This window comes from Dipteris shenzhenensis, chromosome 15, assembly GCF_047967505.1.
Source record: "Dipteris shenzhenensis isolate YYH24624 ecotype China chromosome 15, Dip_SZ_1.0, whole genome shotgun sequence".
NCBI lineage: Eukaryota > Viridiplantae > Streptophyta > Polypodiopsida > Gleicheniales > Dipteridaceae > Dipteris > Dipteris shenzhenensis.
In genome coordinates this window covers 14,917,795-15,036,332 of record NC_141610.1, presented here as the reverse complement: position 1 = coordinate 15,036,332, position 118,538 = coordinate 14,917,795, and the positions used below count along the sequence as shown (strand labels likewise).

The 118,538-nt window shown below is 43.0% G+C and overlaps 2 protein-coding genes across 4 annotated transcripts; one reads left to right on the top strand and one right to left on the bottom strand.

Annotated features, from left to right (window-relative positions):
- Positions 1-30,435: 30,435 nt before the first annotated feature.
- LOC147893421 (Small GTP-binding protein) lies at positions 30,436-91,740 on the bottom strand. Of its 3 annotated transcripts, none has more exons than XM_087386506.1 (11): positions 88,077-88,192; positions 79,528-80,305; positions 59,456-59,612; positions 44,560-44,614; positions 34,146-34,213; positions 33,864-33,968; positions 33,642-33,713; positions 33,389-33,502; positions 31,290-31,430; positions 31,139-31,198; positions 30,436-31,030 (listed from the first exon to the last, which is right to left on the bottom strand). In XM_087386506.1, exons 2-11 carry the CDS (start codon positions 80,258-80,260, stop codon positions 30,865-30,867), a joined length of 1,671 nt encoding a protein of 556 aa, XP_087242632.1. In that variant the 5' UTR covers positions 80,261-80,305; positions 88,077-88,192; the 3' UTR covers positions 30,436-30,864. The 3 variants fall into 3 exon arrangements, with proteins under 3 accessions (XP_087242632.1, XP_087242631.1, XP_087242630.1); XM_087386505.1 differs by lacking the exon at positions 88,077-88,192 and adding an exon at positions 91,300-91,740 and having other exon boundaries at positions 30,437-31,030; positions 33,389-33,478; XM_087386504.1 differs by lacking the exon at positions 88,077-88,192 and adding an exon at positions 91,300-91,740 and having other exon boundaries at positions 30,439-31,030.
- A 13,184-nt stretch (positions 91,741-104,924) lies between these two features.
- LOC147893420 (uncharacterized) lies at positions 104,925-113,379 on the top strand. Its single transcript, XM_087385830.1, has 4 exons — positions 104,925-105,273; positions 105,362-105,669; positions 111,931-112,383; positions 112,493-113,379. Exons 1-4 carry the CDS (start codon positions 104,983-104,985, stop codon positions 112,944-112,946), a joined length of 1,506 nt encoding a protein of 501 aa, XP_087241956.1. The 5' UTR covers positions 104,925-104,982; the 3' UTR covers positions 112,947-113,379.
- The last annotated feature ends 5,159 nt before the right edge of the window (positions 113,380-118,538 follow it).

Sequence of the window (118,538 nt, the reverse complement as noted above, 5' to 3'; positions counted from 1 at the left end):
AATGACTTGCATGTTGCCCCCCCCTCAACGAGCTCCTCCTCATCAACCCTGATCCCCTAGTGGGGGTTGCTTGCCTCCAAGCCCCTAGCCGGGGCTGTGTGTGGTAGCGTGACCTTGCAAGAAAGGGGCACATCTGTTGCGCCCCCTCCTCAACCTGGCTCCTATTCACTCCCCCCCGGCCCTGCTCATCCTGCGCTCCTAGCTTGGGCTGCTGCAATGCCATTCTTGCTCCATGCAGCCTCCAAGGCCCTACCCACTGTATGGCGGGCAGGGAGTCATTTCGCTACAGCAAGGTGGGGGGCACCCATAGGGACCCCCTTCTCTTCTCTCATTTGGTGTCCCCCATGGTAGCTCATGTTCACAATTCCAACTGCAACTAATGGTGTCCAGGCGGCTGATCGAGTGTCAAGGCATTTTGCAAAGTGAGCCCTCTGTACCTTGGGATGGCATTGAATGGATACAACCTAAGCATCTCCTTAGCATACTTACATGCTTCCCTCAAGGTTTGGGAAGTACTTTGGGGTTGTCCTTTCATTCTGGTATATTCTCTCCCATTTGGATCACACTCAACCAACTCATCTTACTAGGATTCGGGAGGTACTTCCATTCAGCATTGGCAGGTGAGCTCTTGGCTGTTCTCCTTTATCTCAGGGAGCTTTTTTCTCGCTCCTACTAGGAACGAGTGCCAACAATTCCTTTCCATGGTCTAATTTATCCTCTTCCTCTTCTAGTTTCCTCTCTTCCTTAGTGGGTAGAGTAGATTTTTGCTTTCTTTGGTGATTGGGCTTTTGGTGGCGACCCCTGGTCTGTGGCCAGAGGGGTTCTATGGTAGCACTCTCGACTCCCTCGACCGTCAAAGTTTGTCACTGGCTAATAAGCAACACGTACAACAAGCAATGAATCTACTACATGACAGTGCAGTTTACTCCCTCGAGGAGACAAATCAGGGGATGGATCCAGGCCAACCTGGCATTAGATGGTGATCACATCCAGGAGGTCACCATCTATGGATGAGGCATATTTCTCCTCCAGCTTGGCTTCACAAATACTGCTCTGGCTCTCATGGAGAGGAGCCCTATTCTCCTGGGCCCTCATTTGGTGTATCTTATCCCTTGGTATCACAGATTTATGGTGGAGGACATGGACTCAACTCACCATGTTCCCCGCTTTCCAGTGACACTCCGCTTCCCGAGGTTGCCAAGGGAGTATAGGGCCATCCTTCCTTCCATCAGTGGGCATTCAGCACAGTTCTAGAGCACACTTCGGAGTTAGAGATGTCTATCGTGACAAATGATAGGGTCCCTTGTCTCCAGCTAGTTGTAGAGAGCCCCAATGCCCTCCCAGAGGTGATCCTCTTAGAGACTCTTGAGGGAGGTACTCTTTGGCATGTCTCCGGTTTACCAGGCCATTGTTTGAGGTGCAGGTAGAAGGGGGATTGCATGGAGGCTTGAGCAAGGTCCATCCCTCCCCATAGGAGACACAGGGACAACATAGTGACACGTGGGAGGATGGGGCTTGACGACCACCCAGATCGAGACAGCAACAGTCTCAACAACATCAACCAAAGTCCTAGACCCCGTAGGTTGAGCCTTCTAAGGGAAGGTGAACCAAGGTGGGGAAGAAAGAACAAGCGATAGTGTGCCAATGGTAAGAGGTGAGCACTAGAGGTTACACAGTTAGGGGGAGACTAGGTTGGAGGCCTCACGTGCCACCACCATAGTAACCTTCGACTTTGGTTGAGCAACAAATACCACTCATCCCTTCACCCTCGGGCCCCAAGGACCCGCCTATCCCCTCTTGGTAGTCCCCCTCCGTGTCTCCCCCCCTGCCTCCTCCACCGACTCATCTTGCACTGATTACCCTCACCACCCACCCCCCGCTCCATCTCCTCAGCCAGCAACAGCCTTACCTGGAGCCTCTTCCTCGTGCACCCCCAGGGATCTGCAGCAGCACACCCCACATACATGAGCAAGGGCAAGGCAAAAGGCACCGTGCCAACCTCTCCTCAGTAGCAGGTCAACTCTGTGGGCACGCAGTATTTAGCTTATGGGGGGGGGGCAAACGCTCAGTCCTCAGGCCTCCGCATGCATGCTGGGAGGCCTTTGTCGAGAGAGTTTTGGTGGTTGGGACCATGGAACTATTTGGAAATCCCAAATACGTATCCCATGCCCTTCGAACTGACCATTCTCAAAAAGGGGACATTAGAGCGATAGGAACCCGCACCCACCCGGTTTGGATCCTCCATTTTGCCACCACAGGGGTGGAGAAGTGGACTCCAGAGCTTTTCGACGTGATAATGGAGCATCAGGTAGACCAAACAATGGACGAGTGGATGGGGCCATATGGCATGGATCTATGGCTCACTCACGGTGCTTCTCTGTGTATTTTTAGCTTGGCTTCTCCCTAGCAAAGCCATGATTAGGCTTGGCAATTGCTATGATCCTCTTGCCACCAAAGGTTGTACTCACACAATCCCACTACTGGACACTCCAGCAGTGTGCCGACCTTTTTGGCATAGATCTTTCCTTCATGCAGTATTGGGCACGGAGGGTAGGGATTGAGCCAATGGTGACCCTGGTTCGTCAGCGCACGGATACAAATTATTCTCCCTCCAAAACCCCGGTGATGTCATTGAAGTTTGGTTCCTAGAGCAGGCTCCCACACATAGGCAAGCCTTGTTCACTGTCGCCCCATCCCCATCAGCTTGACAGTGATGAGTTGGAATGTGCATGGGCTTCACGACCATGCGCGTAGTCAGCCACAATGTCTGATTCTCCCTTAGGAATTGCAGCGGGTTGTGGTAGGTAGACCAATTGACTTCCTCTTGATTCAAGAGCACATGTTCTGAACAACAGACATCACACGTCGACACCATCTCCTCCTTGGGTGGGGGGGGCCTAAAGATTTTGTCCCCCACAATTGGCAGGAGCAGAGGGGTATGCATATCGGTATCCTAGGCAGTGGCCTTTGAGATATTTGCAGAGGGCGAGCTCATACCAGGTCGTGCAATGTGGATGGGTCTTCAGGGATGAGAATGTGTATGCTCTTGCTTGCACACAGAACCATCTGGTTTTTTGGTGGCACCTCACATATTGCCTTCCAGAGGCGGACTCGTGGATTGTTGGAGACGACTTCAAACCTAGAGTTCATGGAGGATAAGTAGGGAGGAGCCTCTTTTGCAGAGATGCCAGCTCGGGAGAGGAGTACCTAGGAGCAATTCATTTTTGTAATCAGCAACAAGGACCCATGGCACGATCTTGAGTTTACCAGGCTTTCGGGCATCTTGCAGTTCTCCTTCTAGGAGGTTCGAGATTGGGGAGCTGATTTTGGCTTCCAGTGGATCCTGAGAGGGGAGACGGCGAGGCACCTGAGCTGCTAGGTTGGCATGGACATCTCAACAGAGCAACAGTTCAGTCCAGTCCTGGAGAGTGTTCAACGTAAGCTATTGTACTGGAGCTCTGCCAAACTCTCGCTTGCAAGTCGACCGTTAATGGTTAACCATGTCCTTGCCATGACCTGTTATATTGCCTCTTGCTGGTGTTTCTACCAGGGCTGCATGGGGCAGCTACAATGCTTGGTGTAGAACTTCCTATGGTCAGGATCGGATGGAACACGCAACATTAGAGCCAGGGTGGTTTGGCAAACTGTGATCTTACCCCAAGCGCACGGTGGACTGGGCATTATTGATCCAGATATGCAGAGTACAGCCCTCTTAGGCAAGCTTGTAGTGAGAGGCCTCACCCCAAGAGCTAAACCCTAGAAGCTCCTCTTCCATCGAGGACTCTTGGGAACACTCCTTGCATAGGAGGTCAGCGGCAATAATCCTATAGGTGGATCTTTTTTTAGGCTCCTTTAATAGGGAAGGGTTCTCCATTGATGAGGAGTCTCTATACAGTGTGCCAGAGATTGACGGGATGACTCATTCAGGCTAGGCCATCATGTAGAGAGGACTTTGAGAGACAACCGCTCATATGGCACTCGGAGGTCAGAGATGTTGGGTCAGTAGACTCACAATAGATGGGCACAGTGGGACAATTGACCAACGAGATCCTTTGGGGCTTGGTGGCGACTTCCCAAAGAGACAAAGGCCATCAAAGGAATTCATGACCATAGAGTGTTCATCTCATCAACCAATACCATTAGCTCAATTCAAGTCCAAATCAAAGGAATTTCATGGCAAATAACCTCATTTTTTTCAAATTATTGTTAGTTTGACAATTCATTATATATTGATGATAAAGGGCCAAGGCAATTCTCGACAACTTACCACTTCCTTAAATGGCACATCCATTTAGGGATAGGTCAAAATCAAGACAACTCCACAACTTTACAAGTTTTCTTTTGATCAAGGGCAAAGAAAAAGGTAATTCTACATCTGAGACAAGACAAGTTGAAGAATTTATCAATCATTTGCTCTCTAAAATTTATGGATTGCTTAGTCGCCAGAATAATCATCAATTTGTGCATCGGCTGTTGTTTTTGTAGGATCAAGAGATGCATCAATAAGGAGTCTATGCAAAGGCATTGAAGCATTTTATTATTTTTCATCGAAAAGCTAACAACGATATTTAGTATCACTAAAATGATTTCATGAATGTTATTCAAAAGTACTAATAAAGAAGATACTTGCTCTTAATAAGCATGCTCATTTGACATGCAAATATTTTTGCATCAGGTAGTTACAAGCATCAAGAGGGGAGATATCAACATCAAGAAGACTTTTAGCATCACAAACAAGGAAATTACCTTGGTGGCGATCGTTCCTCGAAATGCTTGATAGTTAGCACAAGCTTATGTGAATTCAAAACAAGGTAGTCTTTGGCAACTATTTAGCAAATACCAAGGTAAGCCTCAATCAAAGAACACCTATATTGACATGGGTAAACAAACATTAAGAGAATAGAGTGGCTAAGCCTCTATCAAAGAACACTACAAGTGTCAGGTTGGATAAACCATCAAATAAGGAGCACCCCCAAGAATATAGGTAACCCTCTCGAATAGAGCACCTCTAGTGCTTTTAATAAAGGTGGTGTCATACAAGAAACAAAGAGAGCCTCCATCTCTAGAGAGAAATACCCAACAAAAGACAAAAGAGGACAAAAACTGAAAGCCTTAAACAACCACTAAACCAAAACTTAAATAGGTTAAATTGACCAAATGAACTGAAAGAAGTGGGATGGACTGGATAAGCACAAATTAAGCAAGTTTCATCCCTTAGACCCTTGCAGGGCCAAAAAGGAAGAGATTTGGTGCTTGTGATGTTTTCTGTGGATGACATCCTGATTACTGGTAGCAATAGTGCACATATTATAGCAATTAAGAATAAACTCTGCAAGTCATTTGACATGATAGATTTGGGACTGAGGCATGATTGCTTGCGTATTGAAATGTGGTAGCTTTCCAACAGATATGTTCTCTCACAAGTTAAATATATCAAAGAACTTTTAAAGAGGTTTAATATGCAGAATTGCAAACCTTTGAAATCTCCCCTGGATGGCAGTGACGCCACCTTACATAGGCAACTTGTGGCCAGCCTAATTCACCTAACTAATACTAGGCCTGATATCAATTATACAGTCCATTAAGTAAGTCAGAAACCTGGGGAGTTAAGTTGGGGAGCAGCAAGAAAAATATTAGATATCTGTAAGGTACAATGTACTTTGGGCTTGTATATGAAAAAGCTGAAGATCTGATTGTTCATAGCTTGACACATGTACACTGGGCTGGTTTAATAGATGAGAGCAGAGCAACAACAAGACACATGTTTTCTCTTGGCTTGGGTGCAGTCACTTAAAGCAGTAAAAAGCAACAAATAGTTGCATTGTCAGATTGTCTTCCACTGAAACTGATACAGGCAGTGAGTGAAGTCACTTGGTTAAGACTTCTACTGAGAGAGATTGGAACACCTCAAAATGACAGTACAGCTTGTAAAAACAGAACCCGAATATGTTTGGGCAAAATTCATGTTTTTCATGCAAGGAATAAGCACATTGAGCTTTGAAGTACCGTTTCACTACATCAGAGAGGAACATGCATCCCAGGAGATAGATCTCATAATTTGCACCACAAAGCAGCAAGTAACTGAAATTTCACAAAGCCATTGGTGGCAAAAAGTTCGAATGGTGCAAGGACACGCTTGGATTGCAAGACATCAACTTGAGCATTAAGGGAGAGTGTTCGAAAGTAATGCTCAATCAGCGTACTCATTGATGTCATTTCTGGACCAACCAGTCGTTGTTTTAAAATTTTGCAGCACGGGCAGCTTAACTTTACAATGGACAATTAATATTTGGCTTGCCATGTCATGGGTGGGGGGGGGTGTGTTTTCTTTTTTCAAGAAATTGGTGTCTTTTCATACGAGTACTTCTCACTCATGTTTTTGTATGATGTCCCTCTCTGGTTGTGAGAGTCCTATCAATACCAGCCGGCTGTTTTCTAGTTCCCAATGCTTCACGCTGTCTGACTAAAGGGAAATTTCAATCCCCATTGGCAAGTAGCAGAGTAATAATGTGGCCTTCACGCCTGTATTTATGTAAAGTAATGTTGAACTGTAACAATATTCTTGGTTATGAGCGTCCAATTGAAAGTCATCTTGAGCCCATACTGGTTTTTGGCACATTTTCCCCTTACATTCCCTCGTTACATATCATCCCAAGGTCGCAGAAAAGTGGCACAACACCTGCAATTGCAGGTTAAAAGGTGATTGTGACCTATATAAAGGTCTAAAAGGTAAAAATTACCAAAAACTGCAACAAGAAGTGCATCAATTGTGTCCTCAAGGCCCATGATGTTCTCCAAAAACTGGCCATTTTGTGGAAAATGGCCTCTTAGTTGAAAGCAGCAGCCTCAAAATTCCCATGAACAGGAACCATTCCATAAAACGTGGACAGGAGAAATCCCTGTGTCAGTTAAGACCTTACATAAAATGGCATTCATGCCAGCGTCAGTCATTTACCCAAAATTATCTTCCCAACGACGGAGGTAACGGGGTACACGACGTACAAGTGCTTCAGCACTGAGCTAATGCTAGAAACCATATATAGCATACGCTATTCCAATGTCCGTCCACTGATATCGCGTATACTATTCCTATGTCCATTGTCATATTACACTTCAAAAGGCAGTAGAAAGACGACTTGTTGCAAAACCTGGTCATGAACTGAACGAGACCTCGAAAACAGATCTTCCCGGAGTGCTGAGAATAGAATGCTTCTCCTGCTAATGTATCAAGCATTATTATTTTCTCTTCTATGATGTTAAAACCGGAAGATCGAATGATTGTTTTGATGGCTTCAGACTGACTCCATCCGGCTTCAAGATCGCAAAAATTCTTTCAACTTCTCCTGTGACAACTGCATGCGTCTTGGTAGATTGAATCAACGCATGTGAGGAGAAAAATGAACCAAAGACGTGGACGGGTTTCAGCTTCAGGGAAGCCCTTATCAAAGCTTCAGCCTCGTCACTTCATGGATACTCAGTTCCTTTGCTTATAAGAGCTGCTTGGAAGAAATGGGCTCCCTTTGACTCAGTAGGCATTTGGGCCCATCGTTTGTCACGCTTATGGATCTCCAGGCCTTCCAACCGCTTGAACTTTCTGCTCGGGTGTTGGTGGTCGCCAAGCTCTCTACCAAGGACCGAGTAGGCAAGTGGAAGCTCATTTCCCTGACTTGTTCTATGTGCAGGGTTGCGCTTGAGGATCATTTTGATCTGTGTGTAGCAGTGCGCTGGCTATCGCCTAGGATTCACGTCGGTGCGCAAGTGCCACGTTGACAGTTCCTTCCAAATGGAAACAAGCGCTCTTTGGTGATCAAGGCCAGATGAATGAGATTCAATTGCATGTATGCAGAAGATGAACTGCAAAACTTGAAACCGGGAAAGGTGAATTCAAAGATCATAAAACGTCGAATACATTCTAAATGCCTGCCTTTAAGCTGAGAGAGAAAGGAGAAATGAATTCCAATTCTAACAAGCTCGTAAAAGTGGAGTTCAAGTAAACCAATTGATGAGGTAACCTAGTTATCCCCAATTGTCATAGTTTTAGAAAAGAATGGTAAACTTCAAATCTATGTTGACATAGAAAGCTAAATCAGCCACAATCACAAATTGGTTCCACTTCTTTACTGTGACACAATGCTAGATGCAATTGCATGTCATGCGATGTATCGCTTGCTTGATGGATTCAAGAGGTATAATAAGATTCTGATTGCACCTGAAGACAGAAACAAGACTGCATTCATCACTGAATAGGATGTCTTTGCCAGCAACGTCATGATGTTAATGCACCACCAATGTTTCAAAAATGGATTCATCAAGTATTTGCCCCATTCCTAATAGAGTGTTCTTAGATTACTTCAACGCCGTGGTAAAAATCAACATATCTCAACCTTTTGAGACTCTATTTTGACAAATGCCACTTAGCAAAGGTCATTTTAAATCTGGATAAATGTGCATTTGGGTCAAGAGAAAGGAGTCTTATTGGGCACATAATTTTAGAAGGAGATGAATAAAGAACCTCACAAAGTAGAATCCATTTAGAATGCCCCATAACTTGGCAAGTTCATTGGCAAATAAAATGGCATAACACTCTTAAGGTATTTATCTCATGTATGTCAACATCTGACAGGTTTTACTCAAAAAAATATACCCTATGACTGGATAGATAAGTAGCTAAAAGCCTTTTCTCTATTAAGAAGAAATGCTGATTGTAGCATCGATTCTTCAATCCTTGAACTAGGAATTGACATTTCATGTCTCCGTGATGCATCCAACATAGTTGTTGGAGTGGTTCTGATGTAGAGCTATACAAAAAATTTGTTTAGACCACTGTATTATGCAAGTCGAATGATGAACAAAGCAGAACTATTCAGTGAAAGAATGGGAACCTTGGGAATGATATATTCCCTTCATATATAGTCTCCTTGGAAACAAAGTCATTTTTCACATTGATCATTAGGCAAACTCATTTATTTGGTGGAAAAACAACACCTATGAAGAAGGTTAGCTAGAATGGATCCTTCTGTTGCAAGAATTTGATTCTCAATGATCCACACTCTGGGCATACAACATGTACTTGTAGATTATCTTAGCATATTAGAATCAAAAGATGCACTTGAGGCAATCTATAATCAGCTACTTAGATGTAGCATTGTTTCAAATTTAGTCGCTCAACTCTGACAATTGGTATGGTGAGATGCTCTTTTTCTTGAGTGATGGCTTATTTGTTGAATCATTCTCTAAATATCAAAGAAAAAAGCTAGCACTTAGAAGCAAGTCATTTCTTGCCATTGCGGGAGTCCCATACAAAAGAGACATAGATAAGGTAATTAGGAGATATTTACCTAATTTTGAAAAACATGCACTGGCCAACAATTTTCAAAGATGCAAACAATTATGCCAAAATAATGTCTTCAATGTTAGAAAGATGATAGACCTTTACAATCTGACCTCATGCCACATCGACCAATTTTGCCAATAGAGCCCTTTCAGAAATGGGATCTTGATTTTATCGGACCTAGTAAGCCACCAGCAAAATACACTCAAAAGATATATATTTTGGTTATTATTGATTATTATATGGAATGGGTACAAGAAATTGCCCTTAGGGAAAACAAAGCCAACAACATTGCCAATTTTCTATATTATAATATCATGATAAGATTTGAATATCATATTGAGCTAGTCTTAGATCAAGAAGTTCATTTTTTAAACAAGGTAATTACTAAACTGACAACCTTGCATATAATTGTGCATAATAAGTCTACAATTCATTAGCGACCAGTAAATGGGCAAGCACTCTAGGTTTTAAAAAAGATAGTGTCAGAAAATCGATCAGACCAGGATCAAAAGTTGCACTCTGTACCCTGGGCATGCAAAAATTGCATTCAAAGTCACAATTAGAATGGCACTATTCAGACTAATGTATGGACTAGAAGTTGTGGTACCTATGGAATTTCTAGTACCAAGTCTCAGAGTGGCTATTCAATGTAAACTATTACCTAAACAATCAATCACATCTAGGATTCACAAATTGCTGCAATTGGAATAAGACCAAATTTACAGCTCTCTAATTTCGAATATCATTCAAAAACAGAGATAGGCATGGGTAAGTAGATCCAGCTCAAGCAAACTCTTGCTTACTTCTTAAAGAACTCATAAATAGGTTGTTCAAGGAAATAATACTTCAGTGATAATTGAGGAAACCCTGGAAGCACTTCACTAGGATTGTGAAAATATGGTAACAAATGACTCTTTGCCTTTGTCAAATCCCACTCTAGCCATAGCTAGTATTCCCACTCAAACAAATGATTGTGCAATAGCACTTTAGAATGAGATGATAGATCAAAATCAACAAAATGTTTCTGCTAAAACAATTATCTCAATTGCTCAAAAACTTATGATGCCATTAGTTTCTTTCTTTAATGCTTCGATTTTGCATATGCCTAGCCATTTTTTTCCTTGGCGGATTCAATTGCATCTTTGTCAAAGCTACCCACTAGCCTCTAGGTGTACCATGTGAGCCTAACATCCTTATTTTGTATTTTAAAGTTCAAAATATAGAATTTAGAATATAGAGTTTAGAGTCAGTAACAATTAGAGTCAGTAACAATTAGAGTTTGTTTAGTCCCGAGAACTCCAAATTGGCAATTTCAAGATGATGTTTCAAGCAAAGACTTTGTCATCTATATGTATGGGATTTTGTCCCATTTTGCAATAGACTTGATTATAGAATAGTTGTCTTTGCCTACTATCTTGTCTTTTATACACTTCTATTGTTAAGATGTCCGTATCTTGAATCTAAATTTTTTGTTATGCACCATGCCTCTGAATTGACGTGACTCTGAATACTTTTTTAGTAGCAGTTTAGTATTTTGCATTCAAGGAGGTTTCCTCCTTAACAAAGGGTAGGTTACGCTTCACATAATTGAGTTCTATAATAAATTTATCATAGATAGGTAGGGGACTTAAAGTGTGTCACGATTCTCCTAGAACTTGAGAGACCAAGAAGTGACCATAGGTTATCGATGCCTCAAGCTCTAGATATTGGAGTAAGATGTTTGAAAGGCAGGTGATCCCCTAATATCGATGAAGTCTACAAAGTGCTTGAGTAATGTTTAGCGAGTGTCATTACCTCAAGCTTCTAATAGTGGAGCAAGATGTTTGAAAGGTTGTTGATCCCCTTGTATATAATTGGAGTTTGCAAACTTATGGACAAATAGGTGACATAAAATGTATTACTATCCCCCCTAGTTTTGAAGGAGAACCCTAGACACAAAGAAGAAACCATAGGGTGCTCTGTTAGAGAAGGTGTAAATAAATATTTCAAATAAACAAAAGGTAAATGAGTGCCTTCAAACAAACAAAGATATAAAGCTTTTTAAATAAACAAAGGAAGACAAGTGCTTAAGAGTACCCATCGTGAAGCTTTTAAGAAAATAGCAAACTATGTTTCCATTTCATGAGCAACTAAACCATTGCAACAAAGCACACAAGATCAAGGAGGTGCCTATGGATATATCATTTGGCCTAAAGATAAAGAAAAAAGCATGAGAGCTTAGATGATAGAAACCCTTAAGGATCTCCTCCCTAGTTGCAACACGACAAGCAAAAAAAGAGTCAAGACAAAGTCAACAATGAAGAGGCTCATGACTAAAGCATAAGGAGATATGGCATGCTTATGCATACTACAACATAGATTTATGATTTACAAGCTAGCAAAAGAAAAGTGTAAACAAGAATGCATTGATAACTTGCACTAACCCCAACAAGAGTTGAGTGAAGGCTATTTCATGATTCTCCCCCCTTATATCATAGGGAGAATAGGTTCTTCAACTCAGTGACTTGAGTGTATCTATGTAAATGTCATGAGGGTGGCGATAACATAGCTAGAGCATGAGGTTGGAAATAAAGTAGCTAGATGCACTTAAATAAGTAGTAAGAAATACATAGGAAGCATCATATGTAAGACATGTCATCAAGTGAGTGTAGACGAGAAGAAAAGGGTCAGGAGAGGAAGAAGGAAGCATGGCAAAGTCCTTTAGATATTTCTAGAAGTGCCAATACATCAATTGTAGTAAGGCACCTTACTTATGCAAGCATAGTCCTCTATTGTATGGCATAGTGGGCTTCTATGAATAATAAACAATTTGTAAGCTAATGTAGACAAATTGGTTTAGCAATATTAAAGAATTTTAGTCAAAATAAGGGCCACGAATATCTTTGTTGCATGATAAGTCTAAGTTTACAATGCCTAAATATTAATATCATGGTCATAACCATAGAAAGTGGACTATGTTCAAAGTACCTTCAAAAGGTTATATCTTAATAGTTCATGAGCAATGTTGAATATAGCACATAAAAATTGGTCACTTGTGGCATATAAACTAAATATCCAAATAAATTTGTGCATGTTAAAGTCTTCCATTAGCTAGCCAAGTTGGCTATGTAGCAAAACAAATACAGATAAAAAAATTTAGATGTTGATTCAAAGTCTAACCCAACTCCCATTTTAATTTTAGATGATGAATTATCCTAAGGATTTTAAACATATTTACAATACCCATGTGCTTTTAAATGTAAGGAGTAAGTCTACCCATAAGTTCTAGTAGTTTATGACAATATGTTGAATTATGGTAAAGTGGACTAGTAGTATCCTAATTTAACCCAAAAGGTCCCCTACTAATACTAGTAGTGTAGAGACTCGAAGAGGTCCCCTAATGTAAAAATATCTCCTAATGGAAAGAAGCTCCCACTCTTTGGGCTAAGTGTTTAGTACACCTTGCTTGATCTCTTGCCGTCCATGCTACCTTACACTATCAATGTCTTCTAGCATGCTCCCACCCTCTCAACCTGTACTCTTGCACTCCTCCTTCTCTGACTTCTCGTCCTCGTTCCCGCTCCTCCTTCTCCTCCCTCCTCCTCCTCCTCCTCCTCCTCCTCCTCCCTCTCCTCCTCCTTCTTCCTCCTCCTCCCTCCTCCTCCTTCTTCCTCCTCCTCATCCTGGTTCACTGATTCTCAATGCTTAACATCATGAATTCATGAAGGAGACTAGCTCCACTTTTCAACCCTACAACCTTCTCCCAACCTTAAACCCTAGTTTTTGAAGTGTCATATACCGCCTTCAATAAATTTCTTAACAAATTCCTACAAGTCTTCCTCGATAACTTATGCATAGACTTGGGCAAAAAGGACACTTGAAATGCCTTAGAGATGTACTTAAGAAACATAGGGATTATGGAATCTCCTTAGACCCTCTCAAATGTCAATTCTTGGTCACACATGGAGTAGTCTTAGGACACATAGTCTCTCAACATGGGATTGCTACCGACATGGACAAAATCAAGATTATCATGGAGCTTCCCCCCCCACCAAGGGTGTCCAAGTATTCATGGGCCATGCCGGATACTATAGAAGGTTCGTACTTAGGTACACCATGATTGCAAGACCCTTTTATAAGCTATTGGTGAATTTCATCTGGATAGAAGAATGCAAACAAGCATTTAAAACCCTCAAGTGGAGGTTGATCACAGCTCCCGTACTTATGTCTCCAAATTAGGACATTGAATTCCATGTGCACACAGATGGTTCCAAGTATGCAGTAGGGAGTGTGCTATGTCAACCTGGCAAGTTCAACAGACTACCCAATCTAAACGGCAATTAAATCACATAGAGGTCAATTACACTACCACTGAAAGAGAAGCCCTAGCAATGGTCTATAGTGTGAAGAAATTCTGACATTATTTAATGGCCATTGACTTTGTATTTTATATGGATCATCAAGACCCATTGTATCTTATGAATTGACCATGTACCACCGGTCGAATCACCAGATGGCTTCTACTACTCCAAGAATTCAACTTCAAAATAGTGGTAAGGAAAGGAGATTAGCACTACATTGTAGATCATATATCATGATTGATGACAGAAGAAGAGCGAAAAGGAATAGAAGATGACCTGCTAGATGTTGCTTTGTTTCCAATTGATGTTGTATTGGAATGGTTTGAAAAGATCATTGGGTATTTAATGATAGGAATGCCAATCATAAGAGAAGTTCATGAAAGCATAGCAAGATAACACTTTGCAGGGGAAGCAACATCAAGAAAAATCCTCTTAGCAAGACATTGGTGGCCAAACCTTTGGGGAATTGATTATGACTGTGTTAAACGATGTGATGTATGCCAAAGAATAGTCAAACCCTAGCAGAAGCATGCTACATCATTGTCACCACAGACTACTTCACAAAGTGGGCTAAAACTGAAGCAGTGAGAAAGACATATGCTAGAAGCACAACAAAGTTCTTGTATGAAAGTGTGATTACATAATTTGGATGTCCCATTAACATTGTGTCAGATAGAGGCACACATTTCATCAACGAGGTAATCCAAGAACTTTTTTTTGGCTTTATGGTTATCCACACAAAAAAAGCACATCCTACTATCCCCAAGGCAATGGACAAGCCGAGTCCACTAACAAGGTACTATGCATTGTCCTCACGAAAATAGTGGATCCCAAGAGATCTGACTGGGCAGAAAAGCTTAATGCAACCTTATGGTCACATCAAACCACACTAAGGTCAATGCAAGATTTATGCCTTTTCAATTGGTGTAGGGCCTTGAAGTAGTGGTTCCATTGGAATTTGTAATACCAAGCCTATGCATAGTAGTACAAGAACGCATGGGAGACCATGAGTCCCTCAAGGAAAGACTCTATCAAGACAAGGTTAGTTGCCTACCATGCCATGATAGTAGAAAAATGAAGAAGGAAGGCATGGTTTGACAGAAACCTTAAAGATAAAGAGATTAAGGAAGTTGACCTAGTTCTACTATACAATGCCAAAGTCCACAAGGGAAAACTCAAATATCTAGGTCAAGGACCTTATAGAGCAAAAAAGATGAATCCCATTGGAGTTGTGCTACTGGAAGCACTTAACGGAGGCCAATAGCTAGTATTAGATTGTATCTTGAGCACTCACTGGCATATGCACATCTTTGTACATATAGGTAGCTTCAACCAATTTCAATCTAGGGCTCAGAGGTAATGATTGAGTCCTAGCTGCTTTATCAACTCCCTAACAAATTAAGCATATAGGAGGAACTCCCGCCTTACTAGTCATGCATAGGGCACCCACACATTTTGAGCATCACGAACAAATTGCACAAGTAAAACCCCTAAAAGATACTTGTTTTGGTCCATGCACACGGCACCCTCATAAAAAAAAGCATAAAATACATCATCCACTCATAAAAGAAACATGCACTTTTAGCACATGGAGCTCTTACCACAGGGCATTGTTGGCATTGTCAGACTGGGACCTAATTCATGTGTGAAATGCTAGGCTAAGGATAGCTCACTAAGATGGGAAAAAGGCTTAAAATGCCATCAACAAAGTGAAACTAAGCCATATGGCCCAAGCCTCAACCTCGACAATCCTCCCCAAATCAGCGACCTGAAGAAGGATAGGATCCAGGATCACTAACCCAAAGGTTAACACTAAAACAACCACAGATGGTGGTCCTAGATAGTGACCATGATGACGGCCAAAACAATGCAACATGCCAAGGAGATATGCCACAGATCCTGGGGACCCTTGAGTCAGGAGAACTAGAGGTAGAGCCATTGACTATGTAGGATACAGGTGTAGAATAGCTTTATGCCCAAGCCAACAAGGAGCTAACAACGGAGGGGGCAATACAATTTGTATGGCCACAAGTCTCAATGTTCAACATGTTAGCCGATGTATGGCTTCAAAGATTCCCAATATTTCCACATACCCTTCCACAATTTGGATCCTTTAGCTATATGCATGGTTCCTTCCCGAATAATGATTCACCTAAAGGAAGATGCTTCCAATGTTTGCATCTAAAGATTTTAACTTTGGAGATATTTTTCCAAATGCAGAAGGCCCATGGAGATATTTTTCCAAATGCAGAAGGCCCAAGTTGGATCCTAACGTTTGATATGCTTCAAGAATCCACTGAGCCATGAACCTTGTGGAAGATTTTTTAATATCCTATATGCCTAGGCCCACAACAATTTTAGGAAGAGTACATACCTACCACCACCGGACTTTAGCCATCTTTTTTTGACCCAAATTCCCCCCCCCTCCCCCCCGCGGCCCCCAAGGAAAGTCCTAAAGAGATAATTGATCTGATCAAAGTTTTCTTTAACAGGAACCAACAAGAAATAAAATATATTAAATAAGGATAGATGCTCAATAGATGTAATGGTTGAGAATAAACTTTCTTCTTGCAAGCGTTGATTGAAGTCCTTGCCATCTTTGCATTTTGGACCTAAACTTGTCAACTACCCACTCCCATCTGTCCTTGTTTGTGCATCTAAAGCCCATCTAGATTCCAAGCAGCCTGAAAATTTCTTCTTCTTTTATCATCTTGCATCCTTTGTCTGCTAAGAGCTAGGGTAGAGGGTTGCCTGTGCCAAAAAATTTGATCTTTTCATGGTTAATCTTTGAGCTAGAGACACAACAAAAAACTTATGGGCATCTTAGAATGTTTTCTACCGATTGGATGTTGTTGTTGGGTGTTAAGTTAGTGTCATTATAGCAAATTGTTGGCAAATAATATGAACACCCCCTTCAACTTGGATATCATTAATGGTGCCCCTATTGACCCCATCCTAGATTAGCCAAGCTAAAGTGTCATCCAACAATAACAAAGAGCAAGGGTGCAAGAGGACATCCCTATCTGATCGACCTCTTAAGAACAAAGGGAGAGGGGGTTTTGTTATTTATCTCTACCTTGCCTCTGGCCCACTGAAGTAGAGTATCTACAAAAGAAATAAAATTTGGACCAACCACCACATCTTGTAGAGAAGAAAGAATGAATTGCCAATCCATTCTATCATAAGCTTTGTCGAAATCAACTTTTAGGAAGCACATATCTTGTTGAGTTTCATCTGCATACTCTAGTCCCTCCAAGAGCATGAGGATTGTCTCCAAATTGTGTCTCCCCTTAAGAAGCCTCTCTGTTCTTCATCCATGGTTGCATCGTATCCTTAAGTCTGATATCTAGAGCCAAGTTTGCAAAGATCTTATAGCTAGTGTTCAACATTGTTAAGGGTCGCCAATTCTTCAGCCTGTCCTTGGGCCATTCTTTTAGGACTCCTTTTAGGAGTAGTTTAATCATACCAGTGTTTATTCTTGGGTCAAAAAAACCTCTACCCAAGGACTCCTTCCAAAGTTTTAAAAAGTATAGGGACCTACCGTATCCCAAAAAACCTGATAGAATTTAATTGGTAAGCCATCTTTCCTGGGGTTTTGCCTAATTGGAGACTAGTCATGAGTATTGTTGTACTTTTTACACATATTTGAAGGACCAACATATCTCGAGCACATATAAATTGAGTGGAAAGGATAATATTGTATTGGATGGCATTGGTAATACCTATAGCTAGAACTGGACTGTGTGGAGGGAGGACCCTTCCATCTGGTCTTGCATGTTTAATGGATATAATATTGATGGAGGGAGGACTCTTTCATCTGGCAGGAACATTTATAATTCATGAACAATAAGGATGATATTATTGAGTAATTACTAGATTTTAACGAGATGCAAGCACTTAGACAAGGTTATGGAAAATGCCCATCGGAGGCTTGTGAATTTAAAATAGAATTAGGATAGAATTGGATTTGAATACTAGTTTATATATGAATCTAAGAACACTACTTTTGAAGTATAGAAGGAGGACAACATTAATACCTCCATTACACTCATGAGAATTGGAGGGGGATACCATAGTAATGAAGTGTTCACAGAAAACCTGCAAACTATATACAATGAACCTCATTTGAAGTGTTCAAAGAAAACTTGCAAACTATATACAATGAACCTCATTACTATAGAGTGTTCCCCCATTTGTGTTCACAGAAAACCTACAAACTATATACAATGAACCTGCAAACTATAGAGTGTTCCCCCATTTGAAGTGTTCACAGAAAACCTGCAAACTATATACAATGAACCTCAGCATTTTCATTTTCATCCAATATTTTCTCAATTTTGTAAAATCTACAAAATTTTAGGCAATTTAGTTATATTTTAGCCATAAAATGGACAAAGTCTTGGGAAAAAACTCCAAATTTTAAAACCCCAAGTTTTGTGATTTGTTGAGAGGTGATGATGGCCCAATTGAAGAGAGTCCAAGACAGCCAAGCAAGAGCGCGCCATTCTACCACCCCTGCCTGGCGGCAATTGCAATTGTAGTTGGAACGTTAGGAGCAACAAAAGACATGACTCTGGAAATCAGGAGTAACATCTATGGCTACTTATCACTGCGCATGCTTCGATCTCCACGAGTAAGTGAAGCTCTTCACTAGATTCGGTAGAGGAAAAACCTTCGTAACATCGTGACCTTACCTTCGAGCTCACGTGAGGACTTTCATGAATCTTATTGCATTGGCTTGCTTTTTCAACTGTTGTTTTCGTGCTTCCGCTTCGGGTGACTTTTATCTCCCTGCCCTAGATCAGATGGCGTGATAACAGTAGTCACCTTGCCTCTTGTTCGTATTCATGTCAAGGTATGCAGCAAGAAAATAGCTCTGTCAAGCTCGCGGGTAGATGAGCGCGTACCATTTGGACTAGCCTTTTTCTTCGTCTGCGCATCGATTCTACTAAAGCTTGCACGCTAGCGGCCACGCCCATAGCTTGATACATTGCAGGCAAATGCGACAATAGACGGTGTTTTCTTCCTCATACTGGAAATTGGAAGCGTTCTACATTGATACAGTTTACTCTGTCTTCTTGGGTATATGCTTCTGGTGCTCTAGCGGTATTTTATCACGATGAGAATTTCACGCCAGTATTGCGTTGAAACAGAGTATTGCTTGATATGCTATCTTCGCTATAGCTGGCACGGAGATTTTTCGACCCTGGAAACGGTCGTGACCTAGAAGGACTACTGGTTTCCCGTGGGAACATTTTATTATGGAGAAGCTTCATGCCACCCAAAGCATACTTGACCTCCTGCTCCTACTTCGCATACTTGACCTCCTGCTCCTACTTCGCATATGTCGCCACGTTAGAAGGTCGAGACTTGGTGTCTTGAGAGTTTACCTGATGTATGTGCAAGCAATGGAGCGAGCCTTTGCAACTAGTAACGTTACGTCAGCTCATCCTTGTGGATTGGCCTTCACCTTTCACTCAGTTACACAATGATAATGCTAACCAGGCTACTGTCGAGATGCTGCACGCATGGAGTATCTAGGCCAAATACTATTTTGGTAGTCTAGAAAAAAGTGGAGTGCAAGCTCGACTGCTGCCATTCGAGTTCGTTTAAATAAGAGCTTTTCGTAGATTGCTGAAACAGCAGAGCACTTAAAGAAGACTCCGCATGGTAGCTCCATCAGAAGATGCCCTGGGTCAAGAACCCAAGTGCCTAGTGTGGAAGGACTCCAGCTTCTCGACTGCTTTGAGCTTTCTCAGCTGCAGGCTTTGCGCTCTACTATACTTCTCCTATGTAGTGGATCCTTTCAAGAGAGGCCACTTTTTTGCGGTCGTGGGTGAAGCGCGATTCTGCTAGTCATCTATCTGCATCCCACACTCTAACATCTTGTGATTTCTTTGGAGTATGAGGAAATTTCCTTTGTAATGAAATGTAGTTTTGGTCTCCTTTGACCTTTAACTGCTCATGCATCTTACCTATTTGCTTCATGCCATTCTCTAAGCCTTTGGGCATGATTACACTCAGAGGGTATAACGGTCTCGGTTATTTGGATTGCAGGGATTGGCATTGAAATTCATGACCTTGTTTGGAAAAGGGAAAATGTCCATGGACATTTAACACTTGGATGGTTGGATTAATGGCTTGACAGTATGGATTTCTTTGTTTTTTCATTCTATATTCACATTATGGAGTCCTTGGTTTTCTCACTCTATGGAAATTTATGGAGATCTCAAGTTTTATAATGCTCTAGTACAATATGATACCTTCGAATTCTTCTACAGAAGAGTTCCATGCTTATGAGAGATGCTTATTAGGGATGTTCCATGCTTATCACAGATGCTTATTAGGGATGTTTCATGCCTGGATTATATCAAGTTCCCTTTGGAGGTGATTACCAAGGAAGTTCCATGCTTATCAGGAATACATCTCAGGGATGTTTCATGTCTATTATATTAAGTTAACTTGAAATTTGTATCATAATGTTTTGTAAGAAGATTTTACATTACTGTCTTGGAAACAGTTGATGATGTGTGTGCTTATAAGAATCTTATTTATGGTTCCTTAGGGCATATAATACCCTAAGGTACCATTATACCCTTCTGGGGCTTGACATGGATAGTGATTGACATACATAGTTAGGGATTGTCTTGGATATGAATAAATTTTAGAGTCAAGACATATTTTACCCTTTGATCTATATACAAGTTCCTATGCATCATTTTTTTGGGTTCTTGTTTGCAGGCCTAACATGATGCAATATCATGACTGGTTGAGAATTCATCAAAGGACAATGGGACCTTTGATTAGTCTCTATATAATCCCGTGGCAATGCACATTTTTATAAGCATTTTATTAAATTGTCTAAATGCCAACCTTTGATTATTTTCAAATATTAAAATGCCAAGATTTGATCATGCTAGTCTAGATAGAGTGACATGGATAACAACTGTGTGCCGGCATTGAAGCATGGCTGCCACAGCTTGCATGAATTGTTCTAACTTTCATTTGGTTCTAATGGTGCCAAGTGAGTCCACATACCTCTCTATCGGTTTGCATTGATAAATCTAAGGCATGAACATACGGCGTTAGCAACTTCAAGGAGGACTATATAGGAGAGTATCTCCAACTACCAATAATTGGAGACTAGTCATGAGTATTGTTGTACTCTTACAATTATTCGATACAAATGTATGTAAATGGACTCCCACTTGAACAATTTGTTAGAAGGGATGGTATAGTAATGGATTATTCTTACTTTTTTAGGGTGAAGGGCAATGATATATGGTTGGTGTCGGTTTACTTGTACATTGTGAATTGACCCAATAATGTAGTTGATACCAGACACACACACACACATGCACGCACGTATGCACGCATTCGTGCATGTGTTTATGTGTGTGTGAAAAGACTAAAATATCATGGTTTTCTCTCTTTGTCTGCCATAAGATTAAGTCCAATAAAAGCTTTGGCAAAACTTGACATAACTACTCATTCTTGCGATTCCCCCCCTCCCTCCTCTCAAATTAATAGACTTGCCTCCACCCCTTTGAGTCTTGCATATTCAAAGAATTTCAAATGTGTTCATTGAAAATTAAATGGATTGTGAAATTTTCAAATGTATTCATTATAGGTCTTCTGATATTGAATATTGAAGGTATAAGATTGTTGCCCTTTGTTGAAATAAAATTGTGAGAGCAAGAGAGGCAAGTTTGTAAAAGTCATTAGAAGTCACTCATGTGCCGACTCTTTAATTGCCAAAATGGTAATGTTAAATGACTTATAATTTGTACATCACTAATGTTAAAGGCACAGACTACTATTGAAGGCTTATACGTATAGCTGAATGTATGTTTGTCAAATAATGTTAAAGGCACAAACTACTATTGAAGGCGTATATGTAATAATTGTTTTGAGAGTAGCTATTGAATGTATGGTTGCCAAATACATTGCTAGATGGCCTTAGTGAAGAAAACAAGTAAGTCACCTTTTATGTTTTCATGCTTTCCATCAAATAAAAACTCCCACATGTATGACTCATATGTGTATGAGGATGGAGCTAGTACGGGAACAAGTATTTAAAGCTTCATTTTTAGTATCGGATACTAATTAGCAAAAAGAGATGTTTGGAATGTCCATTTTAGACTATGAGTACAATGGTGTCCGTATCCTCACAAAAGTATCTAAAATCTTTGAGGAGGAATGGCATTATGGTTGTTCTATAGCTTAACTTCAAAGCGTTGATGAAATTTCCCATTTTGTTGAAGAACACTGTTTGAATCCTCAACAAACAAATTGCTTCTCTTGATAAAATTTACATATTGTCCAAGGTGTAGGATGAGATACATTGAGGTAGCTATCCTTTAATTCTTATTGTTAAACTCAGCACGCGAGGAGGCTTGGCCTCTATATTTCCCTTGTATTTTTTAGAAGGCTTGTGATAACCCTTAATATCTCTTCACATTTGTTTGGAATGATGCATTATATGGGCATTTGCTTTTGTACCATGGTATAGAGGGGCCATCATTTTGTAGGTATCATTCATTGAGTTAGAAAATTTATCATTAGACATTAATAAATGTCTAGTATGTCCCCAGCATATTGAAAAAATGGGAATTCCTATAAATTAGTTTGGGTGAAAAGGAAGAGGGCAAAGCCATGACTAAACTAAGGTTTAAAGGGGGGGGGCGGGGAGTTTCAATTAAAGAATAATGGAGGGTAAGGGGCATTAAAGAGGGAACCACATTAGAGGGGAGGGACTACTTATGAAGGGGGCTTTAAAGATGAAGGGACATGAGAAAGGGGGAGGGGGAGGAGCAACCATTTGTAATATTATGGTTATGTTTAGAGATGCTATACTACTCTATAGCTTAGTGGTAGAGTTCATCTGTGGGAAATTCAAGATTATGGGTTCGAATATTTTCTTAAACCTTAAGGGAAAGGCCCTCTTGAATTTCAAATATCATGTGCAGCCCTCTTAGACATAGGCTAAAAAGATTAACCTATGTATAACATACATGAACCCATGGACAAACATATGTTAATTAGCCTCCATGGATTTAAAAAAATGAGAGGAATAAAGTTGAGGAGTATGTCCCCTTGACATTAAGAGTATCTTACATCTAAAGTATTTTATCTCTTGTAATAGAACATGTATCATCTGAACTATCCAATAAACCAATGTTAAGTTATTCACATTCACCATCACATCGTTGTCCTATTACGAATAGAATAAACTACACCATTGAGATAGGCTACATGGGACAATTCCTAACTCTAACCTAAGGGAGATATGGTTCTTTTAAACATTAAAGTGTCTTGTGAGTTCATTTTGAGTGTTGCTCCTCTTGAGATATTTGTGAGATTTCTTTAGGTAGATTGAGGGTTTGGAAGAAGGATTCAAAGCTACAATTTTTTATAACAACAATGTGACATCTCTTTTATTCTACATTCTTCTTTAACCTTAGCCGCTAGCTTGCATATTAAATTCTAAGAAGAATGACAACAACATTGCAAATGCTGCTGTCATTCTTCTCTAAAACTTGTGTCCTATGGGTCTTTACACACTAAGGCTCCGCCACCAATGGTGGGCGCTAAGGGCACGCACCACACTCTTCTCCTTGTGTCCTACTTGGCTGCCATGTCTTGCCCAAAATCTCCCCATAAGTTGGCTACCCATGGATGGGCACCCATTTTGGCTTGCTTTCTCACTAAATTAATCCAATAAATGGGTTGCTTAAAATTTTAATGCCATTTTGGGTGGGCATTATATTTGTAAACTTAAAGGCCCTGTGCCCATGACAACACCTCTGAGTTTGAGAGTATTGAGTTATCTTGTTTAATTAAGCTCTAAGATGAACTCCATTGAATTTGTGAATAAAGAACTACACCCTACGACATTGATTGCGGAGCCCAGCCTCTATAATCTCTGTATGCCTTCCTTGACGCATAACAAATCATCTTTCAAAAGTAAGCAAGCGGTAAGTGCAACATGTTTAGAGTAGATAGGTCGCTTTGTGTGGCATTGAGAAAGAAGGCACTGCAATCCCAACATCACTCGTCGTTCACTGCTCTCTCATCGTCTACTCATCTTGTGCTGGACCCAAATCATTTAGCATGTGTGGCTGTAGAAATTGACAATTGCTGCAGTTCCGATGCCAACAAAGATCCCATACACATGGACTCTTAAGCGATGTTGCAATGTACTTGGTGGTATTGGACCATTTGATAATTACATTCACCACCTCCATCTTCAAATCGCCCCAAAAGACAAGCAACAACAACGAGAGTAGCGATGATCGTTTAGTTTTACTTTAACATCCGAACCAAGACTTGTTTTGTGTAGGGATCCTGAGGGTAAGATCAACTACAGAGACAACGTACAAGGAACCAGTCGAGGATGGAAGCTAGCCAATGCAACCTCTCTCCACATATAGATAGCCATCTAGCATATCGCATATGGCATTTGAGTGCCGCACCACCACATCATCCAATAGGCCACATCATTTGGATCTGCCATATCATCTAATAGGTCACCCCATCTAGATCTACCACATCATCCAACAATGCCACCTCCACAACCATCTCATCAACTACCACTTCAATAGGCACGTGGCACACGACCACCTCATCCCGTAACATCTAAGCATAAAGTGCTACACCAAGCACAATTTTACGACAGTACATGCATACACACACCACATCACCTATGCATGCCACATCAACACTCTTTTTTATCAAAGTTTGACAAATCTTCAAAGTGCCATAACTTTTGATGCATAAAGAGCTTGGAGGTGCTATGAAAAGGAAAAATGCATAGCATCTCATGCTCTACACATTACACACCTCACATATAAGTTTTGACCTATCAATGTCCAATTTTATTTAGCATCATCATTAGAACCACCTCTTGATTCATTGAATCCTATTCACCACTGAGCCAACATATAAAAGGAATACATAAAGGTAAAGACCAGAACATCTTTAGAGGAGATAAAATGCTACAAATCCAATTGAGCCCTTGCTTGAAAAACCTAATTAGTTTCTAGTAGAGTCAATCGCATAAGATCTATCATCAATTTTCACATTCGTTCATTTGACACAACCTCAATACCTACGATGGTGGGTAGTTCATCATGCCAATGATTCGCTTGGCAAAGTTGTCATCATTGGAACCACATATTAATTCATTGAATCCTCTTCACCGACCAAACCATCACATAAAAGAAACAAAGAAAAGAAAATCTTTTGCTGCATTTCTCATTCAACATGTAGTTTAGTTATAGACTAGCACATCTTTAGAGGAGATTGAACTCCACAAAGTTAGGTGAGCCCTTTCCCAAAAAAATTGACTCGTCCCTAATCAATCCCATCAAATCTATCATCGATTTTTGCATTCATACATTCGACACCACCTCAATACCTTTGACAATGGTTGGTTCACCACAGCGGTGATTCAACAAAGATCTCTTTGGATATAGGATAGTGGCACGACACATTACATGCCAACCTTGTAAAGTCACTTTGTTGGCTATTTTTCTTATTGATTCTTATCAACCGTACATGGCATATTGCTACCATTATCTTATTACTAATTTTAATCTACTACATCCAATTATCCCATTGCTACTTGGATCAAACTATTTTCAAAACCACTTTATATCCACAAAGGTTGGAATATGTTTGACCAAATAGTTTCTTTTGAGAGGAAGGATTATAAACTAAGGAAGTTGAGCTTAAGCCAACCATTTCCTTTAGCAACTTCTAACAGGGAAGCATCTCATTCTCATGGATAGATCTTCTCAACACAAATTGGACAAGCATCTACCACAAAAATGTGAGTAAATTACAAAAGTGATTGGGAAGTACTCTTATTTACTACTTGTCTTAATGCTATGGATTGCAAAGCATCACAAGTATTTTGAACATGCCTAGTCGTCCCAAGGCCTTTTCCTCTTACATATTCCACTTTTGTGGGTTCTTTACTTTGATGGTTTTTAAGATACAATTTGGTTTTTTTGGTTGAGATTCAGTTTGAGAGTTTTAACTTTTGACGATATTGAGGACTTTATTTGGCCTCTACCATATTAAAGCTTCCCTTTCACTACTCCTCGCTTCACTATAGATTTTATTTGTGTTAATTTGGCAACACTTCTAGATCTTGACTCTCCCTTTTTACTTTGGAACCACAATAAGCAATAAGGATTTCTCCAATCCTTCCCTTGATATAGCTTTAAGGTGAGGTATCATCTTTATTCAAAGTTTCCTTGTCTCCATACAATCAAGCATTATAAATTCCTCTTTTTAAAATAATTAAGTCAAGTCTAGTGTTCGTTGGATTCTTTGTGATTCCCCTCTATATTGAGCAAGCCCTTCCTATCCTTGTCGAATTTAAGGGAGTGCCTCTTGTCCTATGAAGATGAGCCCTCTTTAAGGCGTTTTCCAAGGGAGAGGCACCTACTTTATTACATTTGTAATTTCTTTTTGTTGAAATGTAATGAATGTTCTCATTTAAAAAAAGGATGCAACAAAAAATTAAAGTGTTGTACTAGAAGCCATTGTATAATTCACAATTCCACATTAAGGAGGGAGGTGCACCATTGGTAAAATAGCAATACAAGGCGATGTCTGTGCACCCACCCCTTATCTAAACTAATACGAGATTTCAAAGATAACACATATTCAATCTACTGTTGCAAAGGAAACTTGGGGGATGCATCTACATAACATAATCATTAAAGAGGTAAAACTAAATTATTGACAAATTGCACTCTGTGAAAGAAATTGCAAAGGATCACTATTTAAGGCCCCTTGGCATGGGAGACCAGCAAATTAATTTTGCCTAAAATCTTACATTTTACATAAATGAGGCTTTCATCAATCTCAAGAACTTGCTAACACAACCTACAAAATCTTAGAAAAGGCGTTTAGGTTGAAGCTTTGACATTTGGACATCATAAATAGCACTTGATTTGAGACAATGCATCCTTTGTCAAAGAACTAGGCAGTGCAAAGTCCTACTAGTATCTCTTGAGTAGTCCCACCCCCGAAACCCAAACCCTTGCACAAGAGGATAATCTTAAAGATGATATTGCAAAACCACTCCATTAGCAAAAGAGAAAGCCAATCTTCATCTTCGACTACATGGAAGTCGTTTCTCATGCTAATTGGGGATTTCTAAGGCATAATAAGAAAATATCACACACTAAATCTGCTCAAGTTGTTCCTCATGTCAATTTGTAGATTTCTAAAGCATGATAAGAGAGAAACCTAAAAATCACACTAAATCCGCTCAAGAGGTAATCTTTTGCTCTACCAAAGAGCAAATGAAGTGGTGTCATAAGCAGCTAGGTAAGGATGAAGGACACATGAAGAGAAGTCAAAGAGATCGTCTACGTGCAGCTCTTCCATTGAATCATAATCCAATTTACTTCATAGATGACGAGATTAAGTATCAGAGATCGTCCACGTGCAACTCTTCCATAATCATAATCCAATTTACTTCATAGATGATGAGATTAAGTATCAGAGGCTCAACTCTCACAAAATAGTTGACTTACAAAATACCCATATGGGAAATTACTAGGCTAAAGGCTAACAAATTCACATAATATCAATGACAATCTTGGTGTCTCAATTTCCAAGTAGGAATCAAGCTCACGTTAACGAAATAGTTTCCCTATCGTAGAAGCATAGGTTTGAAGCCTTTATGGTATTATTAGACTTGGAGTAATCCTAGAACAAAGGACAAATAATCTAACCAAACAGACAATGCAAATGATTTTGGCACACACTAGTATCAATGGGAAGTGCTGACAATTGGGAGAGAGAGAGAGAGAGAGAGAGAGAGAGAGAGAGAGTTGTATTAACATCTTCAAGAGGCCTCGTGGGCCTATGAGACCAAGTACAATCAGCATAATAGCTTGTACGAGCCAATATGGGTTGAAGCAAAGGACTCGCTAAGGCCCTTGCTGAGTGCGAAGCTGAGCTAATAATCTCTAAGTCTCAAAAACTCTCAAAAGACTCTAGCAAGTAGTACAAATGCTCCAAAGACATATCTAGGGGTCGGTGTAGCTCTCCGATGAGATGCCAAAATGTCACGTATTTGCAATTGTCGAGCTATCTCTCGCTGTGGCGGAGGCGTGGTCTCCATGATCTCTGTATCTGATGAGCCATATCAAGGGTGACAACTCAGGTCGATCGATCTCCTCTGAGTAGAGCAGCGCTGGACTGGACCTCTATCGTGCATGCTCTGGTCATCCTTTATGTCGCAGGCTCCACCGCCTTGCATCGTCTCTTCCCGCTGATCCATGCTGTCCTCATGTCGACTATCTCCTCCTCTACCCCAATGTGCCTTGGGACTGACATGAAGGCATAGAAGCTCGTGACGTGTCTCTATGCTCGTGGTCGGAATCCTGTGATACTGTCACCTCCTGCTCTTTGATTTGATGTAGCAGAGTCTCTCAGTGTCACCGCATCTCTACCAGAAAAAGGCCAATGCACACCTGGTCATAGAAATGGATCAAACGGAAGAGTGGCCCGAACCTGTGCCCCTCTTCAAAGAAGCAGCAATGATATCATCCTTGGATCTCGTAGTAGGCAAGGCAAATGATCAAGAAGCGCTTCTCTATCTCCACCACTGCTAGTGTGCATAGTCTGCAAAGCTGTTGCTCTCTAGATGTCCCTCCCTGCCTCAATCCTCAGCTAATGAGACGAGTCCAGCATCAATCCTATGGCAATCCTCAATGCATGGACCAGTCTGTCCTCCAGATATTGGGGCCTAGTGATCAATCCATCCTTTGATACTCTCAGAGAGTGGTCGTGGTAGAACTAGATCTTGGTCTGGGAACTCCTGGTCCCCCCCCCTAAGTCCGTGATGTAAATAGCTGGAGTAGGTCGAACCATATGATACCGTCAATCTCATCTCGTGGGATCTAGAGGGATTGGGCGCTATATATCAGACTGTATTGAAAGGGGGGAAGATGATCCATCTCAATACCTTGAGTGCAAAACCATTTGGAGATGCGTACATAACAGGCTGTGCTGACCCCACTCTCAGTTAATGGCCTAGATGACTCTCCAGCTAGGCAAGGCCCATACCCTATGTAGATATGTCACTGTATGGAAGATGGCATCAATTTGCAGTGGTGTCATAGTTAACTCTCCTTGTATGATCTGGTGAGGGAACCAATGGCTTACTTCTAATCATTCTGGACCCAATAGTCACCTATAGCCTCTCGAGTCTCCGCCACTCAGATTTGGATTTAGGCTTGCAGTCTCTGATAAGTGCTTTGCCATCTCTATAGACAGCCGATTTTCCCCAACTTCCCTTAAGTTCATTCCATGGATTTCTGCTTGAGCTGGTTTGGAGTCAGAAGTCAATGGATTTCTGCTTGAGCTGGTTGGGAGTGAGTTCTTCTTCTATCCAGTTCTTTGTACTTCTCAATTTGTTAGTCTATCTCAGGATCTTTGATTTTACTTCTTTGCCCCTGCAACAAAGCTGCACATGTGCTACCTCTGGCTTGATAAAGAATGTCTTCATGATCCCAATCAATGTTGGGTATTCTTCCTGTGAAATTGCTCTCTTGTCTCAAAGTCTGCTTCAAAGAGAGAGAGGTAGTCGAATTTCCCCCGCCACCCCCCATGCTTCCCAAGTAATAGAAGCGCCTCAAGTCTCTTATGCAATGAGACCAAGACCTATTGAAAAGGAAAAAGATTTGCACTGCTTGGTGTCAACATGTCCTTTCTCCCACGTGTTGCCCGGATTTAGACTATTGTTGATGAAACTCAGTAAAAGCACCTCTTGGGACGTGCACATGTCCAATCTACAAGGGCCTTAGTTGCTAATTAGTCCTCTTTGTATGCCTTTTTGTTTGGGGGATGGTTGGTCTATGCTTCAGCACATACCTTCAAGAAAGCACCCTGCTGCCCATTTTAACATTCCAAAATTACCCCTCAAGACTGACATTGCAACCACTCTAGTGTACCTTGCAGTGTCAACGCTTACCATCGGAATAGTCATTGCATTCAAAAGTCTCCATCTTCCGTAATCCCTGAAATGTACCTCAGACATTCTGACATTCAGAAAATACTGATACCAGCTCTTCCAATATGCTGAGTTGTCCATGAGCGTAATCCAGAGAGTTGTTGCTAGGTACTGATCTATCCCAGAATGGCTGTTTACTGAATCAGCTATTCTAATGCAGCATTTTCAGCCTGACTGTTGCTGTCATAGACTGATTCCTGTTATCCTATACTATCAGTATTTGTTGAGTGGCTCTGCTGCTGTTCTGTAATGAATGGTTCTTTGCTCCCAAACAAAATTCAGAACTCGTGTTTCTATGAAATGCATCAACAAGCATCACCTTTTGTTCTCTATGCAACAGGCAAAGCTGGATATATTATCTCTTTTCATTATCAAACCTTTTCTTAATACAACAAATAGAAAGGAGGGCCACACAGAAGTATAACTGACTAAATGAATAGCCTTATGGGATCTAATCAAGGACAGCTACATTGAGAAGATACCACATTGGACCAAATCCACAACGTAAGCTAAATCAGAAATAACACGCTCCCATGGTTAGATTCTGAAACTGTCATATAACAGCCATCAAATGTGAAGTTAGCTGACAAGATTAAATTCACATTTCCCATGTGCAGCTTTCATTTGATTTCATGCACAATGAGAAGAACCAATCATCCCCAGGACAACTCCTGAAAAGAAGATGCCATGTAAATAAAATCACAGATCTGTTCTCCTCGACTATGCTCATCCCCAAGCACAAACTCCTGAAAAGAACATGCCATGTAAATAAATTGCAGATCTGTTCTCTACTATGCTCATCCCCAAGCACATCTCTCATTTCATCTCAGGTGCAGTAAAGGAAGCTATTATTCCCAGCACAGCTATATTAAGCAGTTTGGAAATCTGTTTTCTTCAAGATATTCGAATAGGATAACCACCTCGCTTGCTTTGGAAATGAGTAGACAAGTTGTAAAAGAATCGTTGTATGCTCTCATTAGGACAGTTTAGTTACAAAATGCTAAAATCTTTATACATCTCCAGCCCTTAACCAGTCTGTGCATTGGATATGTGAGATAAATAAATGTGAAGATATAATCTCCCTAGCATATATGGAGTGTACATTCTAATTCTCCTACAAGCCACATGCTTCAGTCATCCACTCCATCTTATTTAGTTTGCAATAATTGATGAAAGGCTTCTTGTGGTAAGTCAACTGATCCCACCCTCTTCATCCTTTTCTTTCCCTCCTTTTGCTTCTCTAGGAGCTTTCTTTTTCGACTTACATCTCCTCCATAGCACTTTGCAAGCACATTCTTTCTCATGGCAGGAAGCCTGCTCTTTTGTTCAACAATGGTAAATGACACTTAGTATTTACTATAAATATTTATTTATAAATTTTGTAAGGAGCATAAGATGTCATGATTGGATGTCAGAACTTACGTTTCTCTAGCAATGACACGGGAACCAACAGATGCCTGTATAGCAACGTCAAACATATGCCTGTATCATAACAAGGAACAGGTCATCTTAGGTTTCAAAACATGTTTCCTACTTCACAAGCATGTGAAATAGAGTAAGCAATGGACCCAACCTCTCTATATGTTTTTTCAATTTGTCGACAATTTTACGACCCACATACTGTGCCTTTGAGCTATGCACGATTGATGCAAGGGCATCAACAGATTGGCCATTCAACATTATGTCAAGCTTAACAAGGTCTGCTTTCTGGTACCTGCACATAGACAAAGGTCATTGTTTGGAAAGAGAGATACCAAGGGCTGTCCCTGCATTTCCACACAATGTGACTCCTATCCAAATTAAGCTCCAAATTATTGCAGAAAATGGCAAATCAAGTAGATAGGGATGAATTGAGTCAGCCAGCAATGCTGGAAAACAAAAGTAATTCTCCTCCTTTTTTACAGCCAGTATCTAAACAGCGCACCATGATGCCTAGGTCAAGGGGTTGAACCCAGTCCCTAAACAACACACCATGATGCCTAAGTTAAGGAGTAGTGCATCAAGGATCAACTACAGATTTCATAACACGCTTTGATGGTGTGGATATGGTTCAGGTGCATTCTAGGCAATGTTTATCAGGAAAAACTTACAAGGAGGCTAATGTACGTCAAAAATGTTGAATATCCCTTTATCCTGTAAGGAGCCATTCAAGGTGACCCTCAATTCCTTCGTCCCTTCTGAGCAGACAGGAGATAAACATAGCTAATCCCTTTGTCCCATGTATGCTGCTCCAGGCAAAGTTTATCAGAGACACCTTTAGGTTCTTGTTCCTAAGCTGGATTTGTTCAAGAAATTTTCAACATTTCTTGGGATTCACTCAGCTAAAATTACAAAATCTCACCTTATTTTTGCTGGCCTTCATGCACGGACGATTAGACCACCCCAGCTCATATTATCATCATGAAGATAGAGGAATCGGATATTGCCTAACCTGCACTAACTACAAGATCTAAGATAATACAATGGAAGGAAAGTCTAATCTACGTATCCAAACTTCATGACAAATTTCGCTATATTGCTAGGAGTTCTTTGGTGCACTCAGATACAAGCATGAAGATTACATGAAGAAAATGTTTCTAGACCCAATCATGCATACTCAAATAAGATAAAACCATTCTATTGCACGAAGAGAGCCAACTATCATGTTGCCACTTCTTTATGCCAGCTATGAAGGATAATGACCTAGTGCATCTAGGATAGTCAAGCTTTCATATGTCACATGTGCCTTTTTTCACAAATTTTAGTTGTAATCATATAGTTTTCAATTGATGACTGGATAGCCCTTTAGGAGGGCCTTCATTTGACTTGTTTCATCAGTTCCATCATATGGACACATATTGAGGCCAAGATGATTAGAGCATACGCTCTAACAGCATATAATGTTGAAGACCATTTTGAGCTTAAAATCAAGATTTTAACAGGCATGTATCACAACATGACTGCATATGAAAGGGCACTAAGAGCACACTTATTGCACCAGACAAGCTCATAATTCAATGTGGCTGGAGGGCATGTTTCTCAAGAAGACCAATATACCAACTCCACGCTTCCTTATGCACTGCATGATGATTGGGACCTTTGTGCATGCAAGTTGAGATTCCATAACCTATACGCACTCAAGAAAAAAGATTCAAAACCGTGTAATTTTCTTGCTCAATTTGATGTTACCTCTTTACGTGGTTCTTATATATCGAAACTCGTAGCCTAAATTTCTCCATAGCTTACAGCTTGTACTATCAGGAGACCAACTTAATTTCATCTCAAAGAAGCCTTAAAAAAAGTATTAGTTGGCCATTGCCAATTAGAGAGTAGGGCATCGGCATCACTATCAATACAGATCCTAGAAAGCAAAGTTATCACACACTAAATAGAGTGGGGAAGTAGGCTACATCATTGATTTTCCATCTAACATGAGATCTACATGCTCCGGAGAAAATTTTATGTCTCCATGAATGCTTCCTCATATCACATCCTGATCTGACATGAACTAGCCTCATTCGTTCCATGATGAGAATTTTAATCCTACTCAATCGTGCTAGGCAGTGATATTCAAGCTTCTTATAATAAAATGATCTTAATCCGCGATGAAAAACTAATTAGGACCTGAGAAAATGATCTTGATGCCCAATAAGAAACCAATCATTGCCAATAAGAACAGTAAGAAAGCCTTACCCTGCATCTTCATAGTCAAAAGAGGCATATCCTGAGGTAATGCTTTTCAACTCATTATAGAAATCCACCACTATCTCACGAAGAGGAAGTCTGTATTTCAGCAAAGCGCGTTGACTGTAAAACATTATACCACATTAGTCCACCTTCAGATAAAAAGGTAATAAACAACAATTACATAAAAAATACATACCATGTCCAAAATACATACACAAAATTTGTGACTCAGAAGACTTATTGTGTAAAGAATCTTCACCTGTCGATAAAATTGTACTCCAGCTGCTCACCCCTCCTCTCTGAGCAAAGAGTGATTAATCCACCAACATATCTGCAATGAAATTAACCGAATATCAATCCGTTGCTCTATCTGCTATTGAAAAGTAGAAACCTCGGGAAGATGAAAGATAATGAAAAGTTGAAAGATGGCACATATATTAATGTTCCAAAAGCTCTGGGAAGACAGATGTGGAGGGCTTACTCACTGGGAGTGACAATAGTAGCTGTGACTGTCGGTTCCCAAGAAGAGACTATCTTTTGCCCAGGAGATGAAGGTAATGCTGCCGGATTCTGCACATTGATTTTACTGAAGGAAACAGTAAGTAAATCAGAGAGATGAATCAAAACTGTTTTGCTGCATGATTTGAATTATACTTCTGGATTCTAACATCAATGGACAATTCATGCACCAAGACCTAGAGCTTAAAAGGAGATTTCAGAGTAAGAAGCCTCCGTAACTTATAAAACTGAGTTCAGAATGTACCTTCCATCAGCATACTCAAATATATATGGGACTGTCGGTGTGGTAGTGATCACCTGAGCACCATGCTCCTAATTGAACAAAAGTTTAGCATTGACATCAAAATTTTAATCCCGCCTTACACATCATGAGATGGAGCTTTTAAATTATTCATTTCTTAAAGAAACTCTGATTAGTCCGGCATATATTAGTTCAGGTTGAGTGAAAGACTGAAAAATGCTATAGCTAAGCAATTTTAAAAAATCAACTCAGCCAACCCACAAGATACTCTGTATTTCAAGAAAATAACTCATGCTTGAGATGCTCGACTTTATCTTCTCTTATTCTTTTCAAGGAACCCACTGCCTAAGACGAGAGACAATGTCTCTTTCTTGAAACAGATTTGTTGTTCATTGTTCCACAACTCTCCAAATGTCTATGTTGTCCTTGGGGCCATTGCCACCAAATATTTACACCAACAACTAGAACAGGAGCAATCCAACAATTAGCTGAAGGATGGACTATGAGAATGAGCAGGGGTAAGGATGCCTAGAATACCCATGCCAGTTACATTAAGAGCTGCTGCCTATGGCTCCATAGCCTAGAAAATGCCACCAACAAGGATGCCAAGAGGCTTAATATGGGCTCATAATTCAAGAAGTGAATGGAACAATGCCTTTAATCCTAGTAAGGATCCAATATAATTTGGAACAAAGCCTCTAAGCCTAGTAGTAGGGATCCAATATTAAATGAAATGGGACGGGAAACAGCCCACGTTCAATAATGTATAAAGTTATAAATTGCACCTTCTATGACTACATCGCCCCTTTTGTGGGAGAAATCACCATGCACACATGCATTGAATGTTGCTTCCGCTTGATACCAATCCTTAGGCAATCCCCCTACCCTGAATTTCAATGCGTTAGCTTCTCTTTCTTCGTCCTCTTTGATGGCGAAATCGATTTGTTTCTCTAGCTTGGTTCCAACCTCATGAGGGATCAGACTGTGGCACTTAGAGATGACAATCAGGAGGGGAGCATGGGGGGAGGGGGCTGAAGCATTGATATACCGCTTCTCTGATTGAATCAGAGATGAGTTGCTTGTTGATTTGATTCTCCAAGGTATAAAGGCGCTTCTGAAGCCATATGTGTTTTGAGCTGCTGGTTTTCCGATGGACCCCTCGGATGGGACGGAAAACAGCCCACGTTCAATAACGTATAAAGTTATAAATTGCACCTTCTATGGCTACATCACCCCTTTTGTGGGAGAATTCACCATGCACACATGCATCGAATGTTGCTTCCGCTTGATACCAATCCTTAGGCAATCCCCCTACCCTGAATTTCAATGCATTAGCTTCTCTTTCTTCGTCCTCTTCGATTGCAAATTCGACTTGTTCAACCTCATGAGGGATCAGAGTGTGGCACTTAGAGATGACAATCAGGAGGGGAGCATGGGGGGAGGGGGCTGACGCATTGATGTACCGCTTCTCTGATTGAATCAGAGATGAGTTACTTGTTGATTTGATTCTCCAAGGTAGAAAGGCGCTTCTGAAGCTTTGCCATATGTGTTTTCAGCTGCTGGTTTTCGGATGGACCCCTCGGCATTGTTGTCCCACAAGTCAAGAAATATCTCTGTATGAGTCAAGCACAAACCTATCGAATGCATAGAATGCATACCAACCCAGCAACTATTAGGGAGAATGTTTGCAGTATCCTTGGGGGTGGACCTGTGAACATAAAAGAGTCAAAGAGGTGCAACACAAGACGATGGACTAAATAAGCCAAATAGGTTATGTGAGAAGGTCAATCAAACTCAATTAGTCCTAGATTATTCCTTTGAGAAGGCCAACCGAGCTCAATTAGTCCTAGATTATCCCTTCGAATAAAGCTGACTGCCAAAAGCCTAAGGATGAAAACATCGGACTACTGTTGACCACCCAACTGAATTTAATAGTTAGGCAACTACGAGTGGTTGAGACAACCTTAGTCCATGATTATAGCAATGACACATGGCATGCTGACGTGGCAGCCGTGACACATGGAAACTTGACACGGCTTGCTGAGGTGGCATAGAACACGTGACAGCCCCTGAGATGGCATAGGACATGTGGTAGGGCCACCCATGACCCATGGCACCAATTGTCACAGCATGGACTCAGTCTCAATGCAGGCCACCACAAACTAGGGCAAGCCGCCATCACCTTCTAAAGGGGAGGAAAGGGTCTCATTCTATCTGAGCCTTTCCATCCCATCCATGCCTGTTTGGGGAAAACTCCCGCACCGCACAGCCTGCATCTATAGAAGAAGACCCAGCACTCTCCCTCCCTCTTGCTGGTGCAGTCCTCCTCCACACAGAAGCTTTCAATAGCAGCCTCCTCCTGCAGCAACTCTTCATGCAGTAGCCCCTCCTGCAGCAGCTCTTCATGCAGTAGCCCCTCCTGCAGTAGCCTCTCTTCTTGCAGCAGCCTCTCCTGCAGCAGCCCCTCCTGCTGATGCAGCTCCTCCTGCAGCTTTTTCTTCCTGCAGAAGCCCCTCCTGTGATGCAGCTCCTCCTGCAGCAGCCCCTCTTTCGATGCACCTCCTCCTGCTGATGCAGCTTCTTCTACACGCAGTCCTGCTTATACAGCTTCCCCTTCATACAGTTCTGCTTATACAGCTCCTTATATGTGCAGTCCTTTTGCTCCTCTTGCAACCTTCTTCTCCACAAAGTCCTACAGCAGCACTCCTCCCTACACAATCCTGCCTCCTCTTGTTGGTGCAGCTCCTCCTTATGCACTGCTACTCCCTCCCAACAGCTATACTCAATTTCGAGGAATCTGTAGCAGATTTTACATTGTTTTTCTGCACATCTTTTGAAGTTGTATCAGGGAGCTAGAAGCGCTAATTGTGCAAGCCTCTTCCCTCAGGATTGGCGTGCCCTTGGAGTCTTGAGTACCTCTAGCTAGGCTATCTTTTATTTATGTATATAGAATTACTGCTCAATCATGAGCTTACGTAGTTCATGCTAAATGCGACCTTCCTGTGGGTTGGGGATGGGTTCTGCTGCAAAGAGTCAAGCTGCAAAACGCGACCTTCCTGTGGGTTGGGGATGGGTTCTGCTGCAGTGGCTGAGGTGCAACAAAGTGTGAATTTTTGAACTTCAAGCCATGGCAGCAGAATGGCAGTGACTGCAATAGCTTCTGAGCTTCAAGCTATGGCTGGCTAAACTTCTTAGCTTCAAGCTATGGCAGTGGCTAGGGCAGGGCAGTGTATTTGAAATGAAAAAAGAGCCGAGCTTCTAAGCTTCGAGCTATGGCGGCGGCTAGGGCAGTGAAGATGAAATGGAAAACGAGCTGAGCTTCTGAGATTCGAGCTATGGTGGCTGGGGCAGTGCAGACAAGCTGCAAAACAAATGACGGCTCCTCCAAGATTAGTGCTAACCTCCTGGCTGCTGAGCCATGGAGCTCAACGCAGCCAGGAGTAGAAGGAGAGAAGAAGGGAGGGACGACAGGGACAAAGCGACCGAAAGAGAGGATGAAGATGAACAAGGAAAATCTGAATAGATGCTGGCCAACCTGCCATGTAAGCTCCTGATTGCCTTGCACATCATCCACAGGCTGCCATGTCATACACCAGCCCATATGCTGCTGCCACATCATCAGCCAGTAGTGTACAGCCACGTGGACTGCATCTGAAAGAAAAAAAAAACCGAGAGGCCTGCTAGACTGCAGTGCCCTCCACACACATGTAGGATCAGATACACACACACATGAACTGCTGCAAACTCAAAATGCCAACCCTAGCCAAAATGAAAAGCATACAATGGAAAATGCAGCAACTAAACTGCAAATGCTCAATGAGGCCCAAATAAAGCAAACCAACCAAGGAGGTGAGGAAGGAAAAGCTTCCTATAGCTTCTCACAAAAGCCAAAGCTTTAGCCCCATCCAATGTGGGGCACTGACATAGTGTCTCCAATCAGAATGCACCAAACACAAACATTAGATGCAATACTTGGACCTGATTGGCTGCCCTAGAATGAAATAGTGAGTGAATGTTTGCGACACACGTGGCGAGGCCACACAAGACATGCCAATAGAATGGTACCATGTGTCAACCATCCCCTTCATCCATGATGGATGTATGTGGGGGCTTTCAACATCACGTTGCCCTTAAGAATCTCTAACCCTTGTCCATGACGTAACATCATGAATATCCCATCGTAGGACCTGAGGTCTACCTACCACTCTTTTTAACCTTTTATTAATCCTAATCCAAATTTACCCAAGGGAGATTTAGTGAGCTAAGTCCATAGTGACCTTTTCCAACACTTCCCATTGATGAACAATGAATTAAACTTCACAACAAGTTGGAAAACTTCTCTTGCTTAATTCAAGGAAGAGTTTGGTTAGGATATCAGCCACCTCATCTTCATTGCTCAATATCTTTTCATGTATAAAGCGATGTTGCCACCTCAATGTGCTTTGTCCGAGCATGAAATACAGGATCCTTGGCAAATGTAACAAGGCTTTGATTGTAGGCCAATAACAGAGTCGGATCTTTTTAAACAAATCCAATATCATTTAAGATCCTCCTCAACCGGATAGCCTCACATGCAGCATAAGTGGATGCCCTATATTTGGCTTCTGTGGAGGTAAAGTAATAGTACTTGCTTCCTACTGCTCCATAATGTCAAGCTATATCCAATGTTGAAGCTGTTGGAATGGTCACCTCCCCATTTGTAAGCCCCCATATGAGGAGAGCATGGGGGAGGGACACCTAGGGCAAGAGTTGCCACATGGGCATCTGTTTGGATGCCATGGGGGCAGCATGCCCAGAGGAAATAACATGGAGAGGGGGCTGCCACATGGGCAGTACCTCACAGGAAAAGAGAGAAAGGGACTGCCACATGGACAGCATCATGGCTGTCATGTGGGCAGCACATCTAGAGAAGTACCTGGAGCCATCTGGGAGTATGGATCAGCACCATGGATAAGGCAACTGGCAGAAGCAGGTCCAGGAGCAGATCAGTGGCGATTTGGAGCTCCAGACAGAGGCAAGGAGTGGCCATATGAAGGCGGCACAGGGCAGGGTACTCACCATCAAAGGTGCACACGTGCGAGGCAGGTTTGGGGCCTGCACAAGGGCCTGTTGATGGCAGGACAGCAGCAGCAAAGGGGAGCCTAGCAGCAGCCCAAAAGGGCCTGGCTAGGGCCCTTATATAGGGCTGGTTGGAGCAGCCAACCAAGTTGGCCAGCAAGCAGACTGGTCAGCCAGTCTGGTCGGCCAGGATGAGGCTGGCTGGACGGTTTTATGAAGGCCCCTTGGGGGCCTATAAAAGGAGAGGCCTCAGGCCTCATTTCATTATCCAGCCAAGCAGCTTTGGGAGGAGCAGAAAGGAGCAGCATATCCACCGGCCTTGGGCCTCTACGCAGGAAGTGAAGGAGAGAGGTGTTGCTGCAGACTTAGCTCCAGGAAGAGGCTGAACCTAGACTGTCTTGTAGGGCAGAAGGTTGCTGAGATCATCATCTTTTGGAGCAGCCATTCACAAGCAGTTTGGAGCAGTGGAGCAGCTATCTTGGGGCCTACATTCGGGAGGACCAAGGGGACCTGTGTGCTGCAGACAAAGCTTGGCAGGGGTTGCCCACCTAGGCTGATTCACAGGCAGTAAGGTGGAGAAGAACACACTAGACAAAGAGTCTACATATGCTCGAGGTGGAGCACGCGGGCTCAGAGATCTAGAAATGCTTGACATCTAGTAGGATAACCTTTTGGTATTGTATCCTGTCCTACTTTGTGGACGGACGGAAATATAAAGCGTTGCTTCTATATTTGTCTTTGAGCATTGTCTATTTACTGGCTTGCACATCTATGCACATAAGTTAAGAAGTTTGTGATTCCACACCCCACACCACACTGTGTGAGCTCCTCAGCATTACTATCAGTCTTCTGCTGTGCGTACCCTCTATTGGGTCATTTCTAACACAAGCAATATCTAGACGTAGACCTTCTGTCATTTTAAGCATCCTGCCCAATCACTATTAGTAAACCCTGAGAGTTTTAGATCATTGCTTCTTTTGTACTAAATCATGTTTTTCAATGGCTCTCTTTCGGATCAGCCCTATATTGGATATTGCACTGCTATGTTCATCTGGTGGTGGTCAAATATATCATGCTACCAACAAGTTGCCTATATAAGGTGCCATCTACTCAAGGACCATGTTGATCTTTTGACAATTTCTCACCTAGATTCATTCATGTATTGGTCATCTTACAATCCTCCATTCTAAACTATTTGAGCATGCCATTGGCATATTTGGTTTGGGATATGAACATTTTATCTTGGTCTCTCAATTCCCAAACATTAATGCATATAGCCAAGTTCTTTCATAACAAAGGCATTGTTTAGGTCCCGTTCGGCCTCTTTCATAAGTCATTATAACCACTTATGACAATGCTTCAACATATAAGACTGAGAACTATATTGCCTTTGTCATCATGCTTTGTATGCTATAGGTTGCAAACCTTTGTCTCCTTGCCTTTTAGTCAAATCCACATGGCTGTCTATATAGACTTCCTCTTTTAAATCGCCACTCAAAAAAGCATTTCCAAGGTCCACCTCATAAAGAGGCCAACCATAATGAGTGGCAAGGGTTGCTATCAATCTAATAGGCACAAAGGTCTCATCATAGTCAATGCCTTCTTTTTGGGCATAACCCTTTGCAACCAGCCTAGCTTTATACTTTTTCACACTTCCATCACTCTTCATTTTAATCCAGTAGACCCATTTGTTACCGATGGAAGTCTTTCCTAGTGGTAAACCTACTAACTCACAAGTTTTATTTTGTATAATACTATCATACTCTTCCTGCGACTTGGGATTATCCTTGGCATTCACATATCTCTTAGGCTCGGCTATAGTTTTTCATAGTGGTCATTACTGCATGACTCAAATTGAGCCTATCAAGTGCCCTTCGGATCCTTCAATCTTGGTATGACCCTTGACTCAAATTGGACCTCACCTTTGATTTAGATTGGACCTCAGGTTTGATGAAGATTCTTCAGCACGAGATGGTTTTAAAATCCTAAATGACAAATTAGCTATACGAAGACTTGAGTGCATATGGTATGTTGCGAGTATGTGATAACATGTTCTTCCCACGTAAAAGTTCAAATCTTGATTTATTTGACCTAGTGTCAATAAAATAAATGTCCTAGACCAATGTTGTAGAATACATCTACGATTAGTAATTGAACTATCACAACAGTAAATAATAAAAATAAATCCACCATTGTATTTTCTACGTGTGTGTGTGCGCGCACACGCACGCACATACACACACATTGAAACCCAAATTGCTTTCACAGAATGATTTGTTGCAACTTTCTGATAAACACACGTATGAAGCCATTCTCTCATGCCATAATGATGAAAATGGTCTTATGTCCTGAAAAACAACAATGGAGTTAAGCTTTCTGGTGCAAATTTCTCTAATATAATACTTCACTATGGTTGAGGCTGGCCCACATATATTCTTCAATGTTGTGTGAGCACTATGCGGATGGACTACCTATTGCTTGGTATCATTATGATGACAATCAGCTGGCTAAAACTTATACTCAAGTCACTGGGGTGGCTGGCTCAATTAGTTGGAGCACTTGGAGTAATGATTTGCCCGAGACTCAACTAATTCGAGAGATTATGTGGGAGTATTTTGACATGTTTCCCAAGGAACTTCCCTATGATCTCCCTCTTAAGAGAAACATTGACCATAGGATCGAACTTGTAAGTCACTTGGGGGTGCACCAGTGCTTTTGCTTAAAAAGAAAGACACATCTATGTGCTTGTGTGTAGACTATAAGAGTCTGAAGGATTTGTGAATTCCTTCCAAACCTTTATTTAGAATCATGCTAAGATAGCATTACCCCTCCCGGACTTGTCTACAGGGGTGGAAAAAGGAAATATAACCAGTTTCAGCCCAATATGTAAGTAACCTATTTTGAGAATGCTTACCAAGGTTAAATTCTTGTTGGATTTGTGAATCTCTTCCAAACCTTAATTTAGAATCATGCTAAGATAGCATTACCCCTACCGGGGGGGTGGAAAAAAAAAGTACAATCAATATCAGCCCATTGTGAGGACTGAGGAGTTTAATGCAAGTTCCAAGCAACTGAAACATGAGATGACCTCACCTCTTGTAGCTTTTGAGAAATAAAAACTAACCAACCCAATATAAGTGGAAAAGAGTTGTATGATATTATTTACGCATTGAAAAAGTGTAGACATCATTTGTATAGATCTACTTTTCACATGAATCATGCCTACTCCCACTACCAGTTAGGGAGCACTAGTTAAGGTTATTAATGGAGTGTTCATATAAGTGTGCAATCCCATTGGCATTTAGATTGCATGGCTCTTTATGTGTCCATATACTTTTGTCTGCTGATGTGCATGATTTTTGTGAAGTTCATGCTATGTGTTGTTGGTCTAGTTAACTTAAGCTTTTAATGACTAGTAAAAAATGTTTAAATTTGACCCTCCCAAAAGAGGTACTCTAAGGACTTTTGTGCAAAGAAAGAAGTTGGAATGTAAAAATTTACGTGGGTAGTTGTAATGCCACTTTACGAAAAATTATTGTTAAGCAATTTTCATGGTCAAGATCAACTCAAAACTATACAACATGGATACTTGTTTGAAAGTTCTTAAAAAGAAAATCCATTGAGACCTTGACTTTAAGGAATTGACTTTGGATTTATGAAATAAACCACTTTGTATGAAAGAAAACCCCAAAAGTTTTAGTGAAGACCAATGTAATTCCCTTGTTAAGGTTATCTTAGACTTAATGGAATTGGTTATGTTTAGCTCACTCATATAACATAACAATAGTGGGAAAAGGCCCTAATTCTCTAAAGTATTTTGTAAAGAGACAACAAAGCCCGCTAGTTGGAGCTTATGCAAGAATTTGACTTTGAGATCCATTATCAAAAAGGATATACAACAAGGTCGTTGGATGCTTTAGCAGAATTGGTAGTGGAATCAACTTGCTTCACGTAGATGCCACTTTGATCTATATGACTCTATTACATCCTTTATCCCAAAGATGATTTCTTCAAATGTGTGTGGGATGAAGTATGCTCTTCTTAGAATCGATTTTCCCATTCGAAATGTATGCTTTTTCAAAAGGGTAAGGTATGTGTATTGTAGGTGAGAGATTCAAGGAGTTATCTTGTATAAATGTCATGATAGTCACTCAAGGGTACAAAGAACTTTGGATCTAGTCAAAAGAATCTTCTATTGGCCTAAGACAGAGGTTGATGTCGTGTGTAAGTTAATAAAGCTGAGCGCTTGAGTTGCATCCTTTGGAGATATCTGAAAATCAATGGCAGAGTACTTCAATGATTTTGTGGTAAGATTACCATGAGCCTCACGTGGGCATGATGCACTTTGGGCGATCATGGATCGACTCACCATGTTGATACGGTTCATATTTTAACCACTCAGCTTGCCAACTTATATGTGAAAAGGCTGTTTAGCCTATATAGCTTAACGACTAAAATTGTTAGTGACAGAGATACTTAGTTACCCAGCTACGATGGAATCTGTCCAGGACTATGATTCTCTAACATCATCCGTTCGTAGATGGGGCTGCAAGGTATTGGACATCACGTGATGGCATCTTCTTCTTGGAGTCATAATAGCAAATTGGTTGACTAATTATGCAAATTTGAAGTTCAAGGTTGTGAACTTTTCCAATGGCAGAAATTGTGGAACATTGTCACCGAGTTATAGAAAAAACCTGAACTTTCCACAACAAGCTCTACAACATCCTTGACAGAACTGATGAGGCCAAAGAGCTTAGTGCTTGTTGGATAAGTGAGCTCAATTAGCATCCAACTGCAGATGAAAATTTCAGAAATGCACTTGCAGATAAAAGTAAAACTGTCTCAAATGAGTTTGCACGTTAAATCAAACTTGCAAAACTATCTCAATCATCTTGAGGTTTGCTTGGATTCCACTTGAAGCAAACCCTGAATGGTCTGGTTCATACCTGCCTTCACTATAGGTCTAGATCATCCTCGCGTGAGAGAGGCTCTGATGCCAAATGACATGCAACCCAAGGGCCTAACTTAGCATTGTCTTTCACACAATATGCATTCCATATCGATGGACAAGAATATCTCATATAACGTCTCTAAACGTGTATGATCACTACACATCTTTATCGATTAGCCAACTCATGAATATCAACCCCTTGATGTGACTCAAAAGATGTGGACTCAAAATGAAACCTTTAGCTCATGTTGCAACTTTATTCTAGATGCATCATATACGTTCCTATGATGAATAAATCACTTTGTGTGGAGAATGACTTTACTTAAAATAGCAGCTAAGAAGATCTAGGAACGAGATTCGAGAATCACCCAATGTCTATACGAATCCAATTAGGTAAAATCTCACCTGTTCAAGTCGTTGATGAAAGACATCCATATGCAATAAACCCAAAAAACCACACCTACAAAAACAAAATACCATCAACATCTAAACAAACATGAACTTGAGCTAAGGCAACACCAAGAAGTTAGATCTAAATGGTGAAGACATGCACCTTTCTCATTGTTACTCATGTGAAAACAAAAGCTCTTTCAAAGTCTACATTATTATTCATTATGTGCAAACAATGTTTTACCCTTGGCTCTTATAAAAAAATGTAAAAAGAGCCTAGATACATAGGAAGAGTTTTAGAAATGTTTGAAATACACATGTGAATGAGACAAAAACTCAAAATATGTGTTTGTCCACACCAAGAGATATACAAGTATGGGATACACACATACACAGACACTTTTTTTTTTTGTTGTGGAATCTTTCAGTCATTATATTACAAAGAAGCTATCCGAGAAAGGGAGAGCTATCATACATCAAGAGAAAATCTCACTGTAGGACAAATATACATCATGATCATATTGGTTCGATACTGGGCACACACACACACAAACACATCTATGTGCATACACCTCTCTCTCACTACTAGGGGATCTCCTCATACAGATATTGTTATATGCTGATGATATAGTCCTCATATCCTCTTCAGCAGAGGGGCTACAGAGAGATCTGGAGGCATTAGAGGTGTTTTGCAGAGAGAGAGATCTGATGGTCAACCTTGGGAAAACTAAGGTTATGATCTTCAACACCTCACGAGCAGTGACTCACGATCATATTGGTTCGATACTGGGCACACACACACACACACACACACACATCTATGTGCATACACCTCTCTCACTACTAGGGGATCTCCTTATACAGATATTGTTATATGCTGATGATATAGTCCTCATATCCTCTTCAGTAGAGAGGCTGCAGAGAGATCTAGAGGCATTAGAGGTGTTTTACAGAGAGATCTCGAGGCATTAGAGGTGTTTTGCAGAGAGAGAGATCTGATGGTCAACCTTGGGAAAACTAAGGTTATGATCTTCAACCTCACGAGCAGTGACTCACAGACTTAGTTTCACCTATCGCGGTGAGCCAATGAAGATAGTCCAGTCATACACATATTTGGGAGCAGTCTTCACAGGACCCATCTTCACAATGAAACATGCAGCCTAGGCACGGCTCACACGAGGGCGTAGTGCTTTGGCTAGACTAGGGCGGCAGTGTTTCCAGACGCACTTCCAAGATCCACCGACGAAGGGTTGGCTTTTCGACACACTAGTGCGGCCAGCTGTCATGTATGCATCACCTTTCTGGAGTTGAGGACAGACTGGAGGAGCTTTGAGTGGCTATAGGTGACAATCGGATCCAGATCCGATGTAAGCCCTCAGTTCCACGTGAGATAGTACAGGCAGAGTTCGCCATGACACCTCTCCAGGTTGATGCCATCTTTCAGACAGTGACTTTCATCCACAAAGTCTGGGACTTACCCCATTGGAGACTTCCAAGGTTGGCCCTAGAGTCATCCAGATGACTCGCAGAGAGGGGGGCAGACATATGGTATGCAAGCATATCTACATGGCTTGCCAAGCACGGTATCCAGATGGACAAGCTTCCCCCCTTTCAGTATAGCATGGATGCACCTTCTAAGTCGATCCCCGAGATGAGATCAACCTCTAGCTTCACACATCGTAGACTTGGGAGGAGGGACCGGGAGCTCCCCATTAAGACCCAGTTTTATCGTGACCACTTCTTGAGAATATTAGAGGAGGGATTCATTATCAGACCCAAGTATCTCGAGGATAGCGGAGTCTCTCATGCACTGAGGTTTGCCATTGGTCAGATGCGGATTTCGTCCCATCAGCTGAGGATCGAGGCAGGGAGAGCAACGGGTATACGTAGAGGGCAGCAGGTCTGCACGCTATGTACACTGGGGGCGGTTGAGATAGAGGAGCATTTTCTTTGTGTTTGCCCAGCCTACTACCAGATTTGGGGACACTACCACTGTCTCTTCCTAGAGGGGAGTGGCTTCGGTCCTTTGTCATGAATGATCCATTTCCATGACCAGGTTTGTATCGGGCTTTATGTGATGGAGATGCGATGGCACAGGGAGACTCTTCTACGACAGATCAGAGAGCAGCAAGGAATGGTCAGACCACTACAAGACATAGAGGGTGATCAAGCACAATGGCACGTCACAGACGTCTATACGTTTGGGGCACAGTGGAGTGGAGGAAGAAGAGCTAGCCGATATGAGAGCAGTTTGGATGAGCAACCGGCACAATACCACCGAGAGAGGGGCACAGAGGCCACATGTGCGACAGAGAGCCCCTAGAGTACACTCTATTGAGGTCCGACCTATCACAGCTTTCCTCATGGGTGACCGACACAGACGAGGGGCCACTCTAGACATAGCCCAGAGAGTCTAGAGAGCGAGGAGACCACGTCCCCCACCGTGATACGAGACATCTTCACAGCCCACCAGAGAGCCATCACTATACCAGGCCTGGATAGATTTATTGATATGGCCCACTCTGCAACCGTAGTTGACTTTTTTTGTCTATGATTATGATTATGACTATAATTATAATTCTGTTAGCATAGACTAGTACTCAGCAAGGGTCCTAGCGCACCCTTTGCTTCAACCCACTGAGGCTTGTATGAGTTCGCTTTTCTGTGCACTTTGTTCGATAGGCCCATGAGGTCTCCCGTGGACGTTAATATCTCTCTCTCTCTCTCTCTCTCTCTCTCTCTCTCTCTCTCTCGCCTCCACCCTTGCTCTTTCCCTGCGCTACCCCTACGCTACCCCCTGCTCTCTCCCTGCGCTACCCTTACGCTACCCCCTGCTCTGTCCCTACGCTACCCCCTCCGCTAACCCCTCTGTACCCCCTCGCTACCTCTGCTACCCCCCCCCCGCTACCTCTGTTAACCCCATCCGCTACCCCCTCGCTAACCCCATCCACTACCCCCCGCTACCCCCTCCGCTACCTACCCCCCCGCTACCCCCTCCGCTAACCCCCACGCTACCTCACTACCCTCTGCTACCCTTCTCGCTAACCCCCTCCGCTACCCCCCGCTACCCCCTTCGCTACCTACCCCCCCGCTACCCCCTCTGCTAACCCCCACGCTACCTCACTACCCCCTGCTACCCTTCTCGCTAACCCCCCCGCTACCTTGCTACCCGCCCCCCTACCCCTCTCGCTACCCCCTCCACTACCCCTCTCTACCCCCCGCTACTCCCTCCGCTAACCCCCCGCTACGCCTCTCTACCCCCTGCTACCCCCTCTGCTAACCCCCCCGCTACCCCCTCCGTACCCCCTCACTACCCCCCCTTCCCCCCCCCCCCCCTCCACGTTTTTTTTTTTTTTTTGGGTTAAGGGGGAAAAAAATAAGTAGCTTCGACCTCCTGCAGTCCCTTCTTCGCCCCCATAAAGAAGGGAACAGGGGGATGAGGACAGGAGACTAGGCGGGAGACCCCTCGACCCAAATCTGCATACGCGTGGAGATGGGAAAGGGGAACGGTGACAAGGCGAAAACACAAAAGCAACTCAATCTGGAGGACTTCAATAAACGCAGCAACCGGAGCGGTTTGACAGTGGACAACACCGCAGCCCAGAAGAAAGGGGCCCACCCAAAGCCCATGCCGCTCACCACATCCTCGACCTCTATGGTTACCTCTCAGTCAGCCACCCTTCATCACCTCGTCCGACCTCGCTACTCCTACATATCACTCCCCCGCCCAGATCATACTGTCCCCACCCTCAATACAACCTCAACAGCCCACCTTCATTCCAACCCCTCTCGAGATCCAGTTCCCACCTAGACCAGGACATCTTAGGCCCCCGCCAGATGCTTGGGACTCCCTATTGGCTGAGAAACACAGCATCCGGACCCGTCAAGCAGAGCTAACACATTACACCCAGGAGCAAGGCCGATACACCCAGGAGCAGGCCCACATTATACGCGAGTAGGGCACCCTTATCCAGGGACTCAGACACGACATCACATAGCTTCGAGAGGAGCTCGTGACCCTTAGAGCAGCGCCTGGAGGGACCCCAGTCATAGAGATGAAGGCACAGATAGCCACGATACAGTCGGCTATAGCAGAGACGACTAGATGGGTGGATGTGGCAAAACGGGAGCCCGCAAAAGCAACCGTTTCAGCCGCCATACAGGAGCAGCAGCAGAGGGCTTCGAAGGCCCTAACCATCCGGATACGAGGGATCACGCGAGACAACACCAGCACCACTACGACGCCCATGGAGGAGGCGATTACCTTTGTGACCACCACCATGGGGGTCCCCGACCATGGCATAGAGGGAGCATGGCGTGTTTGGAGAGATCCCAACCAAGAGCGCAGCCCCTAGTCATTCACTTCACAGATTCACATGCTCGACTAGCGACACTTCGATGCCGAGCCTCTCTACGAGAGCATCCCACCCTGTCCATGGACGAGGACTTGACACCACTACAGATTGAGAAGCGACGAGTTCTTCTGCAGCAGCGGGATGTTGCCCGCAAGGAGTAGAAATGGGCCGTGGTCCGAGATGGTAGGTTGTTGACCGGCACTCGTCGGGCTCCCACCTGTACCCCCTAGGGGGACGGGGCCTATGAGACTTAGGTTTCCGAGACCCTAGATTGCACCATTTGGAACTGTAATGGCACCTTATGGTCAGACCCAGGGAACTTCTCGGAGTCTTATATAGGACGAGACATAGTCTTTTACATGGAGACACACCAAAGCCCAGAGCTACACATGGGAGTCAGCCTTCAGGGATGAGACGAGGGATACAGGAGGAGTTCGAGGATCAGGCGGGGTCGCAATATTGTACAGATCTTCCCTCGCTGGAGCCATCTCCATTGAGAGGAAGGACGCACACTCCCGATTCATGTGGATCTGGATCCGACGCACAGACACCCGTGACCTTTTCATAGCAATATGCTACTTCCCGCCAGACACATCCCACTTCGCCAAAGTGGCACGAGAAGAGGGTGAGACATCGCCATATGCACCCTTACATCAGGATATCCCAGACCTTTCAGCCCGCGGGGAAGTTCTCCTTGTTGGGGACTTCAACGCCAGGACGAGTACGCGACAGGCACCACTCCTGGACTTCCGAGACGACTCTATCATGCTGCCAGACATGGACCTAGACGGAGAAGGTATGACCAGGACCTCATCGAACCGACACAGGCCTGTTACACCATATGGACACGCGCTCCTTGATTTGGGCAGGGGCAGGATGCATGATCTCATCATCTACAATGGGCTCGACCTATGGCCCTCCTCAGGTGGTTTTACTTGCTTCCCACACGGGGGGGGCACTAGTGTAGTAGATTACATCATGGGATCCCCTACCTTCACTTCATGTATCACCGACTTCACCGTAGCACCACTCCCTCCAAGAGCTGATCACACATACCTATTCTTCACTATCGCCACCCCACACTTAGCCACACCACACACACCACATAGGAAGCACGACACCTACCACGACATACACTTTGATCACAGCCTCTCACCGGCCTACTCTGGACGCCTAAACAGACTCCTAACCTACATCGATCACATACCACTCATAGAGGACCGTGCTGCCCTGATTAGTCGCACACTCCACAAGGCTGCCCTCCAAATCTTTCCCCACACCACACGGTCCACTAGACCACCACCTCTTGGTTCTGTACCCTGCAACAATTGGTACGATGCGGAGTGCAAGGCTTATCGCCGACAGCTCTGACTTGAAACCAGATGTCACCTCCCGAACACACCAGACACGGTATGCAAGTACCGATGTCTCGTACGTCGGAAGAAGCAGGCTTTTCTTCGTCAAAATGAGGAGGAGCTGTTGCACTTGTATTCTAATTTAGGTAGCATGGCTTTCGGAGTTATGGACTCTCTCTCTCACACACGCGCGCGCGCGCACACACACACACACACACACAAATATTGCCTTGTTTATTCTCTTTATTTAGATAAATATTGAATTACAATAATCTATGGTTATAACTGGTTGAAATTTTCTATAGAAATATATCTAGTATGTTAAATTACACGGCGCAACGGAACAAAAACTAAACAAAGAATAGAGAATACACAACAAACTGGAGAGAAAGAAACTTTTCCTTCAATACTGATGTAGTACAGATGATGGCTCCGTCCACCTATGCGCTCCCATAGTGGAGCTTAGATGGCGATCTAGACAGATACTAGGTGAAGAGCTACTAGCTGGAAGATTTGATCTGATTTGAACTGATCTAATACAATGGACTGGGGAGGTTGCCTCTTTATAGCTATGAGGGCGGTAGTCGGATCAACGTAGTCAGTGGAACTGACCAGTCAACCTAGTCGATGAAGCCGACCAGTCAACCTAGTCGATGGAACCGACTAGTCATCCATGGAATATTCAAGGAATATTCCCTATCCATGGAATATTCCCTATACCATCGCATGAGAGTCTGGCACACGTATGCACACCATCTATATGATGTCGAGCGATGCTGGTATGCACAAACTCACAGATGGTTTGTGAGACTAGGGTTCCACATCGATAGGATTGATCCTTTTCAGTATTAAGTAAAGCATGCTTTGTCCTTCGCTATATTTTGATGGTCATTGTTTAGGCAACAACGAAGTTAACGAAGTTGTTCAACTCCTCCTAATAAACTAGCATTGCTAGAATCAACGTGCTGTACATTTTGTGCAAGTCAAAGCTATTAACAAGCGAAAGCTCAAAAATCTCTTTCAGCTTTGTAATCTAAAGGATGCAAGAACGTTCTCAAAGAAATTGGAAGATGAAATGGTTCGCCGCATATACCTAGATGAATCCAGGAACATTCCCAAACTCATCCTCTAAAAACACAACATAGTGCAATTTCAATCTAATGATAGTCACTCATAAGGTTGAAAACCTTAAACTCCACCCCAGGGACTAGCTACTATGACATCCTCACTGATGTCATTAATGGTTCGCCGCATCATCATTCTTCCATTAATGGGCCCCCCATCGACCAATGCCAGCCATAGCTCCACTGAGTTCTAACCAACCTTGGAATTCCTCTTCAATCCCTCGACCACCTGCCGCTATGTTGCACCTAAAATAACTTCTGCAATCTACAAACCTCAACTTAGATTGGCTTCACTGACCATCAATTAGCATGTACTGTGCCAAGCTCCACGTGACCAAGCGACTACCTAAATCCATCATTTCACCTACACAATAATTGACCACTTTTACAATCAAATCCCTCGTTTCTCAGAACGAGTTCCCTCAACAATGTTCACTGCTCGTGTACTCAGCACTTCAATGAGCCAACAACAATCGTTTACACTTATCTCCCACTTCAAGACCCTAATCCAAAGCTATGAAACAAGCAAAACCTTAGAAAACCCTTTAGCTTCATAATCTGAAGGATGCAAGCACGTTCTCCTAAAAGACTTTGAAAGACGACATGGTTCGCCGCAACATCATTCTTCCATTAAGGGACCCCCATCAACCAAGGCCTAGCCATAGCTCCACTAAATTCTAACCAGCCTTGGAATCCCTCTTCAATCCTTCGACCATCTGCCGCTATGCTACACCTAAAACAATTTCTGCAGTCTACAAACCTTAGCTTAGATTTGGCTTCATCAACCATGCGCCAAGCTCCACGTGACCATTGACAGGGTTCAATGACTACCTTTAAAGCCATCATTCGCCTGCACAATCATTGATCACTTTGATAATCAAATCTCTAGCTGCTCAGAACATGTTTCCTCAGCAATGTTCACTATTTGCATACTCAGCACGAGCACGTCAATGACCCAGCAACAATCTTCCACACTTATTTCCCACTTTAAAACCCCTTCATTATTTGGGTGTCGCCTATCCTATCCAAATTTCCTTTAGCTATTGACGTTCCAAGCATCTCTCCACTATTCTTCCTATGTTCTAATACCAAATGTTATACCAAATTCTCAGCTCTCCTCAAGAAAACTCGCAGGCATCATAGCATAAATCACACCATTAGCCAAACCACCTGGTAGGTCACACTCCAAAAAAGACTCCACTTCAATCACATTCTTGAATTCTCACGTAATTCTCGATTTCAATTGTCCAATACATGGATTCTATGTGACCCATATCCCTAGAAGGCTCATTGCTATATTTAGCTCCTTGCTAAGCCTTAAAACCTTTCCCATACATTCCATCATTAAGGTTTCTTAAGTCTTCAATTGATTCACTAACCATGATTATGGCATAGGCTGTGTCATTGCCTCTCCGGAGTTCCTTGTGCCTTTCTTCTTCTTGAAGGGCAGTAATAAGACCTTCAAGAGTAAGATTAGGAGAATTTTTCAATGTGGTGACAACATGATCCTAACCTTCAGGCATACTTTTGAGCAATACTGCCATTGCATCATCCGTAGTGATTGGAGAGTTGATAGAAGCAAGTTGAGTCATGAGACTCCGCATGTGATTGACATGGGCAGCCAAGGGAGTGCCATTAGCCATCTTCAATTCAAAGAAAGCAAACTAAAGTGACAATTTTGAGATGTGAGAGCTAGCACCAAAAAGAATATCAAGCTTGTGCCAAGCTTCAGAAGGAGACTCCATATCAAAAATGTGATGAATATAGTAATCTCCTAAGCCAAGAGCAATGATGCCATAGGCTTTCTCCTCTTTAGCAATATCTCGTGCCGGGCGTGTAGGAGCTGAGGATTCTCCAGCATTAGAGGCTGTTGAAGAAGAAGTTGAAGCGGTTTGACAAGCCCCCAGAGGTTTTCCCTCATCAATGCAAACTTAATTTTCATTTGCCATGTGTGAAAGCCTTTACCATTGAACTTATCAATATGCAAGAAGGTAGCCATGAGAGGGTCTAACCCAAAATGGGCAGTGTCTACTCTCTTACAAGGCTAGAAAAAACTGAAAAGCTTCAAAGTATTAGCATTTGGTGTAGAAAAGACTTGTAATCAAATTCCATAATAAAAATCAATAGAAATGATACTTCAACTTGCATGCTTCATAGAGGTGGCTAAATGAAAGTATTCTAAGCAACTCCAGGTATAGAAACCTAAAAGAAAGTTGTAGCCACAATTAAACTGATGCTATTCAACACTTTAAAATATCAAATATGCCAAAGTAGCATCTAATGTAGCACCAAATTCATAATACTGTCAAAACTGTCCAAAACAGAGGCCTGATCTTGGAGGGCTTGGATCTCCCTCTTCAAAGCAAAAAAAATAGGGCTTTGTAGCTCAAATGAAAGCTCACATATGGGTGAATCTCTAGTGCAGAGGTCGGGCGTAATGTCACGCGGTGTTGCTGGCTGGAACGTCGTCAATGTCGACTCGTTTTTTGCTCTGTTCTCTTCGAATATACAACCATTGCTGCTCAAAATTGGATACAAGATAGTCCAAAGTATGGGAAAGCTTTCCCTAAAAGGAATTAGAAAGAGGTGGAGTAGAGAAGGAGAATATGCGAAAGAGAGCTTCGACAAAATTCGGGGAATGGCGACCAGCAAAACGACGATCATTCTCTAGTTCCTTGCATGTGGAAGGTCGTCTATACGAAGGGTCTCCCCAGCCTGAAGGACTCTAGAAGAGGTCGCCTGTAGGAGGAGAATTCAGCCCTCCAAGTGGTTGGGCAGAAAGAGGCAAAATGGAGACGAAGGTGGAGGTGGGGAAGAAGATGATGACATGGCATAAATGGGCTCAAGGAGGATCATAGTGCTCTGACACCATGTTGGAGAAGTGAAAGGAAAGCATGGAGCTGAACACAAAACAAGAGAATGCTTATCGAATGAAGAAGGGTGAGGTCCATATGTAGGCACCTCTACATGAAGCTCCACAATCATCTCTTCAATCAGCTCCTAGAATCTCTCAATCAGCCTATGTGGCATCTACCACCACCTAACAATGCTTATGGGCACCTAACTGTGCCTCTAGCACACACACATAGAACCCAAGGTGTGCCTGGGACATACACCTTGAGACATCCCAACAATGTCTTGGTACCTCCCAGCTTGTTGGTTTGTTTGAGAACTTTGCTCCTTACTAGTAGTCCTTGAAGATTACCCTCAGTCCCACTCAATCTGGGGGATTGTCTTCTTGAGATTGTCAAGCTGTGTTTCTGTGTTACCCTCTCCCACACTCCAACCCTCTAGTAGCCCTCCTATGCATGCAATCTGATCAGTAGCACCCCTGGTTTCTTGCTCTTTTACCTCCTTGTAAACATCACATTTATGAATCTTGGAGTTCACAGTGCCTCTGAGTTCCTGCTTCATAGACTTGAGTTGGGTGGTTACTGTTTCCTGTTCCTTAGTCACAAGTTGTGCTGCAGGTGCTGCTGTAGTGCATTTCTGCAAAACCTCTTTGATTACTTCTTGCTTTCCTTTGCTGTTCATGTCCAAGACTTGCTTCTCCAAAGAAGCAATTTGGAGCTTTGCATCTTTAAGCTCTCGCTGCAAGAAATAAATCTGCTCATGCGGGTCGAGCTTGCTCTGATATCTATGGAAAGTCAGGGCATTGCGGGTAGGGGGGGGGGGGAGGGGCGGACTTAAGCAATGGCAAAGTGGGAGGGTTTCTTTGCTGCAGGAGTTGAGGGAGTCGAGGTGATAGACTGATGCTCCATAGTGGCCTTGGCTGTAGCATGGTTTCCCCCTTGCTGTTTCTTAGCCCCTGAAGCTGGGCTGGCGGAATCAGCCTAGCTCAGGGTCGGATGTGGCACGAACTGTACCCCGAACCTGTTGTCTACTGCCTGAGCTGTGACTTCCCCTCATTGAAACTACTAGGAAACTGAAAAGGAGCTGCGAAAGGCAACCTAAGGAGCGAGCAAGCTAAGGCAAGAGAGAGAACTCATTAGTTTAACAAGCGTCTCTAGCTAAGCTTAATTGATGTCAAAATTTGAACGACCATTTGGTCCAAAACCTAAAAGAGCATTACTAGCACTTGCATCACAACAAAATAGATCTACTTAACAGAGCATTACAAGTACATAAAAGTAAGTATCGACTTCTAACACTAGCACCCTGCATCACAAAAAAATAGATCTACATAGCAAGAAACAACACGATACGACCATTACAGATCACCACCTTACTTTTCCCACATGGAGTAAGGACTTTTCTCAAACAGCCACATTGACACAGCGAGTGACGCTTAAGGCATTGACGAGATTTTGCCTTGCCATTTGGACAGTGATCACTGCTCAAGAGTGGATCATTTCCTCCCTACCACTATCTCCCACCTTGTCACTTCTCTTCACAAAGCATATTCAATTGCTTGGTATTCATCTAATGCATGTCTTTATTTTCTGTGATTTCAAGCTCTTTAAATTAGGGTGTTAAACGCCTATGTTTTCCTACTGTTCAGTTAGGTACAGTTAGGTACTAGTTGCCTAGGGTCTAGCATTTGAGGATGGAACCTCCATGAAGAGGTTATAGGCTTAGTCTCCCACAAGTTAGGAGCACACCCAACATAAGTACCCAAACATGGGACCAATCAAATGCAGAGAATGTATACCAACCTAGCAACAGTTAAAGAGAATGCTTGCAGTAGCCATGGGCATGGGCCTGTGAACGTGAAAGAGTCAAAGGGATACAAGACAAGAAGACAAACTAAACAGGCCTAAGAGGATATGTGAGAAGGCCAATCAAACTCAGTTACTCCTAGATTAACCTTTGAATAAAAGCTAATAAAACTTAAGAATAAAATCAGCCTAGTATTGACCACTCAGACTGAAAATAAAGGCCAAGCAAATGGAGTGGTTAAAACCACCTTAGTCCACAATTATACCATGTGACACATGGCATGCCGATGCCAACTCTAATGGAATCTTCATGCCTGGTGGAAAACAAACAATACATGTTAGATTCATACGAAACACGACCTTAACGCCCAACTAGGTCGTATTTTAGGAGGGCGCCAATCATACCGCACACATTAGATTTTCCCAATGAGCAATGCACGTTTCGCACTAGCTAAGCCATATATCCATACCCCCCTTTGTCAATCGTCCCATCGCACCTTATGGCCTTGCTTGGTTGAGTTTACTTTTACTACACTCACATATAGCATAAATTTAAATAGTCTCATCTATGTATATGGAGAACCCTTCCTACTATGCTTGAGGAACAATATTATTGTTGCACAAAATATGTGACTTCCATTGAGGAGTATGTGCTACAACATCTTGCAAAGGTGCATTTCATTATCTCCCTTGAAAGATATTATAGTAAAGATTATGACATGTGGTAGCCATGACATGGAGCAGCTTTGACACGTGGCATGACAGACACATGGCAGCCTGTGAGGTGGCATAGGGCACCTGGCAGCCTGTGGGGTGGCATAGGATTATGTGGCAGGGCCCCCCATGACCCATGGCACCACTTGTCACACCATGGACGCAGTCTCCATGCCGCCCACCACATTTCAAGGAAGCCACCACCACATTCTAGAGGAAAGAAAGGGTCATATTCTATCTGAGGCCCTTCCATAGCCTTCATTCCTATTTGGGCTCCAAATCCCACGACCTACAGTACAGCCTAAATACGAAGGGCCACCCCCCCTTCAATTGTTCATTCTCTCCCTCTTGCTGGTGCAACCCCTCCTCCACGCAGACTTGCTGGTGCGGCCTCTCCTCTTGCAGCAGCCCCTCCTGCAGCATCTCCTTCTCTTGTTGCAGCAGCTCCTCTTGTGGGCCACTCCTGCAGCAGATCCCTCTCTTGCAGAAGCTCTGGCTCCCCCTGCAGCTCCTTCTCCACAGCAGCCCTTCCCCTATGCAGTCCTGCTCCCCCTTGTTGGTGCAGCTCCCCCCAATGCAGTGCTGTTCCCTCCTAGCAGCTGTACTCCACTTTCAAGGCTACTTGTAGCAGATTTTACATTGTTAATCATCTTATCGTGAAGTTGCATCAGGGAACTAGAAGCACATAGGTTTGCTGAATCAAAAACTCCTTTTTAAAGCATTGGTTGATTGTTACTGATGTGTGGAAGCAATGGTAATTGTGCAGGCACCTTCCCTCAAGATTGGAGTGCCCTTGGAGTCTTGAATACCCATAGCTCGGCTATCTTTCGAGACACTGTGTATGTACATAGACTAGCTTCTTATCCATACGCTTCATTTCATGTCTTGTACATAGTTTTATGCTTACAATCTGAGTCCTTCTCAGTTTGGTTTCATGTTTGGAAGGTGTTGATAAGATTTTACTTAATACCTTGGTCTTGTACCTCCTTTGTAATAAAGAGCCCGGAAAAGGTAGGGGTGGGTGGGGAGCTTTAATCCCATGTTCATCTTTTCTCAAGCAAGATTGTACATTTTAGTTTCTGTTCATTTCAATCTCTGAAGTAAAGCAATATTTTCCGCAATATTAAGCAATTCAATCTTTCTCCTCCACGGTCCCACAGCGTAAAGGGCTTCTATGCAAAGTTCAAAGAGATGCTTAGAGAGTTATAATTATTTACAGAAAGAAAAGAAAGAAATTTTATTAGAGTCTTCGGAAGACCGATGGGTCTATGAGACTGAAAGAAAACCTGATACAAATCACAGTAAGGGTGGAGCTACTGAAACGAGCATCATCACCCGTGCTGAATCCTAAGTCTGATCATACATAATCGAATACATCTAGATGTAACAATGAAAAGAAAAGGACTGGAGCGGAGCGGAATCCTCCGTATGTCATGTCGCCCTGGCTGGTGCATAGCCGATGATGGGACGCTGGCGCCCGACAAGGGGTGCCGTGCGTCTCGATCTCCTGGACGAGACTCGACGCAAGACCAGAGCCACCGTGACTCCCGTGGGACTTATCCCGAGTCTAAACAATGACGGGAGGTCCCCTAGAGTGATCTGTGTGTCCCCTCGATGTCTCGTGTGTCGTGTTGTGATCGTCAGGTTGGGATCTCTGTCACGTCTGCAGCTAGAGACTAGACGATCAATGTCACTCGATGGAAAAAACTCTGTGATCTTGCTCTGAGAGGTGTCTGATGATGTGGTCAAGCCCCGTCGCCTGAGTAAGTACTCTCTGTGTCGGACCCCCTCGTGAATGAAGGCCGCGAGGCATCTCTGATCTAAGTAGGCGAGGAATCTGGAAAGGAATCCGGAGCTATCTCTGAAGAGGCAGTGGTAGCGACCTCGGATCTCGTAGTACACTAGGCACCTGAAAATAAAATGCTCCTCTGACTCAACCTCCTGACAGTCGCACAATATGCATAAGCGATGCTCCCTAGGAATCCCCTCTGCTCTACCGCTCTCTATGCGGAGGCCGAAACTGTCCGATGAAGATCCGTAGCGAGTGAGGCATATGAAGCTCAGTGTACCCCGGTGGTGTGATGAATCCCTCCTCCGAAATACGAAGATAGTAATCTCTGTAGAAACTCAGCTTCACTGGAAGCTCCCTCGGCACCAACCAGGTCCTAAAGGTGTGTAGCTGCAAGAGATCCCCTCGAATGACCTGGTTGGTGTGTGGCCCGATCGGGATGGTGGGTGTTGGGAGGGTAGTGAATGGATAAAATATAAATAAAATAAAGACACCAAATATTCTTGACAAAGATATTGCCATGCAAAGCCGTAACAAAGAAATTCCTAACCGAGGTATGGCATGAACCAAAGGGAAGATGGCCTTCTACAAAAGACAAATTAATCCAACTCTCAATTATAGGAGGTAGGAGTACCTCAATGAGAACATCTCTCTTCAAAAAATACCTAAGCAAACTCATGACTAGCCCTCATGGAGTTCAGGTGTGGGAATGAAAGATGGGAGAACGAAGAGAGGAGACACTTTTCAAATTATGTACATTGGGTGACATTGAGGATGAGCACCATACACTTCTCGTATGTGAAGCTTTTGATCTCCAATGGGCGTAAAAAATATCATATCATCTCTCTCTCTCTCTCTCTCTCTCTCTCTCTCTCTCTCTCTCTCCAACCGCCAGTATAATCATCAGAACACAAACCTGAATCCTATCCCAAGAGCTCCACTAGTCTCCTTGGATATAGAAACACTTGCATCATTGCAGGTCAGCCGTTCAATTGCATGGTTGAGAGCTTCAAAATCTGATCCGTTAGCTGGATATACTCCAGCAAATACCATATGCTTTGCTGGTTTGAATCCTGCACATGATCCAAACTGATAGCTTCAAAGCTTCCATCCAACAATATTGACAATACCAAGAACCAAAAAAGGTGGAAACGACGTCTGACAGGGGATTTATTTCTTCTAATTGTGTTCCTGTCACCATATCTTACAAAAAGAGAACTCGTCCAAGCTTGCAATAGAACATTTCTTCGATACATATGATGTGAGCAAAACAAACTGTACAATCTATTACAAAATCCATGAGACCCAAAAAAAAGAAAATAAAATTTGCCGTCCCCCCTGCTGCCTACAGTTTACTATTGCCTTAAGATAAGGACACCCTTTAAGGGGTGGGTTAGAATACCTAGTGTGAGGGTTCCCTTAAGATAAGGACGCCCTTAAGATAAGATAATTATTGGACCTCTTTAAAGAAGTGAGTTAGAACACCTAGTGTAAGGATGTTCTAAAGATAAGGACACCCCTGGGTAAGTCTATAAATATGAGCCGTTGGCTCATTTACAAGGATCCATTGGCATGGACTCCTTCGGATACCAGGTCCTTTAACAAGCCTATGCCTAGTCACGCCGGAACACCTGGATTGGTGGACGTGATGTAGGCACTATGGTCATGGACATGGCACGGTGCTTGCCTAACCTCAAGCTCGGAGGGCGATCCTTTATACTAGATCTACGGCAAGGAGGTGAGCTCACCAACTCCCTCTTTATGTTCTTCCTACTCTATGGTTGTTGTGCAGGTCTCGGCATCAAAGTAGACCTTGGAATACACCAAAAATTTGGCCTAGCTAACCCTCGCCTTGGGTGCCCGCTTCAATTGAGGCTTCCAAAAAAGTTAATATATCTTTTTTCTATTCTGGAGCAAGAGGACAGTGCCCACAAGGAGGATAAGTAGGCAATGGTTCAAGATGGGCATCCCTTGATAGGCCCTCGATAGGAATCCAACAATCTCCCTGCATAGGAGGGCCGGGGTCTACTAGACTCAAAGCATCAAGACCCTACCATGCACAGTTTGGACCTATAATGGTATCTTACGTACAAGGAATTTCTAGTAGTCATACATAGGATGAGATATAGCTTTCTACATCGAGACCCATTGGAGCCTAGACCGCCCTTAGCCAAGCTATAATGGTATCTTACGTACAAGGAATTTCTAGTAGTCATACATATGATGAGATATAGGATGAGATATAGCTTTCTACATAGAGACCCATTAGAGATATACATAGGATGAGATATAGCTTTCTACACAAAGACCCATACATACATAGGATGAGATATAGCTTTCTACATAGAGACCCATTAGAGCCTAGACTGCCCTTAGCCAATAGTTTCTAGTCATACATAGGATGAGAATTTCTAGTCATACATAGGATGAGATATAGCTTTCTACACAGAGACCCATTAGAGCCTAGACCACCCTTAGCCAATAGTTTGCGGATACGAATGGGAGTCAACATATCGTGATAAGAATCGAGAGACACGTGGAGTTTGTGGATTGAAAGGAGTGGCGATACTATACTAGTCATCTCTCACTAGGATGATCTCTGTCGAGAGGTGTGACAGACATGCCATATTTCTACGGATTTGAATCCGAGGTACTTCTTGGCAGGACTTCTATTTCCCCATCGAGACCTCACATTTTGCTAGAGACCTTCGTGACTAGGCTGAGACATCACGATATGCAACACTACATCTCGACATTATGGATTTCTCAAGCTGCAAGAAAGTCCTCCTTGTTAGGAACTTCAATGTGTTTTGTAGGGAAAGAGACTTGACAGTCAACCTTGGTAAGACCAAGGTCATGATTTTCAATACCTCATAGGCAGTACTATATCGACAAAATTTCACTTACTGAGGGAAGCAAGTGGATATCGTGCAGTCCTACACTTAACATACTTCTGTATGAATGCTTAATGGGCAGTCCTCTAGCGGGACTCTTCCCCCTACTACAACAAGCACAATCAATCTCCCTGGGATATCCTCCCACAATTCCCACATTAGTGCTAACAATGCCTTCAACAAAATTTGATAAAGATCTCCCTGAGGAATATGTGGTCTACCTTCAATCCATCCTTCCCTATCTCACCACCCTCTATTCTAATCTTCTCACCTCGCTCCCTAACTCTAGTAACATCCTCTATACATTTCCTGAAATCCATGCGAACCACTATTCCTTGCCATGCCTCTTCGCCCATGCCTCACAACACTTCTTTCTAATCCAAGAATCCCAATCTTACCATCCAGCCACACCAAACTTTTTCCCACCACTTGAAAATCCTTCTCTTGAGGATTATCAAATTGCTAAATCCATTTATCCTACCCTTCCTCCACCTCCTTACCAGCATCCCTCGTCCCTCTTTCTCTCATTCACTACTTGCTTCCACCTCCTGTATGTCCCCTATAACCTCTTCCTCTCTGCCACGACCACATATCCCTCAGATCTCTAATTAGATCAACTCTCATGCGGTTGGATCTACTCCATCTCTATACACCAAGAGGGAACCAAGAGCCCCACCGAGATCCAATTCTATCACGATCACTCCCAGAGAGTATCAGAGGATGAAGTGATTATCAGACCCTAGTACCTAGAGGGCAGATGAGTCTCACGTGCACTGAGGATTGCCATTGGGTAGCAATGAGTCTTGTCCCACTAGTTGAGGATCGAGCAGATTGCCATTGGGCACCTAGGGGTCTTGTCCCAACAGTTGAGGATCGAGACAAGGAGAGCAACATGCATTCCTCGAGAGCAGTAGATCTGCAGGCTCGGCACACTTGAAGGGGTGGAGTCAGGGGAATACTTCTTATATCCATATCCAGTCTGCTATGAGATTCGTGGACGATACCAGTGCCTTTTCCAGAAGGGGCGCGATTTTGGGCCACTTTCTCAGCTGATCCACTTTATTGGTCTTCATCTCATCGAGATGCGGTGACAAAGAGAGACCCTGCTAAGACCAATCAAATAGTAAGCGATAACAATGACACAATAGACACAAAGTCAAATCAAACACAGCAACATGTCGCAGAGTTCTACGCATTTGAGTCATCCCTTACACAGTGGAGTCGAGGAGAAGCTAGCTAGCTAATATAAGGGTAGAGTGGATTAGCGAGAAGAGACGACGTGAAGTTGTGGAGCCAGAGACATAGAGACTACACATAGAGCAGAGGTTGACCAAAGCACACACGATGGAGATCTAGCCTATCCTGGTTCTAATCAGAGGGGACTGTCAGAGCCGAGGTGTCACTCTTAATATGGCCCACCAGATACATAGATCACGGAGGCCATGTCCCCAAGCCAATAAGAAAGGACCCGACAAAGACAAATATGAGATATCTTCATATCCCACCGGAGGATTGCCTTGGCACTAGGATCACAGTTGATAGTTGATCACATCTACTCTCTCTCAAGATCTCCAAGTTTTGAGTTCTAAGTCCTAGTGCTTGAGTTTCTCTAGTTTAGTATGGCACTCAGGAAGGGCCTTAGCGAGCCCTTGGCTCGATCCATAGTGGCTTGTATGAGTTACTTTTCTTATTGTACCTTGTCTCATAGGCAAGTGAGGCCTCCCAAACACGTTAATCTCTCTCTCTCGTGCAGCAACACCCTCTCACAGCCTCTCACGCCTCCCTCACCACCTCTTAGCGGCCTCACAACCCCCTCACTGTCCTCACGGTCCCCCCCCCGCCCTCCGCGGCCTACCTACCCCTCACCCCTTCGCGGTGGCTACCTACCCCTCCGTGGCTACTTGTGCATGTTCCCCCCACACCATTTCTGCACCCTCGCTGCCTGTTAGAATTATAGATATAATTCAACAGTGACCAATGTAATATAATAAGCTAGTTAGGGGCACTTTTCCCTCTCTAAGAGGTTTTTTCTCCTAACCGCAGTTAGTTCACTAACTATGGTTAGTGACTACTATGACTACTAAGGTTTTGTCACTAGGACAAAACCTTATCTTTTCACTCATTGAGTTGTACTCTCACACTCTTCTATTGCAACTCAGCTTTCAACTTCCAAGCTTCCAGCTCTCACTCTCTCTTGCTCTCTCTCACTCACCATCTCCTCACATTTGGTATCAGAGCGGGTTCAAGAGCTCCGTGCTCCCTGCTCCCTTCAGCTCCTACTCTTTGCCTCCAGCTCCAACCTTCCCGTTCAGCTCCAGCTACAGCCTGCGACATCTCGTCCGTACAGTCCGTACGACTGTACGGAATCCTACTGTACTGCACCGCTGCTTACCTGCTCGCCGTACTGCTCATCGTTCTGCGCCAAACAGCACCAACGTACCGTATTGCTCGTCCGTATACCCGCACGCCGTACAGATTAGCGACGCACAACGCCGTACAGCTTTGCTCCGTACCTCGCCGTTAGAGTGTCGTACAGATCTGCGCCACGTTTGTAGGCAACGTCGTCGTCCGTACTCCGTACTCCATTGTCCGTACGCAGTCCGTACTCTGCACTCCGTCCGTACTCTGCACTCCGTCGTCCGTACGCAGTCCGTACTCCGTACAACGAACGAATTCCGTACCAGACAGTTCCGTACAGTCAACATACTGTCCGTACATTGCTGCTGCAGGCATTCTGTGCAGAGTTTCATCTCTGCAAGTACTCGAGCAGTTAGTTTTTTTTTGGCAAGCTTTGTTTGCAGATAGCCATTGTTTGGCTGTATTTTTGGAAATACACTTGGAGCTTTGACAGACACATTTTAGATTTGGGGCTTTTGCAGACAGATCTGCAGATCTAGTCTAAAATTTGGGGCTTTTGTTCAGAAATTGCAGATTTGGGGCTTTTTGTAATTTTGCCCCTTTCTGGTTGCAATTTCAAGCCACAAATTGGGGCTTTTGTATTGGGAGAGCAATTTTTGGAGTATTCTTTCGACCAGCCAGCCTCTTTCTCTCATCCCCCTCTGTTTCGTCAGATTTTCTCTCTGTTCCAGTCTCCTAGTTTCGAGCCCACCTGTCCCTTCTCTTCTCTCAGCCTATTTTCTTCATCAGATTCGATTCAGTTATGGCTGATTCTGTAGACCCTGAGCTTGCGATGGGAGACCAGGATATCAACTACCATGCGGAGGATGACCGGGGTCTCTACGATGATCTGATTACAAAAAAAGCCTTTAGTGATTTCACCACTGCTCTTGATGGAAAGTTTGAGCAAGTTAACACGAATCAAACGGGGTTGACACAGCAACTCCAAGGGATTCAAACTACACTCACACTTTTGACTAGCACTGTTCAGGCGCTTACGCATGTGGATGCCATGGCTTCAGTGTTAGGTCCGAACATCACTCCATATCCTTTTCCCGGAGACCAAAAGTCTCGTACCAAGGAGGTTGTTGACACTTGGTTGCACAAGTGGCAAGTACACTTCCAGTTTCACCCTTATCGAGATGACAAGAAAATACAGCTTGCAGCTGGGTTTATGTCAGGAAAGGCTTTATTGTGGTGGAAGGAACTCCAACCCAAGCCTGCAACATGGATAGAATTCGAAGGGGTCTTCAGGAAAGAGTTTCTGAAGAAGGAGGAAGATTACGATATCGTAGGCAATCTCAAAGCGCTCGACATGTCCAAGCTGAATTTGACTTTTGAGGTTTATCTTCAGAGGTTTCGGGATTTGCAGACCAGAGCTACAAAGATGGATCCAATGACCTTGTTAGGTTTCTTTGTGGATGGTTTGCCTGACTCCTACAAGTTACAGATCAAGAACAACAAGTGTACCACGTTGCAAGAGGCCATGAATTACACGCGTATTTATGATACCATGGCCAGTGCAAAGGGAATCACAGTTGCCGACACGAGTGGAAAGAACAAGAGGAAGTTCTTCCAGTCTACCACTGGTACCAGGGAGACGAAGTCTATAGACAATGCCTCCAAGAAACATTTGACTCAGGCGAAGAATGGTCGTGCTCGTTTCCTTCATACCTTGAAGCTAAAAGAGGGACGTTGCTTCATCTACGGAGCGGGGCCACACTAAAAATGATTGTCCTAAGCGCAAGAACCACAAGCAAGTGCCGGGATCGAAGCTCCACGCGGGTTTGGGTACCAAAGCTAAGGGAGCTAATCAAGCTTCGATGACAGGTATTTATGTTAATGTCATTACCTGCCCACTTTCTTGTAATTGCACTTTTAATACTTCGTTCCATGATCTTTTCCGAGTTTATGGAGAAGTTAGGGACCAAAGAGTTCACATTCTCTTTGACCCGAGCAGCTCTCACAACTTTGTTAATTACAAACTTGTGCAGAAGATGGGGCTGTCCACGATACCTAGCGATCACACCTATGAGGTGCAGCTTCCAGCTGGGAAGCAGTTTTGGAATCGCAAGATTGAAGCGCTTTCTATCCGGATTCAAGAATACACAGTGGCTCTTACATGCTATGTCATGCACTTGGAGCATGTGGACTTGTTAATCGGAATAGAGTGGTTTAAAACCCATGATATTCGGATTGGATGGAAGGAACATACTCTTTCTTTTTTAGATAAATTTTGTATTCAGTGTGATAATATTCCCTCTTCTCAGGGACCTATTGTATCTGCGATGCAGCTTCGGAATATATTAAACACTTCTCATTATGATGTCTATCAGTGTGTTTTGATTCCGCTTTCTTCATTTGTTGTCTCTGTTAATAACAAGAATGATTTAAGTGCGTTTGAACACCGTGAATTGAGAACGTTGTTAGATGATTTCATGGATGTATTCCCTGCTCAACTGCCGGAAGGTTTACCTCCAGAACGGGCAGTAGATCATCGCATAGACTTAGTACCTGGGATTCAACCTATTAGAGTTCCACCTTATAGGATGAACCAGCTTGAGGAGGATGAGTTAGCTTCACAGCTACAGGATTATTTGAATATGGGCTATATTCGCCCAAGTAAATCACCTTGGGGAGCACATGTCCTCTTAAGAAAGAAGAAAGATTCTACATGGAGAATATGTATAGATTATAAACAATTGAATAAAGTGACAATTAAGAATCGATACCCTCTACCTCGTTCCGATGATCTAATAGACCGTTTGGCCAGAGCGAAGTATTTCACTAAGATTGATTTGCGAACGCAAATCCGTATCTATGCTAAACACATAGATAGAACCGCATTCCAAACTAGGTATGGCCACTACGAGTTTCTTGTATTACCTTTTGGTTTGACCAATGCTCTTGCCACCTTCCAATAAATGATGAACGATTTGTCCCGAGATTTTTTGGGCACATTCGTTGTAGTGTTCTTAGATGACATCTTGGTATATAGCCGAACGCTAGAGGATCACATAGGACACCTCCGGATTGTCTTAGTTATTCTAAGACAGCATAAGCTCTATGCCAAGATGAGTAAAAATGTGACTTCTTTATGAAGGAGATCATTTATTTAGGACACAAGATTTCTTCTGAAGGTACTAGCATTGATCTGGATCGTATCCAGAAGGTTTTAGAATGGCCTATCCCTCAGACCGTGAAACAACTTCGTTCTTTCCTAGGATTTACGGTATTTCTACGAAAGTCTGTGCGTGATTATTCACACATCACGGCACCCCTGACAAACATATTAAAAGGTCGTGAACACAGGTCTACCCAGCCGATCTCTTGGAATGATGCATTGAACAAGGCTTTTGAAACTATCAAGGAAGCACCCGTTCTTCCATTACCTGATCCTACCCGGCCTTATGTTTTAGAGGCCGATGCGAGTGATTTTGCGATCGGGGCAGCTTTATTCCAAGAGGGCAGACCTGTAGCTTTTGAGAGTAAGAAGCTAGACGACACCCAATATCACTCGCCCACACTAGAAAAAGAACTCTATGCAGTCATGTATGCACTGAAGATTTGGAGACATTACTTGTATGGTTCGAAGTTTCTTGTATTGATCGATCATCAGTCAATCAAGTATGTGTGTGATGCGTCTGAATTGAGGGGACCGAAAGCTAGATGGGCGGAATTAATGCAAGATTTTGATTTTGAAATACGTTATCGCAAGGGTTCGTTGAATAGTGTGGCGGATGCCTTAAGTCGAGTCAAGTTTATAAATGCTATGTAATTTACGCAAATATCCTCAGACCTATTTCAATCCTTAAGAGGGCTTTGTGCAACTGAGTCATTTCAGTTCTTATTGGCAGAAAGTCCAACATGGGAGCTCCATGGTTGACCAAGACTCAGGGATTGTGCCCCCTACGATACAGGTGGCGGGAGGTCAATGGATGATTAGGAATGGCTTGCTCTTCCGGAATGGAAAGATTTGTGTGCCAGATGTTCTGAAACTTCGATCCAAGATTCTCTGGGAGCGTCATGATGCTCCTAGTGCTAGACATCCGCGTATACATCGGACTCTGTCTCTTGTGAAGCATACCTTTTATTGGCCTAAAATACGTGCATTTATTGAAAACTGTGGTAGGTTGCCGGGTTTGTCAGGTTACTAAGGTAGAACGCCTTAGAAGCGCGGGTTTATTACAATCATTGCAAATTCCAGGTACTAAATGGGAAAGTATTTCCATGGATTTTACTACTGGTTTACCTAGAACGCCCAAGGGTCATGACTCCATTTGGGTCATAGTCGACTGTCTAACAAAAATGGCTCGATTCTTACCTACTAGAACAACTATTTCAGCTGTTCAGCTGGCTCACGAGTTTGTGGACCACTTGTTTAAGCTATATGGTTTGCCCTCTGACATAGTCAATGACAGGGACTCAAAGTTTACAAGTAACTTTTGGACACTTCTTTTTGAGAAGTTAGAATCTACTCTAAGTATGAGTTGCTCAGATCATGCACAATCCGATGGCAGTATAGAGAAGGTCAACCAATTGGTTGAAGATATGCTTCGGGCATATGTTTCTAAGAGACAGTCTTCATGGGAAGATTATCTACCTATGATAGAATTTGCTTATAACAATGCAAAGCATTCGAGTACTAGTTACAGTCCTTTTATGCTTATGTACGGGTTTCAACCTAAGTCACCAATTATGGTTGGGTTAAAAGGAATCCAAACTGATGCTGCAAAGACCTTCTTGCTAGACATGCAGGAAATGTTGCAGTTTGCCAAGGAGTCGATTAGAAGTGCCTAAGATCGGGGATTTTATGCTAATAGACATCGTTCACCTAGAGAGTTCTCTGAAGGAACAATGGTATATTTGCGAATTCCCAAGGAATCCAAGAGCCTAAGTACTGATTTCGTTCCAAAGTTATCCCCTAGATACTGTGGTCCATTCAAGGTCATTAAAAGAATTGGACCACTTGCATATCGACTAGAATTGCCTCCTGATGTTAAAGTACATCCAGTATTTCATGTCAATAGACTGAAAGAAGTATTGGGTGCGGATGATCAACTTGTTTCTTCTCAAGAAATAATAGAAGTTACAGATTTGACTTTTATTCCACACAAACCTCAGTGTATTCTTGAATTTCGTGAAAGATAGATTCGTAATAGAACTATCACGGAATACAAGATCAAGTGGAAGGATCGTGTTGAGGAGGATGCAACATGGGAGACATTACAGAACCTCCAAAGGACATTCTCGGGTTTTTTAGCGAACTCAGGAGTGAGTTCTTAGAGGAGGTGAAGTATGTCATGTGCACGGATTGGTATCCGACGTGTACTGGGTACACAAGACTAGTTCAGGTAGCCTGGGGAGGCTTAGAGCTAGGCAGGCTTGATTCTCGGGTTGAGTGGCAAGGGTACGAACCAGTTAGAGGTCTTTGCTGTTTTTGGCGCTTGGGGCCCGAGTCTATATAAGGGGCCCAAAGGTTCAGTTCTCAGGGAGCCGATGGGAGCAAAGTTCGTTCCCAAGTGCTAGGTCTGATCCTGGATTGAGTCGCGGACACGCGCCTGCATCATAGCGTAGCCCAAGGCCCAACAGCAGATCCCAGGCTTCACAGCGCCACCTGGTGGTATGGGACACCAGGCTAGTTAGGATCTGGTTGGGAGTTCGTGCCAGTAGCTCAGCTCGTGGCTCGAAGGGGACATCTCTTGATTCGGGATCACATCCCGTAGATGTCATGGTTGGGTGGTGAGCAGCCTGCTCAGTTTCCTCACGTTGGTGTGTTCTTGTGTTTGCTTGCAGATCAGAGGTTTCAGGAGTGCTGGGACGTGTCAATATGCCCAAGTGTCAAAGCTTATGCCTACAAGAGACTCTACTATCCCAGGGTGTACCTGTTGCAAGAAAAATCCCCAAAGGCAACACGAGGCCATCCAAGGCAACACGAGGCCTTTCCAAAATGCAAATGAAGCAAAATTTGGAAAAAGCCAATGTCCCATCATGTATGACCACATGGGATAATTGGTGCCATCAAGCTTGTCATCAACCCCAATCATCCCAAACAAATCATCTTTGCCACCAGACATGGTGCTGAAATACAAGACAAATGCACCAACGGGCAAAGCAAATGAGAGAAAGGCAACCTCTCATAATCAAGTAACAAAAATATGCCCAAGCTTCAAAGCTTATGCCTGCAAGAGACTCTGTTGTCCCACGATGTACCTGTTGCAAAAAAAATCCCCAAAGGCAACACGAGGCCGTCCAAGGCAACACGAGGCCTTTCCAAAATGCAAATGAAGCAGAAATTGGAAAGAGCCAATGCAACAACGGCTTACCCAATGATGTAGCCCGAAAGGACAGCAATGAAAGGCTCTGAATACGAGCAAATGAGGGTTGGAAATGAGAATTACAGCAAAAGAAAGTGCTCCCACGAGGAGAAGAGCACTTAGAAATGGAGAGAAAGAGATCCAATGGAGGACAACTTGCAGCCCAAGGCAAAGGGATGCCAAATCGGGAAGAATGGGCTCACGGAGTGAACTCCAGATCACTTCAACACACTCCAAATGGCTTCAACAGCCGGCACGCAGCTCGAGGCAGCTCCGAAATGCTGGCACGCACTCCGAAACAGCTTCAAAATGCTGAGAAGTATTCAAACTAGCTGGCATGCACTTCGAGGTAGGTTCAAACAACCTTTCGAAGCATTAAATGCAGATGCAGCAAGTCCGTACAGCCTGTACAGACTGTACGGATGGCCATACAGTCGCCAAACAGCAAACTGCAGTCACACGTGTGAATTAAATGAACCGTACAATTATACAGATTCCGTACAGCAGGTAGCCGCCACACGTGTGAAGTGATTTCTGAGAAAAAACAGCTCCCTTCGCCTCAAAATGCAGCTCCCTTCGCGGTGGATGCTCCAAAATGCGATCTTCTCACTTCAAGATCAGGGTTTTCGCAACAGAAGTGCTTGGAGAGGCTTCAAACACTCACGGGTGTGTAGAAACCAGTAAAACCAGCAGGAATGAGGTCTCAGGAGGCTGCCAAACAGCTTGGGAAAGCTGTCAAGGGCTGAGGGAATGGATTCCCGACCTCCTCTGATACCACTGTTGGGTGTTGGAAGCAATGGAAGCAACAAGGAGAAAAACGAGATGCTGTAATAGATTGCTGCAAAAACTGAAGTGTGGAGGCTCAAGGAAGAGCCAACATAACAAAACCCCAGGGCTAAATGCCCTAACTAGACTAAGTGTCCTAACTGACCTAGATGGTACATAAACTAACAGTACCAATAGTCCTAACTAACTATAACTAAGCCTACAAGGCACATTACCAAGGTATAAGTGGCATCTATAGATAGCCTATGAGATGGCCTACACCTTACACCCCAATGAGACAATGAGCATCCATCTCTGGTCATACACCAGCATGTGGCTTGGAATTGGTTCTCTGACAACCCACACGGGAATTAACAACTTCCCCCACCCTAGCGTCCACTGGCTTACTGGATTATCCAAGCATTGGGTGAAAACATAAATAAACTACCCATAGCATCTGAGATCAATCTTGAACTGCAAGCATTCACTTGGAATCCTCCTGCCAACCGGGCTTCTCCAAAACAGTCCATGCAAATGGCAAACACAACAAAGCATGAGTGATTTCTTCTTCAGCCTGAACACAAAGTATTGAGCTAATACATGAGCTAAAGCATTCAAAACAGCAGTTAGCTGCTGCCACGTTGCCTTGCAGGCAGTCTCCCTTTAAACAGCCTGTGAAAAGCTCAAACAGCTCCTCACGACAGAGACCGTACAGTGTCCATTCCAGCTTGTCAGCAGCTGACCATACAGCCACGTGCATCAGCCCGTAATTAGCAGTCCGTACAGCCTTTGCTCTCTATCCTGTATTCTGCTAGCAGTCCGTACACACAAACGTAGGTGACCGTACCTGCAACGCCTGTACTTTCAAGCATAGATGGTCATGCCACAGTCCGTACACAGCCGTACACCTTTAGCAGCAACGAATGCTGTGTACGTCGGCCTGTACCAACAGTCGTACCTCTCCATACCAGCAGCAATCAATGACCCGTACAGCCGTACGACAGTAGAAAAAGGTGTTCCATACAGCCTCACGACCACAGCCATCCATCATGTGTAGCTATCCACCACCCGCGAGATCCCATCGTCTCTCTACAAGTGCCTCCCGTGAACTTACGTGCGCCATTTTCCCCTCTCAAACCTTCCAAGGTCTTCCCTTCTAGGAAGGCATGCATGCCACGTGGCAGCCCATGCCTTGGGTTGCCCCCAAGGGCCTCATTTGCCCCTAGGCCCCCTCTGGTGGGGCCTTTTTAAAAGCCCACCAATGGCCAACCTTAACTCTAAGGTTCATTGGGCCCCTCTTGGCCCTAGACCTTTCATTTGACCCCAAAGCAATAATGCTAGGGGTTCTAGCACATAGAGTAACCCGCACCCCTTCTTTTCCCAAAGTCCTGGCCAAGACAACATGCATGCGCCAAAAAATCACGCCCTCGTGACACAGGGAGACAATTCTGTGACAGATCAGAAGCAGCAGGGGATGGCCATACCACCACAAGATATAGAGGATGACCGGGCACAGCAATGCGTCACAGACTTCTATACATTTGAGTCAGCCCCAGGACACAGTGGAGTGGAGGAGGAGGAGCTAGCCGACATGAGAGCAGTCTAGATGAGCAGCTGCCACAAAACCATCAAGAGAGGGGAGACCACATGCATGACAGAGAGTCCCCAAAGTACACTCTATTGAGGTCCGCCGACCTATCACAGCTTTCCTCGGGGGGGACCAACACAGATGAGGGGTCACTCTGGACATAGCTCAAAGAGTCCAGAGAGCAAGGAGACCGTGTCCCCCACCGCACCGCGAGACAGCTCAACAGACACAGATACGAGACATCTTCGTAGCCCACCAAAGAGCCATCACTGTACCAGGCTTCAGTTTCTGATTCTGTTCTAAGTCCAAGTGCCGAGACTGACTTGTTTTTCAATTTGTTCCTGATACTGGATAGATTGATCTAGCCCACTATGCAGTTGCAGTTGACTATTTCCATTCATGATTATGACTTTGTTAGCATAGATTAGTACTCAGCAAGGGTCCTAGCGTGCCCTTTGCTTCAACCCATTGAGGCTTGTATGAGTTCGTGTTTCTATGTACTTTGTCCCATAGGCCCGCGAGGCCTCCCGTGGACGTTAAAATCTCTCTCTCTCTCTCTCTCTCTCTCTCTCCCCCCCCCAGGTTGATGCCATCTAAAAGGCAGTGATGTTCCTCGACAAAGTCTGGGCCTTTCCCAAGTGGAGATTACCGAGGCTAGCATTAAGTCCTCCAGGCAACTAGCAGAGAGCGGTGTTGAAACGGCACAGATATCCACGTGGTTTGGTAGCCACGGCATTCAGATGGATAGACTTCCCCCTTTTCAGTACAGTCTGGATGCACCACTCGAGATGATCTCACGAGATGAGATCAATCATATCATACGGTTGGACCTCCTCCACCTCCATGACATGATATGATACGACCTGTTTTCTTCTATTTTGCTTGAGCTACTGAGCTCCTTTTTATTTCAGCATAGTATAGTACTAAGCAAGGGCCTTAGCGCGCCCTTTGCTCCAGCCCTTTGTGACTTGTATGAGTTTTTTTCCCTTTTCGTGTTTTCCGCACTTTGTCCCATAGGCTTGCGAGGCCTCCCGCGAAACACCGCCACACATGTCCTCTGTGCCCAAGCCCACTACCTGTCATCTATTCACTACGCAAACTGTGTAGGCTTCACTTCGCCGGCTCCACAACCAAAAAGCACAGGATCATGAGGGCCTTCACACAAAACACTTCGCACATGGGCAGGAAGTTCTAGCACCAATTCTTGCACATATGTTTAACCTTGCAATTTGTCACGGCTTCCCACCACTTTGTCACGGCTTCCCACCAGCATGGAGCACCAACACTATTGTATCAATACACAAAGCAGGAGACCTCAAGGACACCAGGAACTATCACACCCTCATGATTGGCCACATTGGCCAAGATCTATGGATCGGTACTAGAGAGGGAGATCAGCAGCCATACAAAGGCACGGGGGCAGCGAACACTAAGGTAGGCAAGATTCAAGAGGCAGCACTCTACTCTAGACCACATTTTCACTCTGAGGGCTGTCATTGAGGAGGCGAGGTTTAGACATCAGAAAGTCTAGAATGTTTTGTAGACTTTCGTAAGGCTTTCGAACGTGTCCCACTATCCCGCATGATCAGGAGATGCAGATTCCACAGACGTTGATCTGGGGTGTGATGAGCCTATGAGTCAGTCAGAGGTAGGATCCGTGCTCCTGGCGGTCTATCAAATTGGGTCGAGAGCACCATTGGGGTAAAGCAGGGCTGCCCTCTCTCACCGACTCTCTTTGGACTCTACATCGATGAGATCACATCTTTCATAGATTGCCTAAGGGGCGAGGGATCATTACTAGGTGATCTCCTCATACAGATATTGCTATATGCTGATGATATAGTCCTTATATCCTCTTCGGCAGAGGGGCTGCAGAGAGAATTAGAGGTGTTTTGCAGAGAGAGAGACCTGACGGTCAACCTTGGGAAACTAAGGTTATGATCTTCAACACCTCACGAGCAGTGATTCGTTGACTTAGTTTCACCTATCGTGGCGAGCCAGTGGAGATAGTGCAATCATACACATATTTGGGAGCAATCTTCACAGGACCCATCTTCACGATGACCCATGCAGCCCAGACACAGCTCACACAAGGGCAAAGTGCTTTGGCTAGACTAGAGCGACAATGCTTCCAGGCACACTTCTAGGATCCACTGACGAAGGGTTGGCTTTTTGACACACTGGTGCGACGGACTGCCATGTATGCAACACCATTCTGGGGATGCGACCTTCCGAGGGTGGAGGGGCTTCAAGCGGCTACAAGGGACGATGGGATCCAAGATGATCCGATGTAAGCCCTCAATCCCACATGAGATAGTACAGGCAGAGTTCGCCATGACACCTCTCCAGGTTGATGCCATCTTTTAGACAGTGACTTTCATTCACAGGGGCTAGGACTTACCCCACTGGAGACTTCCAAGGTTGGCCCTAGAGTCATCCAAACGACTAGCAGAGAGCGAGGCAGACACATGGTATGCACGAGATGAGATCAACTGTATCATACGGTTAGACCTCCTCCACCAAGATGAGATCAACCGTATCATACGGTTAGACCTCCTCCAGCTTCATACATCCCCGATTTGGGGGGAGGACCAGGAGCTCCCTACCAAGACCCAATTTTATCGTGACCACCTCCTAAGAGTATCAGAGAAGGGATTCATCATCAAACCCCAGTATCTCGAGGACAGAGAAGTCCCCCATGCACTGAGGATTGCCATTGGTCAGATGCGGGTTTCATCCCATCAACTGAGGATTGAGGCAGGGAGAGCAGCAGGTATATCCAAAGAGCCGCAGGTATGCACGCTATGTACGTTGGGGTCAGTTGAGACAGAGAAGCATTTTCTTTGTGTTTGCCCTACCTACTACAAGATCCAGGGACGCTACCACTGTCTCTACTAGGAGGCGCCGGCATCCAAATATACACTAGTACTTATCCACAGGGTTATGCACAAATTCACCACAAGCCCAAGACAATAAACCATTGACTCCATCATGTATGATATGGACTAGCTCCTATGATATTTGCCTTTAACATCAATAGCACCCACAATGGATGTAGAACTTCATATCAACAATCACATGTTTGTATCTTGGACATGACCAGCATAGACCTATCAAATTGACCAGTATTGACAAGAATCGGGTCTCCAAGTGTGAAGATGATCAAGGATTGAAAGTTTACGGCTTTTAAGAGCAATTACTCAGACTATGTTTCAAGTTTACAGAGCCGCAAGCTTTCTGTACGCCTTGCAAGCCTGATCAAATTCTTGCCCATTTGCTATCCCTTTTCTCGGCCCTTTGTCACGACTGATCCATTTCCATGACCAGATTTGTATCGAGCTTTATCTGATGGAGATTCGTCGGCACAGGGAGACACTTCTGCAACACATCAGAGAGCAGCAAGGGATGGCCAGACCACCACAGGATATAGAGGATGACCCGGCACAGCAACGCGTCACAAACTTCTATACATTTGAGTCAGCCCCAGGACACAGTGGAGTGGAGGAGGAGCTAGCCGACATGAGAGTAGTCTAGATGAGCAGCCGCCACAGTACCATCGAGAGAGGAGCGCAGAGACCACATGCGCGACAAAGAGTCCCCAGAGTACACTCTATTGAGGTCCGACCTATCACAGCTTTCCTGAGGGGGGACCGACAGAGACGAGGGGTCACTCTGGACATAGCTCAGAGAGTCCAGAGAGCGAGGAGACCGCGTCCCCCACCGCAGCACGAGACAGCTTGACAGATAGATACAAGACATCTTCGCAGCCCACGAGAGAGCCATCACTGTACCAGGCTTCAGTTTCTGATTCTGTTCTGAGTCTTAGTGCCGAGATTGACTTGTTTTTCAGTTTGTTCCTGGATAGATTGATCTGGCCCACTATGTAGTTGCAGTTGACTATATCTATTCATGATTATGACTTTGTTAGCATAGATTAGTACTCAGCAAGAGTCCTAGCGTGCCCTTTGCTTCAGCTCACTGAGGCTTGTATGAGTTCATTTTTCTGTGTACTTTGTCCCATAGGCCCATGAGGCCTACCGTGGACATTAATCTCTCTCTCTCTCTCCCCCCCCCCCCCCCCCCAGCCACATCCACACAGCCCCCCTTGCCCCTCCCACCTCCAACTCACTTCTCGCTCTCTCTTTTCCCCCTTCTCCCCACAAACCCCCCCCCTCCCCACCCCAAACCCCCCCTTTTCTCCAGGCCCCCCCACCAGAGTGGCTTCTACAAATAGGATATAAGCCCATATTCTTTGACCGTACAACCCACCACGTGTGTCCGTACAACCCATACAGCATATAATTCATTCTCAAAGCAAACATCCGTACGCCATACGCCACTAACCCCTGTACATTGTTCCTAGTGTTCTTGCCTTGCCGTTGCCAACACTGTCCAGACCAGGGCAACAAGTAAAACCATATTGATGCTTCAACACAATTCAAAAGTGCTTTACTTAAGTTGGAAAATTTGACCGTTTGGAAGCCACTAATGGGGCAGAAAGCCCACATTGACAAGGTTCTATCTGAGGTTTAAAAACAAGAGAAAGTGCAAGAGGAATGGAGAAAGGAATGGAAAGTGCAAGACGAATAAAAGAAAGAGGCACCAGAACGAAGGAGAAGCTGCAAACCATGGAAGGATAAGCTGAAATTTTTTAAGGGAATGGAAGAGTCACCCCGGGCTGCATCAAACACGTGCAAGGCAATGGAAGACTTCAAATTAGACTAATTGAATTGTGCTCAAGAGTATAGAAATAGTAAATATATATGTGTACCAAGACCTTGTACAAAAGGTGTGCACAGTGTGCCACCATCTAGCAGCAAGGTATTGCCTAGATATGGACCCCTGTGACTACAAGACTGCTATCCTACCTCCTTGTGGCACCTTCAAAACATTGTCAACTTGCATGCTCTCCTAGAGCTCCAGTTGGCTGCGAAATGATGCCTTGCAAACGCACCTTCTTGCTGCTCCAGCGGACAGCTGCTTCTGATCTGCAGCCAATGGTGAGGCACAAGTCTCCTTTTAATCATGTCCTTCTTGCTGCTGTGTAGGCAGCCTGGCATGAGGAAATACCGTTGGTGTTCTGGACCTTCCTGCTGCTGTGTAGACAGCCCAAACTAAGGCACCTGAACAGTGAATGAGCACTGCCCACCTTGGGCTTTTATATAGGGCTTGGAAGCCCTTGGAAAATGCCAGACCAGTCTGCAGACTGGTCTGACCAAGCTCTGCAGACATAAGTCTGCTCAATCATTGCGCCCTGCTGCCATGTGGCAACTCTGTACCCTGCACCTGTCTGCTGCAGGTTTGCCCCAACCGGCCATCTGCTCCAGACTGCACCTGTTTGCTGCACAGGTGCTGCAGATGTGTTCACAACTATCACCATTTGGTACTTCTCTCAATAAAGAAAGTATAATCTATATCAGAAATTGACTTCGGTCAAAGAATGTTGACTTTGGTTAACTAAGAATAAGTTTTATTGTTTTAAATTTGCTTTGCATTGGTAAAAGAGAACTATGGGGATGCCCACAAGGGACTAGGATTAGTCTCGCTAACCTCTATGGGTTAAAGTGTTGGAATTTGTTTGTGCAATGTGTAGGACCCAAGAGAGTGCAAAAAGGACCCAAGATTGGGGAGAAAAGCACAAAAAGCAGATCCCACAAGGCTCTAAAGCAAGGACAAGGGGGCGCCTCTTTAAAAAGAGGGCCCACAACACTAAAAAGGCACCTAAAGCCTCCAATTTAGGAAGAAAAGCCTAAAAGCTTGGCTTTTATGTAAAAGTATCTTTTTTAAAGCATGCCCTAGGTTTTTGCTAGGCCAAGTCTATAAAAGAAAGGCCTCAGGCCTCCAAGATGTATTCAGAATTGTACTCAGTTCATGCTCTTTTTAGAGCCAATTGTACAAAGTATTTTCTATTGCAATAAAGACCTTCGGGGGGGTCCAGCCCTTATTTTTGGGCCCTAGTGCTGTATTCTGTTCTCCCTCTCCCCCTCCTAGAGTTGTTTCTACTGCTGCGAATTGTGCCTTCTCCTTCCAGACCAAATTGCAATTTGTTCCAGCTTCATAATCTTGCAACAATCGCACGTGTGAGTGTTCGTACGAGAGAGATTCTGCTGCAATTTCTGTTCCAGCCGCCTGAACCTGCTGCGATTAGGGTTTCCAGCCCTTCCGGGAGCTCCAGAGTTCCAACGATTTGCTCCAGCAGGCTGATCTTGGTACTGGTAAAGGTTTCAACAGCCATCTGACTTGGCCTAGACAACCACAGTTTGGCTGTCCCTGCAAGGTCTCCTCTGCTCCAGGCTGCTGCCGCCACTGTTGCAGTCTTCTAACAACCCACATGGCATTTCTTCTAGGCTTATGGTCTACCACCTTCCCCAAGTCCTCCTCCTTGGGGGGTCACAGGTGGGGAGGTGACCCCAAAAATACCAACACATCGTGATTTTGTCAAAAGCATGTAAGTATCACTCAAAGAGATTCAGGCCCCTAGCTCCCTCATGCACAAAATGCGAAGTTAAGGTTTGAGACAAGCACATTGTGTTTATTTTACTTATTCATAAGTGGAAAGAATATTAAGCACAAAGCAGGTTTGTTCAAAGCTGCCTATACTTCAGCATGCAAGATCACATGTGCGTCATCCTCAATGCTTTCTGTCAACTATTACAATAAACAGCATCAGGAGATAACACAGTTATAGCAAGTTACAATTTCACATAGGTAACAGCATTATGGCTGTTTATCAAGCATTTGATTTGCCAAATGCAAAGCACAAGAGCATCAAGAAGAAGCACAACCTATGTGAAACTTTCTGTGAAGATGTGTCCTCTTGGTAATATCTAGACCCTTTAAACTCTCTTATTTAAAAGTGACAGAGACACCACCTATGATCCTCTACTGGCAAGATACGACTGTCCTGGGTTTCCAGAAAAGAAGCAAGCAGACATCAGTCACAAACACATTGCAAACTTTGACAGACTGACCAGTAATAATCAGAATCTAGGGCCTTCACCGACTATCAACCATACTATTGTCTTACCAGTTAAAGGTTCAACCTTGACGTGTGCTTGATGCAAAGTGTCACCAACTCTTGCTTCTCGTGTAGATCGCATTCCCGTAACGATATATCCTACTTGACCAGTCAATAGCAGCCCTGTTGGTGTCAATTCAGGATGCATTATCCCAGCATCCATAATCTCATATATTTGCCCTGTTGAAGCTGAAGCTATTTTGTCACCCTTCCGTAACATGCCATCAACTACAGCAACATGGCAAATAACACCTTTGTATTCATCATAATATGAGTCTAATAACAACGTTCGCAAAGGAGAACAAATTAGGCCTCTAGGGGGGGGTATCCGTTCTACTACTGCTGGCAAGACCTGTAAAAGCCCTTCCCCTGTCTTTGCCGATGTAAGAAGAGCATCATTGGGATCAAGATCAAACAAAGACTTAAGTTGGTTCTTGACCCTTCCAGGGTCAGCATTGGCTTGGTCAATCTTATTTATCACAGGGATAATCGTTAATTCAGACTCAAAAGCAAGGTAAAAGTTCGCGACTGTCTGTGCCTGAACACCTTGTGCTGCATCAACTACTAGTAGAACTCCCTGGCATGCAGCAAGAGACCTTGAAACCTCATAGCTAAAATCCACATGCCCTGGTGTATCTATGAGGTTCAATAAATATGATCTCTCATCACAGACCAACGATGAACCAACAGCATTGTTAATCTCATCCTGAACAGCAGTTGAACTCTTGTATCTGTAGAACATAGTTGCTGTTTGTGCTTTCACAGTGATGCCTCTTTCCCTTTCCACCTGTGCATCCACATCAGAAGAACAGTTAATTGTGACAATAAGGCAGAACACTATCATTAAAGTAATGTCATTTAAAAGCATCACAGACACATGCCACAGAAACTAAAAATGCAGAAGATAAGTATGAAATAACTGTCTTGCCCCCTAAAGATTTATCCTGGAAATCTATCCAATTGTCCGTTATGATTGATCGTGATGGAAAAACGTAAAGATGAAATAAGCAGATTATGTTTAGTACAAAAGGCTAAGAGAATGTTCAAGGAGAACGAGCTTAGAGAATGGCAGTACGTCCAAGCCCCATATTGATGCAAATGGCCCAAAAGGTTCCTTTCTTCACGACTTGGATTAAGGACTTCTAGTTAGACAGGACAATTATGGTTTTCCTTGCAATCTGGCATTCAAGTTTCATTCTAAGAAAATCACTTCTTAGGAAAAAGAGGCAAGGAAGCCTGTGATCCTATGATTCGTCCTATGAAGCGCAATGAAGTATGAACCAAAAATGCTACGAGTAATCTCTGAGAAATAATGTAGTAATTTTAACAATGACATTCAAAATGCTGTTAAAATTGAGTCAAACTACCCTGTATTAGATGAAAATCAAATTTCTACATTTGTAAGGCTGTTTCTTCAACTACCGAAAGCTTTGTCTTGTAAGAAAATCACTTCTAGGTTTATGAAAGCTTTTCGAAGCCATGTATTAACACCTAATTTTGAGTTAACCAACTTATGCAAAATCCCTATTGTGCGCTCCATATTTAAAATGGTTATGTGCAAGAGCCACGATTCCTACGACAGCAGCCAGCCAATCCATTGGATAGTGCGCAAGTTAGGCACGGAGGGAGGATCATGGAATGGGTCAACCTCCTTGACGCGCACAAACAATTGGCATCCAAAATGCACAAGCATGGATCGTGTCCACGAACTAGCATCCACAACGGAACGAACTAGCATCCACAACTTCACAGAGCTAAAGATGAAATACATGGTGAGCATACAGCTGCATGCACAAGGGCTCCCTTAGTCAAGTTCAAAGATTAACAATGAAGCGTGTCAATTGCAAGCATCAATTGCATGCTTCTCAGCTTTTGCATCCAGAGATCGTCAATTGCCAATGTCCGTCAATTGCAAGCATCACCCTATTTGCAGATGTCTAGTCCCATTCGATGCCATTAAAGCAGCGTGTAGACTATACTTACTAGGGAATGGGAACGTTCCAGGAACATTAAATGCCGGCACAGGAACGTTCTGAGAGTTTCAAATGCCGAAATGGGAACAAAAAGGCCATAGCACATGACACACCATCACATGATAGAAATATAGCAGAACATTTAAAACATATTTACAGCTTTCCATTAGACATTTAAACTAGCACCAACGAGTCGTGACTCATGACAAAGGTCAATACAGAATCTAGAATCAATATTTCAACTTCATTTGATAGAAAATCTACATCCTCTATAAAGTATAACAAGACAAGATGCCATAGATGTTGGATGATAGTCTATAGATTATAGAGCATATAAATATGCAAGACACAAAAGAGGGAGGCCGTGCCCCCCCGCAATGACGGCCCACGTAATATATAGCCACAATCAAGCAGCTCGAGCCCTCATCCCTCAGTACAAACTAGGTAATACTTACGATTCAAGTACATGATATATGGAGGAAAAAAGAGTACAAACTTGATAAAATCAGAGGCACATGCCATCATCCCTGTAGCCTCAAATGTCAACCCTAAAGGCCTGATGATAGCATACTCCTCCTCCCTAAGCCTGAAGATCATTATCATGCTCATGATCATCGTGCCTATAAACACCAAGCATGTTCCTCTTTCTGAATGCAATGTTCCTAAAAGAACTACATAAGCCTTCGCATGGCAAGTAGGTGGCTCCCTGGATGAGATAGCAATGACCCACTTTTGCAAGAATGGAGCGTTTGCCCATGGTCCTCCAACCAACATACAGAGAAAATCTTAAACATGTCTTTCTGTGCATCCTCTAAACCAAACATCCCTTTGTTTTCTCATGTAATATGAGAGCCCTTGCCTTTGATCATCTGTGTTTGAGATCAGTCAGATTAATATTCTCCCATCCCTGCACCACCTTTAAATAAGCTTCTTGCCCTTTCCCTCGCAATTCTGGATCCAAGACAAATGATACAGCCTCCAAAGGTGCATGCCAATCTGTCCACCAGGCTTGCAAGTGCCCTCAACTCCTCCTTCCTCCAACGATACAAACCATCTAAGCTATCTAAGCTCTCAATGAATACTTACCATCCTTTCATATGCCTTTCCTACGTGAGGGTCATCCCCATCTAGAAGCCTCAAAATCATGATAATATTCTTTGTCACCTGAGCCAATATGGCAACATCATCCCATAAAGAGTCACGAAAAAACTTTGGGTTTACCTCATTTAGCCCTTGCAAAATTACGTTCATGCCATGCATCCCACTTAGAATAAACAACACAATCAAAATATAAGCAATGCGACTGTCTAAATGCTTCAAGAGATCTTTTAGCATTGACTTGCAAAAGACAGCCAGAATATAGTGGTAGCAAGCCATGTGAGACACAACATGACTACCCTTCGCAATGGAAGGCTATACTACATCCAGCTTACCAATATATTTGTAACAACCCAGCTTCTCAAGAATGCAAATGCGTGCAATGAATGCAGAAATTTGACACTGATTCGTCTCTCCATGGGGAAGCGCGCTCCCATGACAATACTCATTTCATGTTTGACGTATATGCAACATGAGAGAGAGAGAGAGGGAAAGGAAGAACGAAAGATGTATTAACGTCCCCGGGAGGCCTCGCAGGCCTATGGGACAAGGTACAAAGTACAGCAAAAAGGAAAATCTCATACAAGCCTCAATGGGCTGGAGCAATGGGCACGCTAGGGCCCTTGCTAAGTGCTAAACTGATCTACGGAGCTCAAGAGCTCGAGCAAAATCAGATGTAAATATAAATCAGAGCCTAGCTGAGGTAGCGATCTCTAAACCCGCTAGGCTATGTGTAAGAAATCGACCAATAGAGGGTACGCACAGCATAAGACTGATAGAATAGCCCAAGAGCTCACAGAGAGTGTGTGGGGGGTGCGGAATCACAAACATGTGCATCAGATAGATGTGCAGACTCATCAATAGACAATGAACCAGACAAATACAGAAACCACCAAAATAATATATTTCCGTCCAAAGCTATGGACACAATACAACAGAGAGATCCAGAGTCCCACCAATGGTGTGGTCCTCTGATCTTACCAAAAGGTACTTCTCCTATCTACTGGCTAGACTCGAGCCCGCGTGCTCCACTTTCGAGCGTCTGTAGACTTTCTCTCCAGAATGATCCTCTCCACCATACTGCCTGTGTATCAGCCTAGGTGGGCAGCACCTTGAGCTAGGTCTGCAGCTTCCTCAGCCTTCTTGGTCCTCCAGAATAGGCTCCAAGTGCTGGTCCTTGCTGCTCCTGCTTGCTGCTCCAGAGAATATGGAATGAGGGCCTGGAGGCCCTCCTTTTATAGCCCCCAAGGGCTGCTGACCAAAACCGACCAGCATGCACATTCTGGCCAACCAGACTGGCTGACCAGCCTTAGGCTGGTTCAGCCCTTTAAGGGCTCTCCAACTGGGCCCCTTTGGCCCACTCTTCTAGGGCCTTGGCCCTCCAATCAAGGCAAGGGCCCAGCCCTATATAAAGAAATGTCCCTGCCTACTAGCAGCTTCCTTTGCTGCTCCACCAGGCCTCCATGTGGCCGACCTGATCTGCTGATCTGCCCTGCCCTTCTGCTTCATCTGCCCTGCCAGACAGCCCACCACGCAGGTGCCTCCAGCCTGCCCATGCCACCACGTGTGCGCCTCTCTTGCAGGACCATGGATCCTGACAGCTGCGCCTTTTGGCCTGCCATGCTGTCCCTCTATCAGCCTTCTGTGTGCTGCCCACATGGCAGCCTGTTTGCTGCCCATGTGGCAGCCCCTTTGGCTGTCCTGACCTTGTGAGGTGCTGCCCATGTGGCAGCCCCCTCTCTCCTTTTCTCTTGGGCACATGCCCTAGGTCTCCCTCCCCCACGCTCTCCTCATATCGGGGCTTATAGATGTGGAGGTGACCTTTCCAACACTATGTTCAGAGATGTCTTCTCTATCTCACCAACACAAGCCGAAACATATCTTTTGCGGTCAGCGTGTTGAGCAGGTTTTCACGATCACCACACCAGTCACATTGGTCTGCAGGTTTGAGAGTTAACCGGTATCCGGACGGAACTCACGATTATGGTATCTTCTACTCCCAAGGGGCTCAGCTGGAAGGATACGCCAACTCAGATTGGGGAGGACACGTTGATACTCGACTACAGTATATAGCTGCTTGCTTGGCTCAGGACTCATTTCCTGGTCAAGTAAGAAACAGCAAACGGTGGCACTCTTTTCAAAAGAATCAGAGTACTGAGCTGCGAGGTTGGCATCGTGCGAAGCTGTCTGACTCAGACAGTTGTTATTGATGGGGGACACGCACAGGATGACCCTGCAGTAATCCAGTGTGACAGTGAAAGCTGCATTGCAATTGCACACAATCCAGCGTTCCATAATTGCACAAAAACACATAGAGGTGGACTGTCATTTCATCTGCGAGCTGATTGGAGCAGGTAATGGATCTTGTTCAGTATTCAACAAAGGAGAATGTCGCTGATCTCCTGACGAAGGCATTGTCTCAGGAGCAGCTTCAATATCTTCTTCAGCTTGTGGGTATTGGCCCACAGCCAGACACTGAAAGGGGGTTGAAATAGGGCAGCGCCTCCCTGTGAGCTCACATTAGGGTTGCCAGGGTTTTTGTATTAGGTTTTATTATGCTCTAGTTTTTGGCAGGCACATGGGAGGGAAGCCTTTTTAGGGTTAGATTTAGCAAGGGCTGAAGACCCTGCTGTTTGCAGCAAGCTGCTGCAGACTGTGGCAGCCTTAGTAGCTGCCCCAGGCTGCCTCGAGCAGTCCAAGACTGGACAACAAAGGCCCAGCAGTAGGGCCTTTTATAGGCCAGCAACCAGGTGTCACAGACCTGGTCTGTACCCGTCGACTAGCCAACCAGACTGGTCGACTGAACCGACTGGCTGAGTCAGCCAGTTCTGGCCGGCTATATAACCCCTCCATTTGTGCACTCCTACATTCAGCAGCCACTCCTCACAGCCTCTGCTGCGAATTGTTTCCTGCCTACCCTGTCTACCTAAGCCTCTCCTGCAGGCTCGTGAAGCAGAATTTCTGGTGCAGCCTTCGGTTCCTTCTGTCTGCTGGAACTCTAAAGTGCCTTTTTGATGCAACAATATATTTTACACTATGTTTTTCTGACTTATCTGCAAGTCGAATCTGTTCTTTATGTGCATAGTAGTGCGAATTATTTCCTCGGCAAATTGGACTGTTCTGACCAAATAGGCATGTGTCTTCTTATACCAAGCTCAGGGAGCTTGTTGAGACCATCAAGTTTTCTCAGCTTATACATCTTGGTTTCCTGACCAGACACAACAAAAACCAATGGCCTGATTCACAAAAACTTCTTCCTAGAAATTACCATTTAAAAAGGCTGTCTAAATGTCCAATAGATACACATTCCATCCATGATAGGCAGCAAATACAACTATATCTCTGATAGTGGACAGCCTGAAATTCGGAGTAAAATCCTCTTCAAAATCAATGCCCTTCTGCCGTCCATAGCCTTTAGCCACAGGACTAGCCTTGTACCTGTCAATGTTGCCGTCAGACTTTCTATTGACTTTGTATACCTACTTAATGCCTATGGGCAAATCCACTAGATCCCATGTGCCATTTTTATAAATTACATTCATCCCCTGTTGCATGGCTTCCTGCCAATATTTATCTTCTTGAGCTTCTTCAAATGAAGCTAGCTCATACATCTAGATGAATCCAGGAACATGCCCAAACTCATCCTCTAAAAATACAACACAGAGTGCACTTTCAATCTCATGATAGTCACTCATAAGGTTGAAAACCATTTACTCCATCACGCATAGCAGGGCCTAGCTACTATGACACCCCCACTAACATGATCAGCTCAACAGTGTGTGTAGACCATAGTATGAGCATATGCTCTCACACAAACAAATCCACACACCCACACATACTTGAGCTTCCATTTATACAAAGGTCTTCGTACTGAGTTTCTGCCGGCACTCTAGAGGTGAAGGGCAGACTCAGCCGTGACAAAGGCTAGCACTAAAGGAGAAGGCTAATCAAAAACTAGTCCATTTTCTCTTCATTCAAGCTAAAACCGCTTGTGAAGACTATATGATTTGATTTTAGTCTCTCCCAAATGAGCTTTCCTCAAATGAAGCTAGCTCATCTAAGAGTGCTCATACAAGCCACATACGCATGCTCTCTAGCATTTCTTGCACAAGCCCGTATCCTACAGGGTAGAGGAAAACTGAGAGCTTACTCTCCAGCAAAGTATGGAATAGCCAACATGGAATTGTTCTAGCTTGTTCCATGGCTGCTCTCTCTTCCTGTACTGTTTCCTCCCCTCATGGTCTGCCATGGGCTGATTTTGACACTGGTTTTCCGCCTCAACATGCTGTTCATTAGGCATTACAAGCGGCTGGTCTTCATTGACTTCTCAGACAAATGGAAGTAGATACCTGTGAGTTGCTTGTTATCTATCTACTGATTTCAGCAAATGGCTGAGGTGAATCCTCTGCAAAAAAACAACTCGATTCTCTACTTGCATGGATCATAGAGACCATATCCCTTGCTGCCATTGTTGTAACCCACAAATATGCATTTGACAGCCTTGTCATCTAAATCACCTCTCATCTATGAAGGCACCTCAACTTGAACAAGGCTACCAAAAGTGTGACATAGTTAACCTTAGGCTTTCTATCATACCAGGCCTCAAATGGAGTGATAGCCTTCAAAACCTTTGTAGGGCACCTTTCCAGAATGCATACTGCACACATGATGGCCCCAAGCCATCATGTTCTCTTTTTCAGCAACACCATTCCTCTATATGGCATAGTACACTAATGCTTTATCCCCTTTCTGCCAAGTGTGATTTGAATCCATCTAACAAGTACTTCCCCTCTCTATTCCGACGGAGGGTCTGCACCTTGGAACCTGATTCAATGTCAGCCATTGCAACAAAATGCTGAAGATACTTAAATACTTCAACTTTGCTTTCAAAGGGTAAACCCAAACAAGTCAAGAGAAATCATCAATAAAGGTTACGCCATATATATGCTTTCCAAAAGATGGTTTCTGCATGGGACCACACACATCACTTTGAATGTATATACATATACCTTTGTAAGACTAGAATATATCCAATCATACAAATTCACATCACTGTGAATGAACTGCAATTTCTTGACAGCTCTTATTGACACATCCATTGAAACAGCAATCCTGTGCATTTTACCAGATGCACCCTTCACACACATGCTTTTGGTGGCAGCTCTAGCGAGACATATTCTGTACTATACCACGTTTTTGCAGCAGCATTAACCATACATGCATCCTATTCCCTCTTCTCAAAAGAGCTCAAATGACACAAGCTCTGGTAAAATGTTCCAAAAAAGACCATCATGTAGTCCTCTCTATCACTGTTATCCTCAAAATTTACAGCATAAACTTTGCAAAAGAGGAAATTGATAGCAGGATTTTCTTTATGCCTGGCACAAAAAACACATCTGAAATGCACAAATCTGTACCATCAGCAGCAATAAGAGTTATTTCACCCACACCTTTAATTTGATAGGCTGAATTATTATCTCAGCTGACCTTTTTACAAACTGGACAGCACTCAAAAACCTGAATAAATCCCTCCTGGAGGCAATGTGCTTTGAAGCTCCACTGTCAAAGTACCATCTGACCAGTTTTTTATTCCCATTCAAGGATGTGCGTATGTGATCCGACATAACTGCAAACCAAATAAGCGCACTCATTTTGCACAAAGTTAGCTGAATCATCACGATTATTTGTAGCAGCAGTAGAGGAACCAACAGCCGAACCCAATTCCTTCTTCTTTTCTTTGGCCAGTCTCTTCCAGTATCACTTATATAGTGACCAGGCTTTTTACAGTAGTGGCATTTCCTTTTCTTCATGGGCTGCCTTGCATCAACCTTTGCTTTATTTTGACTGCTTTCTTGTAGCAGCCTTTGACTAAAAAGCACTTGGATTATGCCTTTGCCCTTGTCATGTGCAGCAAATGCCCAATCATTGCCACACATTGAGAAAGAAAGTCCTAGAGATCAGTTCCTCCTCAAGTATGACCATCAATATTTAGGAGCTGTTCCGAAGGATCCTCAATCTTTGTAAGATGATCAGCCATGCTGACACCTTCATGCATCTCCCAATTCTCAAGCTCCGTCTTCAGGAAAGTAACTCTTGCCTCATTCTTGGCCTAATACATGGTCCCAAGAATCTCCCATGCACACTAGGAAGTCTTGCATGAACGGATCTTGGGAACGATGGATCTCTTGACTGTCATAAAGATCACAGCTAGGACTGGAACATCATGTGAACCCACCTTGTCTGATCTTGTGTGGGAACTGAAGGTCTTGCTTTTCACTGTCCAAGAGCTTGTTGTCCACCTCTCACCAGTGTGGCAGGAGCAATATCTCCAACATAGAGTTCATCACCACTAAGATATTCCCCTAAATTCTTTGCAATCGACAAGTTTCGACCATAAAGCTCCACAAGGAGTAGATGGTTCCATCCAACTTGTCCTCGTGTGCCAAACCGCCAAATGCATCTCCTCCTTACTGACCCTATATTCTGCAAACAAAATTTCAGAAAATGCTTGCAGTTTGCTCCACTCACATTGAATGCAAATATCTTAAAAACTTGCCCGAGTCTGCACTAGACTCAAAAAGCTACATTAGTAGCTTAGTGTCAGCAAGAGAACCTGCAAAACTTGGTATCAAATTCCTACTTGTTTGTCTACAAAAAGCAGATTTGAGACAAAAGCCACAAATTTTATAAACGAGTATACCTGAAAGCGGCCAAAGCCTCAAAAAACTTTTCTCTTCAACAGAAAAAACGAACTTGTATTAATGCTTGATACAAAAAACCACCTTACAAATCAGCAAAACCAAAGGTGCTGATCAAGGGAAAAAGAAGAAACAGAAGCCGCCTAAAGGGGCCATCCCGTTTCCTGAGCTCCCAGCATACTGCCTAGAGTCTCTGGAACAGGGACTAACAACAACAATGGCAGACTCTCAATTTCCAAACTCAATCTGCAAATCTGTTTGAAACCTACAGACGCAATGCCGCAATGTATTGACTGAATCTGCTTGCAAATACGAAAGCAGACAGCACGTACAACAAATGGGCTAGGGGCTGGAGTGTATGGCAGATTTGCATGACAATGGCACGTGTACGAGATCGAGCTATTATGCAAAAGCGTACGGCTGCATGAATGGGCTATGCGGCAGCTATACAGCGATATTGCACTGAAGCAGGTCATACACAATACTGAGGCAGCAGCTTTAGGAAGTAGGCACACATAGATGACTAGAATGAATGGAGCGACGATAGTAGAACGAAAAACAATATACTAAGGCCACAGCTCGCAGTGAGGGAGTTGTGCAGAGCACAATGAAACAACCCATGTTGGCAAACAAAGCTTGCGGCACAACGGTGCACAACTCCCAGAAGACGGACACAATTCACGAGGCTATCTAGATCGCAAACTGAGATGGAATGGCGGCTAACCGACAAAGTATGTTCTTTCAAACCTTTACACAACTAAGGCAGATGGTGGGTAATGTGATGTCCCCGCCAAAGACCTAAACGTGAATGCAGGACAACATATACATACTGACATATTTTACTACACTTGGCATCCATTAATGTGATGTCCCCGCCAAAGACCTAACGGTGGATGCAGGACAACATATACATACTGAACTTGGCATCCATTTATATGCAAGTCTTTAAGAGGTGAAATTAAGACTCAACTTGACAAAGGCTAGTGTTCAAGGGGAAGGCTAACTCAAAAGTAGCCCATTCTCTTCATCCAAGCTACTGAAGACTAGAGCATCTCATATTAGTTCCTCCCAAAAGAGCATTTCCAAGCAAAAGGAGCTTAGAAAAGACAGCTAATAGGGCAACGCACCCTAGACATAGAAAACATTGTTGCAATACGTGTCTTCTAGATAAACCTAAAAACAGTCCCATTAGCACAACAATGGCCATAATCGATCTTGAGCCATAATTTCCATTATCAGTACCTCCTTTCTTAGATAAATCCAAAAACATGCCCATTAGCACAACCATGGCCGTAATAGATCATGTCAAGTTTGAATAGTAATTTCCATCATCGGTTACCTTCTTCATGCACACAAAATAATGAATTGCTGCAAAGAGGAAGAATGCCGATCCCTAGCTACAATGAATGAGAATGCAGCAGCTAAATGGCAAACAAACATTGAACCCAATACATAGCACAGTGCGAAGGAGAAGCCACCTGGTGACGGCCTGCATACTAAAGGGGCAGTCAGCTTACAGCATTGTTTGCTCTCAGTGGTTTGGTTACTCAGAAATACTAAAGAGGGGAGCCAGTTGCACCCTCACATACAAAAATTATGCCAATCCTAAGAAAAATTGGATTGAAAGGAAGACGATCACATCTTGAGGTCAAGGAGACAGCTCAGTTGAAACCAAAGTGAGTTCGCCAACTCCAGTCTCCAACAGGCAATAATATTTTGTAAATGAGCCCTCGTCACATTCCACCGCTGCGACAGTTCAAATGTTGTGTATCCCTAAGCCCTATGCATGAGCTTAAACCCTTGTAAGACGCAACAGAGCAACGGCCCATGTAAAATACTTTTACAAGAAGCTTAAAATTACACCTAAAACAGCCATCTGTTACCGAGATGCAGTGATGCATAAGCGTAAATACCTACATTTGGGAGGATGCATGTCAAGCTTTCCTGTGTTTTTCTTAATTGAGAGAGCTTGCCAGGTCATTGTGGTGCATTTAAAGGGGATGGGGGGGAACCTGTAACTTGTCGAGATATTGTGGCTGCCCATGTCCCTTTTTAAGGGTGCCCGTCAATTCTAACAAGCGATCGGCCAAAGTGGACTTGCCATGATCGATATGCGCAATGATCGAAAAGTTTCTAATGAGATTGGGCGGGTAATCATTGAGATCAATCTCTTTCTCGCGGGACCGTGCAGCACCCGACGAGGTTGCGGCATATGACCTCCGTACAGTGGAAGGGAAGTACGAAGACGCGGGATCTCTGGAGCAGTCGGAACACAAAAATGACAAAAGGCACCGTACTTTTTCGATTCTCTTTGCACGACGAAAATGCATAGCTGCTTCTCTTCACAGGGCGCTGTGGACGCTCCACCAGCAACAGGAACACAAAGACATTTGCAACATTCATCACCCTGTAATAGCTAGCGATTGCATAACCAAATCTTACATTTTAATTTTATTTTTAGGAGAAGCGAAATTATGGTATTTTTCGGTATTTTTAGATTCGTGCATGGTCGTTAGCGTGTTTATTGTTGATTGGTACATATTTTTATGCGCGCTTTACAGTCCGTTGGTCGTGAGTCGAATGGGTTTCCTCCACATGGCGAATCGCATGGTGTTTAGTCGGCCTTCCTCTGGCCTCCATTTCTCCCTCTGCTCCGCTTGCTTGTCGCATCCCAAATTCTACATTGCCATAGTTGTCCATCAAGTTGTCTTCACAGCTAAACAACGACTTGGTGCTATAATTCAGGCTGGGCGCTGTCGGGACGGTTGCGGACTAGTAACCGACGCAAGCATGAGCTGGCTTTCCTGACTGGCAAACAATGGAGGCATCTTCCTCTAAAATACATGCATCTAGATTAGCTTTTTCTACGGTGGGATTTGAGGTATAGTATGCGCTCTCAATTCTCTTCAACTGTGAACAGGATTTGTCACGAAATAATTTGCTAAGATACTCACGGACAGCACAAACTGATGGGGATTGGGAGAAATAGGATGGCCTATCCCCGCCCCATTATATATAGCTGTTCACCGGTGCCTGTGGAGGAGCAGCAACATAGCCAGTATGGTGGCAATCTTTAAATACATAAGAAGTTTCATGTGTGCCGATTCACGAATATCTAGAGACAGCAACATGAGCTTGAGAGAACAGCTCCAGGCTGTTTTGGGAGGTTTTTCCCAAGCTTAAAAGGAAGATTGATATAATTGCTTGCAGGGCGTTGGGAAATGAGAGCGACATGAGTTGCCTTTGTGATTGTTTGCAAGTTAACAATTCTATGCCTTGGGTATTTCGTGGGAACAAAACTTGTTTTGTTTTTTCTAAAGATAAGTCGTTGCTGATATCGTAAGTCTTATTGCACCTAAACAGGTGTCTTGGCTTGTCTATGCATTTACTACATTACTACTCACTTGCTTGCCTTTGCTACTTGCTATGTGCATGGCATAGTTAGTTGTTGTAGAGACATCAATCACAGGTATACGTTGGTCATCTTGCCAGTTGGTGCTTAAACATTGTATTTGTTGCCTGCTTGCATAGAATAGCTCTTAGGACTTAATCAGTGACAGAGAACGCTTCCTGAGTAGCTGCCAAGTGTGGGGAAACCGCATGAAACCACGTGGAACCTACGTTAGGGCCTTCTAGATCATATTCTTCATCAGAGATTGTCTTACGACTATGCCATCTTCCACCAGCATTGCAATTGGGTTCCAACAAGAATCCTGAGTATTCATGCATCTCAGGCGACCCGCTGATTTTCTCTATGTGAGGTGGCAACTTCGCTAAGGCTTGTGCTACGTCGATGCTCGCCTTTGACACCAGGGGTGAAACCTTCTAAATGCAATTGAGGCCGCTGGTGACGGCGATTAATCGAATGTGCATGGCCATGTTTTGTGCCTAAGCTCTTTCTAGGTGCTTATGTGTCTACGATCTTCAATTAGTACCTAGACGCATACCTAGACGCACGATAGGAAACGCTCGAGCGAGAGTAGTATGTCCTGCCATGATCTTGCTAAATCTAGCCATTGCTTGTCCATTTATAAAACCGCCTCTGCGTCTCGTTTTTCTTCTGTTCATCATTTTTGGTTTTGCAAATCCTTTCTTTTATATGGCAAACATACGTCCTGTCTGTGCTAGAGACAAACCATAACTATCTGGGGATTCTATGGAGACCAGTAGTGGCACTTTCTAGAAAGGTTGAGCTCTTTTCTTCATGTTCAGCAATTTCCATTCGGATTTTGAAATTTATATCTTCCTCTCCTATTTCAAAGCACTCACAGTATGTTTCATTTTAGGCCTTATGAGCATGGTCGAAAACAACAATGTCTATGCCGACGACGCCCATTCTGGTCTATGTGACAAAGCGGAGTCGTCCGCGAACAGAATATGCGAAAACATGGTCTAAAAGTCAGGGATATCGAAGCTATTGCACGTTTTGATAGATTTTTGCTCTCAAGTTTGAGTCTCTCTGTCTCTCATGCAAAGCTTTCTTAACCTTGCTATTCAATCTGCTAGATCCTCATGTACAAATTAAGCACATCCTCCCTCACCTCATTCCCTGCTTCCTACGTCTTTCCCACCAGTGTCGATTTCGGTCTCTCCTACCGATTGCAAATACCGAGTTCCCTGCTCCCCCGCCTCCATAACTGCTCCTCTCATTTCCTCTACCTTCCCTTGTACTCCCTCCTTCGCCGATTGTGCACCCCCCTTGCCTTCTCCTTCACTTCCTCCACTATCTCCTTCGTGACTCCCTTCGCTTGCTCCGATTTTGCCAACAGCGTCTCCTTCCATGCCCCTGACTTTTGAGAGATTGTGTCTATCACGGATTGCACTCCGCTATCCTTGGCCATACTCGTTGTTACTATCTCGCGCCCTCTGGATCGTATCTTGCATGGATGTCTCTTGTTGCTACTACTGCTCCTACTGGATCCTGTCTACATGTCCTCCTACTTTGGTTTGTATCTTATTTACTCATTTCCTGACTCGTGCTTCACTCTATCTAAGAAATTGTGCTAACAAAGGACTGTCATAACTTAACTCCGTAGAAAAAGAACATGGACGTGAAGAAAATGTGCAACCAAAGCGTCACGCTATTAGAGCAAGTGCATTGAGGGTATCCGAACACTATCGCCTTGCATTGTCATAGTGTTGTGTTGGTTTATTATGCAATTTGCCCCACGTTTTTCTCGTGTTTTCGCTGTAGGATTCGTAAACTAGACTATGGCTTGTTCTAGATCTTGGCCCTCCAATGACAGACGCAGTCCAAGCACTCACAAGGTAAGGGTGTGGTCTGCCACTGGGACGTGCATTATTAAAACATGCTTGCCAACCCCTGTGTCAACTCTAAGCTTGCCTTTAGACCTTGCACCAACCAAGGAGCAACCAAGAGAGATGGGTGTTGCTAAGAATTTGAGCATAAACAAGCGAGTGAAGAAGACTTTGAAAACATGTTTCCATGCTGCTGCCAAGCAAGCATGTGATGAAGGTGAGGCTTTGATTTTCACTCTTGTGCACCTAAATTGCTAGTCTTACTTCTGCACTTACTTCTTTTTTGGTTGCCTATCCAGTGCGTAGTGTGCTTCGACAAAAAGGATGCAATACCTTTTTAAAGTGTAGAATAGACATAGAAATAGCACCACCCACAACCGAGGAGGATATGAACTCACAAACTAGCGACGCTTGAATTGTTCATAACGTTTCGAAGTTCATTTCCAAAGGAACACTTTTTCCAAACTCCTCTATGCAGTCAACATCATTTGAAAAAAGAAACACCTATCGAGCATTGTGTTTTTTTAAAGGTAGTTCAAGATTTTCTCTTTAATAATGTTTGCAAGCAATTGAAGCATTGTAAAACTCACTCCATCCACTAAGAACAATGGATTTTGCTTTAGTTATTGCCGTGTAGAAAAAGCGAAACATGACCAATGCAACTTGGCCTAGAATTGTGTCTTGCAAGAGTTGGATATAGCTTTTTAATTCTTCAAGGAAGAAGTAATTAAAAAAAGAACAAAACCAAGTCACTGAGTCCTTGCTTGCCTTCAACTACATCAACGTCAAAAACAAGCCAGTGAAAGCGCACTCACAACATCACATCCAACATTGCAAGGTAAATCGTAGACTCTAGAGGTTCACAACATCAGGATAGCCAAGCGATTGTGCCAGCACCTGCACCTGCACTCTACAACAACGTGAACAACTTGCCAATTTTGTTAATACATGCACTGTCAAAGTTTGTCCCACATCGCTTTGCTTTTGAAGGCAAAGTCCTTGCGAAGTACGAGACATTTAAAGCCAAGAATGCTACATACCTTGTCTTCATGCAAGTCGACCTAACAAACCTAGAGTGTGACCAAACAATTACTTTGCATATTCCACATGCATTTGTGCCTCAATTTCGCGATGCATTGCAAGTGGATGACTTCACCAGGATAGAAGGCCCTTCTGTCAAAAAACGAGGCTCAGGAGAACGAGGCACTTCATCTTTCTCGCTACGCCTAGATGCAACAACAGTGATATTGAAAGGAGAACCATTCGATGGTAGCATCTCCTTTATCCATGACAATGTCATACACGTTTACATGCCAAACGCAACATACCAACTATAGAATCTCAAAGCACCTTTCACGTCAGTGATCGACACAATTGCATTCGTTATCATCAAAGTCGATTTGGATGGCCCACCGATAGACTAGATTATTATCACAAATGGTCCTAATCCTGAGGACCACGCAACGGTACAACCACATCAATACATAGTTTTGTGTTGTTGAAGTAATAATTTTCGACCTCAAAATTACTTTTGCAAACTATGTTGTAGCTATCATTCGTTGCGGATAAAAGGCAAACACTTGCTCAGCTCATCGAGGAGTTTGTCGATGAAGGCATTGTAATGTACGTGGCCAAGAACATCTCATACATGTGGGCTCGACATGCACTAGGAGTATTCGACTTTACCATTCTCGAGACCATTCCATGAGGCACCTTGCGCACAACTCTAGAATGTGATTTATATAGTAATAACTTCAACCCAACTATATCAATACTTTGACAGGCTAACACAATCATCCAATTTGTCTTAAAACTGCAAAGTGCAACATCATATTGCACATTCCACATGACAAAAATCAACAAAGAGACTAGCATTGTTGTTTGAAACACTATCATGACAAGCCTATATTTTTGTCCACAACAAATGACAAATTCGACTTGCACCGCACAGAAATGCAAATGCAACACAAAACAAAACAACATAGGAACCGCAACAATGTAAACAAAATATCATGCCCAACAACACGTACTACACCATGCTTCGATAGCTTAACTCCCAATAGTGGCTCATTTTAGAAGACATCATGCTCAAGAAAAGATTGAACCCTCTGGAGCAGCTCCATTTGTTCCTTTCTAGTGAGGCACAGATTGGGAAATCCTTCATGCTCTTGTTGCCTGCTAGTCCAGGCATTGCTATAGCACTACTCTCACTATCAAAGTATAGATATTGAATTGCAAAGAGTGTTGATGCTAGCATACACTGGCTGGATAGCTAGTGCTATCGGCAGGACTACATTACACTCAACCCTCCACCTACCTCTGCTCTTAACCTGGTATTGCCCTTTCTACGGAGAAACTACAAACATTGTCTGAAATGTACAAAGACGTCCAATTGCTGGTCAATGACGAAATCTCCCTTGTTGGACCAAACATTTTCATCTCAATAGATTCACGAATGCTTGAGATAAAGCACAACCACGACAAGCCATTTGTTGGAATGATGCATTGCTTTGTGGGGACCTGTGCCAAGCGAGTCCCACCAAAGACTCCTGGATACTTCTCAAAAGATTCACTTCTACTATGCTTGGATCATATTGGAGATCCCAACTTATGTGCTACGAGCTCAACAAGTCAATGCATAAAAAAGATAGATTTCCTTAGCTTGCTGAATTAAATCAGAGTTGCATCATAGTTTGATGTAGACCTAGAATACCTCAACAGAAAACACCTAAAGGAGCCACCGCATAAACATATTGTGCCACACAAATCTACATGTGGATGGGTTGCACTTATCCACTCCATATTACCCTTATCTGAACACTAGAATAGGTAATAAGATGACATGAACTAACTAGATACTTTGGAAATTCTCCTTAAAGGTCTAATGGCATCAACTAACCAACTAACTATTCTAACACACCCCTTTAGTTACGGTCTCATATCTATTATACATAAACTTCCTTTGAATGCTTCACATTTCACACTTTCCCCTCTCTTAGCAATGCGTGGGTAAATAGGTCTCCCAATTGTAAGCTCAAAGAAATAATGGAAGTTTAGAACCTATCCCTGCTTGTTGAATGGAATGAGAGAGAATGTGCTTCACGAGGAAGAGCAAGAAGCGAGTTTTTTTTTGCAACTAGCATGTTTTGGTCCACCTATTCCACTTATGACATCTCTCTCTCTCTCTCTCTCTCACACACACACACACACACACACACACACACAATATTCTTTTTGTCTCTTTTCTCTCTTCGTCCTCCTTGTCCTCCTCCTTGTCCTCATTGCAACCCTCTATCTCCGTCTATTTCTAACTTTGTCACATCACTCTCTACCCCCTCTCTCATGGATGCACTACTCTCTCTCTCTCTCTCTCTCTCTCTCTCTCTCTCTCTCTCTCTTTCACACACACACACACACACACACACACACACACACACATTCAACAAGCTTATATGGTACACAATTTGTAAGCACAAATGCCTTGCATTTCTTTTTTATAGCTTCCCAATTTCATCCACTTGAGGTTCCAATAGTCTCTCTCTCTCTCTCTCTCTCTCTCTCTCCCTCCCACCATGATTATTTTTCTTTTTTTCCCACCATTTTGGATAAATTTTTTAGCCCAAAAGGGCTTCTAGAGGAGAGCTAGCATGCAAGTAATCCCACTAGATACAGAATTTCATGAAATTAACAAGAGAAATAAGCTCATTTGATGTGTTTCGATCATTTTGATACCAAACATGACTAAATTTAGTTATTCTTAGCAAAAGTTGTGAAAACAAATTTAGCCCAAACTGGTATCCAAAGGAGGGTGCCGGCGCCCTCCTTTAGATGCCAATTTGGGAACAAATGAGATGTAAGCAGCAGAGAAATAATAGAGGCGATCTATTCTACTGCATGTGCAAATGTATGTGGTAGTGGTTGCTCTGATTTTCAAGATCATCAATAACACAACGGGGGGTGATTTTTCATTTTAGATGTAAGTTTAAATGACTCCATGTTGGTTCTTCATTAGATTAGATGCCATTTCCGAAGGATTCATGAGTTGTTGTTGTGAATGCACATGGGGACAACATGAAGTACAAAGTGTGCTAGTAGATGCCAAGGCATGTGCTCTAGTTGTGCTTCATTAACAATGGAGAAGGCTTTCAACAAGTGAGGGAGGGCATGATGTGCTGGGAATTGGTGGGGATGCCTACACAACCTTTACCATAATAAGTCATGTGTGTAGTTTTTGATATCAATGGCATCCGTTTCATTCTGCCAACAATATCCTTGGCAGGATACAAGAGAGAGAGAGAGAGATGCATCATAAGTCGAACAAAACACGTTGGTTGCCAAAAAAAACTCGCTCCTCACACACACTCGTGCTTCACCTTCTTGTGACCTTTAGGTTCCTCGGTAAAGCAATGGAACTTGTGTTATCACACAAAAGATAATAGTAGCTTTAGCATGGATTGAACCATGTTCAAGGAGAAGCCTTTGTAGCCATATTGCTTTATAAGCCTTTAGGGTGATGGGAGGAGGCTACTTGGATAGTAGGAAGGTGAGCGCACAAGTGAAAGAGAGATAAGACAAGGTGAGTAGGAGAATAGTGAGAGGGAAGGGAGTAGCTCAAGAGGAAGAGGTGGACTTGCAATAGAGGAGGCCAGGGTTATTTGTCATTATTGTACCCATGTTGTATCCCTCACCCCCCCCTTCCCCTCCATCTCACCTCAACTAATACTAATCGATTTTGCATATTTGTTGAGTTGAGGGACATATTGCACTTTGACCCAAAAAAGCAAACAATTTCCCACTAGCCCCGAGAGCATTGTCATGCACTAGAGTTGATTTCAAAATTAGCATTTAATGGAAAGAGAGGAGAAAAAATGATTTGAGGTGGAGAGCCATTATGAGAAGCAACTTCTTTCTACTACTTGCCTGGTAAACGTTTACGGAGAGAAGGTGCATTCAATAAGCATGCTTTCACCTCAAAACCCTCTAGCTCCCTTATAACAATCCATTGCACTAGCAATGTGAACATAAGCATGATTGAATCCTGGTCATACCAAGAAGTAGCACCCAAAATCAAAGCATGTCTAAGAGAGTCATGTCAAGGCGTTGTCACATGAACAAGGTGACTTGTATAGTTTCTCCAAAATGAACCAATTAAGAGAATGGGGAAAGGCAAGGTAGCTTGAGAATCACTCAATTATGAGCCTCTCTTTTTTAGAATAGGCATTGTTGACAAAAGGCTTCTCTTCCCCCTCCCTTATTCAAGAAATGGTTTTGCAAAATAAGCAGAGTCTCTCTAATGAATAGGCTCATGAACTTTTTCAATAATGCTAGTGCAAAGGCTTTAAAGTCTTGCACCTCCTTTGTTCGTGTCATAGTGTAATCTGTGTTGCTACACATACCTCCTTGGCACCAAATCAATTCTCAAATCACCTTGCTAGCGTGAGATAACTCTTAGGAGGGCCTAAAAGACCACAAGGTGCCCTCTTAATGGGGGTTTCGCACTCATCTAGACAAGTGTCTACTGCAAGGGCATCTTGTTGCTCTTGAAAGGTGCAATATTGTATGCTATGCAAAATTTCATATGGCATCAAGGGGCTTCCTTTTGGGTGGGCAATGAAAATTTCTTTGTTAGGAAGGGCAAGTCACTTACTAACTCTTCTTCAAGAGAAAGCCCATCTCCTTTGGGGATTAAGAAAAAGAGAAGACCATCTAAGTTAAAGATCAAGCTGTTCGAGTTTTATAAATACAAAGGAGAAGATCAACCCAAAGTTTTGTTGGAATGGTTACAAGATCCTTGATTACTTCTTTAATGGAGACAAATATGAAGAAAAATCAAAGCTCCAAGTTGTGGCCTTACACCTTCAAGGCCATGCTTTTTTATGGTGGGGTGCTATGGCTAGTATGAGATTGCTCAAGGAGCTCACACTTGGAAAAAATATAAGAAGCAACTACAATATTCACTAATATTGCACTGGTATTGCAATATTTACCAATTGCACTAGTATGTAATATATAATAAAATCCTTCAAATCACATTTCAACAAACGATAGACTACCAAAAGTGGCTATTCTCAATAAAGCCCCCCCCCCATATAATGCTAATTTTGATAAACTATTGATCAACATGCAATCTCAAACAATACACTAATAAAAGTAGTTATTCTTGATAAAAAGCCCTTAAATTTTGATTAGTATTGCAATCGGTACAAGTTTGACAATCTATCAAATGCAAAAGAACGATTCAAAGTTATGGTTCGACACTAACAAAAATATGATCCTTTTCTGAACATGGAAATCCTTAATGATTTTGAAAAAAATTTGAGAATGTCGATGAAGAAAACGACATAGATATTCATCAAAGCTATTCAACAATTGAAGAAGCAACATTTTCAGAAACTATTAGAAAAATGTTTATAATTATGAAAATCCACAATAAGAAATTGTGAAAAGTCAACAAACGAGGGACTTCTCCACTCTAATTTTTTATGACATTTATCTTAATGCTTGTAAATACATCACAAACAATAAAAAAATTAGCATATAAGAAAGGTAATCACAAAAAATTATCATATCATCAACTTATCAAGAAGCCAACATTCATGACAATGTTAAAGAAAATCAACATTGCCTAGTACTTCCACATACAATAGATTTCATTACATTAGTCTTAAAGACACCATGCATTGACATTTTATGGAGGAATTCAAGCAACATGTCAATGTTTATCACTAGCATCAACAATTGGACTTGTTCGGATGTAGCTAAGGACAAATACATGCTATGAAAATAAAATTCAACATTGGATCATCTTTTATAAAGAGGCTCATTCAAAAAAACTCAACAACGATTGCTTTGATACATTTAAAAAATATATATATATATATATATCAATATAAGATTTTGTGGCTTATTTTGTTCATCTTGCAATCATTATGGACAATCCTCCAGATGACATACTCTATTACTATGGTGTTACTCTCATACGTGGTTAGATAGCAATGGTCTCATATGACACTAGCTTGGTCGATTCAACAAACCATACATTGCTATGGTGTTACACTATACTCTATTACTATGGTGTTACACTCATATGTGATCACATAGCAATAATGTCATATGACACTGACTTGGTCAAGTCAACAAAGCATTCATGAACACAGTTCCATCTTCAAGAGCAAGAGATATTTCAAAGAATCCAAAATGTTTCTTATTCAAATGGGAATATTTGATCAAGGAGGAAGACAAAATCAACAACCAATGGTTGAAACTCCATAAATAAAATGATTCAATCTAAATAGTTATCAGCTTCAATACTTATTTCCTTCCATGAAGCTTATTATGCTATTTCATCTTGGTTTTATCCATGCAAAGGAGAAGGATAGCCTATTGCTAACATTGTATAAAAGACCATTTTCCCTCAAAAAAATTTAGTCTTTTCAACAATAGGTTGCAACTTAAGAGGGAAAAACTACGGCTAAGTTGTCCTTCATGTACAGACTTTTGTTGCATATACACTGTGCTCAATCACATACTACTATGATATTTCCAATTTCACTTTCGAATTTGCATTTCCAAAAGTTCAAAAATGTTTTGTAAGGCACCCTTATCTTATGCAGAGTATAGTTTAAGAGGGGGCGTTGAGAATGGTGTAAGTTGCACCATAGACTAAGGTCTAGAGACGACGCTAAAAGGGGCATAAACCTTAAACCTAAACCTAAGGGGTAAGTGTACGTTAGCCCATTTGGTCTTCATGTTTCAATACAGTTTACATTGTAGGTTTCTATGGTGTACTCTTCTACTTACTTTCTCCCTCTTCTCCACTTTCATAGCCCAAAGGTTAAGGTATGGTAGATTGTTTATGTACCTTATTTATCTTTTCTTCAATTTCATATCAAAACAAAGGGAAACAAGACAACCTCATTAGGTACTCTCTTGCTCAATTTCTCCCTCTCCTCTCCACTTTCACAACCCAAAGGTATGGCAGCTTTCTCACATAGCCTTTTATGTTTTCTTTACTTGCACATCAAAACAAAGAGAGCATAAGACAACCTCTCTTTAAACTTGAATGTATGATCTTGGTTTTTAATGTCTTTCATCCCAAAACGTTAAGGGTTAAAAGCAAATACTCAGTTCTTTTACAAATTCCAAGTTCATAATACTTGACACTTCTTCATAGGTAGGAAGAGGATGAGATTTAGCAAGAGGGTGAGATAACATAGACTCATTATCCTTAAAAAGAATCAAACACACATCTCTTCATAACAAGAGAGCAAGATTACACAATATTAAATTTTTAATGAGTGGCTCATGTAGTGGGCAAATGCAATACTATTTTTTTATTGAAAAATAGATACTCACTCATTGCCCTTAAAAAGGCCCAAAGGGTAACAAGTTTAATTACATGCTAGCTATTTTCATCATAAACAAAACTTTACCCCTATACCCACCCTTGTCTACTAGTTTGGGGGGAGGGGGGTTTGTAGATTTAGGGACATTTAGTAAGGATGTTAATTTACAATATATCATGTGATGAAAATGCTAGAGGTCAAGAAGGGTATACAACTATATTCCATACACACTTCATGTATTTATATATTTAGAAAGCAATAAAGAAGGCATAATGCTAAATATATTATTTATCTTTTATTGTTTTTTTTGCATTGTGCCTTTTATAGGTATGTGTAACTCACATCAGCAAATCAACAAGCCTCAACCTAATATACAATGACTATAGTCTTTGTTGCTCTATTCAAGTGCCAGATAATTATTAGCATTACGACTCATGCTAGAATTTAGAACGCATGCACATTATAAGGTCTACGAGTGTACATGCTGGAGGTTGGTCCCAAGTAGCTTGCACGTAATATTCAAGTGAATTCTACCATTGAGTTCTACAATTTTGATATCAATAGCTCTACTGTCTATTCATGTTTGTGCACACTTACACTAAGTGTCGTTTCCACATGGAAGTGCATGTTTTGTGGGGCTATGCTATGTTGAAATAATTTGCTTGCACCAACTTCATTTAGCTCAAAACTCAAGCCATCAACATCGGTCACTTCAATCTATTACCAGACGTATGTGTTGTCTTTCTTCCACAATCTTGCTCATTTCTACAACTTAGCTCCACCCTAGACCTGTGCTAGCATTGAACATGTCTATTACGCATAAATTGACCTATAATTACAGCTTACGTAGAAGTCTACGCACATGCCATGATATGCAAAAGACTCACGATTGGTTGTCGTCGTCACTCTAACACGTAGTTCCATTGCTTTATTGGCCTACCCTTGTGGGCGATCCATATTTGCTTGTGCGAATGCTTCCTTGCTTTGTACACTCAGTGTGTAATCACACATTGCCCACCCTCTCTGGTAGGTACCTAGCGGTGTGTATCGGCCCTTAATGTAAACATGGGAGCCCTCTCCTTTTCCAAAGAGACATCCACATGTGAGAGCAAACTTAGAAAGATCTTATTGAAACTCGAACATTTCCATTGTTACCATAGGTCCACATTAAGAGTATAGGCTGCAAAGTAGTGACAGCTTAGGTGTTTTGGGTATATGTTGGTTTCACGTGTTTGAAACCTGATGAGAAGCTCCTCTGCTGTCAAAGTTGTTGGCACTTGAAGGATTAATCTTATGTAGTGGATTCACCTCCTCTATATCCAAGAAAATGATGTGTTGAAAACTTTGGCATCATGGTAATTTTCACCCCTAGACTTTGACGTGTCCAAAGCTTGGAGAGATACCCATCACATCATGGTAAATTGTTGTAAAAATTACATCCTCGCCCTAACAAATTTGATGGTCGTTAGAGGCCCTTATTGAAACTCTAAATACTTCGGTTACCATAATAGTAGCCAATGGTGAGAGGCCAATAGCCCGTGGCCTAAGCCTTGAAGGCAAAGGAGCATCCATCGAGTGTGCAAAAAAGGGAGAGAGTAGAGGCTTATGCCACGAACAATAAAGGCGGCACCCGAAGGTGTGGGTGGTGATCGCTTAGAGGCTATTCTCGTGATGATAAAATTTGCCAAGGTTTGCTACGTTCCCACCTCAGCCCCCAAGTTTTTTGGGGGCTGTTTTTTGGCATTGCAGGTGCTTTGGTGGAGACAAAATTTCTCTCTCTCCACCCAGGCATTCCGGGGCTGAGTCTTTCTATAAGAAAATTTCAGGCCTTGTAACTCACATACATCCGAAAATGCTAACATCTTTCAATAGCCGGCATATGTGGGGAAGCTCCCTTACACACCAAGCGGGCTAAAGTCAAAAGGAAAGTGCGCCGCTGCCAAGTGGCAACCACGTCAGGGGACGCCCTGCTTGGGGTACAATCAGGGGGTGCCAAGTGGCAACGACGGCTCCGGTGTGTATACTCGGTCTTTGTGAGTTTGTATAGATGGCTGCTGGTGGTGAGGATGAGGCTATGGTGGTCTACAGAACATGGCACCCTCTTCGTTCACCACGCTGGTTTTGGTGAATTTGGCATCCATCATGGAACGAGCCGACGAGGCTCTTCTCCCTGGTGCTTACCGCGAGATTGGCTTGGCTCTTCACGCCTCCCCTACCGGCCTTGGCTCTCTCACCCTCGTTCGCTCTTTAGTACAGGCCGCTTGCTTTCCTCTCGCTGCATATGTTTCTGAGCACTATGATCGCTCCAACGTCATCGCCATTGGCGCTTTCTTATGGGCCCTCGCCACCCTTTTTGTTGGAATCTCTTCAACTTTCCTTCAGGTTCGCACACTTGGAACCGTTGACGGTGCTTTTCATTTTAGCTTTTCCTATGGCACTTGTTATAGCGTAGCCGTTTTTTGGATGACAGGTCTTGTTGTCTAGAGCGATGAATGGAGTAGGGCTTGCAATTGTAGTGCCTGCCATACAGTCCATTGTAGCCGATGCAACAAATGAAGGAAACCGCGGTGCAGCCTTCGGCTGGCTACAGTTGACAGGAAACATAGGTTCTATTCTCGGAGGACTTTGCTCAGTATTATTGTCCAGCACAATCATTTTCGGTATCGCTGGGTGGCGAATCTCTTTCTTCCTTATTGCCATCGTCAGCGTCCTCGTTGGAATTATGGTATGCTTATTTGCAGTGGATCCGCGTCTGCTTAAGAATCGATTCCAAAACTCGTAAGTCCATATCACCTCATCGTGGATCATTTTTTCTTACCAAAATAGGAACATTTGATTAACCTTCAAAAGAGAAATCCAAGTCAGCTGTCCACTGGCTAATGCCTACGAAAAACGAATCTATCTTGGGGGCCAGGCCTTACGAATGCGGTACCTCCTTTGCATGGATGCAAATATTAAAAAGAGAGTTCTCTCACATTCCTTTTAAAGGATCACGATTTGAACGATAAACCAAAGTTTCTAGGTCTACACAAATTAAGCTTGTGAAGGTCTTCATGTTATCTACGTGACACTTTCTTTCATTTTCATACTTCGAGGCAAACCATACTGCTTGAGGTAGTTGATCAACTAGTCATCAAGAAATCACTTATTTGGGGTGCTTTTGTTAAATAGCCAACTATCTTGAGCAAAAACTATAGGGGTACTTTTTAAAATTTCAGCTTTGGTATTTTCAGAGGGCAGGAGATGCAAATAGCAAGCAATTTTATGCCTTTGCTAATCGTCTAATAAAGTAATTCACAGGTATCTTTTGAAGCTTTGTGGGCAAACTGTGAATTTGAAGTCCACATTTGTGTTTTTGCTTGTAAGTTTGGGAGTAAACATGGGCTTTGTTGGTTTATGCATATAGTCTCTATTTAAATGGCCTAGCAAGCTCCTTGCTCAAATATTTTTCATGGAGTTTTTGTAGTTGAGCACATTGAATGGATAAAAGTGGCAGAATGAAATGCTAAGGACTGAGATTTTAGCTACATGATTTACATAGCTAGCCTTTGTCATTGCTTAAAAAGTCATACAAATTACCATTGTCGGTGTGTGTGTGTAAAGGCATGCTACATTGAATCTATTCTTGTGTACATGGCATGTGGAGTAGGGATATGGAGTCATTTACCGTAGACTATGCACGTTAGTTTTATGATTGGAGTTTGTGATTGTACTTTTGTGAAGTGAAGATCACAAATGGCCACATGTAGGTGTCGAGGAGGCCATAGAGAAGCTGAAGAGAGCTGATTCAGAACTCAGCAAATAGCAACCACAACGGGCCCAACGTAGGTAGAGAGAACAAGGCAAAGCGATAAAAGTTGACAAATCAGCAAAGGAACAAGGCTATTGGCAACGATGATATGCTGAATCAGGCACAAAAACTGAGGTGAAATACTGTTATTCTCCAACACCCTCTCTCAATGAAATGTGAGCCGCAACCCATTCTTCAAAGAAAATGCTCCATCTGCTCCTAGGTAGTAGTAAGAGCACTTAGGAACACGTAAAAGGTGTCCTTCAAATCTGGTCTAAACATTCATATTTAATACTCTAGGTTCTGCTCTCAGATGGCATGGAATTTGTCATCTGGAATCCGCTCTGCATCGCGTCCAAACTCTACCTGAGCCAAACCTGGTAACTGGTCCATGATGTCGCCCTCCAAGAGGTAGTAGTAACATTTGCGTGATATCTCCTTAAATCTCCATGTTGATGTTGTGCAGAGAGATCCTAGTGGCGCAGAGAGATCCTAGTGGCTGCTCCCTGTGAGTAAAAATCTCAGATTTGGACCTTGAGAGTCAAGGTACTAATGATACTCTCCTCCACCTGTAGCTCTCCAATCTCTGACACAGTCTTTGACTGAGTCTACAGTCTCAATCTTTGGTATCCTGCAACTGGATCTCATAAGGGTAGGCTCTATGACAACTGACCTTGCCAGCATTGTAGCCTTCAAGAAGTCCACGATGGCATCTTTTATCAAGCAGCTGGCATCGTATGCCTCTACATTGAAGCTGGGGTTGGGATTATTGTGGTCACCTCCCCACTTGTGAGCCCCCAAATTAGGAGGACGTGGTGGAGGTGTACCAGCAGCACAGTTTGGGTTTGAGAGAGGCCACCAGTCTGGTACGGAACTCTGGTACAGCTCAAGGACAGACTGTGCAGGTTCTTTCATGGATCTGTATCTGGTCGGCAGCAGCACATACAGGTGACTGGAGCAGGCAAGAGGCTGCAGGATGTGCAGCAGATGGCTGGAGCAGAAGGCAGGTTAATGGGGGACTGCCATATGGCTACGCAGGATAGTACAACAGCAGGAGCATGTATAGGACAGGGTGGCAGACTGCTGGAGCAGTTGGATGTGTGCAGGAAGTGGGCAGGCCATCAGGTGCCTGCCACGTGGCTGCGCTGGAGCTCGTGCGGGTTGGTTTTCACAGACTGGGTCAGCCTAGTCCGTGGATCTGCTGGTCAGGTCAGTCTGCAGATCTGGTCAGCCAGGCCTGCTGCGAGGGGCAGTCTTTCATTCATACAGTGCCTCGTGTGTGGCTGCACACAAAAGCAGTAGGGAGGCCAGGAATGAGGGTGCCTTGTGCCTCACACAGTGGCTCCAGACAGGAGCAGCAAGGAGGTCAAGGAGCAGTACGATAACAGTACCTCGCCATAGGCTGCATTACAGAGCTGCAAGTAGGTCTGACAAAAGAACCCCACTGAAGCTCCATAAGGGCAGTATGCTATTTGCTAGATGGTGGCACACTGAGCACACCTTTTGTATAAGATTTTGTCCATCTTTGGAGCAATACATGTTTATTGTTTCCACTCTACTGTGCATGGTTCAATATCTCTGTCTGTATCTATTTCTATACATCTATGTGCACAAGAAAGGAATGAAATTTGAATTAAGCACTGTGTGTTTCTTGGGGTACGTCTCTATACACAATCTTCTGCTCTATGGGAGTGTTGGCTAGATGGACCTCCGTCTTTGTTTTCTAACATGGTATCAGAGCCCTGAGTTAGAATCACAAGCTTGGAGGTGGGAACCTTTTGAAGGAGATCTCAGCTCAAGTCTGTGGAAATGATCTCCTATGTTTAAAGGATAGGTACCCTTGCAAGAAGGAAGGTGACCAAGAGTTAGACAGATGTGTCTTAGTAAGGGATTGCTAGTCGTCGTGTCAGTTGCATCTGTCTTGAGTTTATTCCTAGAACTTCATTTCAATGGGAACACATGCACCGGTTCCAATTCTTGGAGAAGTGGGCAAGCTCAATGGGAATACCTACCCAATTTGGGAAGGCCAAGCTGCAGAGCTACCTAGTGGCAAGAAAGTTGTGGAAGATAATGACGGGAGAGGAACTAAAGCTTGAAGGCGAGCAGTATGCAACAAGAATGGTAACAAAACTACTTGATGTGGATGAGGTAGAACAGTGGGAAGAGAGGGTGCGGAAGCGTTGTCAATGATCATCGGAATGACAGCAATGGAGTGATTCTGCACATTCAATTGTCAGATACGGGACCTGTATGAAATAAAATACGTAAAGGATCCTAAACCTCCACCATGAGGATGGAGGAGGGTGGCATCGTGAGGGAAGTGAAGGTGACGCTGTGAAGGAAGTGAAGATATTGACAGATCAACTCGGAGCGGTTGGTCATAAGGTGGACCCGTTTCAGTATCCAATGCTCATGCTCAACATGTTGCTGAAGAGCTTACGGACCTTTGTAACCAGCATTACGATCTTGGAAAGGCCAAGGCTGCTCACCTTTGAGGAGTTGGGGCCATGTTGGTACAGGGGGAAGCTAGGGCAAAGATCTATGACGGGAAGAGTAGAGCCTTTGTTGCACAAGGCAAAAGCAAGTGCATAAAAAACGCAATCTATGACGGGAGGAGGACTCTTCTAGTAGGACATTATGCGAGGGACCTGCAAAAAAGAAGATGTCTGATCAGAAGAAGATGAAGGATCTAAGCAAGAATCAGAGGAGTCAAAACCAGCGGTAAATGTGGTTATGGAAACAAGAGAGTGCTTCTTGGTGACAACTTGTGAGTGTTGCCGAGATAAGGTATGTTAATTTAGGTGGAGCGGTTCTTATGTCTGAGAGATGGTATGATGAACTAGAGGCACAATTGGCCTTTGTGCAGGTGGAGGACTGAAACCGGCCTTCAATAAATTAAAGGGCAGTAAAACTAACAAGTAACCAGTCAACACTGTTACAATAACAATTCAGCAAAAGTATAACCAGCAGACTGAACCCCTGTACCGAGACAAAGACACAGATTGGCCCCAAACCTTGGTGCCCCTTTCAGTATTTCTTTATTTAGCATTCAAAATACCCTGTCAATCATTCCTTCCTCGCAGTGCCCTTTTCCTATTTAAAATGACATTTTAGTGAAGTATTATGCCATTGGCTAAAAATCTTAGCGATCATTTCATGGCCAATTTGATTCCTTTTTTCAAAGGTGGACCTGGCCAACCTAAGCCTAACCAGTTTTCATAGCTCTACGTCCCTAGGTTGTTGAACAAATTTTTAAGAAATTTGTTACACTAAAATTCGATGCATTTGGTAGTTTGGTCCACCAGAGTGATATTAGCACACCCCCCTAAAACCCTCACCTAATGGGGGTGCACCAAGTTAGGCTATCTAGCAACCCCGTGTTCTGGCACTCGGACAGACGTGTAGGCGGAGGTGTTTACTGGTGGCACCAGCAATTACCTCAATTGCATAAGAGTTCCTGACCCAAATAGTCCAGGCCCGCCTCACCAAAAGTGGGTCACCTAACGATGGTGATCTATGGGTTGGGACTCCGTTAACTCAAGATTCTCACCCCGAAGTTACCACTAGGTTGGACAGTGAGTCCCCGACTCCACATAAAACAAAGATATCTGATTCAAATTTCAAGAAGGAAAAAATTTTAATTAATTAAAAAATAATCACTTGAAAAAGGATATCTTTTTGATCTGGTTCATGACAAATTTATGTGCATGCAATCTTGGAGGGTCCATGGGGCCCTTCTGCCCATATGTACTGTCAACTTTCAATTGCTGGTCAGACTGTACACACTGGTTGTCTGCCATCTCTGTGCCTATTTTTTAACTGGTTTGACCTCATCTTTTTGGTCAAGGCAAATTGTGAGTCTGCTTTTACTGAATTGCTGTTTGTTACGTGTAGTTGTTGAACATATTAAACTAAACGTGATCATTTCCTTTCCAGCAAAACAAATCCTGATTTAGTGATCGGGTCATCTAATATGATTCATTTGTGGCTGAAAGCCATTTTTTGATGTGGTTTTGGCATGCCCATGAACAATTTCACTCTTTTGTAACCGTGAAGGAGACATTGTCAACTAGCAGGTTGAAATTCACTACTGATGCAGATCATTGTCTAAACTTGTGTGTTAGTTGTGTTGAAACAAGAGCAAGATGCAAAGCTGGCTTCTGTATTCAAAACACAAACAATTCTGGCTTGAGCTGGCTTTATAATGAACTGTAATGTGATCCTGGAAGTGTGCCGGAAATCCATAACAAAACCAGTTAGGGGTCCTGCCTCAATTTATGGTGGCTGTTCAGATAAATTGCCGTTGAGAATATAGATGAGAAGATACATGAGAATTTGTATCCTACCCTATAACAGTAGCCACCTGTGTTTGCCTCATAAGAACTCACAGAGAGGGCTCATTTTCTTTGCCTCAATGTCCAGTTAGTAATGTGTCAAAATCTTACCTTTATGATATTATACTGCCCCTGACCTGGCTATTTGAGTGGAGTACTAGAAGGTGAACTTTTATGGAGTCCAAATCTTTATTGGAAAAGGAAACTCAAAAGTACATAAAAATTCTCTGATGCAACAATGGAGGAGAATATAAATCAACTGAGTTCTATTAGTTCCATATAAATCATGGAAAATAGTTACTCTTGTAGATATACTCAAAAAAATGAAGTTTGCAAAAGAAAGAATAGAGGTATAGTAGAATTAGCTCAACGCATAATGGATGGAAAGAAGAATCCCCACTCATATTGGGTAGGATCATGTGGAACTAAAATTTATTTGATGAACCAGAATCTAATTGCAATGTTGCAAAACATCACTCATAAAAGCCTTCTGTTGATCATTTACATATTCTCACATTCCAAATGAACTCTGTAAAAAATAGAATATGAAATACATTAGATGTGTTTTCACAAAATATACTGATGGATCCAAAGCATACAAATTATGGGATCCAGTGAAAAGAGAACTCATTAATTTCAAATATGTAATCATTGCTGAGACTTCCTCATACTTTGATCAACTCACAATTGTTTCATACCATTGTCTTAGTACCAATCATTAAAAAAAATATTTTACCAACACATTGCTATCATTTTACAGTAAATTTTGAATCTGGTGACTCTGTAGATCTTGGATGTAAAGTATTTTATATGAGCTGTTTAGCTTGAATTTTGAGGGAATTGTTTGTTCTAAGCTCTATTTGCTGGTCACAATCTCAAAGTGGCCACAAATTTCCGTTTGTGTTTTCTTCACAGAGCAACAGAAATGAGCACAGATGCATTTTCTTTGTGGTCAAATACAAAGGCATTGTTTATGGAGGCAAAAAGTGTGATGCAAATAAAGACTTTTCAGGTTATCATTGCTCAGGGAGTTGCAGGCTCCTTTCCATGGGCAGCACTGGCGTTTGCTGCGATGTGGCTCGAATCCATTGGATTTTCTCATGAGGTTACAGCTTTCCTGATGGGTTTATTTGTAGTTGGAGGATCATTAGGGGGCTTGTTTGGAGGATACATGGGTGATCTTTTCTCCAAACACCTTCCAAATGCAGGCAGAATCATTCTCTCTCAAATTAGCTCAGGACTAGCTGTTCCTTTAGCAGCCATTCTACTCATTGGTTTACCTGTCGATCCAGCAATGCCTCTACTCCATGGAGTTACTCTCTTTATTGTGGGGTTCTGTATATCATGGAATGCACCAGCAACCAACAAGTGAGTTTCGTTTGTCCATTTTGCTCCAAGGTATTAATCCAAAATTTTATAAGTGGAATTGAAGATTCCATTATGATTCTTAATTCTACTGGTTTGTCTCAATGATCAGCCCCATCTTTGCCGAAATCGTACCACCGAAGTCACGAGCTAGTGTCTATGCATTGGACCGGTCCTTTGAGTCAGTGCTTGCATCGTTTGCTCCCCCAGTTGTTGGATTACTTGCACAAAAAGTCTACGGGTATGTGCCATTCACTGACAGAGATGTTGACCTCACTAATAAGGAAAATGCAAGAGCATTAGCTAAGGCCCTTTACACATCGATTGGAGTACCAATGGCAATTTGCTGTGCTGTTTACACTTTGCTATACTGGACTTATCCAAGGGATCGAGACAAGGCATTACTTCAATCAGAAAAGGAAGCATTGGAAACACAGATACCAGTGGTCCTGGAATTGAGCTCAACGGTTCAGGATGACATTTTTGACCAAAGTGAGGAAGAAGAATATGGTGATAAAAATGTGCAACTTTCTCAAGAGAGTGCTTATCTGCTTTCTGGAGAATAGAGAAAATAGAACAAAGAAGGCCTGCCAGAGATGAGGATTAAATTATCATGAATGATAGATTGAGAGGGTGATGTTCCCTCCCTGTTTAGAAGCTTAGAGCTTTGATGATGGAGGTTTTGTGATTCAATGGCTTGCATCTGGAATGGCATTGATGGGATGGGTTGCATGAGAGCCAAAACATCAATATAGTGTCTATATTTCGTGTGGTACTTATTTTCCACCAATTTTCTCCTTATGAAGTGTTTTTGTTTAAATAAAGCAGGTGACATATTGAAGTTCTGTTTAAAACACTTCTGTCTATTTTATTTTCTCTATTTTATACACCCTGTCTAGAGAAAATAAAATAGCAGTCCTTATATATTGCACGAAGATCAATTATTGTGGTAGAACCGCCCATGAGCATGATAATGCAGGCTAGAGAAGCTGCCCAGGAGAAGATATTGCCAGACGAAACCTTCTTCCTTTCTGGTAGTAAAAAAGGTTATGTAGCATAATCACATCTATTGATGTTAGCCAAGGTTCCATGCTAAATGTCTTGCCACACTTCTGCACATGGGAGCAGTGAATCTTCGATCTACAGCAAGTTGCTAAGATTCCTATAGGCAATATGGCTTGTAGGGGCATATTTCGTGTTTCATCTATTTGATCTGGCCTAGCTGGCTTTATAACTGTCAACGCATGTGATTGAGTCTTTTCTTTTTTTTTTAAATGTATAGTGGAAAGCCATTGTGCAAGGCCCCACCGACTTTATGCCATAGAATCCATCTTTTGGAATAGCGACAGGTTATAATTATAAGTGAATAGCTATTTGCGGCTTCCATACCTCAAGCCTCTGCCTATGTAAAATCGACCATGTCCAAGGAGCTGTAAGGTGGATTAAACCTTTGAGGTCATCTGCCCTGCTAGTAGATTGCTAGAATCTGGTTTGTGTTTCCTTAATAATATGTTTCCCATAACTATGGCCACATATTCTGGTGCCTGCCTATATGCATGGCATAGCAATAGATGGCTCTCTCCCCTTTTGACCTCTAGTCAGAAGATTCCCCTTGGGTTCCACTGGATCATTTTTTGGAGATGGTCCTCCCATAACTAAGGAAGGCAAGCTGGAGAGATTTTCTCTAGGTTTGTGTCAATCTCCCATTATTCATTATAGAATTGTTTCTCCTCTCCCTTTGATATCTATCTAGGTCAGAACCTTTCCTAGTGTTTCATAGGAGCTTTTTGTGGAGATTTTCCTGTCATAATCTTAAACCAAGGAAGTGAAGGCTAATTTTTTTGGTTTGTTTACGTTGTTCAATCTCTCACAACATCCATTTCTCCCTGCTCATTTAAGGCCCGCCCATTGATGCAGCCTGCAGCCTCTTTATGGAGCTTGCAGCCGTGGCTTACCAACAGTGAGCTTGTTGTTATTACATTGTGCGTTTTTTAACTAGCAGAAAGATTTAACTAGGCAAGGACTAACTACTCCATGTGGGAATATAGGCCTGTATGGGAGTAGGTACTCTTGAAGGCTCACCTTTATCAACAGGGTCGATGTCCCTCTTGCTTCTTTTTCAGGAAGTAACCAAAGAGGAGACTTTTAAAATTACGTTTTGGCCAAGGAGTGTCTATTCTATTGTGACAAGATAGGTTGCTTCGCTTCGGATTTGTGTACCTCATGGGCTTTGGTGGATTGAGCCTTTTTAAGATGATGAAACCAAGGCTATTGAGAACGGGGCTTCTTCAAAAGATGTTCCTGGTCTCCCATGTGTTTGCTTGTCCTTAAGGACTTTTGTGGATTGAGCCCTTTTTGAAGATGAAACCAAGGCTATTGAGAAGGCGGCTTCATGAAGGAGCCTACAAAAAACTTATTCCATCTCCATGTAATTTGGGTCTTGGGGTATAGTTTTTGTAATACATATTCTTTTTGCCAAGCTTGTCGTCTTAGTGTGACATTGTTTCCAAGGCTAGCACTAGAGGTGTCTATCTCACCACGTACAAGTTGTTGAGATGTATGGTGACGCAGGTCTTTATCCACCAGCTCATCAATCGATATGTTGAGGACACCAGTGACCAATAAGCGGGACATAGTTTATCTTATCCCGCATTCTTTAGATGTAGTTTTTGTTGTTGTTTTTAGGTGTAGTTTTGTTGTTGTTTTTAGTGCCCGCTTATATGCCCGCTTATATAAGGCACACTTAGGCTCTTTTGTATGTAGGAGCTCATAGAAGAAGAAGAAGGCTTCCTCCCTCTCTCTCATTGTTGCTTGTGTAGGCTATATGATACCTGTCTCTTTTGTAACATGGTATCAGAGCTTTGAGGTTCTTTCAGCCTCATTCATCCAAGCATTGACACTCTAATGCCTCAGTCTCTCTCACCCCACCCACGTTGAACTTTCCCTCCATGAAGATCTCTTTCAACGTTTTGGAGCTACCATTTGGTTAGAGGCAGCAACATAAGAGGAGTCAAAGCTGCCATGACTTCTCGTTGTATTGGCTGTAGCACCCCCAGCAGAGACGTTCTCCAGTGCAGTAGCAGTGAGTTGTAGCCCCAAACAAGCCAGCTAGCAGCTCAACAAAGAGCAGAGGAGGGTAACACAAAAGTAAGTAAACAAAGCCAGCAGTAAGCATTGCAGCCAAGCAACACAGCAAAGGGCGGCAGCCCAAGCAATCAAAGCCACGCGCTGGTAACATATGGGTTATTAGCAAGTGTAAATAGAGGCGTGAAGACTCTCTTGGATATCCACCGACTATCATCATCAACATGTATCTTTAAGAGATCTTCTTTCAAGACATATGAGAGTTACCAATTAGAAATTGTGAGAGTTTATTAGCACTGCCCCGCTAGGGGCAGGCTATAGCAACAAGAAAGATTTGCGTCTAAAGAGGAGAGCGGCCATGTGATTTCCTTTTTCGTTGAGCAGGTGTCAGGTCTAGACAAACTTTCAATCTCTCCTCTCTCTCCAGCCGTCCCTCCTCCCTCCCTCCCTCCCTCCCTTGGTCTTCATCCTCGCTTCGTAACAATCTTTGAGGTAGCACGAATCTCACCCGACTCCTGTATTAGAATACATGCCTCTGCAATTTATGTCATTGAGTCTCTTCTAATACATGCCTCTGCAATTTATGTCATTGAGTCCCTTCAAAAGAGGTAGTGCTCTCGGCACACCGTGCCTCTTGCTAATATTGTTCTTATCCTGTACTAATTGAAATTGCTATTTTACATCAATTCATTGTTCATGTTAATTTGGTATAGGTTCAAGTGTTAGATTTGTCAAATTCATCTAGACCGTCACATACCAATATGACCTCAAAAAAGTAACAAATACTATGCTTAATTCTTTTAGTCCTTTCTTATACTGTGCATAGCAATGACAATGATTGGCATATATTAATATGTGGCTAGCAAAAGAATATATGTACATCATTGTCTAATCACACTTCAAGGTTTTTGATTTCTCTAATTATGACCTTAGGGCCTTGGTAGCTAGTAAGGATCCTGCATGTATATTCTTTTGCAGCTAGAAAATACATACAAGACATTATCTAGCACAACCATCGTTAAATTTTCCTATCTTCATATTTGCAATGTCACAAGGAAGTTTTTCAAAGCTAAAGTTTATGGAGCATGCATGTTTCCCCCTCTTGTTTAGTCGTGATGTGATCTAAATTAATCATATAGTTTAAGTTTTCTCCATTCAGTTCAATTCAGTAGTACAAATTCATAAAAGCATACCATATGTATCAAGTAATAATAATTTTATTATCTAAAACAACTAAGGATTACCATGTTAGCAGCTACCTAAACAAACTATGAGCACATAAAACCTTTGAGTAGTAAATTTCTTATTCTTAGAACTTGGTTGAAGTACCAACTAAATGTCATGGAATGTGTTGACACATACAACATGATATAAGTCTTATCATTCTTGGATAGTATACAATGTGATCACATTATTATCTTAAGTACAAAAAGTTTTGATGTATTGTAATCTTGAATTGATTTTAGCAACAACAAGGTACTTGTTAAAATGACTAAAATCATTAGTCCTATAGTCCATAATTCTATGAGTCTTATCGAATCCTATGGATAATCATATGATCTTTTTGCTTCAATTCTCTCATTCTCATTCACTCTTGGTAAAAGCACATAAACACCAATATGTTAGTGGCCCTATGTGCTTTCTAGGTTCTCAATTCAAAAATACAACTAGGTTGCTATAAGTGATAAATACCATATCAAGGTCTTTTTAAGTAAACTTCAATATATTTTTTAGTGTTTTTTGATTAGCACTTTTGATTAGCACGTATTAGATAATACATTAGGATGCCTCAATAATCTCTCCACTTTTATGAATAGCATTATAGATGCCAGCTTAATGCTAAACATTCAATAATTCCCATAAGCTTCCATTTTAATTTGGTAGGTTTAACTAAGTCACATACCATTCTCTCTTGACTCTATATGAATACTTCTATGAGAAAACAAAATTTCAATATAGGGGGAGAATGTGTATCTTCTTTGTCATGATAGATCTTCAGTGTGATCTCCCGCTGAACCAATAGTTAAAGTAGAGGGTCCCTTTTGATGCTTGTGCTAACGTTGCGATTATCGTCTCGTAGGTCTTATATAGATTTTTTTTCTATTGCTGATGTGGATAGCTACCTGGATGCTCGAGAAGCAAAACCTTTACTTTTGTAAGCATCGCCTTTGGTGAGAGTTATTGTTGCAGTCTATAGTCTGTTGATCTTTGCAAAGTATAATACAAATCTCATCACAAAATTCACGGGATGTTGGAAGATTCTAATTCATCCACAACTTGGAAGTATAGCCACATAGTGCCAAACTCACACTCATAGCACTCATTTGAACCCAGAATTGTACCCAAAACACGCTAAGGTATTGCCAAAAGACTTAGGAAGTGTCAAAGCACAAGTTCCAACCAACTCAAAAATGTGGCCACGTTGTGGCTACAAGATCACATAGTGCTTATTTGACTCAAAAGCCACTTGCCAGCTTGAGAAACATCTCAAGGAACATAAACAAGAACTTTTAATGCTTATCTTAAGTTGGAATCTTTTCCAACACAAAGTCACTAATCACCAACAATGAAAATAAACAAGTTTTATGAGAGGAGCGGTGTTGAATTTTAGTCCCTGGTACTGCTGTCAATGGATATTGCTGCAAGCCCTTCTGTTGGATGTAGTTTGTAGAGCTAGATGTCTATCACACAGGTTTCAAGGACCTCCTACCCTACAATAACTTTAGCTTGGCAAAGCATGGATACTTTGACTTCTTTTCCCAGTACATTTCCACCGTCTCTCCATGCGACACCTCAATCGATACGCTCCTTGTATCCAATTTCCATAATCATCCCTAGTAAAGAAACTATTTATTGAAAATACATTTTCGTAATAGAGAAAGCATTCTCCTCAAACAGTGGAAGGGTGGATCTTTCCTAGTTTATAGCAGAGAGTTCAACTTGGTGGAGAGTTCCTCTTTCTTCCCTATACCCACACCAAGCAGGGACATGGGAGATCTCTGCAGGGTTCTTAATGATAGGTGGAAACTTCATGACTCCAAAGAGAAATGGAACTTTAGGTTCCGTGCCATTTG

Bases quoted from the DNA above. Each gene is read 5' to 3' on its own strand.
- LOC147893421 (XM_087386504.1), bottom strand. From the start codon at position 91,617: ATGCATTTTCGTCGTGCAAAGAGAATCGAAAAAGTACGGTGCCTTTTG. The intron at 34,214-44,559 runs GTGAGATTTTAC...TTGTTCAATTAG, and splicing joins TTCATCAACGACTTGAACAG to GAGCATGGTGCTCAGGTGAT. The intron at 31,431-33,388 runs GTAAGGCTTTCT...GTCTATGTGCAG, and splicing joins TTTGACTATGAAGATGCAGG to GTACCAGAAAGCAGACCTTG.
- LOC147893420 (XM_087385830.1), top strand. From the start codon at position 104,983: ATGGCACCCTCTTCGTTCACCACGCTGGTTTTGGTGAATTTGGCATCC. The intron at 105,274-105,361 runs GTTCGCACACTT...TTTGGATGACAG, and splicing joins TCTCTTCAACTTTCCTTCAG to GTCTTGTTGTCTAGAGCGAT. The intron at 105,670-111,930 runs GTAAGTCCATAT...TTTTCTTCACAG, and splicing joins AAGAATCGATTCCAAAACTC to AGCAACAGAAATGAGCACAG.